Raw genomic sequence first — 138,661 nt, forward strand, 5'->3', positions numbered from 1 at the left:
AGAAACTCCAACAGTATTTATGCATCCTCCTCCAGGGTCTCCAGTTGTGACCTTTAGATCTACTCCAAAGGGGAAGGAGCCAGGAAGATTGGACTTTTAGGAAAGAAGAGTTATTTGTCAGCTAGCCTTCGACTTCTGTGAATTAGCAGGCCCTTCTCTCAAATGATGATTACCTAATGTGGAGCAAAGTTGCTGAGTATCTCACTAAGCTTCTATCAAACCTCAGAGAGGAATTAAAATCTTTGTCTGTGGAGGGTCAATAAATAGAGAAAAATTCCCTATACACCTGCATTGATGCTGCTGAAATGGTGCTGCGATCGATGGCAGCAGAGATGACTATGCGGCATGTGTCATGGCTCCAGTCTTCTGGGTTGCCAAAGAAGGTCCAAGTTACCCTGGAAGGCCGCCTCTTTGATGGGAATCATCTGATCCGTTCTAGAACTGATGAGTCGTAATGTACACTGGAAGTCTCTCCTACCACGTTATGGTCATTGGGTCTCTACACTTCCCTATACAAGAAGAAGCAGTCTTGATATCGTACTCCGCTGAAACAGCCTGTCATTACTCCTTGTCATCATCCATATCAGAGAACATCAGATTTCTCTAAGAAGAAATAACATATACAAGGGAGGAGACTTCATCAGCATCATCACCGAATGCTGCTAAGGCTGGCTCTACATCATTTTGATGTGTATAGAGAGAGCTGCCAACCAATCTTGGAGGATCTTTATCTCTTCCCCCTAGCTCCTTTGGGGACCATTTGCATTATTTCCAGGAAGCATGGAGCAGTATAACCAGTGACAGATGTGTACTGAAAATAATTCAAATAGGTTACTCTATTCAAGTCCAAACCCCCAATCCACTTTCCCCATCCCTTTTCAGGGACTCCTCTTACAAGAGTCTCCTCTCAACAAGAGTTTCAGTCACTGCCTCTTGGTGCTCTAGATGAGGTTCTCCCCCAATATTGGGGAAAAGGATTCTATTCGATTCTATTCCAATACTGGAATCCAGTATTGGACCTGAGAGAGCTGAATTTCTTTGTTTGCCAGTTCAAATGGTAATCCTGTCCTCCATACTTCCTTCCCTAGATACTTTAGATTGGGTTGCAGCTCTCAGTCTTGATAATGCATATATCCATCTATTCCGCACACAGGAAATATTTTCATTTTGTAGTGGACAATGCACATTACCAGTACAGAGTGCTACCTTTGGGTTGTTGATGGCTCAGAGAAATTTCACAAAATTATGGCTGTATTAGCAGCACATCTCAGAAAGAGAAATGTGGTAGTTTATCCATAGCTCTCCAGAACAGGTGCTAAACAGCATTCAGTATATCATCCATCTGTTCTCCAGACTGGGACTGAGACCAGATTCAACTACCTGTTAGAATTGATCAATCAACTTCATAACAATCTGTGTACTACAGCAAGGACATATCATGTACTCTGGTGACCCCATTCACCAGACTCCGTCTTTGTCGTTTCCAGAGGTGGTTACAGACAGTCTATCGTCCTGCTGTTCTCAGAATAGATATGTACACATACCTCAAGAGCTTTTGAACTCCCTCAACTGGTGGAAGGATCCACCTCAGTTCAGGCCAGCACTTCCCACAAAGTTAATAGTGCGACAGTTGCTTCAGTGTGTAGGCGGGGAGCCCATATTGTCAACTTTACAGTGCAGGCTCAGAGGTCTTGAAGAAAGGACCATCTGCATGTCATTGTCCTGGAGCTCAGCGTAACATGGCTTGCCTGTGTGGCCTTTCGACCTCATATCAAAGATAAGAGTGTACAAATAAGGATCGGCAATACCACCACGAAGTTTTATGTAAACAGACAAGGAAGAACCAGATCAACACACTCATGCAGGAATGCAATCCTATGGAATTGGTGTATTTGGCACAACATAACTTACTGCAGTTCACCTTCCAGGCCTACACAACACACTGGCAGACCATTTAAGCAGGCATTTTTCTCAGAATCACACATGGGCCATAAAGGGTTTGGTCATCAAGTCCATTTTCAGTCAGTGGGGTGCTCTGTGCACAGAGCTTTTTGAGACCGAACAGAACAAGAAATGCAAAGTATTTTGTTCCAGGGGAATACAGAGTCCAGGTTCTCAAGCAGATGCCTTCCTAATCCCCTGGACTCACAGTCTATTGTACACTTATTCACTCAATTCCTCTCATCCCATGTGTGTGAAGGAAAGTCAAACAGGGCAAGGCATCAGTCATCCCAAAGGCCCTGGATTGGCCCAGGCAATGCTGGTTCATGGAAATCAGAAATCTCTCACTGGCACCTCCAATATCTCTACCTCTTCTACCAGATTTAATAGCGCAGAACAATGGGACAACATTTCATCCCGATTTGTTCTCTCTACACCTTACGGCATGGAAGCTGTCTGGCTAACAGACGTGGAGGAGAATTGTTCTGCTGATGTGCAGAGCATACTGATTCAGTGCAGAAAGCAGTCCAATGCGGGCAATTTATTCTGCAGAATGGACGGGTTTTTCATCCTTGTCTTGCCAACTTAATCTTCCTCTGCGAGAGATGTCAATCCTTCATATCCTTGAGTAGCTATTATCCTTAAAAACCTCTGGCTTGTCTGTAAGCTCATTACATGTTTATTTGGCTACTATCTCAGTGCATCATTCAGTGATTTAAAACCAGACAGTTTCCCCCCCCCCCCATCCTTCAGTTAGTCTGTGAAAGATCTGAGAGGTTTTGCTTCAATGAATTAACCCTCTCCATTATGGAGTCTTAATCTGGTGTTTCCCAGGCTTGATGGGACCTCCATTAGCGCAGTTAGCCTCATGCTTGTTACTCCATTTGCCTATGGAGAATGGTATTCTTCGTGGCAATTATATCAGCATGCAGAGTCTGTGCATTGCAAGCCCTTATGGCAGGACCTACCCCATATATGAGTTTTCACAGGGATAAAGTTACACTCCACCATTTCAATTAGTCCATTCACTTACCTGTCCCCCCCCCCCAAAAGTCTCATTCATTCAAGCATGGGGCTGCATTACATACTCTAGATGTCCTCTGAGCTCTGTCATTTTATCTGATTAGAACAAACCATTCAGGCAGTCCCTTAGGCTATATATTTCTATTGCTCAGAGATGCCAGGGTCAGACCGTCTCAGCACTGAGAGTATTGAACTGGGCGTCTCACTGCATAAAACTTATGAGGTGACCAATTTAGAACTCCCAGGTCACATAAGGTCACATGGTCAGGGGCGGCTCTGTTTTTTGCTGCCCCAAGCACGGCAGTCAGGCGACCTTCGCGGATTCGGCGGCGTTTCTGCGGGTGATCGGCTGGTCCCGTGCCTTCGGCGTACCCGCCGCCGAATTGTCACCGAAGCCGCGGGACCAGCGGACCTCCCGCAGGCAAGCCGCCGAAGGCCGCCTGACTGCTGCCCTCACGGCGACAGGCACGCCGCCCCCTGCGGCTTGCCGCCCCAGGCACGCGCTTGCTGTGCTGGTGCCTGGAGCCGCCCCTGCACATGGTACCAGAGACTGGCCACTTCTGCAGCCTCTTTTAGGGGAATGCTCACAGCTGATCTGTGTAGGTGTACTTGGAGTAACATACATACTTTCACCAGCCATTACTCTTTAGTTCAGGCCCCTTGTTCAAATGCCCAATTTGGCAGGACAGCGTTTCAGTCTTTGCTGAATTAAACTCGTGGTACCCTCTTTGGTCTATTACATACTGCTTAGGAATCGCCAGAAGTGGACCACATGTCCAGAAGCACTTGAAGAAGAAAAGGTCACTTACCATTAGTAACTGGAGTTCCTTGAGATGTGTTGTTTACATGTGTTCCATGACCCACCCTGCTTTTATGGCTACTGTCGAAGCCAATACTCTGGATTTGATAGTGGCACAGAAACTGAGGGTTGGTTGGTCACTCTGCCTCCTTTATACCCTGGAGTTGGAGGGGCTCAAGGTCATCAAAGAAGCAGGTGTGACCAACAGAGACTGCTGGGTAAAGTGTTTGGCTCTTGAGTGCACAGGGCACATGCACACCAGAAGTGGAACGCATATAGGGTATGTCTACACAGAGGTATAAAAACCCATGGCTGATCTGGATCAGCTGACGGGCACACAGGGCTTAGGCTCTGGAGCTGAAAAATTGCTGTGTAGACGTTTCTGCAGGAGTGACGGGTCCTAGAGCTCGGGTTCTAGCCTGAACGCAAATGTCTACACAGTGATTTTTAGCCCTGGACACTGAGCCCCGTGAGCCCAAGTCAGCTGACCTGGGCCAGCCACAGGTGTGCCGTGGGTCTTTTATCCCTGTGTAGACATACCCATAAACAATACATCTTGAAGAACTCCACTTACTAAAGGTAAGTAGTTTTCCTTTTAGTCAGCTCAAGTGAGTTCAGTGCCATTCCCAATCTAACACATTAATAGTGAAGGGCTTAGAGGAACTTCTCAGGGTGTTAAACGACACAACTAGATAATGAGCTGTGGTGATCTCCCCTTATGCAGAACACATGCAGGAGGCAGCTCAATGAAGTTCAAATGAGTACAGCTGAGTTTGTATCCAGTCGCACCCATGAAATGTGGGATAAATACTGTGCAAAACATTGCTGTCCAGGTTTAATTTTGGAATGTCAACGCCGCTGGATTGACTTGAACGTCACTGAGCTGGAGTCCAATTAAGGTTATACAAGTTGGACCAAGTTCATGCTGTAACACACAGGGTTCACCAGATTCACTAACAAGCTCTCAGCTGTGCTCTTCCTTCGCCTGTCCTCATCTCAGTGGCTTCCCCGGCAGAAGTCTTAGTTTGCAATTCCGACAAGCAGCTCCATAGCAACCCCCCAGAGGATCCGGTATTCAAATGTGAAGAGAAAGGAAAAGCTAGAGAAGCAAAGTGAAGTCCCTGGGTTGATGAATCCAGCTCAGAGGTCCTGGTAAAGCTTCAGAACTAGAGTTTTAAAATGATCAAACATTTTCCTCATTTTTGAGGCCTTGCTCTGCGGCTCCGCTTCACCAGGATGCACCAGCTGCTTTGGACCACTTTTGTGACGCAAAGAAGCCATAGGTCCATTTGAACAGCCTGGTTAAGGTGGGTTTACAGCTCCTGGCATCCCTGGAGCAGCTGGAGCAGACTAGTGAATTTTCTTGAACCAAATTGAAGCTGGTCTATGCAAACGATAAAAACTCGGATTTTAATTTAATTCTTTTCCTGCTCCTAGGACCTCCAGGGGAATAAAATAATAATCATACAAACACGCAGTGGCCAAGCACTTGTGGTTTGCAGAGCCTAAAGGAATTCCATTTTTTTTAAAAACGAAATTGAGAACCAACGAGTCTTCTTCGAGTCGTGTCCCTATGGCTGCTCCACAGCAGGATAAGCGCCTGCCTGTGCACTCTTGAGCAGAGACTCTTGTCAGCAGTTTACGCGGAGCCACACCTGCACCCCAGACACCTTGTGCCGTGGGGCGAGGGCATGGAGGGAGGGGCAGACCCGTCACTGCTCCAGTTGCTGCTTGAGATGGAGCATCGAGATGAGCCATGCAGCTTGTTACACCTCCCTTTCTTTATACCTTTTTAGTTTGAGTTATTTCTTTATTTTTCCCTGTTATTAGCACGTGTTTGTGCTTTCAGGGGTTCCCTACCATTTGGGCCTTTGTTTTTTTCCCCTCTGGGCCTTTTGCGTGGCCTTGAGTGCGGGTTATACCCCAGACTCTGGCTTTCAAACCTTGTCAGACCTGCCACAGGTCCTTTCCGTGCAGTGACGGACATTCCAGCTGCCTTCATGGCTTGGGAGAAACCCACATTCCCTCTCAATTTAAAATGTCTTTTGGATTTAAAAACAGGTTTTTTAGCTCTGAGGGAGGACAGACTTAAACTCCTCTGTATGGAGCACCCTCTCAGACCCACCAAACATTTATTTAATAAAAAGCAACAGAGAGTCCTGTGGCACCTTTAAGACTAACAGATGTATTGGAGCATAAGCTTTCGTGGGTGAATGCCCACTTCGTCGGATGCATGTCCGGGTTATACCCAAGACTCTGGTTATACCCAAGAATGCCCACTTCGTCGGATGCATTCACCCACGAAAGCTTATGCTCCAATACATCTGTTAGTCTTAAAGGTGCCACAGGACTCTCTGTTGCTTTTTACAGATCCAGACTAACACGGCTACCCCTCTGATATTTATTTAGTAGAGGACCACCAGGCAACACTTTGAATAATAAAACCAAACTTTATTCAAAAAGAAAAATGATTAGTTAAGCAAAGAGGCCTGCAATTGCCACTTCCACCACACTCCAGTTATACTTACACTCCAACATGAACTCACGTATCAATGGCTGACCAGTCCACTCACAGCAGAGTGCAAAACAACCTTATAACCCTGGAACCCAACGGTCCCCTTTTGATGTTAATTGGAGCTCTCCCCAATTAAACAAAACGGCTCCTTTGATAATCCTGGATAACACTAATTAACATTAAATTGCCCCTTGCCGTAATTGTATTCTGCCACCTCCTCATTGGCGCTTTCTATTACACATTATTTAAATTAACATCTGCACCAATGTCCTTCCTATGCTATCAATACAGATAGCACTTAATGAAACATTGAAAATTCTGAAAATCACTCCTGAAAACCTTGCTTAAACAGTTATAACCAAAACGTAACAGCAATTTTGCCTGCCTAAAAAGGCCTCGAGATGGCAAACAGGGTTCATCGCCCGGTGTGCTTGGCACCAATAAAGACACCGAGGGGAGAAAGCAAGCCAAGTTTATTTCAGAGCTCTGAAATGTCACTAGGAGACCAGCATGTCTCAAATCTAGTGCAACAAATACAAACAAATTTTACCTTTTATACTCCAAACTGTTTGCATACATCTCTTTGTCTGGCTTTTCCCCCTTACCCCTTGTGACAATGCGGTTCTGGCGGAACCCAACTGAGAGTGCCAACTCAGGACAAATTGCTCAAACAGGGCAGTTACAGCCCAAGGCTGGGGTTTTTTCCACCTCTAAGGCAAACCAAACCAGCCAGACTAAGAGGACTTCGGTCTCACCCCACTGGCTAACCGCAAGTCTCACAAGCAATCTCCTTAGACACTCCAGTTTCCCAGTATTACCACCAGTGCCACTCGTTATGGGGACAAATGGTTATGAAAACCAATACCCCAGTAAAAGAAAAAGGTTCTCCTGATCCCAAAGGACCAAGCCCCAGACCCAGGTCAATATACAAATCAGATCTTACCCACAAATCACGCTGTTGCCAATCCTTTAGAATCTACAATCTAAAGGTTTATTCATAAAAGGAAAAAGATAGAGATGAGAGTTAGAATTGGTTAAATGGAATCAATTACATACAGTGATGGCACAGTTCTTGGTTCAGGCTTGCAGCAGCGATAGAATAAACTGCAGGTTCAAATCAAGTCTCTGGAATACATCCCCCGCTGGGATGGGTCCTCAGTCCTTTGTTCAAAGCTTCAGCATGTAGCAAAGTTCCTCCAGAGGTATGAAGCAGGATTGAAGACCAGATGGAGATGAGGAATCAGCCTTATATAGTCTTTTCCAGGTGTAAGAACACCTCTTTGTTCTTACTGTGGAAAATTACAGCAAAATGGAGTCTGGAGTCACATGGGCAAGTTCCTGCATACTTTGCTGAGTCTCAAGGCATATTTGCCTTCTCTCAATGGGTCCATTGTATAGCTGATGGTCCTTAATGGGCCATCAAGCAGGCTAGGCAGAGCTAACACCAGTTTGTCTGGGATGTCACCCAGCAGCATAGCATAAGTTTGAAATACAGACAGTATATAGCCAATATTCATAACTTCAACTACAAAATTGATACACACATATAGACAGCCTAATCATAACCAGCAAACCATAACCTTGTCTTAGACACCCCATTTGACCCCCTTTATACAAGATTTGGGTGCCACTACAGGACCTTGGTTGCAACAATGATCTATATGGTCCCAGATTATATCAATAACGTCACACCCCTCCCTTCCAGACAACAGTTACAATAAACTCTACATAAGCTTGTGAGAAAACTTTCCCAGTCTCTGCGACCTTGGGTTAGACGCCTGTAAACTAACTACCCCTCCTTTCCCCCGCTCCTTATCTCTATTATTTCTGCTAGTGTGAGTGAAACTGCAGCCATCTGCTAGAAAAGCTGACATTACATTTCTGCTTCAGAGCATGTAAGCAGTGAGCACAGAAGTAGGTGAGAGTTCACAAGATGGGGTTTGGGGGTTCAGGTAGGCCCAGAGCAAAAGAGTTTCATCGACACTTTTGGCCTTCCGCTCTCCCGAGTTACCTGGTAGCTATGCCTAGTGGACCCCAACAGCAACATCACCCTAGGTCATGTTCTTGCTAACTTCTATTTTCTGTCGTACTGTCTCCAACTTATTGCTAACTTCTACTCACACTCACAGACTCAGTTTCCCATACTCCTGTACGCTTAGGCTAATTTTAGGCCAAAGCCTAATTTCTACTTAATATATTTGATAGGCTGGAAGTGGCGGCAGGTCCGCCCCTCCATATATACTCTTGTATTGGGGCACTAGGGTGTCTGGGGTGCAGGCATGGACTCACGGACATGACTGGCAAAATCTCAAATCAAGAGGGCATGGGCATGCGGATATCCTGACGTGGAGAACCCATAGGGGGATACAGCTTGAAGAACTCAAGTTACTGTACAAGGTAAGTAACCTTTCCTTTCTGTGAGAGTTCTCAATTTGTGTGAAAACTTTCCCGAGGGCTTTCTCCCAGCCCTTCATCAAATTAGATAATTAACATTCAAACTGGTTTTTACCTTTACACGTAACATTTATGTAGAGGAAGGCAGGCCAGTCTCACTGGGAGCTTTAGAGGTTAAGGTCTGGTGGGTAAGGATTGGCTAGCAGAAAGATTGGCTTATTCTTCAGTACAAAGGTCTTATTAAATACACATGAGTCTTGCAATTCACCACTTTGATGATGGGTATAAAAGCAGGGAATCGCAGGGAGAAGGAGAGAGGTAGATAGAAGGGGATTAAAGCCTATTTAGGGAGATCTAGGACCTCAAAAAAGACAGGGAGAGTTCAGACCTGACCACACAGTAGACAGACAGATAGAGCAGCCGAGCGATGTTGGTGATAAGCGAGTTTTTAGTAGCTCTGGTCATCTCTCTCTTTGTTGTGCAATTTCTGAAACTGAAGTGGGCATGTAGCCGGCTTCCTCCTGGACCAACTCCCCTCCCCCTCATCGGCACCATGTTGCAGATGGATTTCAAACGCCTGCACGAGACTCTCATTAAGGTATTGTGAATGTGTGTCCAAATACAGCCAAGTAAATGATAAAATTAGCAAAATGCAGCAGCTGTAGAATAAAGCACTTCTATGTGCTAAATAACATTTCATCTGGTTTGTGCATGGGACAGTAAATGAGGGCCACAAATTCCATTACCTGTTAGCGATGAAAGTGTGAATTTAGTGGCATTTGCTGAGCAGAAGATTGAATGAGAACGAAGTATTCCTGACTCAGCAAAAAGAATTGACTTGCTTAAAGGGGGTGGGGTTCAAACCCAGATAGGTCATGAGTAGGCTCCTAAATGTATATGTAACTCCCTAGATAAAGTGAGATGATATTTTGAGGTGCTGAGCTCCCTCAAGTCCCACTGAAGTCAATGGGAGCTGCAGGTGCTAAATATGGATTTATTGAGGCACCTCCTTGGAAAAGTTCAACCTAAATCTATTCAGCTGTTGCCTGGTTTCCTTCAGTATTTCTTGCTACATTTGCTTGTATCCAGGTATTTGTGTTTCTGGGATGGCTATGCTCCTTCCCAGCCCGTCGTCCCTTCCAGCTCAATTCTTCACTGAAGCCTTAATGCTCAGTAGGTGGCATCGCATTCACTTCTACGGTAAGAACCTGGGACACACACAATTTCATCAGGCAGGAGGAATAGCCGCATTGCGAGACCGAAAGATCTTTTTCAAACACCAATGACAGAAATTATTGCAAAGAGAGAGGCAGCAAATGACCAGCTGCCTTAGGCAGAAATTTGCCCTTTATACAAGTCCTGGAGTGAATGTCCCTTTATAACATGCCGAGAAATCTGGTTGCTTTAAAGGATTCAGAAAACAGGGGCAGGTGAGAGGAATAACTAGATGACCTCCTGAGGTCTCTTCCAACCCTAATCTTCTCTGATTCTAATGGTGTGTGATGGGGAAATAAATTAATAGGGATGTTTCTGTGCACTGGGCTGTTTGTAATTTGCCAGTAGCTCTAAAGGAGAAAATGAGATGCTTCCATGAGTTCAGAGGTAGGTCACTGCAAGGGGCACTTAGGAAGACTGAGATGGATGAGACTGCCCAGCATTATCACATATAACTAACCCTGATAAACTGTGACTCCAAGGGACAATAAGAAGTCTCCCAGGAATGTCAGTTACCACCTTTATTCGGTGTGTTTTAGATGCAATGTTTACAGGGTATTAGAAGAGACACCACAGAATTGTCCCCTTAACTGGAAGGCACAAGCCGTTCTACACCTGGGGACATCTGTCCAATCATGAGGTGAAATTCACCTGTAGGTAACTCTAATCCCATTCCGTACAAGACATTTAAACAGCATCCCCATGACACAGCTGCTGAGACATCCTGTTGGATGAGAGAGTATGGTCTTATCTCATAGTCAGCTATGAGACTTTTCTGACTTTAGCTCGTCTTTCGCCATGGTTTGGGGTTTCACTACAAATGTTTCTACAACCCTCCCAACCCCCCCAAAGAGTGTCCTGAAGTAAGCTGGGCAGTTGTTTCATCGTGCACAGTTTTTCTGACTTGTGGTTTTCTGGCACTGACGATGTCTCTAGTTGGCACAGATTTACGGGAACACCTTCACCTTGTGGATTGGACATAATCCTGTCATCATACTGAATGGATTCCCAACTGTGAAGGATGGCCTGACTATCCACTCTGAAGCCATCTCTGGCCGCCCAACAACCCCTTTCTTTCAGAAAACAGCCGGAGGAAAGGGTAACATTTTCTTTCCTTATAAACTATACAGAAAAAAATAAGTTCACATGATCCTTTAAGTGCGGCTGCTCCCTGCTTCCATAGTCATCTTCCCATGGGAATGTTGCTGCAAATGGGTAAAATCACTACAGGAGTGACTTTTCTGATACTAATCAATAAGACAAACAACCACTGAATAGAACAGAGGAGCAAAATCCTGACTAATAAGTTTGTTTGAAGCATCAGCCAGGAATGTCAACATCAGCTGGCATTACTCCCATTGCACATACGCTTTACAGCAGGGGCGGCCAACCTGAGCCGGAGAAGGAGCCAGAATTTACCAACGTACATTGCCAAAGAGCCACACTAATATGTAAGCAGCCCCCCATTAGCTCCCCCGACTCCAACCTGCAGCGCCTCCTGCCCGCCGGCAGCCCCACCAATCAGTGCCTCCGGCCCGCCGCGATCAGCTGTTACGCGGTGTGCAGGAGGCTCTGGTGGGGATGGGGGAAGAGCGAGGGCATGGCAGGCTTGGGGGAAGGGCTGGAGTGGGGGCAGGGCCTGGGGCAGAGCAGGGGGTTGAGCACTGAGCACTCTCCGGCACATTGGAAAGTTAGCATCTATAGCTCCAGCCTCGGAGTCGGTGCCTATGCAAGGAGCTGCATATTAACCTCTGAAGAGCCGCATGTGGCTCCGGAGCCACAGGTTGGCCACCCCTGCTTTACACAGTACTAGTTTTGTGATAGTCATCTAATGTGGTGGCTTTTTAACCTGGGCAGGATCTTCTCACCTGCTGGGCTTCAGGTCAGATCCCTGCACTGTCATTCAAACACAACCTTCCTTGCCCTTTTATTCATGCCTTGCACTGCAGCAAATCTCACCTCACGGAATTCCCTCCTCTCTAGAATTCCTAGGGTGTGGGTTCCCAGCTGTAGAATTACATGGTTTTGGATCACAAATGATTTAGGAAAACTGCATCCTGAGTTTTTGAAGCCCCACTTTCTATTTCTCTTATAAGAGCAACAAAACCCTCGACATCAAGGACTTTTCTGAAGTTGTCACAATCCTTGTCACATCTGTGGCCAGATAAAGGAGGTCAGCTAGGAGTCACATTCTTCTGCATTTACCTCTCCTGTTAGAAAATTTAGTTTAGATTTAACTGTTACTATGTGAAGGATTTTGCTTTATATAAACAACAATTCTCAATGGCCTCAGGTATTATTTTCACAAGTGGTCACACCTGGAAGCAGCAGAGACGCTTCGGGCTGATGACCCTGCGGAACCTGGGGCTGGGCAAAAAAGGCCTGGAGCACCGAATCCAAGAGGAGGCCCATCACCTGGTGGAGTACTTTATGAATGAGAGAGGTACATCATTGCCAGCATAGCTGGGTCTTTTCACTTCCAGAAGCATGTCTCTGTCATGCCAGCAAGAGGAGAGAATTTCAGGCCCCAGATGGCTAGATATGGGCAGAGTTAACCCCAGTGCTTTACGTGATCACAAGTGTTATGTGTGTTCAGATTGTATCTTAAGTGACAGGTTTCAGAGGGGTAGCCATGTTAGTCTGTATCAGCAAAAACAACAAGGAGTCCTTGTGGCACCTTAGACACTAAGAAATGTATTTGGGCATAAGCTTTTGTGGGCTAAACCCCACTTCATCAGATGCATGGAGTGAAAAATACAGTAAGCAGTTAAATAACGTAGGGCCAAGAACCAATCCCTGTTGTACTCCACTAGAAAAACACACGCTCAATGATGATTCCCCATTTACAGTTACATTTTGGGACCTGTCAGTTAGCCGTTTTATAGCCGTTTAATGTGTGCTGTGTTCATTTTGTATCGTTCCTATTTTTTAACCAAACTGTCATGCAATACCAAGTCAAATGCCTTACAGAATTCTAAGTTTATTACATCAACACTAATTCCTTTATCAAACTACACTTGTAATCTCAAGTTAATTTGACAGGATCTATTTTCCATAAACCTGTGTTGATTGACATTAATTATATTATTCTCCTTTAATTCTTTATTAATCAAGTCCTGTATTAGCTGCTCCCTTTTCTTGCCTGACAGCTATGGGTTCAGTGTCACAGTAACAGACATATAATTGCCTGCCCTTTAAAATATTGGTTCAACATTAGCATTCTCTCAGTCTTTTGGAACTTCCCCAGTGTTCCAAGTGTTGTTGAAAATCAACATTAATGGTCCAGCGAGCCCCTCAGCCAGCTCTTTTAGAAGTCTTAGAAGCAGATTATCAAGACCTTCTGACTTAAAAATGTCTGACTTTCCTAGCTGCTACTTAACATCCTCCTGAATTACTGTTGGAATGGAAAGTGTTTCATTATCATGTATGACTAGATCTTCTGGTTTTTTCCCAAATATAGAACAGAAATATTAGCTGAATACTTCTGCCTTTTCTGCATTATTATTGACAATCCTACCATTTCCATCTAGTAATGGAACAATACTATGAAAAGTGCATTTCAGTAGTCCATCCTAGAAGTGACCAAGACCTGGATAACTGCAGTGAGGGAAGACTATGACCGGGCACGGCCACAGTCTCCTTACTAGATTTACAACAGATGGAAAAAAAAAAAAAAGCAGCATTCAAACACAGCAGGTGATCCAGCAGGTCCCCAAACCTGAGCACTTTTCTAGCAAAAGTTGGCCAAACCTTTTCTATCAGGCATCGTTACCACCGACTGGTCTGGGTTTAGAGGCAGACAGCTCGGGGCTGTCTGAAAATCAGGCAACAATTAGTTTGGTGTCTAAATATGGAGTTAGGAACCTGCTTATATCAAATCAATTTTCGGCAATGAGTCCATCGAGAGGGCTTGACCCCCCCCCCCAGTACTACAGAATCAAAACCATTCAAAATGAGAACGCCCTGCTGCCCTCACTCTCCCTCTTCAGTGGTCTGTTCAGGATTCATCTCTCAGTAGGGGGAGGGAGGAGCAGTGTTGGGAACATTAATGTGAATTCTGATCACTATTTTTGCAGGAGATCCCCTGGATCCTTCTTTCCCCATCGTCCATTCGGTCTCAAACGTGATTGCGGCGGTGGTGTTTGGACATCGCTTTTCCATTGAGGACAAAAATTTCCACCAGCTGATTGAAAACAATGATTACTTGGTCAAACATGAGAACAGCATCATCGTGCTAGTGAGTACATACAAGCTGTCATAAACATACAGCTAAGGGTAGCATAAAATCCCTTCTTTACCTGTAACGGGTTAAGAAGCTCAAATAACCTGGTTGGCACCTGACCAAAAGGACCAATGAGGGGAGAAGATACTTTCAAATCTGTGGGGGAAGGTTTTTGTTTTGTGTTCCTTTGTTCTCTTGGGGTCAGTGAGGAACCAGGGCAGGGAAAATACATCTCCCTAAGCCATATCTGAACTAAGCATCTAATATTACAAAAATAGTAAGTAATAGCAAGAAAATGCGTTAGATTATCTTTTGTTTTAGCTTGTGAATTTTCCCTGTGCTAAGAGGGAGTAACTTTAAAGTTTTGCCTAGAGGGGAAATCCTCTGTGTTTTGAATCTGATTACCCTGCAAATTACCTTCCATTCTGATTTTACAGAGGTGCTTCTTTTACTTTTTCTTTATAATAAAGTTCTATTTTTAAGAATCTGATTGGGTTTTTAGTGTCCTACAAACCCAAAGGTCTGGTCTGTGCTCACCTTGGTTACTCTCAAGCCTCCCCAGGAGAGGGGGTGAAGGGACTTGGGGGGATATTTTGGGGAAACAGGAACTCCAAGTGGTCTTTTTCCTAAATCTTTGTCTAACTCACTTGGTGGTGGCAGCATACCGTCCAAGGGCAAGGAAGAATTTGTGCCTTGGGGAAGTTTTTAACCTAAGCTGGTAGAAATAAGCTTAGGGGGTCTTTCATGCGGGTCCCCACATCTGTACCCTAAAGTTTAGAGTGGGGAGGGAACCCTGACACAAGCGCTTGTTATTTTATCTGTATCCAAAGCAAAGCGAGGTTTCTCACCCAACAAAGAAGGAAGTGAGATCTCTGTATTGAGGAATTTACTATGTATTATGCAGTTCGTGAGGGCTGGTGTACGTGGAATCTTAGGCTCTGTCTACGCTGCACTTTCGTCTGTAAATCTTTTGTCGTTCAGGGGTGTGAAACCCCCTCGCCTCGCTTCTCATTGCGGATGGGTTTATTTTGTTGGCGGGAGAGCGCATCACACTTTTGCCTCTCTTACAGCTGTATGATGTTTTCCCCTGGCTCCTGGATCATCTCCCAGGCACTCACCAGAAGGTATTCTATTGCCAAGAATTTGTCCGGTCTTTTGCAAGGAAGGAGGTCAGAAGCCACCAAGAGAGTGGGTCACCAGACGAACCACAGGATTTCATTGATTTCTACCTGGCTCAGATAGACAAAGTAAGTGTCTGTGCTGTATATGACTACTGTGCTTTTGGGGCTTCACTGCTGTCCTCTGGTATAAACACAAACTTCCCCAGGATAAGATGGAAAAGAACCCTCTGAAATGTTTCATGTGATTTTACGGTTCTAATCTTCTCCCACTGAAGTCACAGGGTGTTTTGTCATTGACTTCAATGGGAGTAGGATCAAGTTCTTTGATTTTATAGACAATTTGTGAAGAGATTTTTTTTTTTTTAAATTTTCAAGACTCTCATATTATATGAATGTCGATTTAGAAATGATGACCAAAACAAATTGCCATGGAGACTCGGGTGATATCAAAGTAGTGGAAAAAAGCAAACAGAGGTGGTAAGGAGATTTTAAAAGATGGAAAAGAGCAATTACTGTCCAGTAAGTGTAATTTAAACTCTTAATAATATCATGGAATTAATAGTAAGGAGAAAGATATGCTGTAGTCAGTGCTCAGAGACATCAGTACTGTGAGTAGTAAATAGAATGGGGATTTAAAATATACATCATACTAGACAAACATCGTTCTTTTTGAATGAATCACAGAACTATTGGATTCAAGGAACACATTGGATCTAATACAGGGGTAGGCAACCTATGGCATGCGTGCCGAAGGCGGCACGCGAGCTGATTTTCAGTGGCACTCACACTGCCCGGGTCCTGGCCACCGTTCCAGGGGGCTCTGCATTTTAATTTAATTTTAAATGAAGCTTCTTAAACATTTTAAAAACCTTATTTACTTTACATACAACAATCATTTAGTTATATATTATAGAATTATAGAAAGAGCCTTCTAAAAATGTTAAAATGTATTACTGGCACACGAAACCTTAAATTAGAGTGAATAAATGAAGACTCGGCACACCACTTCTGAAAGGTTGCCGACCCCTGATCTAATATTTGATACGGTTGATAAAGGGCCCCATGAACTTTTACTTGAAAATGAAACTGTTGTCGGCTACAACACTGCACATGGAAAATGATGTCTAGCAGGGGTGGAAATAGGCACTAGCACAAGGAGAAAAAACTGTCGGAAAGACCCTAAACAAGTTTAGTTTTGTACTTTGTTACAGAATTGAGCGAATAATTGATATTGATATTGTTTGGTTCAGGCGCCAAACAGAAAACTCTGGAAAAAAAATCCATTCAGGCTGAAAAAGAAATGAAAACCTGAAAGCAAAAATTATTTTGGGGTTGAATGAAACATTTTATTCATCCCAAGGTGGGATGCAGCCTCGCAGGTGGGAGCGCGTTGGGGTTGGGATGCCCAGCTCGGGGGCAGGCCTGGGACCCGAAGCAACTTCCCGCCCCCCTGGCTCTGGCTGCTGCTGCGCGGGGGAAGCGCCCAGCCAGGGGCGCATGGGCTGGAGAGCGGCGGGAGCCGGGAAAGTTGGAGCCTGAGGAGGGGGAATGTGGCTCGCTCAGGGGAGGAGGCTGGGCCGGGGCGGGGATTTGGGGAAGGGGTTGGAATGGGGGCGGGGAAGGGGCGGAGTTGGGGGGAACCAGGGGCCCCGTGGAGTATCCTCTTTTTTCAATGTTCAAATATGGTAACCCTACACAGAACAGTTCAGATGAGCAGGATTTTGCAACTCGTATGGTGGAAGCAAAGGAACTTTTCTTCACCTCTTGCTACAGCCACGCCGTCAGATTTCAAAGCTCTTCATGCTGTATTTGGTCCAGGTGGGAGGGAGACTTCAGCTGTTGGTGCTCTAGCTTCCCACCCACTCTGTTCTTAACAGGTCCTCTGAATACTGCACTAACACTGGGTCCAATCCTGAACCGGGAGCAAAGCTTGAGTGACAGGACATTGCATGTGGAAACGAAGGAGCATGGAGGGATGGACTCCTCATTTCTGTTTCCCAGTGTTCTTTTAAAAATACAGACTTTTTTTGTTGTGTAAAGTTATAGACACTGCACATTGCTGGGCATCAAATCAGTACAGAGTGACACTCATTATTACCCAGATTGTCCTACCTTTGCACCCTAACCTCAAACCTTTGACTGTCACCTGCAGAGCAAAGCTGACCCTGATTCGACCTTTGATGAAGACAACCTGGTCCAGACTGTTTTCGACCTTTTCTTGGCAGGGACAGAAACCACAACCTCCACCATACGCTGGGCAGTGCTTTATATGGTGGCTTACCCAGACGTCCAAGGTGAGGGGGTTGGGGAAGGTACATGCACCATACATAAGATTGTGCATTATGTAGAAAGTACCCACTTCTGCACAATATTGTTAGGTGATTGTAAGTCTAAAACTGGCTGCAGCTCCAAGATGGGTCCCTGATATAAAAGCAGATGCCTGGACTGAGCTTTGAGTCAGGCCTCTTCGATTTCTGACCTCCAGTCACTGCCCCTTGCTTCTTAGAGATATGGGGGTTTTCCACACTTTGTGTCTGGTTCTCAAGCCAAGCTCTATCACCTTTCTGCAAGATATTGTTGCTTCATTCAGATAAACTCAGACGTCCAAATAAATCACAAAGTCCCAACACAAACAAACGTCACACAGTCGGGGTTTCTTCTTCCCAGTGGTTCCCTGAGTCACAAGTATCTAAACATTTTTTCCCTCCTTGGGGTTCCTTCTCCAGCCATCTGACTCTACACACGGGTTCTCTCAAGGTCCTTTGAAGAGACTGTCAGTAATCATTTCACCCTCTCTCTCAGTTATAAAGGAAGGGAGCTACTTATATATTCTGCCTCCTTCCCAGCATGCCTTGCAACACAGTCTCTAACTCTCAGGTGTCCCTCTGGGCCACAAGTCCTAGTGTGTGTTGGTGCTGCCAGGAACAGGGTAATGCTGGCGTGGAGGCCTCCTTTAAAGGAACATGCTATTGTAGTCATGGTCCTCAGTGAGGAACGTGCTCCTGGCCGGGGAAGTGCTTTCAGAGTTGTTAGCTGGTAAAGTTGTCTTTGTGATTGCGCAAATGCAGGACTTTTAATTCACTAAACGCTATTGTCCCCTGCAGCACATGCAGATGGTGCTTCCTGAGTGTCTCTCTCAATTATTGCTGCTCAGTCCCTTCCATCTTCACTTCCAGGCAGAGGCAACGTGTGGGTGGGGGGATGCGGGGTCACATGCCCCACCCCTCAGATTTGCTGCTTGGCTTGTACTGAGCATGCTCAGTAACTAACACTGCTGAAGCCGGCTGCCCTCACTCCTTCCCCCTCACCTGCACTATAGGCAGGCACAGGTCATCTCTGCTTCCAGGATGGAAAACCAACTTGCATTTCATATGCACTGTTATGCTGAAGGGTGTTGGTAGCTGCCAGCAAGGGTGGCTTTGATCTATAGGCAATCACAGACCTTGCTGAGGCTGCTGGGTGTGCCAGCTGCCCTTCCTTTTGGCTAACTGAAAGAAGCACATTAAGCTCCTTTTTGGAGTCAGATAGCTGAAACAAGAGAAGTCACTGCCCAAAGCACTGGGCAAATAAGAGGGGATTCCTGGGAACTGATTGAAAATGTGGAGGTTGGTGCATTGATTGGCTTGTGGCTGTGGGCGTTTGTCAGAAGCAGAAAGCAGTGAGAAAAGCCAGGAGAAATCGGAGAGCAGTGGTAAAAGCATGGCCTGGAGTGGATGCAAAGAAAGAGCTTCTTTTGGTCAGAGTGCTGGCAGGGAAGGCAAGCTTGGAAATGATGAGCAAGGGAAACTGCCTCTGGTTTGATCCTACAGTGTTCAGGGAAACAGGACTTGGTGTACATTCTTTGCAAATCCACAGGATTGCACCAAAGAAATACCGTATTTGTATAATCCACTTCTCCTCCTAACGGAAACGACCAGCGAGGCCCTGCACACTGGCTATCTGCTCAAGCCAAGGGGCAATGCTAGGAAGCCCGCTCATCCTTCATTTATAAATAGGAACCTCATACGGATGCATTGGCCAAAAGGGGAGCCTTGAATCCTTTGGCTGACATTCTATATCCCAGCTATCGCTTTCCCCGCTGTCGCTTTCATCTTGCAAGGATGCTGCTTTACTTGCTGACATCTGTGAATGTCATTGCACCCTGCTAGCACTACAGGGCTCCTGTTTCCTGCTAAGATAACGTCTTGATTGCTCTACACTTTGAACTCCTGCTCTGCCAAGCTGTACTCCCAGCTGATCCCACCTCAGATAAAACTCTGTTGTTCTCTCAGGACCTGAAATAAACTGTATTGGACAGGTGCTGGGCACGGCATAGAAACAGGAGTCTAATCTGTGAAACGAAGCTAGAGAACTTATTCATAAATGATCTGGAGAAAGGGGTAAAAAGTGAGGTGGCAAAGTTCGCAGATGATACTAAACTGCTCAAGATAGTTAAGACCAAAGCAGCCTGTGAAGAACTTCAAAAAGATCTCACAAAACTAAGTGATTGGATAACAAAATGGCAAATGAAATTTAATGTGGCTAAATGTAAAGTAATGCACATTGGAAGAAATAACCCCAACTATACATACAATATGATGGGGGCTAATTTAGCTACAACTAATCAGGAAAGAGATCTTGGAGTCATCGTGGATAGTTCTCTGAAGACGTCCATGCAGTGTGCAGCGGCGGTCAAAAAAGCAAACAGGATGTTAGGAATCATTAAAAAGGGGATAGAGAATGAGACGGAGAATATCTTATTTCCCTTATATAAATCCATGGTACGCCCACATCTTGAATACTACGTACAGATGTGGTCTCCTCATCTCAAAACAGATATACTGGCATTAGAAAAGGTTCAGAGAAGGGCAACTAAAATGATTAGGGGTTTGGAACGGGTCCCATATGAGGAGAGATTAAAGAGACTAGGACTTTTCAGCTTGGAAAAGAGGAGACTAAGGGGGGATATGATAGAGGTATGTAAAATCATGAGTGATGTGGAGAAAGTAAATAAGGAAAAGTTATTTACTTGTTCCCATAATATAAGAACTAGGGGCCACCAAATGAAATTAAGGGCAGCAGGTTTAAAACAAATAAAAGGAAAACACCATCCTGGCCACTATGGACGTAGAAGCCCTCTATACCAATATTCCACACAAAGATGGACTACAAGCTATCAGGAACAGTATCCCCGATAATTTCACAGCTAACCTGGTGGCTGAACTCTGTGACTTTGTCCTCACCCACAACTATTTCACATTTGGGGACAATATATACCTTCAAGTCAGCGGCACTGCTATGGGTACCCGCATGGCCCCACAGTATGCCAACATTTTTATGGCTGACTTAGAACAACGCTTCCTTAGCTCTCGTCCCCTAACGCCCCTACTCTACTTGCGCTACATTGATGACATCTTCATCATCTGGACCCATGGAAAAGAAGCCCTTGAGGAATTCCACCATGATTTCCATAATTTCCATCCCACCATCAACCTCAGCCTAGATCAATCCACACAAGCGGTCCATTTCCTGGACACTACTGTGCTAATAAGCGATGGTCACATAAATACCACCCTATACCGGAAACCTACTGACCGCTACACTTACCTACATGCCTCCAGCTTCCATCCAGGACACACCACACGATCCATTGTCTACAGCCAAGCTCTAAGATATAACCGCATTTGCTCCAATCCCTCAGATAGAGACAAGCACCTACAAGATCTCTATCAAGCATTCTTAAAACTACAATACCCACCTGCTGAAGTGAAAAAACAGATTGACAGAGCCAGACGAGTACCCAGAAGTCACCTCCTACAAGACAGGGCCAACAAAGAAAATAACAGAACACCACTAGCTGTCACCTTCAGCCCCCAACTAAAACCTCTCCAGCGCATCATCAGAGATCTACAACCTATCCTGAAAGATGATCCTTTACTCTCACAGATCTTGGGAGACAGACCTGTCCTCGCTTACAGACAACCCCCCAACCTAAAGCAAATACTCACCAGCAACCACACATCACTGAACAAAAACACTGACCCAGGAACCTATCCTTGTAACAAAGCCCGATGCCAACTCTGTCCACATATCTATTCAAGTGACATCACATCAGCCATACCATCAGGGGCTCGTTCACCTGCACATCTACCAATGTGATATATGCCATCATGTGCCAGCAATGCCCCTCTGCCATGTACATTGGCCAAACCGGACAGTCTCTACGCAAAAGAATTAATGGACACAAATCTGACATCAGGAATCATAATACTCAAAAACCAGTGGGAGAACACTTTAACCTGTCTGGCCATTCTACGACAGACCTGCGGGTGGCTATCTTAAAACAGAAAAACTTCAAAAACAGACTCCAACGAGAGACTGCTGAGCTGGAATTGATATGCAAACTAGACACAATCAACTCAGGATTAAATAAGGACTGGGAATGGCTGAGCCATTACAAACATTGAATCTATCTCCCCTTGTAAGTATTTTCACACTTGCTTCTTATCAAACTGTCTGTACTGAGCTATCTTGATTATCACTTCAAAAGTTTTTTTTCTCTTACTTAATTGGCCTCTCAGAGTTGGTAAGACAACTCCCACCTGTTCTTGCTCTCTGTTTGTGTGTATATATATCTCCTCAATATATGTTTCACTCTATATGCATCCAAAGAAGTGGGTTGTAGCCCACGAAAGCTTATGCTCTAATAAATTTGTTAGTCTCTAAGGTGCCACAAGTACTCCTGTTCTTTTTGCAAATAAAAGGAAGTTCTTCTTCACACAGCACATAGTCAACTTGTGGAACTCCTTGCCTGAGGAGGTTGTGAAGGCTAGGACTATAACAGCGTTTAAAAGAGAACTGGATAAATTCATGGAGGTTAAGTCCATTAATGGCTATTAGCCAGGATGGGTAAGGAAGGGTGTCCCTAGCCTCTGTTTGTCAGAGGGTGGAGATGGATGGCAGGAGAGAGATCACTTGATCATTACCTCTTAGGTTCACTCCCTCTGGGGCACCTGGCACTGGCCACTGTCGGTAGACAGGATACTGGACTAGATGGACCTTTGGTCTGACCCAGTACGGCCATTCTTATGTTCTTATGTAAAGCTTTCCCTGTGCAGCAGCCTGGTTCCTGGCTGCCTTAGAAGCAGACACCATAGAATCATGGGACTGGAAGGGACCTCGAGAGGTCATCTAGTCCAGTCCCCTGCACAGTGCACTCATGGCCATGAGTGGTTACTGAGGGTGCTGCCCCCACCATCAATCTTCCTATCAGAGAAAAGAAAGGGAAAAGCTCTTCACCAGGGCCGAATTTGGCCCTGACACTGAGTTTCAGCCATCTGTTGTCTGGGTCTCTATGGAATGTGCTGATAATCTCTCCCAGGTACTGAGATGCAGCAGTTACTTGCTACGCTTGTCCTGCTGGCAGGGCTTTACCCTCCCACTGACGTTAACCCAGCAATAAAGGAGAGATTCAAATAACATTCCAGCAGAGAAAAGAAAAGGCTCCAGGATTAGGGTGACCAGATGTCCTGATATTATTGGGACTGTCCCAATATTAGGGGCTTTGTCTTATATAGGCAACTATACCCACCCCTCACCCTGGAAAAAAAGTGTCCCAATTTTTTACGCTTGCTGTCTGGCCACCCTATCCAGGATACACACACGCACACAGTCCAAAATGTGTGTCCTTAATGTTTCTCTTCAGAGAAAGTCCAGAAGGAGCTGGATGCTGAGCTGGGTCCCTCCCAATTAATCCGCTACGAGGATCGGAAGAACCTGCCCTACACCAATGCCGTGATTCATGAGATCCAGCGCTACAGCAACATCGTTGCAGTCGGAATGCCTAGAGAATGTGTAAAAGACACAATGCTGCAGGGCTTTCCCGTTGAGAAGGTACAGAGCCGTTCTCTATCCTTCCATCAGAGGGCCAGTGTACTAGGAATCCAACTAATCGGTGTGTCCACATACACCATGGACCTGAGTTTCTTTTGCTTTGCAGTTCCTTCACTTTCTTCCAACACCTAAAGAATAAAGCTGATGGATGAGGCCACTGGGAAATATCCCTGATTTTAGGGAGTTCCTCAAACATTACAGAATCAGCAGAGAGCTTGGGGTGACCACTCTTGCAGCCTGCTGTGAACTGGCTATTCTCAGCTGCCAGTATGTCCCTTAGGGGCCTTGGCAACATTATGCTCAGGGCAGAGCCAAGAAAAGGGGAAGCTCAAAGGTGACTTCAAGACCCCTTTAATTCCCCCTCCTACATCCTACCTGGTGTATTTCTTGGCCAGAAAGAAGGGTTAGACCGTGTATCTCTTCTCCATTTTTAAATCTCACACTGAATGGCCTTGTTTTCAAATTCTATCAGCCCCAGGGCCGGCTTTAGGCCAATTCCACCAATTCCCCCGAATCGGGCCCCGCGCCTAAGAGGGCCCCGCGCCCAGTGGCAGGGCCGCCCAGAGTGGGGGGCAAGTGGCAGAGAATCCCTTCCCTGGCTAGAGGCGCCTTTTTAATTTTTACTCACCCGGCGGCGCTCCGGGTCTTTGGCGGCATTTTGGCGGCGGGTCCTTCAGTGCCGCCAAAGACCCAGAGTGAGTGAAGGACCCGCCGCCAAAGACTAGGAGCGCGGCCCGGTGAGTACAAGCCCCACGTGTTTTTTTACGGTTTTTTTTTTTTAGTCATCCCTGTCGGGGCCCCGTCGAAACTGTTCGAATCGGGCCCCGCACTTCCTAAAGCCAGCCCTGATCAGCCCATTGAACTCTTGTCAGTGTCTTGCCGTTTTAACACCAGAAAAATATAACGTTGTCAATTTAAAGCAATTGTTTAAAAATGTTAAACATTCCTCTTTTTGCTTCCATTGAGGAATCAGTATTAAAGCAGGGAGGATTCTAGGTATAAGACTTTTGCACTGGCCTCTTTGTTGCTGGTGTTTCTAGCAACATGACTGCTGTCATCAGATGCAGAAGGACAAATAGAAATGTATTGTCCAGCGCACTCCAAATTTATTCCTGGGGACATAGGGTTTTCTGTAGGTGACCTTCCACGCAAGGTAATAAATGAAAACTGAAAACTGTCGGTCCTTACCCATCTTTCTGATGGAGAGACACTGAACTGAGTCAAATTTTCCCTTGCAGGGCACCGTTATTCTCCCAAATTTAAGCTCTGCCTTGCTTGACCCTGAGCAATGGGAGACACCTCGACAGTTCAACCCAAATCACTTCCTGGATCAGGATGGAAATTTTGTGACCAAAGAAGCTTTCTTACCATTCTCAGCAGGTAAGAGCACTGACAGGAAAAGCTTCTTAGTGGGTTCAATTGTGAGGGGTGAATTAATGGATTAGCAGTGGAACCTTGTTAACCTTCAGACCTTGTAATTTACACAAAACTCAGCAGTCTCACCCCATTTCTCAGCAAAGATTGAATTACAGAATGCTAGATGGACCACTGATCTGACCTAATATGGCTGTTTTTATGTTCTTATTAATACTAAAATGAGAATTGTCAAAACAAAGGAACGTATATTTTGTGATGGATTTTAATTGTTCAGTTACTAATTTGCAAAAATAACTATTATGCATTGGATCTCCCAATCATTAATACAAATTAGTATAATTCTATTGCACTTAGAAATCGCAAGGCAATAAATATGATCCTCAACCGTAGAGTAACAGTTATATGGAAAATGACCGTATGTCCTTTTCTCCCATGGTTACTCAACAGCTGTTTCAGTTTCAGAGGACAGAATATATTGTGCCACATGTGCACAGACCTATCCTCAAATCTTGATAACTTCTGAAGTACTAAATGACTTCACTTTAAACAGATGGTATTTTTCTTCAGTGAGAAATTGGATTTTGCCAGCTTTGAGCTTTGACCAGATCGGATACACAATACATTCAATCCAATTGTAATTCAGATTTTCAAATGAAAAAATAAACATTACCCCCCACTCAATCACTGGCCCTTTGTTCTTGCAGGGCCCCGTGTGTGTTTGGGGGAGCAGCTGGCAAGGACTGAGCTCTTCATCTTCTTCACCAACCTGCTGCGGGCGTTCACCTTCAGGCTACCGGAGGGAGTGAAGGAAATCAACACCGAGTCCATGCTAGGGGGTTTATTGCAGCCTCATCCCTATAAGATCTGTGCTGTTCCTCGCTAGGCTGCAACACCCCACAAAGCACGGGAGGAGCCAGTAGGCAGGCATGTGTGCCTTTGTGGATTTCCACCTTTCACCTCTTCCCCTCTTTCTACTTCCAGCTTTGACGACGGTGTCAGCTCAGGCCAGTGAAGTCAATTTCTCGATCCATTAGACCTTGGGAATTAAACTGCAAACCACTGCCACTTCATTATTGGTCTGTGCCCAGGCTTTCTCCTTAATAGATCGCAGAGAAAGAAAATGTAAAACAAGGAATTACAGAGTCAGGCTTTAGTTGGGTGGACCAGGAATGTGTTAGATGTGTTACACTGAAGTTGGAGTCGTGGCAGCAGCAGAGAGAGAGGAGGGGAAAGGAGGAACATATTACCTGTCTGTTACCAGGTTTAGCTTTATTCAGCAAGTTCTTATCCACAGCTCTAATCTCTGCCACAGGCTGTGACATCTGATCTGTTGCCCTGTTTGTGTCTTATGCAATGAACGCACACAACTGAGAGGTTTCAGAGTAGCAGCCGTGTTAGTCTGTATCTGCAAAAACAACAGGAGTACTTGTGGCACCTTAGAGACTAACAAATTTATTTGAGCATAAGCTTTCGTGGGCTACAGCTCACTTCTTCGGATGCATAGAATGGAACATACATGGAGGAGATATATATACACAACTGAGAGTCATCTCCAAACTGGTAACGCTGCCACCGAACACCTTTCCCTCTCTCCACTGTTCGTTATGTACATGGATTCTAATGAAAGGCAGATTGTTGCTTATCGGGACTGCAAGCAATTTTCCATGAATATGCCTTTGAATTTTTCATGAATCTGCTTTAGCTGGTTTTTGCACCTTTTGGTGGTTGCTTTTCACAGATGATGTAGTGAATAAGTTGACTGGCAAGAATGACAAAGCAGTTAGTTTTGGAGAAGTGTTGCAGAGTATCCACTGAGAGTGAATTTCACATTCATAATCACAGCTATTAGCACCTGAAACCTGATCCAAATGTGAACTCTTATTGAATCAGTGATCCGAGACATACCATGTAACCTATTGTCTCCTGAAGTCAGGTAGGACTCTAGTGCTGCTGTGTGTGTCCCTCACACTCTCACCAGGGCAAGAAGCCTCCTGGGATTCAGCGCTTCCTGGGTCTGACCTCAGTGCATTCAGCACCCTTGTTCGCACTGTGAGCTTCCCGCAGTGAGCCAAAACTTCAAAACCAGACTCCAACGAGAAACTGCAGAATTGGAATTAATTTGCAAACTGGACACCATTAAATTAGGCTTGAATAAAGACTGAGAGTGGATGGGTCATTACACAAAGTAAAAACTATTTCCCCATGCTAATTTTCCCCCCTACTGTTACTCACATCTTCTTGTCAACTGTTGGAAATGGGCCATCCTGATTATCACTACAAAAGATTTTTTTTCTCCTGCTGATAATAGCCCACCTTAATTGATTACTCTTGTTATAGTTGGTATGGCAACACCCATTTTTTCATGTTCTCTGTGTATATATATCTTCCTACTGTATTTTCCACTGCATGCATCCGATGAATTGGGTTTTAGCCCATGAAAGCTTATGCCCAATACATTTGTTAGTGTCTAAGGTGCCACAAGGACTCCTCATTGTTTTTGCGGATACAGACTAACACGGCTACCATTCTGAAACCTGTCCCCTGGAAGGGACATCTGAGGAGGCCTTACACGCCCCCAAAGGGGCCACACACCCCAGTCAGCAGGGACTCCCAGCCAGCGTTGTAAAACAAGGGTTTATTAGTCGACGGGAACACAGCGTAGAACAGATCTTGTTAGCCCGGAAAGCAGGAAGTTACAGCAAAGTCCATCTGGGGCGGGAGAATCCAGAGCCCTGGGCTCTCCCCCCTGAGTCCCTAACTGGGAGCCAGCCGCAGTCACGACCAGCTGCCCCGCCTCCTTCCTTTGTTTCTTCCCCAGGTAAACAGGTCACCTGACCTGCACCTCACTTTGTTCTCCAACACCCAGGGCTGATTCTTGCAGAGGAGGGGGCCCGGCCATCAGTTGCCAGGATACAAAGTGTTGACAATTCTCTTTGCCCAGAAAGCCAGTGGGCAGTCAACATATCTGCCCTCTCTGCAAGGATCACACACCCTTGTCCTACCACCTAGATCAAAGGTGGGCAAACTACGGCCCGCGGGCCCGTCTTGCCCAGCCCTTGAGCTCCCGGCTGGGGAGGCTGGCCCCCAGCCCCTCCCCTGCTGTCCCCCCTCCCCCGCAGCCTCAGCTCGCCTTGTGGGGAGTGTGGCTGGCTCCGACCAGGTGGCACGGCTGTCAGTCCTGCTACTCTGAGCAGCATGGTAAGGGGACGGGAAGCGGGGGGGAGGGGGGTTAGATAAGGGGCAGGGGGTCCCAGGGGGCAGTCAGGGAGCAGGGGGTGGGTGGATGGGACAGAGGTTCTGGGGTGGTGGTCAGGGGACAAGGAGCAGGGGGTGGTTGGATAGGCGTGGGAGTCCCAGGGGGCCTGTCAGGGGGCAGGGGTGTTGATAGGGGTCGGGGCAGTCAGGAGACAGGGAGCAGGGGTGGTTGGATAGGGGGTGGGGTTCTGGGGGTGGGGGGTCCTGGGAGGGGGCAGTCAGGGGACAAGGAGCAAGGGGGGGTTGGATGGGTTGGAGGTTCAGGGGGTGGGAAGTGGGAGGCGGCAGATAGGGGGGCCAGGCTGTTTGGGGTGGCACAGCCTTCCCTACCCGGCCTTCCATACAGTTTCGCAACCCCGATGTGGCCCTTGGGCCAAAAAGTTTGCCCACTGATCTAGATACTTGAGTAACACATAGGGGAAACTGAGGCACACACAGTATTCAAACAAAATATTAAGAACATTCCCACTTTACCAAACCTATATAGCCACTCAAAGAGTGAGCTTTTTTATATCAATTATACACCACAAAGGGCTTGTGAAGGATCCACTGACCAAGAACTTATTCACAAAGTATTAAGCAATTAATTATGAATAACAAATAAATCCAAGAAAATCACAGTCAGTTCTTAGACAACTCACAAACAGAAGAGTGTTGATAAATTGTATAGTCAATTGCTTGACCACACTTTGCTTCATTATTTCATTATGAAATATACTCAGGAGACCAAATAACCAATGTCAGTCATCTTAATTAATATAGGACAGGAAAAAGGTTCTATACGATACTAGTCTCAGAAGAACAGCGCCATGCAGCGGTGGTACATTCACCTTCTGCAGAAGGTGTGCCCCACAAAGTTAAGCCTCTGAAGCCATCCTTTTATACCCTACTTGTTTACCAGAAGAAGGTACCGTATATACCATTGAAACGGGATTTAATTAATCAGCTTTCTCCTTTCTTTGTTTCTGGTACCATGGGGTACCCCCCTTTATCTTCTGAACCCATGCATTCCAGTCATGAGCCCCCCTTATCTTTGCTTTGAGCACCAGGTACTAAGGGACATGAAAGCACCTCCTAAGTTTGTGTGAACAACTCCTTCCCTGTTGCCATGAAAAAAATAGCCATTATGTCCTGACACTGATAAATTTCCTATCTATCTGCTCAAGCCAAGGCTTACTTTAGCTAATGCCAGGTGTTATGGGGTACTTAGCATAAATATACGGGATTATAGCAAAGGTACAGGCCAATCTGGGCTTTGTAACTGCTATACTTATGCTTAATAATATGCATACTTAAATGCTTAAAATATATATTGCGGGTAGTATTATTAACATAATGTATCTGTATGCTAGCCAGTGTATATTAGTAAAAACTTGTAATAAAGTCTTCATTACAAATTATTTGCCATTAACAAATAAGTTTTTCTTTACCTTTTTACTGTAGTGGCAGGTTCGGGAGCACTGGGGGTATGCGAGGGTGCGGGAAAACTTTCCAAGTGTGCCTGACCAGTTTGATCTAAAGGAGGAAGATCTGTGATGCATTTGGAACTGTTTGGTAATGTTTTGTGAATGCTGTACGACAGTTAGGTTATTGGGATGTTACTTTATTGATATATGGGATGGGGGATTTGCCTTAACATACCCAGATGATATTTGCATTTTTAATCAGATCTGGGAGGAGCAAGTTTCCCATGTGGAAGGGGTCTAATGCCAAATTGCTAAAATGAAGTCTGGTGCGCCAAGATTGTGATATGGAAGTGACTCATGTTAAAGGGAGTGCAAGCATGATATCAGATGTCCTATCTTGTAAGGAGATGTGAGAACTTCCCTAGGGTACTTGAGGAGTACCCTGCTCTGTTCATCTTTGATACTGGGGAGAGATGTGACAGTCTGGGGATATATCTGTGTCAAGTTATGAATTCCATGAACACCGTGTAAGATTATAACTTTTGTTGAGGATTAGGGAATCCATTTGGTTACAAGGACCCCTAGTGGAGAGACTATGCCTGGGAAGCCATGTCACTGCAAGAAGTGCAGTCTCTGGCTGCTGCAGAAGAAGTTTGCTCACAGCAAAAGGGAAATAAATTAAATAAATTTTAAAAATAGTGGTTTTTATTCTCACTATTTCCTCCATCCCCAAGAAAAACAGGTGGTCTTCAGCCCATGCTGAACAAAGGAGATTGGTAGGCTTCCCTTGACCTTCAGGATGGTTACTTCCACATTGCTATTCACCCGAGTCACAGGAAGTATTTGAGATGCAAAATAAATGGCTCTCATTACCAGTACCCTATCCTTCCATTTCCTGCTTGTCTGATCCCAGAGCGTTCACAGAGTGCATGGTCGTGGTGGCAGCATACCTCAGAAGCAACGGCATCCTCATTTTCTCTTACCTGGATGTCTGGCTTGTCCAGCGCAAGTCAGAACTACACCTGTTGTGGAACTTGCAGCAGATGCTGTCCAGGTTGTATCACTTAAGCTTAAAAATAAACAAAGAAAAGCCAGTTTTGCATCCTGTCCAAAGAATTCCATTTATAGGAGTGGTTCTGGATTCCATTTCAACCATAGCATATCTACCCCAAGACAGATTTCTAGCCATCAGAGAGACATGTCATGATCTGAAGGATGTTCCCAGAACCACAGTAAAGTACTGTCTATGACTTCTGAACCACATGGCCTCATGCACATCCAGCATGCCAGTCTTCACCTGGGGTGCATGCAAGTCTGGCTTGGCTTGGTTTACAAGCCAAGCAAACACCCTCTGAACCTGCTGATTTGTGTACCTGCACGAGTGGCCTCTTCCCTGGACTGGTGGATGGGTCCAGACAATGTAGGGGGGGTTCCCAGTACTGCCCACTGTGAGATCAAAAATCCTGAGGTTTTTTTAAAGACTCTAGTGTGTTTCTTTGGTCTGTTTGAACTCCCCCATCCCACCCCCAGTGCGTGTGCGTGAAAATTAGGGCTTGTCAACATGGGGAAGAAGCTCAGAATAGCTAATGTGGAATAGCTATTGCTGAATAGATTCCTCGCTGGTTCCCCATGTGGACGCTCTGATTCCACACAAATGTGCCTTTGTGCAGATTAGGTTAATCCATTTCTAAAGCGGATTAACCTAACCTGCACAAAGACATTCACCGCCAAATAAGAGTGACCATATGGTTCGGAAAAGCTACTGTGCTTTAAATTCACACTCTAGCCCTTTTGCACCAACTTCTCCATGAGCCATAGAAGGGAGCCGGAGCCGGGGAGAAGAGAGAACATGGGGGACAGCTGGAGTGAGACTGAGGTGAAGCGGCTGTGAAGGAGAGGAGGGCAGGGGATTGGAGCAAACAGTTCATGAGCTCAGGGGAGAAGCCGTGTCACCAACTCTCACGATTTGATCCCAAGTCTCACGGTATTTGGTGGTTTTCCTAAAGCCCCGGCTGCCAGTCACAGGGTGACATGAAAACCTCAGCTTTCTTCTCAAATAAGAAGGAAGTTCTCGCCTTCGTGGCTGTGGAAAAAGCTTGAAACTCGGGCCCAAGGGCAAACCAACAGAGACCCACCTTTAATGTTCTTCATAAATGTGATTTTTGAGCCACTCATGATATTGGGGCCCTGGCATGTGAGTTTTGAACGCTCCATGTGGGCAAAAAAAGTGGCGTCCGGTATTCAGTGGGCAAAGAAATGTGATGGCATAATCCGGACCCGAGAGGCCCTGCTGCAGAACCTGCTTCTGTTCCCGTTCCTGCTGGCTGGAGCCTCTCTGGACCCCAAGGCTGGCTCCTCCCTCTTATTGCTTGTTCCCTCAAACCCATATGGCTTGTTGGGGCGGGGGTGAGGTGAGCCCTAGTGCCTAGCTGAGTGAACCTGGGTGACAAGCCTAGGGTGTGACTGGAGAGCCTGGAGCAGCGACGATGCCAACAGCTCCTGCACGTTACTCACACGATTCTGGGGCTGGTGGCTGCATACGTCTCCCCACTACTCCCAGCAGCCACTTGCTCACTCACCCCTCCCTGGCCTCTGCAGGTACCTGCTGCTCTGAGCCCATCCCTCCAGCTCACCCTGCTCTGCTCACGGGTCACTGGAGCTCCTGCTCCCCTGATCCTTTCCCTCCTCTTCCTTCGGTCTCACTGACCCAATGGCCCCTTAGTTCCATCCCCTTCCTTCCTTTGCTCTGAGCATCCTCTGCCCTCAGCCCCGGCAGGTACCCATCCCCTCCCCACCCTCCACCTCAAGCCCTTCCTACTCCAGAGTTTCTGATCCCCCCCCATCTCAACCATCTCCTCAGCCCTGGTGATCCCTGTCTTCTGCCTGGCTCCTTCCTTCCCCTGCTGCCCTGAGCATCACCCCCATCCCGGCTCCCCGGCCCCTACAGCCACTTGCTCCTCCAACCTCCAGAGCTTCTATCTCCCCAATCCCACTGTGATGCTGGCAGACCAGGTACCAGCTCATGCCCAGGCCTCATAGCCGGGAACCAGTCTGGCTCGTCTGTGTGTGAGCCCTATCAAAATAGAAATTAGATGTTAAGTGGATAAGAATGTGTTTAGCTTTATGAAATGCTTGTAGGATGTGGCACGTACTGATCTCACTTCTAACCGCTGTAGCCCATGGTGTAAAGTTATAGTGAGTGTTTGCACCATAAACCTCTGTAACTGGGTAACTCAGCAAACAGGAAAAGCAGCATTCGCTCAGGTAAAGTGCTCGTCCTGCGTACTCGCTGGCCCACTGAAGGCAAATGAGGCATTGATATGGGGCATTGTGTGGCACCAAAGGACAGAGGCTGTGTTGTCTGCATCCCTAATTCCCTCCAGGAAGGAGAGACCTGAACTCACATCCCATCAGTTTGGACGCTGGGGTTGTGGGGGTAACAATTCCTGACAAAGAGAAACTGGATTTTTTTCTGCTGTCTGGACTCTGAGGGGCAAAGATTCCTAAGCATAAGCAAGAGCTCCCCATGCTGCGTGGCCTGGGGGGGCCCCAGAAGACATTCAGTGCTGAAAGCTTGCTGCAGCTCTGTCACCTTTCAGAACCACCGACTGTAACTCGGCTGCGTATATACGCTGCCTGCTTTAACCTGGAAATAACGCTCTCATTTCTTTCTCCAGGTTAATACAGCCTTAGTTAGTTCACTACAGGATTGGCTCCAAGCCTTGTCTTTGGTGTGAGAGCTGAGGTACACATCAACCAGGGGTAAGGGACAGGTCTCTTAGGACTGGAAGTGACCTGGATCTTTTGTAATCATTGGTGTATGGCAACCAACTGCTGCCTGACTCTGTACATCTGGTTCCACATGAGGTGTGTGGTCGCCTGGCAGTTAGTAATTCTGGGGTTTGTAACTGAGGCTCTACTGTATTTCACAGCAAACCAAAGTGTGGTCAAGCAATTGACTATACAATTTACCAACACCAGGAAGATGCCGGCAGGGACCGGGGGGCCTGGCTCCTTCTTCAGGTCCCTCCTCAGCTCATCACACAGATGCCTGGTGGCCTTGGGGTTGGCTGTGGCACTGTGAGGCTCAGTGAGTCAGGAACAGTGCGGCAAGGCTCCGAGGCCCTGTCAGGAAGGGTTGTGACTCTTTCATCCGGGCCAGTTCCGAACTTGCAGCAGCCTGGGGTCCTGTGGAGAGATGGGAGCAAAGGGGTGAGAGCACCAGCATAACCAGCCGGGTGAAAGGACACTGCTCGTTTAACTCTCTAACTGTTTATGAGGATTCCGAGCGTGGCCTGAGAAGCTTAGTTTGTTGTGTTCCCTGTGAAGGTCGCACACTAGGCAGCTGGGTGCTATTTCCTTCTTCACAGCGACTGGTTGGCATTAAGGAGGCCCGGATTCGGGGTTTGAATGCAGTGGCCCTGCGTTGGACGCTGCATAATGCCTCCTGAGACTACAGAATTCTGCCCTGTGCTCCGTCCCAGAGTTCCGCTGAGATGGAGGAAGGTGAGTGCAAAAGAATCGCACTTAACGAGCCCCGGTACGTGTGCCAATCACAGCTGTGTTTTCAGGGCAGTGGAAGGACTGAGAGTCGCGCTGGTAAAAAAGAACCTGAGAAAGAGAAGCCCTGGCCAGGGAAATCTGTTTTGCCCTTTGCTTAGTTTGCCCTCCCATAGACGGTGCCTGCAAGGAGCCGCAGTGAGATCCTGGGGGCTCTGCTTAGGGGTGTCGTGGTCAAAGACACCCACGCATTGATTTTAGTTCAAAGACTCAAGCCTGAGGCCAGTTTAGTGACATACATACCAATGCATTGGGGTAACAGTCCGAAGACTGCCACACCTAGGTCAGCACGCAGGCTGCCTTTATTCCGTTAAACCGCAAGCACAGTACAAATTATACGTCATTTGCGAGAAATTAATGTTGGGGCCTGCCCCCCTATTCCTGGCACCTTCCTTATTATTTTACTGTTATGGGTGTTATTTGGCACCAATCTAGGGGTATTTTTCGTCAGAGTACATATTATTTTTCCGGGGTTTTACGGTTATGGGCATAGGGGGTTAACACAGGACGCCCAAAGAAGATATATGATTGGCTAATTTTGCAGATAGCTGGAACGACAGGAGAAGTTGGCCTTTGCAAAGCAATTTCTTCAGATAAGCCGTTACTATTGTTTCATCAGTAAGCAGTTGTTATGTTTTTTTCATTAACAAGTGGTTATCATGTTGCTAAGGCCTTTCGCATTGCTTCCTTCCCCTCCCTCCTCTGGTCATGACCCATGACCGAGTTTGGCAGGGAATTGTACAGCTTAGTCATGTTCAGACCCTGGCCTGTACTGCCTTTTGTAAGGGCAGTCAGTATATCGAGCCTCTGTCAGAGGGCCTGATTTTTGGGCCTTCGGTGTTACTTTGGCTGTCATAAAGAAGGCCCCCTAGTTCTTTTTTCCACAGGGGTAGGGATTATCTGGCAGGTTCAGGGCCTATATAGTTAGCGGGTCTTTAATTAGGGAGGGGAGACCCAGAATGTGGGGTGTTGGATACGGTGAAATTTCTCTAACAGTGGTCCAGGAAGCATTTTGGAAAATTTCCCCCTCATTTCAAACTGTCTTTTTCTAACTCAATTGAAGCCTGTACTATTCAAACCCTAAAAGCTCTGCTTTGAATGTAATTCATGGCTGCTTCTAGTGCAGCCGGGGAATACAATTCTAACAAAGCACGCAGCAGCCCAGAACGCATGTTGTGCCGCAGCCTGAGAGAACTCCCAACTCAGAAGCTTTGGGGGGTTTTTAAAATCAGAACCCAATGGTTTCGGAGAGAGTTCCGCATTTGGCAAATAAAATCTCATGCCTAGAGTTAACTATTATGTAATCGAGGTTTAAAATAGCTTGACATGGAATTGTCACAGAGAGATCTCCCTAATCCACTCCGCTTTTCCGTGAAGAGAAGGCTGCTGTGTTTGGGAACTCAAAGGTTAAGGTCTGGTAGGAGTGGTTTGGCTGGCGAGGACGAGGTACGTGTGGCATAAAGTCTGCTCAGATAAACTTAGGCGTGGCATAACTCCAGACTCCAATGTGATGGTGGGTCTGAAGGAAGAGAAACAAAACTTGAAGAGGGGCTCATACGAGGGTTGAAAGCTCTCTGGGAACTGTCACTCCAGCAAAGTGAGAGCTCGGTCTGCGAGCTGCAGTAGGTTTGCCCAGAGCCAGACGATAAAGGCTGCAGCAAGAGGATGTTGGGGATCAGTGAGTTTTTTGTGGCTCTGGTTGTGTTTCTCTTGATTGTGCAGTTTCTGAAGCTGCAATGGGCAGGTAGGCGGCTTCCCTCTGGACCAACTCCCCTCCCCTTCATCGGGAACTTGTGGCTGTTGGGATTTAAACTTCATCCTGAGACTCTCAAGAAGGTAATTATTTATTTTCGTATACTTAACTTGCTTCTCAAACTCTCCCCAGGCAGCAGCTGAGATCAGCAGAGGCAGGGGATGCTAGCAGACCCTTGTCTGATGGGCCCCAGCCTTTGCAGGGCCGGCTCTAGCTTTTTTGCTGCCCCAAGCAGCAAAAAAAAGCGCCGCCCCCCGAGCCTCCCCGCCGAGCGCCGCCGGAACCCCCCCCAGAGCGCCGCCCCCCTGCCGAGCGCCGCGCGCCGGAGCCTGCCCCCCCCGCGCCGAGCGCCGCGGGACCCCCCCCGAGCGCCGAGCCCCGTGCCGCCCCCCCCGCCGAGCGCTGCGCCGCCGGAGCCCGCCCCCGCCCCCTGCCGAGCGCCGCGGGAACCCCCCCCAGCGCCGAGCCCCGCGCTGCCCCCCCCGCCGAGCGCCGCGCCGCCGGAGCGCCCCCCCCCCCGCGGAATGCCGCGCCGCGCTCCCCCCGCCGCCCCTTACCAGTTGCCGCCCCAAGCATGTGCTTGGGTGCCTGGTGCCTGGAGCCGGCCCTGAGCCTTTGGGATGTGCTCCTTTCTTGGTCTGCCATGACCATCTGCCCGAGTTTGTTGACCTTCTGGGGACACAGCAAAGCCCATCCGTTCGACTGGGCTGGGCTTTCAGACTGGGTTAGCTCGTATAACTGAGGATTGCTGTTCGTCAAGGTGTGGGAGAGGAAACGTCCATTGATGTTTGGTTTTGTAACACACCTTTTATATTGTGTTTTTTGTTTGTGTGACGGGCACCTGGAGCCCCTGGTGGGAGATCTTTGATGTGGAGTTTTAAACCTCAATTGGATAAACACATTTCAGTCATTTTCTGGGTTATTAATATGGAATATTAGTGGAATAAGATATTTTTCATGCTCAAGAAATTTTATCCAGAGTCTGGGCATGTGCAAATAAGTCAGGGTCATACATGTCATTTCCGGTTAGCATGGAAGAATGCAATGATTGTTTTTTCTCTTGCTCTGTGTAAATCAATTCTGCTTTGTGTGTGAATAAGAAACGTGTGTGTTAAAAAGTAAGTGTGAAGGTCATCACCGAACCAAATGTTCTAAAACCCCCCCCCCCAAGAACAAACACAAGTGCGCCAAAAAATTACAACATGCCCCTATTAAAATGTCAAAAAGGGCTCTCTCAGAATAAAACAGGGACCTATCAATGGGGACAAAATAGCTATAATCAAAACCAGCATGGGGTAACACCCTAAAAAACTTCATAAAAAAACAAAATACAAAAGGCATTTTAAAAAATAAGCACTCGTCAAACAACAATTAATTACAGCAGGACGGTGCAAAACTCATTGGTCCCAATAAAAAAAAAATCATTATATAAACAGGGTGCCTTGCCATGAAACTTTAGGTTCGTCCTGCCAAGACTTCCCCAGAGCATTGTGTCGCGACCAACAAAACCAGGCTCCTCCCTACCCATGATCAACCTAGCTGGCCACTAGATTGATCCAGACTCTGGACTGGTAACTATAACATCGACTGGTGGGACAGTGTGTGTCTGTGATTGAATGCATAAGCTAATTGTTGTATTTCCAATAAATGCAGTGGATTGCCTTTTCCCCTTAAAAAAAAAAATCCCATGTGCTTCTTATAAGCATAACAACACAAGCGCTGCCTTCCAAGTCTCTGCAGACCTCACTCTCTCTGTACAGGTAGCGACAGGCACACATGAACTCCGAATACTCGGAGTGTTCCAGGCAGAATCTAGCCCCTTACCTGCTGAATACTCACAGAATTACCATGTCTGCTATGCCCAAAGGAACAGAACACGCCAGCTTGTGAGATTCAACTCTGGACCAGCACTGAGATATATTTGTAGTGAAAACAAGTTTATCATCAGAGATTCAAGTAATTGTAAATAAGAATACTGGAAACCAAACAAAATCATTCTAGAGACTAAACTTAACTAGGCAACTGCTTTAGACAGGACCTATTAATGTTCTCTTCAGCATTTTCAAACAAGACTGGCAGAGACCTCTATTTCATTAAGTAAAAAGCACTGCCTTCCTCAGTGAAGGCTGCCAGGGTGTCTTCTTTGCCTTGTAGAAGTACCCCCAAAGTTCACTGTCTTTACTCATAGACAGGACAACTCCCCTGTGGCTTGTTTTTTCTTGTGTGCTCCTTTCTTGTTGATTTCACATCTCTTTGCTAACCTTTGGCTTTGTATGGAAATGGCTAGCCACCGTGTCTAATTTACATCTTGGGACAGAGTTAGGTGAATAAACAACAGTGACAGAAAAGCCTGTTTTTCACCTCTGCTGGTGACTGATACTTTCATACAGACTTAAGAACATAGTTCCAGTTTGTCTATCCATAACTCCTTACGTAATATCTGTACATACATTTCACACTGATAGTAGTAACCAGTGTGATGCCAGATTTCATGTAAGACCTCACATGACATTCTTGGGTGAACCACAATGTACATACCAGCATAGGTGCTGACTCCGTGGGTGCTCTGGGACTGGAGCTCCCTCAGAAAAAAAATAGTGGGTGCTCACCAGTGTCGGAGAAAAACTGAGTTCTCACTCTTTTGTTTGGGTACAGCAAGTCAGAAGCTTTATTAACTTTTACAATTGTGCAGAGGGAGAGAGCTAAGCAGGTCTCTCTCTCAGGTAACTAATTACAGCAAGCATTTATACTTTTTATTACAGAAATAATGAGGGACAGCTGCATTTTGTTTATACATAGGCCATCTTGATATCTTATTTCCTCACTTGTTTTGACTTTTGCCAACATACAATATTTTTTATACCTTATTTACACAAGGTCTTCTACACCTTATTTATATAAGGTCACAATAACTTCTCACACAGTTTTTTCTTACCCGCCTCACACAATCTTCGCTTCTACAAATCTCGCGTTATCAGGGTTACAGTTAGCCTGACTCTTGCTAACGAACTGTCATGTATTGCAGTTCCTTTCTGTTAGTTCTTTTTTTGCTTCCACAACCCCCCCCTTTTGTACTTCTAGTACAACAAACATTCTTAAATTTTTATTTGCATTAAGTCCTGGACTTTAGATTTTACATTAGATGTTTTAATTTTAGGGGTTTTGATTGGATGTAATGACAATGCATGATTAGCATGAACATGAAAGGTATTACTATTATTACGTCTTTTACAACAACAATAACATAATTTTAAGCTAACTAATAGCAACACAAATAATAACATTTTTATAGCAATAATATGATGGGGTTGTTGTACAGTCTTAGTCATAAAGCACAATACATTATACTCAGTACATAAAGTGGATACTTTATAAGCAGTATGAAAGGCATACTTTTTAACTTGATATATATTTTGAAGCATGTGAATTTGCCCTTGTACTTTAGAGATTTTTTGAATTTTTGGTAACAGTGAAAACAAATTTTGAAATCTATTAGGTACTAAACTAGTCCAATTAAAGGGTATTTGGAACTTAAGGGCTACTTGGAAAACTTTATTTGCAGGCCAGTAAATAATATGATTGCCTGCAGTGGTAGTGAGATTAAAATGCATGTTTTGCAATGTGGTGTTATTAACATACACACAGCTATTATTAGCTTGAAAAAGTAAGTGTTCTGTCAGGGTAGTTCTTTGTCCCCTACTTTTTTAGCAAACGTAGTCATAAAGAGTGACAACTTTTTTTGGCTTCAGTTTACGTATACACTGAAGCTGTGGGGGTTCTAATGGCCAAAATGTTCATTGACTTCCTAACCCCATTTAAATGTCAGGTGTAATTTCAGGAGCACTGACTAAAAATTGATTGGGCATACTAGGTGGTCTAATTTCCCAGATGTTTCGGTGAATTACCCAATCCCACATGCATTCTTTTTATGGACTCGGCAGGATACGGTATGTGGGAGCCCACACTTCCTTTACCGGTCCATATGCTTGGAAGGAGCATTGAGAACGTCCGCACTTTTATTTAGAAAGTTTCCAAGTAAGTCTTTATGGCCACAGATCAGATGGTACTCCTGATGTGTCTGTAAGGGCAGTGGGCCAAGCCTGATGTTTTAGATTATTTTGAATGGCCATCAGCTGGTCATTCAGGAAATCCTGAATTTCTGAATATGCTAGATTTTACTGCAATGCCTTCCCAGCCTCAGTGATATTTAGTATTATTTTTGTCAGCAACTTTTGGGTCATAGAACTAAGGGCGGAAATAACATGTAACTCACCAACTTTAGCCTGTACTTGGGTTAGTTGTGCTTCAGAAACAAGGCCAATGGCCTTCTTTAGTTGGCCCAATTTTTTATTATGTTTTTGGTTTTTAAAAATATTTTAAACTGCTGCTGCACTATTGGCCCCATTTTACAGGGATCCGGTCAAGTTTTTTTTTTTTTTTTAGAAGAAATAACCCAAGCCCTCTGTTGTGCTAATTTAATGGCAGCTTCCTGTGAGCAGTTTGGGTATGTAGAAGTAATTTGGAAACTGGATAAGGGTAATGAAAATTTAACAGTCCCTAGTGTAGTGTTAATTACAGTCTACCGATATTTTAATACATTTTTTTTGGGTGTAGTATTATACCACATCTGTTGGTCGAACACTTTTATGTATTTTTGGGAGGCATTAATATTAATGGCATAAGAGGGGGTGTATTGCAATAAGGTACAAGTCACATTATTAGTCACCGGAATAATTTCTATGCAGGTAAAATTTTCAGTGGCAGAACAAACTTTTTGGGTATTTGTTTGATTATTTACTAATTGGGTGACCAAATAACAATAAGGGCCTTTTTTATTTAACACAGTACAAGTTCTAGGAACAATTATTATATTTACTTTACTATAGAACCTATTAATTGCGATTATTAATTTTTGGGGTTCGCTGGTAGTGATATTATGTATTTTTATTTTTACTGATTTATTTGTTTTTTATTTAATTGTTCGCTTATATACATTATTTTGAACTTTAAAGAATAATTTTTTGGAACAAAATTTCAGTAAATTACTAAGATGTGAAAGCCTTGGCCAATGGGTTTCATTGGAATATACAGTACGGTTTGTATTTGGGTAAGTTACAGTGGTGGTGGCAAGGGTCAAGGGACTAGTGGGTGTAGTTTAGTGGTGGCAAGGCGGTTTTGATATTCATTTTTTGAAAGCCAATTAGGAAGGGCAGTGCATCTTGAAGGTACCTGTTTATAAGCACAAAGTCCTGCCCCTGGAAAGAATTCACCCCACTACTGGACCCCGCATTCCCAGGAACGATTCCTACAGTTCCCTTCTTGCCAATAAACAATGCTTCGTTTTTTTTACCAGGGCCAGTTATTAATGTCTTTTGTAGTCAGGAATCCCTGGACTTTGGTGGTTTCAGCAGAGCGAGTGTTTCTTTTTCTTTTTCTTTTTTTTTAAAGCAGTTGTGATTCACCATAGTGCAGGGGAGAGGTTACTAGCACTTCACCCTGTACTGGTGTGATTCCTGTAAAAGAATTCAAAGGCATTGTAGATCTGTCAGTGGACAAGGGAGAGGTTACTAGCACTTCACCTTGTCCTCTTTCCCTGCTGTCCAGGAGGCACAGCAGAGCTAGCAGGAGAAATAGGCGGATCAGCAGCTGGAGAATCTCTCCAGGTGGAGGGGTCTTTTTGCAGTGAGAAGCATGGGTCCAGGTGGGCAGTCCTTGGCACTTTACAGCGGTGTTGGTGGGTAACAGGACTTGGAAAGGGCCCTTCCAGCGTGGACCAAGGGCAGTCTTTTGCTGATGGACTTTTATGTAGACTCAGTCTCCTGGTTCCAGCGAGTGGCAGGGTTGCACAGGATTCTTGGGTAGTGCTTCTTTTATCTGTGTATAAAAAGACTTAACACATTTCATTAGTGCCTGGCAATACTTAAGCATTGTGTCATCCATTAAATGAATGTTCATTTGAGCTAGGGTCAGTGGGGGCGCAGTTGGTAGTCGCATCGGGCGCCCTGTCAAAATCTCATGAGGGCTGAGTCCAGTCTTTCGATTGGGAGTGGCTCTCATACTCATTAGTGCCAGAGGAAGGGCATCTGGCCACTTTAAGTTTGTTTTAGCACAAATCTTGGCCAGTTTATTTTTCAGAATTCCATTCTGGCGTTCCACTGCCCCGGCAGACTGCGGAAGGTGGGGGCAGTGAAGGTTGTGTTGGATTTGCAAAGCTGCACATAACTTTTTTACAATCTGTCCAGTAAAATGAGTTTTACGGTCACTGTTGATACTTACAGGGATGCCAAATCGTGGTACAAAATTTTTAAGCAGAAGTTTTACAACAGTTCTGGCATTTGCTTTCCTGCAGGGAAAAGCTTTAACTTAATTTGAAAATACATCCACTAAAACCAATACATATTTATAACTACAACATTTAGACAGTTGAATAAAATCAATTTGAACATTTACAAAAGGTCCCCAAGGGGGAGGGGGAGCTGCCTGCCTAACTTTAACAGCTTTACTAATGTTATGCTGCTGACAAATTACACATTGTTGACAGTAGTGATGTGCAATGACTGGGAAACCGAATGCACACCAATCTCGGTTAACTGCAGCAACCATCCCCCCTTTGCTCACGTGTGCCATTTCGTGGTATACACGAGCAAGATAGGGCATTAGCATCTTCGGTGCAATTAGGCGACCAGCTGGGGCACGCCAAAGATGGTCAGGGTGTAGAATACAGCCATTAGCACTCCAAAAACGTTTCTCAGCTACAGGTGCTGCTTCCTGGATCTTGGCCAGATCCTCAAGGGAGGCTAGTGGAGGCTGTTTAATTAAAGCACAAGTATATTCAGCCTGAGGTGCAGAAAGGGCCGCTGCTTTGGCTGCAGAGTCTGCCAAAGCATTTTTACGGGTAACTTCATTATGAGGGGTCTGGTGAGCTGTGCATTTAACAACAGCTATAGCTTTGGGCAATAAAAGGGCATCCAAAAGAGCAGATACATACAGACTATTTTTAATAGGAGAACCAGTGGATGTAAGGAAACCTCTATACTTTTAGAGCAAACCATAATTATGTACCACTCCAAAAGCATAACGAGAGTCTGTATAAATTGTAACTGCTTGATCTTGAGCTAGAATGCAGGCTCGAGTTAAAGCCACAAGTTTGGCCATTTGAGAAGAAAACACAGAAGGAAGAAAAGCACTTTTAATAACAGCATAGGCAGAGCACACAGCATAACCAGCAACCAATTTACCCTTAGAATTTCGCAAGCACGACCCATCTACAAAGTAAATAAGATTAGGATTTTGCAAAGGCACATCTAGCAAATTATTTTTCGGACGGGAGAGAACCGATGTCACAGACACACAGTCATGTGGTTCTCCGTCCTTTGGCCCAGGCAACAAGGAGGCAGGATTTAGAACGGGGCAACGAGCCAAAGTAATATGAGATGAAGACAACAGGACAAGCTCATATTTTGTGAGACGAGAAGTGGATAAATGCTGTGTTTTAGATTTTAACAAGAGTGCAGCCACAGCATGAGGAACAGCAACAATTAAAGGAGATCCTAAGACAATAGATTCGGATACTTGAACAGAAAGGGCCGCTGCAGCCACAGCACGCAGGCAAGGGGGAAATCCAGCTGCCACAGCGTCTAGGGCAGTACTGTAATAAGCAATGGGACGGTGTTTATTTTCGTGCTTTTGCGTTAATACAGCCAAAGCAAACCCATTACGCTCATGACAGAAAAGAGTAAATGGTTTAGAATAATCAGGAAGTCCCGGGGCCGGTGCACTGGACAGGCTTTGCTTGATAGCAACAAAAGCTCGTTCAGCCTCCGGAGACCAAGGAAGAGGCTCAGGAGTATCTGACTTAGTCAGATCCTGTAAGGGTTTAATTATAGTTGCATAGCCTAAAATCCACTGTCTACAGTACCCAGTCATGCCAAGAAAAGTACGCATTTGAGAAATAGTACCAGGCCTAGGCATATTTAGAATAGCTGAAATACGAGAATCTGATAAATGACGAGTACCAGGAGAAATATTATGACCAAGGTAATGAACCCTGGGCTGACACAGCTGTAGTTTTTCCTGGGATGCCTTATGACCCTTAGCAGCTAAAGCAGTCAAAAGAATCAAAGTATTAATTTTACAAGATTCAAAAGAAAGGGATGCCAGCAAAAGATTATCCACATACTGTATAAGCACTGATTTACCTGGAAAAACCACATCATCCAGATCCTTTTTTAGGATCTGGGAAAACAAGGATGGGGACTCAGTATACCCTTGGGGTAACCGAGTCCAGGTGTACTGGCGTCCTTTATAGGTAAAGGCAAACAGATACTGACTATCAGGGTGAATGGGGATAGAAAAGAAAGCTGAACAAAGGTCCACAACAGTAAAGTGGGTGGCTGAAGGTGGAATACAAGAAAGAATTGTAGCTGGATTTGGAACCACAGGAAAAGAAGACAAAACAACAGCATTAATCGCGCGGAGATTTTGAACAAACTTGTAGGTGTTCTTTCCTGGCTTCTTTACAGGAAAGATAGGAGTATTACAAGAACTGGTGGTGGCAACAATAATACCCTGCTGTAATAAAGACTCCATTACTGGGGCTATACCTTCCTCTGCCTTAGGGCACAGAGGGTATTGTGGAACCCTTGGCAAAGCTTTAGAAGGATTAACAAAAATCTTAACCGGCGTAGCTGTCCGAATCTGTCCCACTTTATTTGCTTGCCGAGACCAGAGATGGGGGGGAACTTGTGATAACAAATGCACAAGGTCAGGGCTAAGAGTTGTTGGTAATTTAGCTGGCTCCTCTATGTGGAGTGTAGCCAACACTAGATTAGTATTCTTATTAGGAACTTGTAAGAATACGCCATCTGGTGTGCAATAGATAGTACAGCCTAATTTACACAAAAGATCCCTTCTCAGCAGATTCACAGGAGAGGAGGGGCTGAGCAAGAATGCATGCTTGTTAGCAAGGGGCCCTAGTGAAATCGCAAGGGGTTTTGTGACAGGATGCGAAACAGGTTGATTTGAAATGCCAACGGCATTTACAGACAAAGTTGACAAAGGAACAGAGGGAAACTTCGAGGATCTTAGAGCAGATCTACTAGCTCCAGTATCCACAAGACAAGTAACAGATTGTCCTGCAATTTCACAATTTACATAGGGACCTTCTTGATTAATGGGAATTAAAGGATTCATGATGCAGTTACGTTCCCTCAGGCTGTCCTAGTAAGAGGTAGTTTGTGGGGTAAAAGTAGACGCTTCAGGATTTGGGAAAGGAGGTGGAGGGTTCTGAGATAATCGGGCTGGGCACGCATTTTTCCAGTGTCCCTCTTGGCCACAAATGTAGCATGCATTGTACTTGGACTGGGCAGGATACGAGGGACTTTTCCCTCTTCCTCGCCCACGACCTCGTTCTCGTCCTTCTTTCATTCCCCCACGGCCCTGGTTTTGATAAGTTTCTAACTGCAAGGTCAACAGGTTTGTTTCAGTATTCTTTTTTTTTGCTTTATGCAAGCTGTACAATGATTGGCGACTGTCACCAGTTCAGAAAGGGGTTTAGTTTGCCAGCCAATACAGATAGTTCTCAACTGCTGCTGAATCTTTGGTAAGAGTCCCTGAACAAAAGCAGCCCCTACTGCTTCTTTGGCATTTTTAGCTGGCTGAGCAATTCCCGAATGTTGTTCAAAAACCTTCGTCAGTTTATCCAGATAATCAGCAGGGGACTCTCCTTTATTCTGTTTACAGTAGGTAATTTTTGTCCAATCTGTCTTCTTAGGGCAGACTTCTGTAATAGAATTTAAGAGACGGTCCCTAGCCTCTTTTAAATCACGGTCAATTCCAGGGTCGGCACCTGGCCAAGCTACCTGTCTGGTAAGCCGTTGTCGAACTTTGGCTGGCATAATTATTCGTAAGAGTTGATTAATGTCTGCCCAAGATGGATTATAACACTGAACCACTGTCCGGAGCTCGTCTCTAAATTTTTTTGGCTCCTCCCTAACATTAGGAAATTCCTTCACCAAGTTTCTCAGATCTCCTGGCGACCACGGGGCATACACTGTAACCAACTGTCCTGCAGTCCCAGGCAGTTCTCTTAAAGGAGCCTGGACTGTCTGTGCTACGCTTCTAGTAAAATAACGGGTACCCTCCTCAGAAGGACCAGACTCGGGAGAGCTACTGGGAATATCAGAATTATCCCTTTGTGGTGAAGAGGAGGATTCTCTTATAGGAGAAGAAAGAACAATTTGTGTAGCTGATACACGTGGTGGTGAAACTGACACTGCCGGGTGAGATTCCTGAAGAAATCTACAATGTCCTTAGCAGTTTCCTCCTTACTTTTAGGCCTAACTAATTGGGGATAAAGCGGAGCAGAAGGAATTGCTCGAGCAGGAAGACAGCCGGGTGTCTTGCATTTAAGTTGTAAATGGTGTACTTGGGCTTTCAATTTTTCCTGGGAGTCCTTTAGACTCTGCACCCGAGACTCGTGGAGTCTCTTTGTTGCTTTCTCTCACCAACAGACAAATTGCTTTCACTGCGCATCAGAGGCTTTTGGCAAAGCCAGGGTTTCTCTGAGATATTTAAGTTTATTTAAATCGAAGGTACCTTTTAGTGGGCATTGTTTAGATGGATTTGCACGCGTGTAAAGATTTCAACTATCTAAATACCTGCAGGTTGTTGGACCATAATGTACGTACATGAAATAAGCTGGGGTACCCTTAGGGGGTGAAAGGGAATGCTTAGACTGTCCCCCACCCATTTTCCAATCACACACACAGGGAGGAGGATGCCTTGTCCGCGCTAGCGGCTTATAAACTAAGGATCTCTCCCTACAGGGTACTTACACAGGAGAGACTAACGAGGATAGCCATGACCTCCTACACCTCCCTTCAGCAAAGAGCGCGGCTAATCTCAGAGAGACGGCGCCGCTTACTTTGTTGCATCCAGTGAGATGGTCAGACTGTCAGTGGCTCACACGGAGAGGAAAAGGGGAGGGAAGATGGGTTTACACACTCCTAGACCCAGGTAGCCTCCTCGCCGGACGATGCCAGGCCGAGTTAGCGTACCGTGGGTCGGATCTCCTAAAAGATCCTCTAGTTACCGGGCTTGCGTTAGAGTAGTTCTGGTCACGAGCCAAAAGACTTCGCAGAGTACTCTGGGCGTCTTTCAGTAACACTTAATTCACACTGGTGTATACACACACACACACACACACACACACACACACCAAGGCCTTACTTCAGGTACTATTTCCAAGTACCTCAGGTACTATTCCCAAGTACCTCGATGCATTACTCGAGGCGGTAAAAACCCCTCCTGCTGAGGCAGTAACAACTTTTCAACACAGGTGTAAACCTATGCACCTCGCATATGCATACAGGGGGCGGCAAACAATTCCCCTACGCCGCTCAGCATCTGACCTTGCTGCACAGTCAATAAGTTCGGATGGCGTGAGCCCAACAGGGACAGACGGCCCCACGGACAGTCCTCCTCCGACACCCCAATAGAGATTTCAAAAGGTCTCTTACCTCTATTGTGGCGCCATGGGGTTCGAAGGGGAACGATCCGTAGCAGCTGCCGGTGCCTCTGAGGGCGTTGCCATCCCGGACGAGCCCCCAAATTGTCAGAGAAAAACTGAGTTCTCACTCTTTTGTTTGGGTACAGCAAGTCAGAAGCTTTATTAACTCTCCCAATTGTGCAGAGGGAGAGAGCTAAGCAGGTCTCTCTCTCAGGTAACTAATTACAGCAAGCATTTATACCTTTCATTACAGAAATAATGAGGGACAGCTGCATTTTGTTTATACATAGGCCATCTTGATATCTTATTTCCTCACTTGTTTTGACTTTTGCCAACATACAATATTTTTTATACCTTATTTACACAAGGTCTTCTACACCTTATTTATATAAAGTCATAATAACTTCTCACACAGTTTTTTCTTACCCGCCTCACACAATCTTCGCTTCTACAAATCTCGCGTTATCAGGGTTACAGTTAGCCTGACTCTTGCTAACGAACTGTCATGTATTGCAGTTCCTTTCTGTTAGTTCTTTTTTTGCTTCCACACCAGCCACCCACAGATCAGCTATGCAACGGCCCTCCTCCAATCAGCTGTTTGGTGGTGGCCAGGAGGCGCTGGGGAGAGGGGGTGGAGCATGGGCGGGAAGAGGCAGAGCGAGGGTGGGGCCTTGGGCGAAGGGGCGGGTTGGGGCAGGGCCTCGGGGTAGAGCAGGGGTGGAGCACCCACCCAGAAAAATGAAAGTCAGTGCTTGTGTATACCAGAATCAAGATATTCCTGTAACACCCTTACCAGTTGGCATTAAGAGGTTCTTGGGTCACAATTTGTTGTATGCCATTTTTCAGACGTGCTTTGCTGACACTGATCATGTCTCTAGTTGGCACAGATTCATGGGAACATCTTCACCTTGTGGTTGGGAGAGAGCCCCGTGATTATATTGCATGGATTCCAAGCAGTGAAAGATGGTCTGACCACCAACCCTGAAGATGTTTCTGGCCGGCCAACAACGCCTTTCTTCGATGAAAAGGGCAATGAAAAGGGTAATGTTCTTTTTCCACAGACACCGTGCAAAAAACTGGGGTGCCCACTGTAAGGGTGGCAGTTCCGTTATTTCATAGCCATCTCCCCATGGAGCTGCATCTCCAGACTGCAAAAATAGCTACATGAATAGCTGGTCTGGTGATGAGTAATGGGGCAGGCAGCCACTGAATGGGACTGAAGGGTAAAATCCAGAGTGTTAAGGAGATTGTTTGATCCATTCATAGTCTCTTGGGCCCAGATCTTCAAAATCAATGGGAGTTAAGCATCTAAATCACTTTGAGGATCATTAGTTCTGTCCTGTGAACGTCACTATCATCAACAGGCTTTCAGCTCGGAGCATGAACATCACTCAGTGTCCCACTGGACATGCCTTTGACACAACACTAATTTTGGGTCACTCACACAGCGTGAAGGCTTTTGAAACCTGGGCAAGATCTTCCTACCTGCTGGGCTTCAACTCATAGTCCTGCGCTGTCATTCAAACAAAACCATCAATGCTCTTTTATCCACACCCTGCATTGAAACCGACCTCACCCCATATCTCCTGGGAAGTAACTCCCCACATCTCTGTGTGCATCCCCAGCTGTGAAATTATCCTCATATTTTCAGGTGACGTGTGAATTATGAAAACTGTATCCTGCGTGTTTGAAGCCCGGCTTTCTTTTTCACCTAAAAAAAAGCAACAAAACCCTCCAAATAGGGGAGTTTTCTGGAGTTGTCACAATCTGCTCATGTCTGAGGCCCCAGATAAAGCAACTAACAAAGTGCTTGTTCTTCTGGATTTCTGTCATGTTAGAAAATATATTTTAAGTTGAACTCTTACTAGGTGAATGATTTTGCTTTATATAAATAACCGATTCTCAATGGCCTCAGGTATTGTTATGACAAATGGTCACACCTGGAAGCAGCAGAGACGCTTCGGGCTGATGACCCTGCGGAACCTGGGGCTGGGCAAGAAAGGCCTGGAGCACCGAATCCAAGAGGAGGCCTGTCACCTGGTGGAGTACTTAATGAGTGAGAGAGGTACATCATTGCCAGCATATTTGGGGCTTTTCACTTACCATAACCTTATTTTCATAGGTTTCAGAGGGGTAGCCGTGTTAGTCTGTATCAGCAAAAACAACGAGGAGTCCTTGTGGCATCTTAGACACTAACAAATTTATTCGGGCATAAGCTTTCGTGGCTAAAACCCACTTCATCAGATGCATGGAATGGAAAATACAGGAGCAGGTATAAATACATGAAAAGCTGGGAGTTGCCTTACCAAGTGTGAGGTCAGTCTAACAAGACAATTCAATTAACAGCAGGATACCAAGGGAGGAAAAATCACTTTTGTGGTGGTTATGAGAGTGGCCCATTTCAAACAGTTGACAAGAAGGTGTGAGTAACAATAGGGGGAAGCTAGTATGGGGGAAATTAGGTTTAGGTTTTGTAATGACCCAACCACTCCCAGTCCTTATTCAGGCCTAATTTGATGGTGTCCAGTTTACAAATTAATTCCAGTTCTGCAGTTTCAGGTGGGAGTCTGTTTTTGAAGTTTTGTTGCTGAAGAATTGCCACTTTAGGTCTGTTATTGAGTGACCAAGGAGATTGAAGTGCTCTCCTACTGGTTTTTGAATGTTATAATTCCTGATGTCAGATTTGTGTCCATTTATTCATTTGCGTAGAGACTGTCCGGTTTGGCCAATGTACATGGCAGAGGGGCATTGCTGGCACATGATGGCATAGATCACATTGGTAGATGTGCAGATGAATGAGCCCCTGATGGTGTGGCTGATGTAGTTAGGTCCTATGATGATGTCCCTTGAATAGATATGCGGACAGAGTTGGCAACGGGTTTGTTGCAGGGTTTGGATCCTGGGTTGGTGTTTTGGTTGTGTGGTGTGTGGTTGCTGGTGAGTATTTGCTTCAGGTTGGGGGGCTGTCTGTAAGCGAGGACTGGCCTGTCTCCCAAGGTCTGTGAGAGTGATGGATTGTCCTTCAGTATAGGTTGTAGATCCTTGATGTTGCGCTGGAGAGGTTTTAGTTGGGGGCTGTAGGTGACGGCTAGTGGCGTTCTGTTACTTTCTTCGTTGGGCCTGTCTTGTAGTAGGTGACTTCTGGGTACCCTTCTGGCTAAGTCACCTCTCCAGTGCATCATCAAAGGGGCAGATATCAACTCCACCATCCCCTCTAGCTGTTTTTCCCAATCACCCAGCATGTCTACGTAGCTAATCCAGTGCATTTCTAATGCACTCCTGTCACCATAGTATCTAATCATCGTTCTAGGATCTTGTCTGGGTTAAGAGTCAGCCAGCTAGCCTTCATCCAGGCCTCAGTTTGCAAAGCCCCTGCTCTCTCCAGGATCAAGCCCATAGGCCCAAATTCCACCCTGCTGTCACACCCTGTGCAACATGAGTGAAGTCACGCAGGTTCCGTGGACTGTAAGTTAGGACAAAAGTAGCCCCAAAGTCTTAGCCCACTGCTAAGTGAGATCATCAATAAATAAGACCCCGTGGTGTGTTGATACCATTACCGGCTCTGTAACTAGAGTGAAAGGGGTCCTAGAAGTGAATGTAAAATAGATGCCAGTGACTGTTATGATCAGGGGAGAGAGCAGAGCAACTGGGTGACACATGCAATGGATCCACGTATAGTCAAGGTATCCCATAGCGCTGCTTCCTTTGCCCTGCAGGAATAATTTTTAGAGAAAGAGCCAAGCAGAGAATCAGGGAGCTGTAACCAGCTTCCTGACGCCCCTCCCCACTCCTATCTGCTGCACCAAGCAGACCTCAGCCACTGGAGAGAATCTGGCCCAGTGAGTTTAGTGGGAATTCTGGGGCTGGGAGGAAAAAGCAGCTGTCAGTGACGTGCCCCACAATCTCTCTCTCTCTCAGCCTGGGACAGAACCTGCTGGCATGTGAGGGGCGTTACTGGCCAGGAGCTCTGCTCACTTCACAAAGCTTCCAGTGATGTTCTGCTTCCGCCTGGACAGCTGCAGAGATGGGCAAGGTCCCTTTAACACACTGAACCTTCTGCGGCGAGTTGGTTTGTGACCAGCTTGAGTTGTCTTTGATTGCTTCTTTTAAATGTTTATTAGTGAATGATGCTGTATACCAGAATCACAGGCTCAGAAGCGTTCACGACTGAAAAGACCTGCTAGATCCCAGGCTCCTTCCCCAGGCTCCAGGACATGGGTCTCGTCCCAGCAGGGGGCGACACAGTCGCAGGCAACATTAATGTTAATAACTGTGTTTGCAGGACAGCCCTTGGACCCTACTGTCTCCTTCAGCCAAGCACTTGCAAATGTCATTTGTGCTGTGGTTCTGGGACATCGCTTCTCCATCGACGATGAGACCTTCCAGCAGCTGCTCAAAGCCAATGCCTGTTTGCTCAGCGACTCGGGCATCCTCAGCAGGAGAGTGAGTTCCCAATTTGTCGCTGTTATTTCTTATGTCCCTCTCCCTAAATAGGTGATGTGGTATCTGCTTCCTGGAGCTTACCAACTAAATTAGACATGACGAAGGCTACGATTTTGGCCTGGGTATTTTTATTAAAAATCACGGCCCGGACACAGGCAATAAACAATACATCGGGAATGTACACAAGGCTGGCATTAGGGGGTAGCAAGCAAGGCCATTACCCCATGCAACAGGGGGCTCCAGAAAGCTAAATTACAGGTGGTGGGGCTTGGGCTCCAGCCCCGGGTGGGCAGGCCCATAATTTAGCTTCGTGAGGCCCCAGGTAATTGCCCTGCTTGCTGCCCCCTTATGCCAGCCCTGGCCACAATGGTGCACAAAATGGTGTTTTCGCAGACATCTCTTAAAATCACTGAATCCGTGAGCTTGAAACGTGACTTAACGAGGGTAAAACATGCGACTGACCCAGTAGCAAAAGCAGAGTGGTTGGTGACCACGCTCTGTTACCATGCGGTATCATTTACTCATGACACTGTAATTTGCTATGCTGACATTTAATAATGTCCGGATGTCGGATCCCAGAAACTCACCAAAACCTTCATCTTAAAATGAGAGAAATTCAGATTCAAAAAGACCTGTCGGGGCCCCCAGTCGGTCGTCTTATTCAGTTTGAAAATATTTCCCAAGTGTTACACAAAGTCCCCTCCGTCTCAGTCCCGGGTAGTGTAAAGCCACCTAGCAAACCTGGCTAGTTCAAAATGCCCAAGGCTGCTGCCACACCTATGTACATGGGGATTGTCCAGTCTCATACTATCAGCTTTTTCAAGACGTCATTAATACCAAACCCTTCTCAAGGTCATTGGCACCTTATTTTTGTTGTTGTTGTGGTGCTGCCCACGTACACAGTCCCCACCCCAAAGAGCTTGCCGTTTAATTTGAAACGTGATGCAATGAGTGACTGGGAGAAACAATAGGATGTAGGGAGTCAGGCTAAAGGGAACCAGTCTTCGTATACACCTGGGTGAGTTTCTGGAATGTGCGCAACATGCTGGTTACAAATCCCTAAGAAATAATGGGGGAGGGGGTTGTTTTAGTTGGGGTTGGACTAGATGACCTCCTGAGGTCTCTTCCACCCTAATCTTCTACGATTCTGTTTTCTGTCCCTATCCCATGTTAGCTGGCTGATTTCTTCTAGGCATCCCAGAACTGGGGGGATTTAAAGGAGGAGAATGTATCAGTCTGATGTTCGGGGAGGAAGGTCCATGTGCAAGGGACAACATGGAAGAAAGTGTAAAAACAGGCCACTGGAGGGTCACAGCTGGAGTCCTGGGCAAGGTGGAGAGCTGGGGAGTGGGGAAACATAAGAGACAAGAGCGGAGAAGTAGGGAGGGGCAGAGTTGTCTCTCTGACATCTCCTCATGGATGAACAGCTGACAAATGAAATGTAGCATGGCCAAAACTGAGCTCCTGATCTTCCCCCATCGCTCTCCCTAGAGATAGCACCACCATCTGACCTGTTGCTCAAACCGACAACCTTTCCTCAGCCCTCTCTTTTGTCTTTCACATCCAGGTGATGTCTGAATCTCGCTGCTTCTTCCTGCACGGCATGTTCACGATCCTTTCCTCTCTGCCCATGCCGTCAAACCTCTTGTCCAAGCCCTGATCACCTCATGCCTTGGCTGCTGCTATCTCTTCCTCTCTAGACTTTATGCCTACAACCTTGTTTCCTTCAAGTCTTTTCACAATACCGCTGCTAAGATCCTCTTCTTGGGTTTCTTGCTCTGCCACACCTACCTTTAAGTCCTTCCATTGGCTACCTACCTGCTCCTGCCTGGCTCCGAATTGTACACTTCCTGTTGTTTTTGTTACCCTATCTCCTCCATTCTGACCCTGGCCAACTAGTTTGTCTCCTTCACCTGTTGTCTTTTAGATTGTAAGATCTTTTGGGGCAGGGACCGTTGTTTACTATACATTTGTACAGCTCCTGCCATTACAGGGCCCTGATTTTGCTGGCTTCTGAGTGCTGCCACAATATACCCTTTAAATAATAATTTGCATCCAACCCCCCCCTCCTATTTTAAAAGCATGTTAACTTTGCACTGTCAAGCACTCCAAAGTTAGGAGATGCCAGAATTAAGGTTGTGCATGCAATCTTAATTTGGTCCCCTTGTGCATATGCATTATGATACCATGTTTAATTACAGGTTTCAGAGTAGCAGCCGTGTTAGTCTGTATCCGCAAAAAGAACAGGAGTACTTGCGGCACCTTAGAGACTAACAAATTTATTTGAGCATAAGCTTTTGTGGGCTACAGCCCACTTCATCGGATGCATAGAATGGAACATACAGCAAGAAGATATTTATACATACAGAGAACATGAAAAGGTGGAAGTAGCCATACCAACTGTAAGAGGCCAATCAATTGAGATGAGCTATTATCAGCAGGAGAAAAAAAAAATTTTGAAGTGATAAACAAGATGGCCCATAGAAGGTGTGAGGATACTTAACATGGGGAAATAGATTCAATTAGTGTAGTGACCCAACCATTCCCAGTCTCTGTTCAAACCTAAGTTAATGGTATACTTTGAACTCTTTAGCTCAGTAGACCTTTACTCTCCGTCTGTTCCATGATTCTAAGTCCAGAAGAAGCAGACATCACAAGGGGAACCTGGAGCATCTCTCTCTCTCTCTCTCTCTCTCTCTCTGTGTTTGTCTATATCCAAATGGCTCCTTTCTGGACACAAGGGCTAGCTTTGTAAAGAGCCTTAACCATCAGCATCTAGGCTGAAGCCCCATACATGAGGCTGAAAATGTGTCCTTCAAAGCAATTGATCCAATAGCAAAATTCCCCACACTGGGCATTTTCGTCTTTGGAGAGCTCCACCAGGAATGTGTTAATTGCAAAGAATGAAAGCAGCTTCTTTGTGTCTCTCCTACAGCTGAAAAATACTTTCCCCTGGATCATGGACCACCTCCCAGGACCTCACAAGAAGTTGCTGTCCTCCCAGAGGTTTCTGTATTGTTTTGCAAAGGAAGAGATCAGACGCCATGAGGAGAGTGGGGTACCAGATGAGCCACAGGATTTCATTGACTTCTACCTGGCACAGATGGACAAAGTATGTTTCTGCGCCGTATGTGACTAGAACTCCTCTGCGACTCCATCGCACCCCTCTAGCGCAAACCTCTGCAGAGTAAAGCGGAAATGCAGCAGCTTGTGATGGGATCAGGTGTATGGATGGGTGGGAGAGTGGCAGAGTCAGAAATCTATCGGGCTCCAGTCTGGGCAGGCAGAGATTAAATGACAGCTCAGCATCAACTGCAGCTCATCAGCCTCCTAGAAACCCAGCTCTAAGGAAGAGGGATCCTTTGTCCAAAGTGCACAGGCCAAACGGTGTCTCAGAAGGGCGTTGCAAAGCAGCACAGAGCAGAATTGGAATTGAAGGAGGTGACGGGAAGTAACAAAAACAAGAATCTGGAGGGCATCAGAAAAAACATTTACGTTTTGTGATTTTCTGACGTCAAAAATACTAAAAAGACCTTGCAAATGGCAGGGAGTCAAAGGAATGAGCAAGTTCTGCTATTTATCACGCCGACTGTCTTGCCCCCCGTGCCCTAATTTATCCCTCTGTCCCCTGTAGTGCAAAGACGACCCCACCGCTACATTCGATGAAGGTAACCTGATTCAGACGATCCTGGACCTCTTCATAGGAGGCACAGAGAGCACAGCCACGACCCTGCGCTGGGCCCTGATCAGCCTGGTGCTTCATCCCGACGTCCAAGGTGAGGGAGAGGGAGATGGGGACGCACACCGTGGATGCGAGTCCGTGTGCACATGGAAAATTACCTGGTTCTGCCAGTTTTTATGAGACACATGTTCGTTCTAAACCTGACCATTGGCGCCTGCTGAATCAGGTGAGCCGCAGCCAGCAAAGCGGTAAGATTTCTGGTCCTACAATCATCGAATGGTAGACATTAGAAGTGGAAAAGCCTCATAGAGATGCCTAGGCCACCTACTTCCCCAATCCAACCCTGCTGCGGGATTGTTAGTCCACCTACTTTAAATGTCTAAGGCAATGGGACTTCCGCCACTTCCCTTGGGAAACTGGCCACAGGCTAACAGATCTCACCAGTGGGAAGTTTTCTTTCCACAGCAGAACCTTCCTGATTCACCCTTTGCTAAGCCACAAACCTCATAATTCACACTCGAAATGCACCGGGGCTGGATTTCCACCCCACTCGAGCTCAGGTTCAGTGGAGAGGAGGGGCTGCAGCCTGCAGGGACCTGATTAGTGCTCCCTGATCATCAGCCACCCAGCCCGCCTGGGTGCAAGTTAGAGCTTCACAGTAGCAACTCAGGGACCTCCCATCAGCAGAAAATCAGGCCTAGTAGAGCTCTGCTCGTCCATGCTTCTTCCTCTCCCTGTCCTGCCTTCACCCTGCCCCTAATCTGCCCCCTTCCCTCTCCAGATACTGAGATGGAGGTGGTGTCTGGAAGGGGCGGTGGCTCTGCTGTCTTGGTCAGCTATCTGCCCAGTGCTAAGTTGCCCTACACAGGTGGAATTTTCCACTGGTCACCTCCAATCACTGTGGATCTGTCTACACTGCACACTAAGCCTGGGTTCTGACTCAGGTTTGACCCAAACTCCACTTCTGGCCATACCCAGATCAGTCTGACTCAGGTCAGCAAGCACTCAGGGCCCGGGTCCTAGGACCTGGCTGGGGGGATGTCAGAGCCTGAGTCCTGTTGTAACTCGGGTCCAAGCCTTGAACGAACGGCAGATCTTGCAACACTCACTGATGTGAGCCTCGCCCAGACAGTGAAGCCACTGGGAGTGTGGATCGCTTCTGGGCATAGAATTGCGACAAGAGTTGCACGACTTGAAGCCTGGGCCACAGGGCATGCCCCGAGCCCAGCTAAGAACTAGAGAAATTGTTCACTCACTAACGGGATACCACTAAGGTTATAAGCGCTGCAGCCAAGGCAGGAGCAGAAGTTCCGACTACCTTCACTGGCGGCAAGAAGGAACTGAGGGTGGGGGAGCACGCAGCCCCCTTTATGGCGCGATATACAGGCGCCACTCCAGGGGTGGCAGCGGTGCTCCCTCAGTACGGGTAAGGGAAAAACTTCCGGCACCAGTGCACGTGGCGAGCACGCACACCTAGAGTGGATTACACCTGAGCAACACATCTCGAAGAACGCCAGTTACAGAACAGGTAACTGTCCTTTTCCTGGGGTGGCAGCAGCTCAAGCCGCAGACCCGAGTCAGAAGGTCTGCGTAGTGCAGTCTGGACGCGTTAGCGTGGCCATGAGCCTAGGTCTAGCAATTGTAAACCCAGGTTTATGATGCAGTGTGGATGCTCAAGCGTTTAGAAACACCAAGTCCACAAGTCCAGGTCCCGCAGACCTGGGCTTAGGGTTCAATGTAGACACATCTTGTAAGACCACTTTGTGCTGTGTGAGCCCAACAGCCCCCCCTCACGTCTCAGCAACGCTCTGGTAGCAGAGATGGTACGGTAGGCAGGTCTCATTACCAGAACTTCATGCATGTTCCTACAGAACATTTACCCATGTGGGTTGCTGTGTTACCCAGGGCTGGTGCCCACCTTGCGCCCCCCCCAAGCCATGCGGCAGCTCCCCGCCGCCCCCTGCCCTGAGGCGCCCCCCCCGTGACAGCTCCCCTCCCCCCCGGGAGCCGTGCGGCAGCTCCCCACCCCAGCTCACCTCTGCTCCGCCTCCTCCCCAAGCACCCAGCCCCCGCTCTAATTCTCCTCCCCTCCCAGGCTTGCGGTGCCAAACAGCTGATTGGCGCCGCAAACCTGGGAGGCGGGAGAAGTGGAGCAGGATGGTGTGCTGGGGAGGGGGTGTAGCAGAGGTGAGCTGGGGTGGGTAGCCATCTCCCCTAGCACGCTGCCCCAGTTCTAATTCTCCTCCCCTCCCAGGCTTGCAGTGCCAAACAGCTGATTGGCGCTGCAAGCCTGGGAGGCGGGAGAAGTGGAGTGGCCAAGGAACGCTGTAAAAAAAAATTGGGGGCACCGCTTTTTGGCACCCCCAAATCTTGGCGCCCTAGGCAACCGCCTAGTTTGCGTTAATGGTAGCACCGGCCCTGGTGTTACCATCCACACCTAAAACTCAGTTGCCCTTGCCAAGTTCATGAACAAAGGGCTTTTTGTGTTTCTCCTCCATGAGGCATTGAGCAGAGCTCTCTTCAGCCCTCCCCTCCCCCCCGCCCCTTGTGTCATATCAAATATAAACAGCACCATGTCCCAGATTTCTCAGGGCCCCACGCTGAAATCAGCATCTGGCTGGAGCCAAACCCAGGCCAGACTGAGGCGATGCTGGTGGGACGTGCCATGAAGAACTTACCTTCTCGACACCCGTCCCCCAGTACTGAAGGCGTGTGGAGCCCACCCTCGTGGGCGTGGTTCTCCGACATCACCGTGGGACAGTTCTCGGGGTACCCAGGACTATGAGTTTCCTTGTTACCCTCCTACCTCCAGAAAGAGATGGGCTTGCTTGCACTTAGCTGAGTGTCGGCTACCTGACCCCACCAGCCTGTTAGCCATCCCAACAACCTCCTCAGGGGTAGGCCAGCCCTTCCTTTGCCTTGCAGGCTAACAAGAGGTGCACCCCGCTCCCGGAGCCCCTCTGAAGGGTTCCCTGTAGCGTCCAGTCCCTTATCCACTGAACACTCGGAAATACCAGGGCTGCTGTCCCCAAAGACACAGCGTACACACCAGCTTGTTCAATTCGACTCAGGATCTGCTCCTTGTATCACACCACAGCACTGAGCTGCATTTCTAATGAAAACAACGATCAGGGTATTATCAAAGATTCGAGGTTCACGAGATCGCAAGTAAGGGTAATGGACACGACAGGGTTGTATACAAAACAACATCAGAACACACTTTCTAGAGACTAAACTTAGCTTACCAGGCCAAGCTTCTGGCTGAAGAAGTTTCTCTCACCCCAAAGGTCTTTTGCAGCATTTCAGCCAAGGTTGGTTGTGATCCTGTTTTCAGAAATGTAACCGCACTGACCGATTACTTCCTAAGTGGAGGGTAAAGGGGTGTCTTCCTTGCCTTCTCCTTATATCCCCCACTCATTGTCTGTTCTTAGGGTCATGATAACCCACTCTAGCTTATTCTCCAGTGCGCTGCCTTCCTGTTGAGTTCACATCCCCCCATTGACTTCATATGTAAATGAGGCTTCCATTGTGTTGGCTTACAATGCTTGGAGCAGAGGTTTCCAAACTGTGGGGCATGCTCCCTTAGGGGGGTGCGGAAGGGCCCGGGCCAGCTCCCACAGGGGGTGGGGAGGCAGCGCCACCCAGCCCCACTCCACTCCCAGCTCTGCTCCGTCTCCAGTCCCAGCCCCGCGCCCGGCCGCAGCGTCATTCTTACCCCAGATCTGCCCCCTTACTCCTGTCTGCGTCCTCCTCTGCCCCGGGAGCCACGGTCCCCCTCCCAGCCCTGGCTCCAGGGGCGGGGCACAGACATGGGTAGCGGGGTGTGACCCTCAAAAGTTTGGGGACCACTGGCTTAGAGAGACAGGTGAATACACACCTTTTGTCGGGCACCAAACCTATTTGTCAGCTCTGCCTTGATACAGGCTTTAGGACCCTATTTTCAGCACACACACATACTTACTCAGGCTTGGTCTACACTACAGAGTTAGGTCGGTAGAAGGCAGCTTACGTCGACCTAATTACGTCAGTGCCTACGCTACAGCCTGGCTCCCGCCAGCGTAAGTGCCCACCTACACCGACATCATAACTCCGTCTCCAGGAGAGGCGCAGGGCTTATGTCAGTGGAGTTCGGGTGACGCAGGGTCCCTGTAGACACAGCGTTCCTAACATTGGCTGTTGGCTGTCATTCTCGTCAATTTCCATGACTGCGGTGGTTGTAAGTTGACCTCCCCTAGGTTGACTTATGTTTCCAGTGTAGACACGCCCTCAGTATGTGCACAGACATTTCACAGCGATAGCGTGACCAGCATGACCCAGGCTTTTGTTTCAGACCTCCCATGACCAATGTTCCCTCTATTTTTTCCCATGCATCTGCGGAATGAATTTTGTTATGTGCACTGATATGAAGGTGATGCGTGGCGGCGCTGAGGGGTTCGGAGTGTGGGAGGGGGCTCAGGGCTGGGGCAAAAGGTTGGAGTGCGGGGGTGGGGGGTGAAGGCTCCGGCTGGGGGTGCGGGCTCTGAGGTGGGGCCGGGGATGAGGGGTTCAGGCGCAGGAGGGGCCTCAGGGCTGGGACAGAGGGTTGGGGTGTAGGAGGGGGGTTCAGGGCTGGGACAGAGGGTTGGGGTGCAGGGGGGTGAGGGCTTCAGCTGGGGCACGGGCTCTGTTCTTTGGGGAACCAGAATGTACAGCCCAGGATCAGGATAATCTTATAACCCCCTTTACTCGTTGGCATAGAGGGGTTCTTAGGGTCACAGCCAGTTGCCCTCACAAAACTGTGATGGCTGTTTAGGCCTGGAAAGCAGGGCAGCTGCACCCAGGATCATATATAAAGATACGAGCCTGGTGCCCTAGGGAGAACCGGCTTGCTGCTCACCGGTCGTGTTTTTTCCTTGCGTTAACATTTTCTAGGCTTATTCCAATCCCTGAAGGTGGTTCCCTTTTGCCTTGGAAGGTTTGTGCTCAGGCTATTTGGCCACTTCCAGGTTAAGGAACTGTGAAAAATAGACTAGGCCTGCTATAAAAATATTCATCCGACATTGCTCTGTGCCTGGCTAACTCCTGAACAGCTGAGTCTATTTGAGCTCAATTCCCCCCCAGTGGGTACCCGTTCCATCGCCCTGAGCCAGCAGGGCTTCCTGTGCTGGGGGTGAGGATTTCCACCAGACTGCTAGTCAGCCCCTGGGAGCGTCACACACACAGGAGTTTTGTCTGGGGAATGAAGTGAGAAGAAACTTTCCCTGCACTTTGGGATGCTCCTGCGGCACCTTGCCTCCGGCTCCCTCTCACACCAAAGAAAGGGAAAGCTGTGCTCCAGGGCTGCATTTGGCCCTGATACCGAATTTCAACTGGCATCTGTGAGTCTGCTGGGAAAATGCAGGTCCCCTTTAGAGATAAAGATGTAGGAATAACCAGCGTAGCTGATTCCCTTGGCATGGCTTCCCATCGCCCGCTGCACATAACCAGCATTAAAGGAGTAATTCCTCCTTCAATCTGCCGGGAAGTGACAGAGCCCCAGAATACACACCCATCCCTGGGCACGCACTCACTGCCCAAATACGTGTCCTTCCATTTGCATAAAGCTGAATTTGTCTCCTCAGAGAAGGTCCAGAAGGAGCTGGATGCTGTGTTGGGTCCTTCCCAATTAATCTGTTACGAGGATCGGAAGAACCTGCCCTACACCAACGCCGTGATTCATGAGATCCAGCGCTACAATTGCATTGCCCCGATCGGAGTCCCCAGACAATGTGTGAAGGACACAACACTCTTGGGGTTACCTGTCCCAAAGGTACAGAGACATTCTCCATGCTTATACCCGCCTCTCCCATCAAAGGGGTCAAATGTACTAGGAATGCAACTCATTCGTGTTTCCAGGTATATAACATGCCAGTTTCTCCTTGCACCCTCTGAAGCCATCAGCACTAGGGCAAAGTGAGACAGCGCAGTACAGCCACTTTGCACGCGTGCCAGTAACGTGATACAACGTGCAAGGCAGTGGATGATTAGGCGCTGTGTCTCTTTCTTGATATGTCCCACTGCCCCTAATTTGCAACTGCTCTATCAGCCCCTTTAAACCTCTCACTGGCTTTGCCGCTTCGACATAAAAATCTTACTTTGTAAATCTGACGCATTTAAATTATGAAGCGTTAACATTTTTCTTCCATTAAGGAATCAGTGTTAAAGTGGGAGAATCCTGGGAAACTGCCTCTTCTTTTGGGCTCCATCCTGCCAGCAGGTGGCTCAGAAATGATGAACAGAAATAAAAACATACCATCCAATAGTCTCCCAGTTTACTCCAATGAGATAGATCTCTCCCCGGGGGACATGCCATGCACTGCACTACATGAGGACTGAAAACCGTCTCTTTAACCACCTCTCTGAGGGAGTGAGGGTGAGAACTAACTCAGAGGCTTCTTCCTTGCAGGGCACTGTCATCTTGCCAAATATATGTTCTGTCTTGTCTGATCCTGAGCAGTGGGAGACACCTCACCAGTTCAACCCAACTCACTTCCTGGATAAGGATGGAAACTTCATGAGCAGAGAAGCGTTCTTACCATTCTCAGCAGGTAAATGCACTGACAGCTAAACAATTTTTCATGGCGTAGATTGTGAATGCAGAATTCATAGAGATTTATAGTTAAACCTTGCTAATCTGCACGCTTTATAACTTGCACTTAGAATGGCAAACTCACCTCGCTTCCTGGCAAAAATGTATTTGCAGAATGCTGTGGTGGATTCTTCTACTACACAATTTCGTTATTTGTACCAAAATCACAGCACGCTGGCCACCATTAAAATGACAACATTTACCACGAGTTGCCGCAATATGGCATCAGAGATGATACAGAGTTTTCCCCATACTTCAAAATTCAATTGTTGACTTTTAATGGCAAGCGCCTTTCATAGACTTGAAGGCCAGAAGGGACCATCTTGATCATCTAGTCTGACCTCCTGCACATTGCAGGCCACAGAACCTCACCCACCCACTGCTGTAATAGACCCCTAACCTCTGGCTGAGTTACTGACGTCCTTAAATCATGGTTTAAAGACGTCAAGTTATAGAAAATTCACATTTGCCCCAGTTTAAACCTGGAAGTGAACCATGCTCCATTCTGCAGAGGAGGGTGAAAACCCCCCAGTGTCTCTGCCAATCTGACCTGGGGGGAAATTCCTTCCAGACCCCAAATCTGGCGATCAGTTAGACCCTGAGCATGTGGGCAAGACTCACCAGCCAGACACCTGGGAAAGAATTCTCTGTAGTAACTCAGAGCCTTCCCAATCTAGTGTCCCATCTCCAGCCGTTGGGGATTTTTGCTACAGGCAGTCGTTGATGGGTCACAGGCCATTGTAGGCAGTCCTGTCATACCATCCTCTCCATAAACTTATCAAGCTTGGTCTTGAAGCCAGTTAGGTTTGTTGCATTTTGTATAGACATGAAAATTGAATTGAAGTTGTCTAAATCAATTTTGTGATAGATTTTAACTGTTTGCTTGCATAGTAATTTGCGAAATTCATTAATAAGCAATGGATCTCTCAGTCATTAGTGCAAATTAGCCAAGTTCTACTGTACTAAGAAATCTGTGGACCGTGCAAATGACCCCCTCCATCCCTTTGGGAATAGTTATGTGAAAAATGATTCCTAATGCTAGTTACCTGAGAAAAGCAAATTCTCTAATGCACATATGCAGACCTAGCCTCAGACCTTTGACTTCACAGATAAAACATGATTTTGCTTTTAAACCGATCTTATTTTTCCGTCCTCACTGAGGACTAGAATCCTGCCAAGTCTAAAATTTCTCATGCGGTCATTTTTTGAGTTACACAAGCAATATAAGGGAAACGTTGGTTTTTTTCTTAACTCACTAATTGCTCATCCCCTCTCCCCCGTTAGGGCACCGTGTGTGTTTGGGGGAGCGCCTGGCAAGGACTGAGCTCTTCATCTTCTTCACCAACCTGCTGAGGGCGTTCACCTTCAGGCTGCCGGAGGGAGTGACTGAAATTAACACTGAGCGTATATTGGGGAACCTATTGCAACCTCACCACTATAAGATCTGTGCTGTTCCTCGCTAGGCAGCAGCATGTCACAGACCAACAGGAAACCCAATAGACAGGGGTGTTTCTCATAGTGAATGTCCATAAATAAACTATAAAACAAAGAATTATGGTGCTTGGCGTTATTTATGGCTGACCAGGAATCTGACTGCTGGGAGGGAGAATTGCGAGAGGGTTAGTCTATTGTAATGCAAGGATGGCAGAGTTTTTAAAAATCTCCTAATTATGAGATTAGAGTAGTGGGTGTGTGGTGGGTGAAACCCCATCATGGGCTAGAAAAGGTTAAAAGGTAGCTAGTCACATTGATTACACCTGCACCCTGATTAATTAGCTGCTTCTCAGCGAGAGGTGCTGGGAGGGAGAGGCATCAGGTGATAACTTAGTGGATACCTGGGCCCCATAAAAGGGGCAAGAGCTCAGTCTGATGGGAGGAATGACAGAGAGATGTCTGTGAAGGGGCCCTGAGCCACAGTCTGCAGGAGAACAGATGCCTCGGGAAGGCTCAGTACTGGAGCTGGGGAGCCAGCCCGGAGAGGGCCTGGAAACAGAGCTTGGAGGTGATGCGAAGGCAGATGGCCTCCTGGGGGCACTCGGGTGAGAATCCTGGCAAGGAGAAGCTCTGAGGACAGGGGGCGTTACGACAGGGAGTTCGATCCCTCGCAGCCGCAAGGTGAGAGCTGACCTGAAGTTGGAGAGAACAGCAGAAGTAGAGAGGACAGGAGGCAAGAACCGGAAGGGAAAAGAGGAACATATGGCCCTTGTTATCCAGGCTGAGTTTTAGCTGGCTAATTGTTATCTAGGCCCTAATTGCCACGCAAGGGGTTGGCTGGAGCCTGTCCCTGAAGAATTCCCCCTGCTGAGAGGGAATCTCCATAGGCATGATACTGGCAGGGACAGTCTTCGTCAGCTGCCCTTCCCCTACCAGTGTAATGGGGTGAGGAGAACGGGGGCATGTGCCCAAGCCTCGACTGGTGCAAGCTCCATTATTGAGCAGTAAAAGTTAGCATAGGTCACTGCTACTCTAACTTCCATCAGAGCAGGCAGGTAGAGGATCAGGGAGCCAGGACCAGCTCTCTCTGGCTGCTACGGCACTGCGCAGCGTCGGTGTAGTGGAGAACTGGAGCCAAGCGTGTGTGGTGGAACACGGTTTCAATCCTCCACACGCTAACCCATTGTACTGGTGCTGCCAAACCCCAGAGGCTCAAGAGCTTCCAACTCAATTCCCCTTTCCACCCAACGTGGCACAAGGATTTGAACTTGGGTCTCCCTGCCCATCTCAGGAGCATGCCCTGGTCTATGGAGCGTCCTGGGATGGGGGGTCTCTCAATCTCTCCCGTTGATGCTGGGTATTAATAAATAGTTGTTGGAGCAGGGACTTGGGATCCCCCCACATCTTAGGGGAGTGGCCTAACCATCAGCTGTGAGTCCTTTTCACTTGCAGGCCCAATGACGAGTCTTTTATCCAAAGTGGAACAGTTTCCAAAGGAGAGATTGCGAGACCATCCGTGTCTAGCGGTTTGATGGCTCACCTCCGAAGGCTGGAAGACCTGGGTCCAAGACCCTGCTCCAGAGCAGGGATCTGAAGCTGGGGTCTCTCACAAGCCAGGTAAGTGCTCTAACCACTGGGCTACAGTTGTCTCACTCTCTGTCCCACTGACTATTTAAATTCATCCTCAGTGGAACGGCTTCAACATGCCCAGAGAAGCAGTCCTGCCTCTACAGGCACGTCCAGCACCAAGAGACCATTGGCAGACTGTTAAGCAAGCATGTTGCAAAAGCCAGGACGTGTGCTAAGACCACACTTTTGAAGCCCTTATCACTTTGACAGGTGTGACCTGCTTTCCCCAGCTCGCTGGAAGTCCCTCGGGCGCAGATGTGCCTCTCTCCCTGGCAGATGTCAGGCTTCCATCAAACAGCGCCCATGTGCTGGAGCTTTTACAAATATTTTTCTTTGCAATTTTTTTAGCGGTAAAAGCACATGTGGGTTTTTTTTCCATTCTTCATCCTTGAAAATCGCTGACCCTTGCCATCCCTTCTAACCCTACGATTCTATGACCCAGACTTTCCAGAAATTCTTCTCATACACGTCCTAGTAGATGTGGTCACTCCCTGAATGCTTATCCCCTGAAACTAGCTGACTCTACTCTGTCTTCTTTCCCCACCAGCAATATAGTTTATTGTGCCTCTCTCAGGAATCCAAGGCCAAAGAGTTCAAAAGCAGCCATGGATTTGGGCTGTCTCAGATTTTGGGAGCCCGGCTTGACACACCTAGGACCTGGTTTTTTCAGAAGCACTAAGAACCCAAAATCAGCAGAAGTCAAGGGAACTGTAGCTGCTCAGGGCTGCTCCAAAATACGCGACCCAAGACAGCTCAAGGAGAGCTGGGCAAAATTTTTCATACAAAATCTTTTCCCATTGTAAAATGCAGGTTTGGGTCGAGGTCAGCTAATTGTTTTGGTCAGAAGAAAAAAAAATCAGGACCGTCAAAATTGGTTTGTTCAGCATTTAAAAAAGGAAATGTTTTGACTTTTCGTTCTGGAAAGGTGTTTTGCTTTGGCAATTCCCTCAATTTTATTTAAAAAAAAAATTAAAATATCCCTCAAATTGGAAACAAAACGTCATTTTTTGACATTTCAGCTTGTCAAAAAATTCGCAACATTTTCATTTCATATTTGATTGGACCGACTTCTGCTGGCGAACGAGACAAGCTTTCGAACTCCACGTTACTCCACATACACCAGTCACAATACTCAGTGCAACTGCAAGCCAATATCACCATCTAATGACCAAAGTTGTTAGTTACAAATAAGATTTCTTTTTACTTATATTGACTTGTAAGATTACACTTACAAGAAGTAACATGGAGTTTAGAGAGAAAAAAAGATGATCTCTATTATCTAGCAGCGTCCATTTGTCCCTTGGATAATCCAAGAGAAGAGGGGAGAAAATCATGCTTAAATGCATTTCTGGCCTGAGGTGTTAGCATGCGTTATGCTAGCATATATTATATTCCATTATTAATAACAATCAGAACCCCCCAAATATTTCATTAGTAAGATGTGGTCTAAATCCTTTTTACTTTTGGTAGCAGGAGAAAAGCGCTGTCTTTCCCGTCCGTCTAGCAGCAAACAAGCCGTTGTGTAATAGAAATAAAAAAGGGCTTTGAGCTCTGGTCCCCCAGAACAGCTAATTGGTCGCGGGTGCAGAGAGAAGACCCGCCCCATTTGTAGCATGTCATGTCTATTCTCCAACGTGTGTGTCCCTGTATCTCCAGGTGGCTGGGGCATGCGGAAATACATACACCATCTGGGTGGGACAAACCACTGTGAGTGTGCTGCTGAATGGATTCCAAGCTGTGAAGGACTCCCTGATTGACCACTCAGAGGAGTTCGCCGACTGACCCATCACACCCTTCTTTAGGGACCCAGTGGGTACTTTCTGTCGTTGTTGCTGTGTGTGAGGAAATCTCCTGTACCTGATGAGCTGTCATAGAGCAAGACCCAGGCCTGCAGGAACATCTGTCTTTAGTGTCACCCCTGCAAGCTGTGCTACCCTCTTTCAGGGATGTGTACGCTGCAGACCCACTGGGGTCACCAGCTTTTGAAATTTTGGCCCTCTCATGTGCTTTCAGCACACAGAACCGATGTATACACACTGGGTAGCCCCAGTGGTTCTTGGCCTCCGTCAGGAGTTTCTGAGCCAGGCTGGGAGCGGGCACCGGGGTGTGGTGGGCAGGCGGCTAGGTGGCCCTGCTGGGCCTTTTAACAAGTTCCACAACCCCCCTATTTCCCAGCTATGTCTGGTGGCTCTGGTGAACAGAGAAACTTTCTTACCATTCTCAGCAGGTAACATCAATCCTAGGTTCCACAGGCTGAAACCTTGCTGACTTTTCACTGTCTCCTGTGTCAAAAGATTCTTCATTCCAACTCACAGTAAAGTCTTGAGAGCAGAAGACAAAGGCATTGTTTTCAAGGGCCCACTGCTGTTTCTTTTTTCGAGAAAAAGAAACTAAGACAAATTGGTCCTTGAGACTTCTCGGGGCATTGAGCCGGAATTGTGGTACCAAAGATGTACTGCACAGTGGGGATACCAGGCTGGTCTCAAACTCCCCAAGACAGAAGGAGATGGGAGCCCTAATCAAGGACCTGATCCTGTGAGGTGTTGAGCATCTTCAACTCACTTAGTCTTACATGGAGACTATGAGGTCAGCAGGATTAAAAACTGCACTGGACATTTATATGAATAACAAACATCCATAGTTACATTAGTCATTTTTTTAAAAAGAGAAACACTTTTGAAGAGATGCCTCGTTCTTCACAGCCTAACAATCCCCTGGAAAGTTGACCACAAAAAGCTACCATGTTTTTAAACCCTGTCTTTGCTAGTGCTGTAGACAAAAGCATACTTATTTTCCTAGTGTAGATGTGGCCTCTGAGATAAGGAACATTGGCGTGTTTTCATATGGCACAGAGGGAGGATGGCCCAGTGCTTAGGTTGCTGGGCCAGAGACTCAAACCTGGGTTCAGTTCCCTGCTCTGTCACGCTTGCTGTGTGACCTTGGGCAAGTCATTGTCCTGCCTTATAGACTGAGGCTCTCACACACTAGGACGAGTACCTTGGGGAGATAGAATGTCTGTATTCCATATGGTACAGCTGCAGGTTGCTGACTTTCAAAACACAGTCCACATCAAAGTTGGTGGAGAAACAGCAGAGCCTTTCACCAGACATTCGTTCATTAATTCAGACCGATAGAGGATATAACACAGACACTTGTGAAACACTCTTGGGTGATTGGTGCTACAGAAGACATGCTAGTAAGTACCAACCCTCAGCAAATCAAGATGGTAGACAGCAAGGCAGGCGAGACTAATTCTCTCTCAGTAAAAACAACAGGTCCAAGGCTGATTCTTTTCCGCTTCTTCTCTTCCTGGGATCACTTCCCCTTTTGCTCCATGCATCATCACAGTGACCAACCTCATTTACAGACACAACGTCTGACCCAGGTGCAGCTGCACCAGTTCAATGGCCTGGGGCCATTACTGCAGCCCCGTACCAGGTCTATTTGCATCTTGGGACAGTGGGCCTAAGTACACAGCTAGAATAAATGACCCAACCTCTCAGTCTCAGGAGGGGCCACAGCATGGGCGGCTGGTGATCCGGCCATTGGGGGAGGCTAGCCCCCAGCAGGAGTCCAGAGCGCCCCCACCGTGGCCCCAGGCCCCCTGAGTGGCCCCAGCCCCGAAGCGCCGGGTGGGTGATGAGGTGTGTGTGTGGGTCCGGTGCTGGCCACGGGGGAGTGTGTGGCAGGCCCAGGGGTGGGGGGCAGGTGCTGGTCGGGGGGGGATCAGAGGCCCAAGGTGGGGGTGGGCAGGCGGGGTCCGGTGCTGGTCACAGGGGTGTGTGGCAGGCCCAGGAGTGGGGGGGCAGGTGCTGGTCGGGGGGGATCAGAGGCCCAAGGTGTGGTGGTGGTGGGGGGGGGGGGGTTGGGTGCTGGCCATGGACATAGGAGGTCGCGAGGCAGGTACTGGCCCGGGGGGGGGCGGATCAGCGCTGTGACCCCCTGTGCCTGGGGCTCGTCCCAACGCCCGGGGCGGGCAGCTGAGCCCGGGGAACCCCGCGGGGCAGGAGCCCTTCAAACCCAGGGATAGGCCCGGCCACGCCTGCTGACCTCCGCCACACTCAAGATGGAGGCCTGGCTACCCCCGCCCGCTGGGTGTGGCGCCCGCCCTGGTCTCGCGAGGACGGCGCGCGCGTTCATTGCGCCGGGCGGAAACCTGCGTCAGTGCGGTGGAGTTCCGCCGCTCCCGGAAGTGGCGGAAGGGTGACTGGAGCGGAGCGGAAGTCACCGGAGAGACGGGCGGAGGCGGCGAGCGAGGATGAACAACAAATTTGACGCGTGAGTCTGAGGCGCCCCTTCCTTCCCCCCCCCCCCCCGGCGGGGCCCAGCTGATCCGGGCTCGGGGCCGGGCGCTGCAGCCCCCCGCCCTGCTCTCGGGGAGCCCTGGGCCCCGCCTGGGCAGCGGCGAGTCGCGATGAGTCACCGGGACGCGCCGGGGTGAGGGAGGGGGACTCGATCGGCGCCAGCGCCGGGCCCGGCTCCCTCCTCTTTGCCCCACTCGCTTCCCGCCCGCCCCTGGGCCACGACAGCCCCGTCTGGCCGGGCCGGGAGGCGGGCAGGCGGCTCGGGGGCTCTGAGTGACACAACCCCCCCCCCCCCCCCCCCAGCCGGTGCCAGGCCCGCACATGGAGTCGGCCCACGTGAGCCGCTTTCCATCCGCGTCAAGTCTCCAATGGCTGGTGGTGTAACCGCCCTCGGGGATCAGGGCCAGCAGCCACCTCCAGACGGGGGCCGTGTGCCCCGGCTCTGGCAGTGATGTCCGGTCAGAGGCTCGCTCCTGCTTTCCCAGCATTACCTCTGGCCTGTCGCGGTGAGCGGAGAGCAGGGAGCTCAGACACCGACTTTGTCATTTCCTCGCGGGGTGCTCGACCCCGGCTCTGCCCCAGGCCCTGCCCCCACTCCACCCTTCCCCCCCCAAGGTCCCACACGCACCCCGTTCTGCCCTTCCCCCCCCAAGGTCCCACACGCACCCCGTTCTGCCCTCCCCCCCCAAGGTCCCACACGCACCCCGTTCTGCCCTTTCCTCCCAAGGTCCCACACCCACCCTCGCTTTGCCCTCCCCAGCGCCTCCTGAATGATGCTGAACAGTGGGCGGGGGGGGAGGGAGGGAAGGGAGAGGAGCTGATCGGTGGGGCCGCTGATGGGTTCTGAGCACCCACTATTTTTTTCCCTGTGAGTGCTCCAGCCCCAGAGCATCCACAGAGTCAGCTCCTATGGCACTGGGAGACCTGTTTGGTGCAAGATGCTCACTGGGGTTCAACTCACTAACTCTCCTTAGGCCTGGTCTATACCTAAAGCGTAGGACAACCTCACTGTGATGCTCGGGGTGTGTGTGTGTGTGAAAAATTCACCTCACAGAGAGATGTAGTTAAGCCGACCTGACCTCCAGTGTAGACATTGCTAGGTTGACAGAAGAATTCTTCTGTTGACCTTGCTACTGCTTCTTGAGTGGATTTACTACAGCAATTGGAAAAGCCTCTTCTGTTGCTGAAGTAAGTATCTGTGCTACAGCAGCGTAGCTGCGGCTGTGCCATGTATCACTTCTGGTGTAGACGTACCTTTAGGGACTCAGCCTCTTTCCCCTTCCCTAGTTGACGGTTGTCAGTATTAGTTGGTGCATAGGTCCCGTAGTGATGGGTGTGCTATAAACATCTTTGATGGTAGTTCCCTATTTAATGATCTTTCAAACAGATCTCAATCTAGGAAGAAAACCTGGAGTTGTCCTAAAAGTTAATCTGGTTTTTTAAGAGTCGATGTGCTTGAGCTTGGGGTTCCTGTTGGCCAAGTGGTCTGTGACAGGGGTAGGGCACATAAGCTTTCTCATGGGGTTCTCCCTGTAAGAATCTGTTGTCAGTAGACTTCCAGCCTCGGCTCTGTTGTGCCAGCAGTTTGTGTCTCAGGGGAGAGGTCAAGTACTACAAGTCTCATTTTTGTAGGATGGCACCTTAGCCATGAGATGCAAAGCTCATTCGTTTTCCCTTGCCTTTGCCAGTTTGAAAGATGATGACAGTGGGGACCATGACCAGAACGAAGAGAACAGCACACAGAAAGATGGTGAGAAGGAAAAAAATGATCGTGACAAATCCCAGAGTAGCACCAAGAGGAAGGTGAGTTCTTAACACCCCACTGCCATCATCAAGGGATAATATTGTGTGTGAAATACTGGTATGTGCACGCGGTCAGTCTGTTCCCGTGTAAGGAGTATATCTAGGAATACTGTCCTGGCTTAGTGCTGTGTTAGCACTGTGATGGGGAGCCATGTAAGCTGTCGGGTTGTGGGTACATGAGCCAAGCTTGAATATCCTCCCTGCTAGTGCAGCCAGAGATCTTTGCCTAGCAAATTGTGCTCCGTATGGCGACGGAAAGCAAAGCTGGACTCTTTCCCCAAACAGAGTTTCGGAAAGCCTTGGGGTGGGGGGGGAGCTTCCCATCACGTCACCAGATCAGCTTTGTGCTTTTTAAGCAGTCTGCATTTCTTTGCTGCCAAGGACTAAAGGGAATTTACGCAGAGTTTAATGTTGCTCCTAAATTGGCAGGAGGGGCTCCTATTGAGAGACGTTCCTCCTGGCACTGAGCTGTAGCCTCTTTAGCACACCCAGTCCTACCAGCTTGGGGAACAAATGCGCTATGGATTTCCAATCTCCTATTTGAATTATAGTCAATTGCTGCCAAACTAATGGTCTGTGTCAAGCTATTAAAGTGAGATGAGATTTTTCTAGGAAAATGAGGCTAAACTGTTCGTCTTACATTGTGATGGCAGCAACGTGTGGGCAGCTAATGCTTTGAATGTAGCTTGTTCAATTTCCTCTTGAGAGAAATATGGGAGAATAAATGAGCTTCTCTGTTCCCCAGGCTGTTGTCCCAGGGCCGGCTGAGCACCCCCTGCAGTATAATTATACTTTCTGGTACTCCAGACGAACACCGGGGAGACCCACCAGCTCGCAGAGCTATGAACAGAACATCAAACAGATTGGCACCTTCGCCTCAGTGAGTACATTCCGATTGTTCCACTTGATTGACTAAACCCGATGCAGCTTCTCCGCGTAGCTTTTCTCTGTGGCTATGTGTCTGCATGCGTGTACCATCTTAATATACCTACCACCAGACGTAAAGGAGAGCGGTGCATCTGAGGCTCAGATTCTGACTCACTCACAACAGACGACAGCCCTAAAAGAGACCAGGAGGCAGCACTGGAGCAGACATTTGTCTGTTTTCCGCATGTAAATAGCTGATGGGCTTGTATCTGTTGACGGGGTGGTTCCTTGTCTCTCCATGGAGTTGAGGACTGAAAAGCAAAGCTGATGGCACTGGCCCTCTGAAATACTATTATAAAGCCAAGAGACGTGGGAAACATATAGAAATCACGGCCAAATCTTGCAGAAACAGAAATACAATGTCACCATCCAGGCAAGTAACCCTAAATTCAGACCTAGCCACTGTCTTCACTTGTGAATAGTTTCAGAAACACTCTTCAGGATGATCAGGACCGCAGAGGGAACAAGATAAGTAAACTTGTTGCTCCATGAATTTTCCCAGGGTCCCTTTCAGTGTGTTAATCCTGTCCACTTCTGAACTCTCTACTGGACCATTTGAAATGTTAAAATATCCTATCCCTGTCACACAGCTTTGGAGGCGGGTTGTTGAAATAACAGTCTATTAGTCTATACATGTTTAATGCACTGAGGTGTCACATGTGCCTGTCCAGACATCTGGCTCTCATCATTCCACACACATGGGGGCAGGAATGGGGAGAAGGTTGGTCATGGGTTGACCCCTGAGACTCATCAGTTTCTCTTAAGCAAATTTCACTTGTTGAAGTATCTGCTCTCCCAGCTGTGGAGAAAGGAAACAGGTCCAAATAGTGAGGAACCAGCATGACTGTTTTGCATGTGGTGAGATTGGCAGTAGCTGTCAAAACACTTTAGTTTAAAAAAACAAAACACTTTTCCCCCCACACTGAATTTTTTTTTTATTAAAGGAACTAAGAACTTGTGAATCTTTTGCTTTAGCTACAATAAAGAGCAAGGAGAAACTTATTGATTCACCATTGTAGACTGGAAATGCCCCACTTTCATGTGAGAGAGGCAATATTAGCTTAAGAAAAAGATTTGTTGACAGGCGGGTAACAGTTTTCTGATGCTAAGTTTCAAGGGGGAGGGAGAATAGGTTTAGGGGAAAGCATCATTTTGAGCGCAAGCCTCGTGTAGTTTTGGCTAAAAATCACTAGGCATTTGCAAATACAAAATTTGCCACTAGAGGGCATATCATACAGTTTGGGGAATCTAATGTCTACGCACTGTATTTTAATGACAGACTATATTCAACAAGAGTTTTTTCCCCCTCATTTCTTGGAACCACAATGAGTTCAGCTCTTGAAAGGGATTTTCCCCCCCTGAAAGATAAGTACAGAAGTTTTGAGTATAATTCCTGGGCTTAAATTGGTGGCCATACTATCAGGTTTCCTCCTAGTATTTGTGGCATTGCTCTTCTTCAACTCTTTTGGCAGCCCTACCAGAACTTTTAATTAGCTCATTATTGGACAGAATCCTTTAAAATGCAAATGATGGCTTTTTGTATGAAAACAAATCCATCCTTCTCTTCTAGCTGGGCCTTATCCTGCGCCACTGAGCCAAGTTGGGAAGCTTTACTATTGAATCCACTGGTTGCAGAATCTGGTCCTACGTGCTTTATTTAAGGAGAAAACCCTCTGTCATCCAAAACAGCTCAAAGGACCAGAATAAGGCATTTAGGAAAGTTATAAGTGTCATGAAAAACTTTGCGCATTTAATAAAAAAGAACCCTAATTCACTGCTGCCTGGGACACTGAAGGTCAATTCAGAGAGTGCTGCAGCAGAAACCAGTGCTCAAAGGGGTTAAAATGTACAGTGATGGTTAATCTTAGAGGTGACTAGGCAGCCGTATGAATACGCACTTTAGAAGGTGGTTTAAGATCCCAAACCAGCACCAGAATGTGTGTATTGTCCTGCAAACACCTATGGTAAAACCCAAACCATTCCTTGGTTGAGGGCTCCTGTGGGGAGTAATTCCAGGAGTTCCCACTGTTGTAGAGAGGAAGGGTATGAAGTGCTAATGAGGCTCTGTGTAGCGTGGAGAGAATGATCAGTAGCTTACCCCGGTGCTGTGATGCTTTTCACCACTGGCTGCAAATTGAGGTGCTTGGGTGGGACTTGTGTATCTCTTGTGGCTGTCCTCCAGAGGGGCCTTCATCCCCTTCGGGTTTTCATTACACAGACACTTTCCTGAATTATTTGGTGTAAGTGCTGATCTGCGCTCACCACAGGCCAGACGCTAATCATTGGACTGTGTGCCAGTCACACAGCCGTAACCACTCCCAGAAACACCTGCACAAGCCCTGTCAATGCCACCGCTCTGTTTCTGAATGTCCTGAAGGCTACTGTCCTCATGTGCAGTCTGACAGGGAAGCAGCACAGAGCTGCCTCGCTGGAGGGAGAGAGACTCAAGCCAGACGTGAAGGTTGTACATCTGCTCCCGAAGGCCTGGGTCCTGACATTGTGAAGCCCCCTTGTAAAGTGTTGGATGACTTGTCTCTGACTGCCTGGTGCATGTGGCGTTACAGGTGGAGCAGTTCTGGAGGTTTTACAGTCACATGGTACGTCCTGGGGACCTGACAGGCCATAGCGACTTCCATCTCTTCAAAGAGGGAATCAAACCCATGTGGGAGGTGAGTTGGCGCTCGGGTGTCTGCCTTGGATTGTTAGCGGGTCTTTTCTGGCAGAGCGTTTTCTGCAGTGATTGGTCTCCTAGCATTAAATGTCAAGCCAGGCTGACATTCCGGCTGCAGTTATGTTTGTCCTCCTTCAGAGTCCTGTCTCCTCTCACATAGCAGCTACTGACACAACTAATGAGGCACTTGCCCTGTCTGCAGAGGAGGGGCATTCAGGAGCAATGAGAGGTGGTGCTCTCCCTGAGACTAAGAAAAATTGCCTCTGGTGATCAGCTGTCTCCAATCCAAGATGGCAGATTCCAGAGAGCCTCCAGAAGTTGTGGCCCAAGGGAACTTGGCTAAGTTACTGTGTGCTGTTTTTGTGACAAATGCACCTTGTTCTGCAGCCTGAATGTAGGAGACCAACTTCTCTCCTTGTGTGTAAGTGTGTGAAAGCTCAGGCACTGAGAATAAACAGAATCGCGATAAAGAATCTGGGGGTGGGTTGGGAGGCTTGGATCTGATTTCCTGTCGTCTTCTTTCTCTTGGAGTTCAGCTTGTTTCTGTGTAGTGGTCAGACAGTAGATCTGCATGCAAGTTGCCACACCAGACCAATTTCCCACCTGTCCCTAACAATGACCAGTACCAATTGCAGTCTGAGAATTTTATGCCTTGCTATGAAGAAACTCACTGCGCTACTCTGCCTTGAAGAAATGATTTCTGACCCCAGTTGGCAATTAGTATACGCCCTGAAGCATGGGGATTTATAGCCCGTGTTGCTACAAATACTATTCTAAAAGTGTGTGTCCTTTTTGGACTCTCCGTAACCTAGATGCTTTGGTAAGATACTGCAGCAGAAGGTTCCATGTGTCAGTATTTAAACTTTTAAAAAGCATCTCTTCTGATCCATCTTAAAATGGTTCTTTTGATTTCGGGTAACCACTTGGTTTGTGTATTGAGAGGGGAGTAACTTGGAGCTCACTACGACCCTTCTCTCCTCCAGTAGTTTCCTTGTGCTTTTTCTCCTTTCTAAATTAATCCTAATCCACCGTCCTTGTATGGTCATGTATAAAATGCCACTCCCTGCCCCGCCTCCGTGCGATGCTAATCCATTACCTGACCCTACCCTGCCATCAACCCGGCTATTCGAAGCCTCAATGGTAATGTTCGTGGTTATTTACTGTGCTGGGAGATCCAGCTGCTCAGCTGACAAAGGGAAATTAAACAGCTCACTGAACTGAGGTGCACTCAACCTGAAAGAAAACTGACTCTAACCTTCAACTACAAGGCCCAATCCCTCCACTCCAACCACTGTTCGTGCTGGCCCTGAAAACCTCCTACATTCTGAATCCCAGACAGCTCATTTCTGAAGGGGATGTTCTGTTCTCCCAGTCCTGAACATTTGCTCTGAAGGCAATTTGCCTCCTGTCGGTAATTTGCCACATTCCTGGGGTTTATGCTGATTTTGTTTGTCCTCCTTACATGTAGCTGTTCTTGCCACCTTCTGCACTGAAATCTTCAGCCTGTATCTGTGATAGCACCAACAGTTATCAGGACTAGGATTGTAACATCTCCCATTTTACTGTGACTCACTCCAGTACTGGATAGTCTGAGTGAGGGAGCCTGTATTTTTAACAGTTCTCTCTGGTAACTTGCAGAAATAACCTATTCTCTGTCGTTCTTCCTCTGCCTTTAAGTGCACTTTACAAACATAAATTCCTTTAACATCCCTGTGATGTAATTAGGTATTATCCCCATTTTACAGCTGGGAAAGCTGAATCACAGATTGGGGGTGACTTGCCTAATTCTAGCGGGGGAATCCGTGTTAGAGATGGGAGTAGAAGTCAGGAGTTCCTATCCCCTAGTTCCATGTGCAGACCACTGGATCATGATATGATGTATCAATTTGTCCTCATTTTAGAGTCAACCAGAGCCCAAGTACACAGTGAATAGAGGGAAGATCTGCAGAATCTCTGGGGAGAATCATTGTCTCAAATGTTGCCTGGCATTCAGAATACCCTTGTCATGCCTCCTTCGTCACTAAACATGACAGTGCTTGAGCCTGAACATTCCTTCATTCTGTCCCTCTTGGTCCCATGTGATTGATATTTACTCATTTGTGAGCTTGTTGTTTTAGAAGCAAAATAGCTGGGAGAAAATGAATCCATGTCTCACCCTTCTTCCCAGGACGATGCCAACAAAAATGGTGGCAAGTGGATTATCCGTCTGCGCAAGGGCTTAGCATCCCGCTGCTGGGAGAATCTCATTCTGGCGATGTTGGGAGAACAGTTTATGGTGGGGGAAGAAATCTGTGGGGCAGTTGTCTCTGTCCGATTCCAGGTAAGCTGCCATTCAGACTACGTTGGGCATGTGTGCTGACTTGGGGGGTGGAATCTGCGGGGTGGTCATCTTTGTCCAGTTCGACGTAAACTGTCCTGCGGACTGTCAAGCATGTGTTCTGGCTGGAGCACACAAACTTCCATCTGTTTACCCCCCCTCGTTGTTATTCTGCAGGAGGATATTATCTCCATATGGAACAAGACTGCTAGCGACCAGGCCACAACAGCTCGGATACGCGACACGTTACGCCGAGTGCTTAACCTACCTCCGAACACCATCATGGAATACAAAACGCACACTGACAGCATCAAGTACGTGCAGGGGCAGGGGGAGGGAGTGCTGCCTGTTGCATGTGTGTTGGAGCAGTTTTCTGTAGGACCCAGGTGCAGAGAAATGTGGTCACACGCACTAATGCTTTGGGGCTGTTATCTGCTAACCATACTGTAAACAGCTGTCGCATTAGTGGCCTCTAAAAGCCAAAAGTCTGTCACTGCCGTACTGTTGTTGGGGATGTATGAACTTAATAGTAAATCCCTCGGTTTGCCTGTAGCCTGCACTCCTGGTCTCTTTCTTAGTGATCCGTCCTCATCTGGGAATGAGCTACCCATCATAGGAAGGGGCTTTTTCGATTAAGAAACAAGATTGCGGTGGGGAACAGATCCTTTGAATGAGTAGGAATTCTGGAGACTAAAATACCAAAGCTAACTGGAATTTATAGAATCATTAAGTTAATAAATGTTCTTGGGAAAGCACTATGTAAATTTACAGTGCTGTACAACTGATTTCTAATCATACTAAATCTTTATAGTAAATCGTCCCAACTCTTGGGAACCGAGGCTTTTTAACATGGTCTGTAGAGAGGACAGTTGTATTTTAACCGAACTCATTATAATTTGCCATGCTAGGCCCTTCGGCGTGACTTCTATTTCTCAAAGTGTCAAAGAGTTGCTGCATGTTTGGGTACTAGTCATAAGTAAATAACATTAAACCCTTTTCACTGAAGTTTATTATAAACTAGACATTAATTAGGTCGCATGGGTTAGACTAAGAACGTTTCAGAGTTTACATACGCACAAAGAAATTAATAAAGAGAAAAATTCAGTGGAGTAGAGGGCTTCCTAGTCCAGCTTGTGACCAAGGGCCCAAGTATTTGTGATTTTTTTCCCCCCTAGTCTAACCCTGTTTTCATGTCTAAAACTTCCCAGGTCTTGGCAAGCCATCTGTCCAATTTAAAGACCATGGAGCAGTGGTCACAATGACTGGTGAGGTCAGCCTAGTTCTTAGTGGGACAAGCGTCTACATCATGGAAGCCACAGTTGCTGCATAATTAGACTGTGGGTCAGCTAGTCAAATTACATATTTTTTGTATTAATGCCAAATGTTTTGTCAGAACGTTTCTTTGCCAGAGAACCTCTTTCTTAGGTGACTACTGGTGTATGTGGGGGGGAGGGGGTAGGGGGGGGGAGAGATTTTTCTTGTTAACCTAAATCTGTTCCTGACCCTATTCTGTTTCTAAAAGATCTGACTTGTTTTATTGACTGAATCTTTCATTGGGCTCTGTGAGCCACCTCGCTGTGAAGCACAACTTCTCCTGCACATGGAGAGCAACATTTCTGTCATGCCTGTTTCATGACGAGATCTCAGAGGGCTCCTGCAGGCCCGCATTTGGCTGTGTTGTGTCTGACCTTTGTTCAGAGACGGCATAGCCTTCAAGCTAAGGTTGCGGGCCCCTCTGTGGGTGAGGGGACTGTAGAAATTCCTCAGTCGCTTTCGCTCCTCTTCTCCCTACCTTCCTCCATGGCTCTGTACAGAAAGCCCCTGCTCTGAGCCAGCATTCCGGCTAGTGTGGCTGGAAGCAGCTTGGCTGCCTTGGTGAGGGAGAGAGGGTTTACCAAGGGGTGCTTCCGGTCTAGTCGTCCTGGTCTTTCCCCGGAGACTGAATGTGCTCCTTCCTCAGCAGTCCTACCCTTTGCTGCCCTCGGAAATGGGAATGCATTGCATTGCCCTTAGGCTGCTGGGCTCCGCCCCTTTGCTCATGGCCCCTTCTCTCTGGATATCATCCCTTGCATTTGTTCTGCTGACATACAATCCAGGATGCCAGTGTCTGGGAATAACAGGTGGTTGAGGAACAGATTCACTTAAACAGGGCATGATGTTGACTAGCTCACATTACAGCTGGGAATGATTCTTAAAAGGGGCTAAATTGGCTTGTCTCCTGCTCATTCTGGTGCAGTTACGAAGGCAGGAAGTGTGCTTGCAGCCTCTTTGAAGCAGAGCTCGGCTATTCATTGACGTATCCATTGGGAGAACAAGAACTGATTGCTGTTAGCTAGTTCAAGTCTGCTGCAGTGTGTTTCCAACATGGTCCCAGCTCTTCCTTTAATAGTATTGTTTTCACTGGCCAGATTCTGATCTCACTTCCCCGGTGTAAATCCAAACTATTCGTCACTGAAGTTACTCTGGTTACAGCCGTGTGACTGAGAGCAGAATCTGGCCTGTTGTGTCTTGCTTTCATGCCGCTTGCATTAGTGTGTAGTTGCTGCTAACAACCAGTTTAATTGCTGCAGTTGTAAACTCTCTGGGTTGGGCGCAGTCTTTGACAGATTAACAACTCTGTTAGTGTATCACAGCGCTGGCTGCAGTCGGACTGTATCTGGCTGAGCTGATTTGCATTAGCAGAGTCCTTTTGCTAATAAAAAATCTCTTGCAAACCTGCTGTCCTCTTCCAGAAAATCTCACCCTCGTTACCTTCCCTGTCTGTCAAGCCCTGTCGAAATACATGACTACACTCCACTTATGCTGCACATGTACCATCTGATTTATGACTCTAGGGGGGCTTTCTAGCCAGCACTCTATTCTCACACGCTGTGGCTGTGTTTTATGAAAGGCCCTAATGGACCTGCCCTGCTGGAGATAGTGTCAGGGCCTCCTTTCCAAGTGGTTTCTCGTGGTTCTATTTGTATGGACTGCATCTCTCCACCAGAGCTCGGCTCATGTGCACAGTTTGATTGGCATCTCAGCTCGGGGGGGGGAGTGGGCTTAGGGAGAAGATGGGCATTTCTCACAAAAATAAATAAAGGAAAGACTTGATTTTTTTTTTTTTTTGGTGTGTGTGTGTGTGTGTAGGACATTGCCCTTTATTAGCTTTTGACACATTGCAAATGAACATCTCTAGAAATCTCCAGCATGTCCCTCGCTGCGGTTTCTGGGTCCGGTGGTGCAGGATTTATATATTACTTGTGTGACATTAAATGTACATGTTAAACTTATTTTATACACGCCAGTTCTTCCAGGCACTCAGAGGGGACGAGCCCCTTTGCTGCTGAAAGTGCCGATGCTGCCAAGTTGGGTTAGAAAAGTATCTGTTGTACCCCAGTCATTCAGAGGGGTTGTTCTGCACGCCATTCTTCCCGGGCTCTGGACGTGTGTTTAGCTAGATAAGTGGAGCTTTCAGAGCCATTTTCCTGTGTCCTTTCATTCTCATGCTTATGATTTTGACAAACGTCCTAAATCCCAGCAAGTAGCAGGGTCCATTCATTTCCATATCATTAGAAGAGCTAGTCCAGTCCCTTGCAGCATTGCATACGTCCAGGGGACCTGCAGTACCATAGACATCAGTGCTGGTCTCTGTCGAAATGCATGTGGCATTGCAGTAGCTGTCTTGTTTTAATGGTTGGCGAGAAAGTCTCTTACTATTCCCCAAGAGCTTTTCCTTTTAGCTATTGTTCTTCAAAACCCCACTTCTAATGCTGGGAGAGTCTAGGGAAATTCCGTTATACCTCTGCAACCATAACTGCTTCTGTCACCCCAGGTGTTTTACACCACCCAGGGAGGTGTGGTCCGCAGCCCATTAACCCTGTGCCTGGCACAGCCTGGGAAGAAAAGCGGATTATTGACAGTGGTGCCCTTCACTTGGCACTTCCTTACTATGAACGTTGCACCCTTCCCGTTACCTTGTTGGAATGGAGGCTGTGCCATTTTGCAAGGGAGGGACTGGCCACCGGCTGTGCCATTTTGCAAGGGAGGGACTGTAAACCGCTGCAAATATTGCCACTGGTAGCGGGTGAACCTGGAGCTTGTTGGGATCGGTGGTGCATTTGGGGAGAACCGGCTTCTGTAGTTGTGGGACATTCGTGTGTTGCTTTAGTGGGGTTCCTTCACGGACCCATGTGTTTTTCCCCCGTGTCTACCCCATCCTTCTTTCCAACTCATGCTGTGTGTTTGGGTGGCTGCTCCCACCAACACCACGCAGTCAGCTTCCCGAGAGAGAGGAACATATTCCTTGAGTGGCAGCACGGCAGACTTCTGCGGAGCCAGCTGGACTGGAAATAGTTTAGTTAAAGTGACTGGAGTATCCTGTCAGAGCTTTAAGCAGGCCGGCTTTTCTGAAAAGAAAGCCCCTGTTGTTTGTAGGTGGCTGCTGCTGCAGTGGGAGCTGAGCAGGGTATAAAACTCTCCCTTCCCTTCAGAGTCAGCACTGATAAATAATGGGACTACTAGAGTAAATTGGAAGAATGGCTGATCTTATTAGTGCTGGCATCAGGTCTGTTTCACGGCAGACACTTGGAGAAAATAAAAGGTCTGAGGTTAGCTAGACGATGAGCAGATACAGAAGGGAACAGAGGGAGGGTTCTGCGGTGTAGGGAAATGAATTAAGCGGTTACGCAGAGCTCTCCAGGACACACACATAGGGAACGAGATCTCGGATCCACTGGAGACTGCTGGAAAGTGAAATCCCCACAGAGCTGAGCGCTGTTTGGCCAGGAAATCCTAATGGTAACTGATTCTAAGGGAAAGTGAAACAGCAAGTCCGTGGGCTTAGTGTTTGTGGGGGGCGGCTCCTTTGCCGCCACATCAGAGCACAGCTAATTCTACAGCTCATTTGACCCACTGGGATGCCCATTTCCATCTGCTCACAATTTCTCGAGAACACGCTGGGAAATGAAATTGCTGAACGCTGCAGCCACTCCTACGATTGTCTCCTTACACTGCACTGAATGTGACCTGCCCCCAATGTGACCTGCCCCCAGGGCCTCTAATTTCTAGCCCTGTTCCCTACCATTATGCAGATGCTTTTGTGGAGGGTCTGTGGAAGGGAACCCATAGAAATACTCACTTGACTGACACATGCCTTAGTCTGGTCACGTGTCCAATGTGTGCATTGCTCTGTGCTTAGTCCATCGGGCCTAGGAATAGAACAGTGGAGAGCAGCGACGGTCCAGGTCTGAAGATTGCTTCCTTTTCTCTTGAGTCTGCAGCAATGGCTCAGTGCAGTTATCCCTCCATCCTCCAATTCCAGCCAGTAGATTCTGCAAGTTTAAAGATCACTTTCTTAACGCTGGGTTTTGAAATGGCAGTAATGCCTCTAGGGTCCGTTCTGTAGCATCACAGCGCACTTCAGGGGTGCGGGCAATTCTGAAAGGTTCCCTTCTTTTAGTGGGTTGTCGTTGTCTTCAGAAAAGTGACTAAAATGGAGCTATTCCATATTTCTTCTCAGTGAACCCAGCTCAAACACATTCATTTCAAAAGTTTGCTTCGTCCCTGGTTGCCAGGGCTGCAAATGTCACCTGAGATCTGAAAAATCAAATTCTGGTCTGACTAGTTTACAAGAGCAAGAATCCTTCTTAGAAGATGTGGGGTCTGTCCCCAGCTCTGCTAAAAACTTCCTGGGTGACCTTGAGCATGTCACTTAATTTCAAGTGCTTCCATTTCGCCACCTGTAAAATGGTGGTAATCCCAACTGTTAAGGATAAATTCATTCAATGTTTGTGTGCTGCTCGGATACCATGGTGAGGGGCATAAAAATGCCTATAAATAAAAATATCCCGACACAGTGGCACTGTCTGCCTCTGGCCCTGCCGTAGGCCATAAAGATTCTGCAGGCAGAATTCAACGGGCAACCTTGACGATGCACAACACAAACTAGATGGTAGCTCCCTCTGCCCCGGCTACAGGGGGGTGTCGGGGCGAACAAAACTAGAGAGGTGGGTTGATCAGTAAAGACAGCAGATCTCTTTAATGCTAACAGTGCTATAATAGGTATGGCGTTTTATCACTTCAAATCCTTGGCCTGAAGAGCTTCACTGTAAAGCTGTGAGCAGGACTCAGGAGGTAACAGTGCGGCGTGGATGCTGTTGTCAAGGTATCTTAGAATTTGCTGATTTGAAGGGGACGGCAGGCGCTAGGTTCACCGGGGTAAGGAACGTGTCCCCAAGCACATTGGAGTGATGGCAGGAGACGGGGGCAGTCGGGAGAGAGGCTTGTGGGGTGGAAAAATCCGGGCTGGGAGGTGCGAAGGAAGGCTGACGGGTAGACGGGGGTTGTGGGCAGCTTTCAGATGGAGGAGCGGAGCCGGGGAGCGCCCACAAAGCCAATATGCTGTGTCAGAAGGGCCCATTTTTGTCACCTTTTTGATAACTACGCTCTAATTCAGATGAACATTTGTGGGTTCTGCAGATCCTGGGGCCACGCTCAGCCCAGGCAGTGTTCTCAGTGGTCCCGTCTCTGAAAGCTCCCCAGGCCGCATAGTCCTGAAGGAAGGTGCTCCCTGGGCGTACGTGAGGAGGGAAGATTTCAGGGGCCGAGGAGATTCTTGGGAGGGGCCCATCCACGGCATGCGGCCCCCTCAGGGGCGGGGAGTAGGCTTTTTCCCTCTGTTGTAACTTACATGTCTCTTTTCATGCTGCTGTCTTCCCTGCGATGATCCCTTAGCACAGGGGCCCCCTGAGCAGCAGCTGCCATGCCTGTCCAAATGGAGCTTTTGGTTTTGGACTGAAAGTAGCACCTGCACCCGCCCCCCCCCACCTCCCCGCCAGGTGTCAGCAGAAACGGTTAATGTGCTGCCCCATCCAGACAGCGCTGGCTGCTGCGATACGTTCGGCAGCGCTGACCCTCGCATTGCCTTTGTTTGTGAGGCTTCGGATCAAAGGTCAGACTCCAGTTGTGCTCATGTAACATCAGGCAGTGGTGTCTTTCTCTCCAGTAGTGTCATCCCAGGGAACCACGCCAGTCACTCACCCACCCATCCGAACAAAGGGAGTTCTCGGAGACAATGGTGAGGGGAGAAGAGAACAGCTAGAAAACAAGTCAGCTCTAGACAACAGCCTCCTTCATTAACTCCTGTCACAACTAGAACTAAGGGCATGTCCACACTGCAATGAAAAACCCGGGGCTGGCCCAGGTCAGCGGATCTAGGCTCGCAGGGCTCAGACTGTGGGGCTATAAAATTGCAGTGTAGATGCTTGGCCTGGAGCCCGGGCTCTGAGACCCCTTGAGGGGGGAGGGTCCCAGTACCCAGGCTCCAGCCTGGGCCCAAACGCCTGCATTGCTGTTTTTAGCCCCACAGCCGAGCTAGCTGACCTGGTGCTGAGGGTTTGTTACCGCAGTGTAGACATACCGAAAAGGATACCCTCAGCAGCCTCCAAAGAGGGCTGAATGGGCCACGGAGGCTGAGTTCCCCTTTTTCCCAGAAGTGTGGTCACTGCGTGCCAGGCCTGAGGTTCATTGATGGGGGGATCTTGCTACTCCAGCCATGCGAGGACCTTAGCCTCAAGGACTGTTGACCTTTCACCACTGCTGCGGTTGTTGTCAGAGGAGGGATCGATCCACTTTCAGAAAGGGGGAATGCTTTTTTTTAGGAGCGATCAGTGTCACAAACTCCAAGAGGTAAGGTGTGTTGGAGAAAATTGCTTGTATTGGGCCAGTTCCCCAAGAGAAACTGACTAGAAATGGGGGGGGGGGGGGGGGGAATCTCATGGCAGGGTATGCAGCTATCAAACACAGCCAGAAAAATATCTGGGATGAACCCTTGCTGGTACGCCCTGGCCAGGGCTTTGGGCAGTGCTTTCACCAGGCAAGAGCAGTTGAAAATGCAGCCTAAAGATTTTATTGCTGAAGAGCTGATGGGTGCTAGCACTAGACGACACTGTTAATGCCCCCAGGAGCTTACAGCCTGACTTTTAGGCACAGATCATATAAATGCATTGGGAGACTCCCAGGGTCCGGTGATAACACAGAGTGTTCTGTGTTATCTGTTCTCTTGTCGGGGAGGAAGGATTGAACTGTCATAAATCCACTGCAGAATAAGGGAACTCTTAGGTCGCTGGTAAATGTGTGGCTTTCGGTCTGAAAATTAGCACTACAGGCAGAATCCTGGAACGGAATCGGATTGTACAACTGAAACGGGTTGTCTCTAATCTCCCTATGCCCCCATGCATTGAGTGAAATGGCAGGTATTGTAGCAATAAGCTCAGTATTCGGGGGCACGGAGAAACAGAGCTCCTTGATGTGTCTGATCTCGGAAAATAGTTATGCTCATGTTCACCTCAGCATCTTTTCCCTGGGAGACCCTTCAGTACGCTGTCTCTGTAAGACAGACAGTCATTTTTCAGTCTGCTAACTTTGTCCATAACAGATTCTCCGCCAGGGAATGGAACGAGAAGCCTCTCCCTGTAACTTATCTGAAAACATTTTCATTGCAAATAGCTGTCGTCTTTTAGCGTGGGTGTCGTTAACAGTGCAGGCTTATGATAGGAAATGAGGCTCTCTCTCTAATAATAGGAATCTGCAGCCTGATCAGAGAATGGTCTCATAACTAAGCCATATGGCATGAAAAGCATTGTATTTCTGGGGGGTTACAGCAAGCCCTGGTATGTGTTGGAGAAAGGCCACAGACTGGGTGAATTTAACCAGTCAAGGAACATGATGATCCTCCAGAAATACACAACCCTGGGTTATTTTATGAGGAATAGGAAATGGCAATTCTAGTTTAAAAACAGGTTGAGGGTCCCACCTTGTATCTGGTGGGTATTAACGTGCTATGATGTCACCGGCAGCCAATCAGAAAGCTTCATGTCTGTGCAGAACTTTAAAGCTACCTCATGCTGTCAGATGTCTGGCTGTGTTTTAAGGATGCGTCTGTCCTCTAGGCCCTGGTGAGAACATTGCCTTGCTCTCAGAATGGCCTTTCAAACGCCACTGAATGTCTCTGCGCTCGTTAAAAGTTAAGAACCCTTTGATCTGAAGTGCTGTTTGTTTTTTTTCCCCCCTCTGGCTTACCAGGGCCTGGGAGGAGTTTCATGGCCTGGTGAACAGCAGTGGTCGCTGATCGAACGCTCCCCCTCTCTCTGTCACACCCAGGGTAGGGCCTCATCTTTCTTCTTACATGACTTTATGGCATACCTCTCAGCCGCGCCCGCCTTCACGTGGGGACAACGCTCCACAGCGGACCTGAATACCTCATGGCCTGGAGTCAGTCCCATCGCTATTGGCTGACTTGCTAAAGTCCAAACTAACCTCTGAATCAAAAGGCACTAATAATCTCACCCTGGGAAAAGCTGCTCACTTGGCGTTTGCAGCTGGGATGCTGTCAGCCATTTCGCTAATGCATCCCCTGTTTGCAAGGCAGCTGTGTCCCGGTGCCAAGTAGGCTGAGAGGTATGGCTTCGGCTTGTTTGTATTGTCTAGAATTGGCTGTTAGGAAGTGGAGTTGTAGTCAGAAACTAAGAGCGTACATGTAATGCACATTGATAACGGCGTCTCCAGCTTGGCAGGCAAGTCCTTGCTCTTGACGGAGGGCCTGGGCAGAATAGCTAGACTGTCAATAAAGGCTCGCCAATGAAGGATGCGCAGTAGGTACTATATTTTAAAATAGTACACGCTGTGGCTAACAAGATGAGAGTGCCCACAGCCCCTCTGTTAATGGCAACCTTGTGTAGAGAAAATAGCTAGGTACAGGTGTCCATCTTATGGCCAAGATCATTTTCACACCCTGGTCCACTTACGGGATTGCAGGTGCCTTACTGTTAAGGGGCAGAGTGCTGCCTAGTGACTGGAGGCGTCTTCCGTTCTCATGATGCTGTAGACAAGCTGGATTTTGCAGCATATCCCAATGGGTGCACACTAACGTGCCCAAAGGGGATGCGTTGCAAGCTCCTAAATCCCACAAAGCCGCATATGTGACAGCTGCAACTCAGACTGGCTTCCAGAGTTCGTTGGTAATCCCGATGCTGCCACCATCTCGCTCTGTGGCCTTGGACAAACATTGCTGGGATAAACCGTGTGGCCTTGGGCAAAAATGAAGAGCGCTCTTTCTTACCTACCTCGCAGGATTGACTGTTGGGGCGGGTTAATGAGATGCTGCTTGTGAAGTGCTACATAAGCACTTAGTAACGTTTTATTATTAGAAGACATTCAAACGACCTTCCAGAATAAAAAGCTGCCAGCACAGGTTGCGAAGTACCAGCTTTAGAAGACAGTAAATGTGCCAAGTGCATTTGACTATGTGGGGAATGTTGATTTAACTTTCTTAATTGCATTGAGTTGCCTACCCTGGCCAGAGGAGAGTAGTGGCAAGAACAAAGCTAGCGCAGTCCACAGAGAAACACGATAGGGACCATATAGTACTGGGGGATGAGGAAAGAAAGTGGAATGGCAATACTCCACCAAAACCCCCACCGAGCAAGAACTAACCCAGCGAGAAGAGTCCCACCGAAATCTGCTTTCGAGGTAGATGCTTTGCCATGGGCTAGGGTGCAGCCTGGGAAATTGCGCAGTGGTAAATTAACTCTGGATTTGAGAAGAGTTTAGATCCGCGTTCCCAAATGGCCACGCAGCCCGATTCTGCCATTACTGCGCTCAGGAGTAGAATGGTTGCCATTCTTTCTCTGGCGGTGACCTCCAAGCATGTCTCTAAGTAATAGCAGGGAAACGTACTTAATGCCCCAAATAGCAGGAGGCATTCAGCATGCAATCACCTTTCCATTCACTACTTTTGGGTTGCCCATAGCCACACCTGCCTGCCCCACTGGGCTATCCCAGCATGCACCATGTCACAGCCACCACATGGCTCCTTAGCAGCTCAGAGGTGGAAGAAACATTTCACAGTTCTACAGTATACCTCCACACCTTTGGGCTGCCCGCATTCCCCACCCGGGCTTCCTGGGAGCTCTGCTGGCCTGCTGCGATGCATGCTAGGGTGTCTCAGTGTACTGCTTTGGTGCTGCTTGTTTCGGGTGCCCCAAAGGTCTGTTCTCAATGCCCCTGTGCCCTGCTACTGTTGTGGGAACTCTGCCCATCGCCATGCAGTCACAGAACCTGCCTTCTCAACAGGGGTCCCTCCCTTCCATCGAACTTCACTCCTGTCTGAAAAGACCCTCTAGAAACCTGAAATTGTGATGTCCATCACTGTCAGCCCCGCTCTAGTAGTCTCCTGTGTTGCCGCTGCTGGAAGCCTATCAGAAAGCACCAACACAGAGGCTAACAAAACAATTCACGTTATCAATGACCAGGTCGTGTGCCCCGGGCATAGACAGACAAGGGGCTGATCCTGCAGCAGCAGCAACGGGAGTGATACTAGTCCCACAAGTAAGGGCTGCGGGATCGGCCTCTCTGTGTTTGAACTCTGAGAACTTACGGGATTTTTACGGTAGGGCACGTTTGGTGCCTAACCTTCTTGCCAGTCCCTTTACAAAGAGACCCCTGGGTGAGGGGCTAAAGGCAGGAGAGCCAAGATCACAGATGCTAAACAAAATGACTTGTCCCTCGTTTGAGAGCAGAATAGATGTATGGGAAAGAGACCCTGCAATGAGCCAACTTAGTCCAGTCCTGAAATCTACCAGGCAGGTTGTGCCAGGTCAGACACACCCGTTACTAGCAATTCCGAACGGATAAGGATGAAACCAGGATCTTCTCATTTTCCATCTAAGTACGCTAGTGATCGGTAGCAGCTTGGAATAAAGCAGAGACGCTGTTTGGGTAGAGTGTGGATGTTTAGCAGTTAACTAGGGGGATCTGGGAGGTGAACTTGAATCAGGTGGGTTGTTGCTTGTTGCCCTCAGTGGGGTGGGACCAGTCAGGCTCTGTGTCTGTATCTGGGGCTATGTACTTACCGACATATTAAACCTTTCATTCTCTCCCCCTCTCTTCCAGGGATAATTCAAGCTTTCGAAACACCAAAATCACATTGTGAGAACAAGGCTGACGGTAAATTCCTCTCTCGGTGTGAACCCGCTGAGAGGTCTCCATCCGTGCCCTGCCATTTCTGGAGGGCCGCGCAGGCTGGAGTGATCGCACCACCCTTTTGCACTCAACCCCGGAGGAAGGATTTCATTCAAAGCCCTTCTGCGTCGGTGACTAATAAGAGGCTGACCTTGTCACACAAAACTCTTTTTTTCAATGGCAGGGCGGGAGGCCGACTTTTCAGTTAGCAGGGTGCCCTCCCAGTGCCTCCTTCAGCACTTTCTTTCCTCTTTCCATACCCTGTGCAGAGGATATGGTGAGTCCCATGCTCTTGTGCTGAGGGGTACCAGTATTAATGAATCTCTGCGGCCAGGAGAGATGACCCATTGGTTTGCAAATGCCCCCTTTCAGCTCTGCCAATAAATTATTGGGTCTCTGTTTCTTCCAATCTCTCTGGTTTGGTTTGTTTAAGAATAGCTGGGATGACGACTGTCTAGCTTGGCATCTCCTCCTCTGCCCTTTCACCCCAGAGAGGCAGCCAGCCTGCCTCCTTCCCCTTCCCCATCAATCACCCAGGAACTGTCCCAACAAAGGGCCCGCTTTGCAATCTGCTCCTCTAGAGGAGGCGTGGAGTGCAGCCCTGCCATAACCCCACAGTATTCATTGCAGTCACAGCAGGGATGACTTCAGCCTGAGGCGTTTACCTATAAAAACACAGGCTCGGTACCCTAGATTGGTGAATTATACAAATGCCTGGGATGGGTCTAGGTTCCTGCCACCTAGTCAGGCTCTTACAAGTGCTCCTGCCTGTGCCACCATCAGACATGTCAATTAGCTGTCCCTTAAATGAGGGGAACGAGGAGCTTCTGAGGCCTTAATTGCCTTGTCTGCAGGACATCATAGGTGGAAAGATCAAATGTGGTGACGGTTACCATGGGGATGGGATTAGGGAAGAGCACCATCTCCTCACAGCCAGTGAGGGTGGGCTGGAGGAGCAGCAGCTGAGTTCCTGCTCTGTCGCTGGGGGCAACCCAGCCTGGAGCTGCCTTCCAGTGTTAGCCGGTGGCTTTGTCTGCGAGCAAAACGTGTGGAGAAGACTCTTAGGGGACCTGGGGCTGGGAATGACACAGCTGCCACCCTAGCATTAGGCCAACGTTGATCTCGCTCACCTGGGAACGCTCCCTCAGACTCCACAGCCACTAAGGGAGTGGATTATTTCCTCTGCTTAGTGCTGTATCCAAACCCAGTTCTGCTCCAGCCTTTTCCCCTCCTCCTTGAGCCCACAGACTGCAACTGTAGCAAAAACTTGGCTGTTCCCTGGCCAGCCTGGATTTTAGCCTCAGTCAAATTTGAGGAAAGGACTTTGTTAGCCAGTCTCTTTTGCACAGTGTCCCAAAGACCTGGAATTCAGGAGTCGAGGCAGACAGCTGCTGGTTTTTCCTTGCTGACTGCAGAGAACTTCAGCCTCTTAACCCTCAGTTAGCCTCAGAACAGTGAAATCTAGAGCGGGGGGCTTAGAAAATCTTGCTTTTCCTTCTGGAATCACTTACCATCACCCCACGCTCTGGGAGAATCCCGCCTGGAATTCCTGAAAGTGCTCAGGGGTCGGGGGGGGGGGAATAAAAAATAACTGCTGTTGATCTGCCCGGGCAGCGCGCGGGGTGGCTGGATTGGCATGGAAGAGTGGACCTGAAAATCCCCAGCCGCTGGCTTTCTGTAGGCCAGGCAGTGGGACGGATAGCCCATCTCTCTATAGCTGTGCTTTGCGGGACACCTCGTCCCATTTCACCTCTTGCTGCTTGCTTACCCACCACCAGTTGCTGGGGCAGCTCTTAAACAATGGCTCCAGTCCAGATGCAGCTTGTTTTGCCCGATACTACCAGGTAGCAAACCCTAGCTGCAGCACTTAAAATGCTCCTTTTTAAATAATACTCTGTCCTGGTGCCGGCAAGATTTGTAAAGGGGATTTATTCTCCGTCGTAATGAGAGACTCACTGCAGGCTCCTTTGAGCCACATTGCGTTAAGCTTTCTGCAGATGACAGCACTTAAGGTTTTAGTCTCGTTTATAGTCCCAGCTGTGCGCAGAGCCCAGCGTTGCTATTTTGTGTGTTTTCAGGCTTTTCCCCTCAGACGCACGCCGTGGGAGGCTGAACCCAGGAGCGGGCTTGCTGTTCCCTCTGCCAGGGCAGCAGTCGGGCTGTTTAAATGCTGGTTTAAAGTGAGCCATCCTATGGAACTGCCATTCTGTTGGCTGGCTGCTTCTCTCCTTCCACGGCCTCTGCTCCTTCTGTTTCCGTTCAAAACGTCAGTCCCTCTTGGTCTGGTCGTTAGGTGGAGATTAGTTTGGTCTCTGGAGCTCAGAACGAAAGCAGTCACTGGGGCGAAAGGGAGAGTGTCGGGGTGAGGCACAGAGATGGGGTGGGGCGAAAGGGAGAGTGTCAGGGTGAGGCACAGAGATGTCTGTGTGGTGGTGGCTGGTACAAAGGGACATGGTGAGAAGCGGGTTTCGACGGGGCTGTTCTTTTGTAGCCTGTTTTGCTGCACTAATAAAATCCTGCAAGAACAAGAGTGTGGACTGTTTTCGTGAAGGGTGGGGAAAGGGCTTGTCTCATCCATTAAGAGTCTCTACTTCCAGCTTTCAAATCCACGCCCAGCAAAAGACAGTAGCGGCCTCCTCCGCCCCGGATGGTCTGTTTAGCCCCACTTCTTACTGAGAGCAGGGGACCATGTGGCCATGCAGGGAGCTGCCTGGCCCCTTGTGTCTCTGCAGTTTTACCAGCCATCAGTGAGCACTGCAAATAGCGTCCTCACGGGGAGGAGAAGCACCTTAGACCTCTTGCAAGTGAGCCTGTGCTGTGCCCTCCTGAAAATCGGCCATGGTCTCTCAGCTTCCTCAAAGAATAAGGCAGCGTCTGTCTGTCTCCCACTCTCACTTGATTTACAGTGCATGGGAGCTCCGAGTGCTCGATGCCTCTGAAACGCAGGCCCCAGGGAGGGCAGGCTGGGCCCCCAAAGCAGGGAACACGGAAAGGCTGGGCTGAGAGAGCGATGGCCCTGCTGCAGAGCCGGGGTGCTGGCTTGGATTGAAATATTAAGATGCCTTGATTATGATGGTACCAAGCCCAGCAGCATTAGAGAGACCACTCAAGCAGGAGCTCAGCCACCGAGCGCTCCCTGCCCCCTTCATCAGGCCGGGCGCGGACCCTGAACCCTCTCCAAAAGCCCTGGCATTGATGGTGTCCCCGGTGTGCTGGGAAGAGTGCTAAATTGGGGCTGGCTTGGACCTGCAGTGCCAGCCTCTGTGCATTAGCCAACCCCCCTTTATGGAAAGTGTTTTGCCAAAGCCCGATGAGGGAGATGGCAGCAGTGGGACCGTTGTGAGAACATCAGAGCGGCGGTCATAAAGCAGCGTACACCTAAACCACCCAGCAAGAGCTGCAAGGCGTGAGCTGACGGGTCATGCAGGGTCTGTAGTCTTGGCAGGTCAGGCACCTATAAATAGACTGGACAAGCCACATGCCTTGAAAAGGCGCCAACTGGTACAAAATGTTGCCGCATGCCTCCCTAGCAAAACAATTGGCTGTGAATGCATCGTGCCAGTGCACCGTCCTCGGCCCTGGCTCCCCAGTGAATACCCAGGCCAGCTCCAGGTCTCCAGCTCTGCATACGGGCCCTCCGCTGGCCTAGCCCTGGCTCCATGGGAGCCCACCGTTCCTTCTGCCCCCGTGACGTCCCACAGCACCTCTCGACCCAGCAAGTCAATTCTCCCCTAGACTCAAGAGGGAGGGAGTTATTTCTAAACACTCGGGAGGCATCCGTATTGATCCCAAGAGGGCATCTCTACAAGGACCAACCAGCGAGTGGCCAGAGTTGCTGGCAGAGCATTACGTCGGGTTGGGTTTTCAGAACTACGTTTCACCTCCCGGAGAGTAGCCAGCACGATGGCCCACAGATGACCCAGGCTTTCCAGCCAGCTAATGCAGGGAGCCTTGCCATGACGAAACCTGTTCCCTGCTGCGTTCGATCAGTCCCTGCTGGCTGACCAGAGCCCGGGGGAGAAAATGCTGCTCAAGCATTGCAGGAGAAATGCTGGGTCTCCTACCAGTAGAGAAGGGGCATCAATTCAAGCTGCCCCAAGGGGGTTGTCTGTTCCCGCTGGGATGGGAATAGGCCAAAAATAAGCCATCGAAGTCATATGCAGAGAAAGGGTCTCAGGATTTCAGGTAACGATACTGAATGCTGGCCACTCCCGCTCATGTGCCATAGCTGAATAAGTGGGATCCCCACTGTATAGGCTCGGGGTGAAGTGATTCTCCAAAGCTCATGGGAGAGGGAGAATGAGAGCCCAGTTGTTGTTTCCCAGGTCCACGAGGGCACCTGATGCTTTACGGAGACAGGTTATCCTAGAAAAACCCAGGTTTCTCCATTTATTAAAAGGAAACTTAATTCACCTCCACTGAAAGGCCAGCCCTGGCCACAAGAAACCTAACAAGCTCTGTTAAGGAGATACATGAGCTGCCTTTTTTATAAGCCTAGTAACTTACCCATAATTCCCTTTCTTAAAGGAGAAATTCATCATTTCCTCTCAGCTGACCAGGGGGGGAAAAAACTGCCTTTGATGCATCTGTGTCATATGGGGCAGGAGACGGAGCAGGCAGGCGGCCTCCACGCAGCAAGCGGTAAGGGCCCGGGCCACAACATCACTGGGGCTAGGGGAATCATGGTAAAACAGCAGGGGGGGCTCCTTTGAAAGCACTTAGCCTTTAAAACTACTGCTGGGTTTGCACTCTGCTTTGGGGGCTTGATCTGGAGAAGGTTGCTACAGGCCAGCCCTGCATTTTCCTGGGGAGTCGGTCGTCCCCTCACAGGGGATTAGGAGCCAGGACTCCTGGCTTAGCCACTGACTAGCGCTGGGACTGTGAGCGTGTTTACCCCTCTGTAAAATAGGGCTGATGCTGAGTCCGGCTTGGTTAGGGGTCTGAGGTCCCTCTGAGCAACACGTGTCCTGGTTTTAGAAGCCTTGGGCTAATTTCTCCCCTGCACATATGGGGTTCGGTGTGAGCTGCACCCCCCGCCCCCAGACTTTTGCACCCAGGTCTGCACTTTTGCAGCACGTTCTGTGCTAGACGCTACACACCCTGGTAAGGAAAGGAAAAGATGCGTGGGGCGGGGCTGGCTGGGCAGGGGCTGGTTAGTTGGGAAATCTGCCTCAAGAGGTAACCCCTTACAGGTCTGTGGCACTGGAAGACACCCCCCCACACACACTTGTCCCATGTCCCTGGGAACCTGCCATCAGCTAGTGGGTAGACGGGTGGCCAAGCAGGGCTCAGAAATGGACAGTGAGCTGGTCCATGTATTTGTTTGCACTCGAGAGCTAGTTAATTAACTGACCCGTACCATCTAAGTGCGCGCCGGGCTTGTCTGTGTTACCCCGCGATCCTAGCCCCGTTACCCGCGGCCTCGTTACTCCAGTCGCTCGCTCGTGCTGCTGCTCTCATTTGTTGCATCTGGTCCTGCGTTCAGTCGTCTCGCTTCGAGGTGGGGACCGCGGGTTCGTATGCGTCTGTACAGCACCCAGCACCATGCAGCCCTGATTCTGAACGGGGCCGCTGACTCCTGGAACAATTCCCCAAAGAGCTCATGGGGTGGTTTGGCACTAAACCCTCCCCCGTCCAGACGCACCTGCCCAGCTGCCAGCGGCCCAAAGGAAAAGTCCCATTCCTCAATTTAACGGGGAACCCCTCGGCCACCAGGAGCTGATCTGATGGTTTAATTGACTTCCTGTGTCAGTTAGCGCAATCTGGGAGGGCCGTGGCAAGAATGGGTCACGGCGCCCAGTAGGTTCCGGACCTGAGCCCGGCATACTCCTTCCCCGTGTCCGAACGCTTTGCCTCGGTCCGCTCCCCCGGCTTGTGTTGGGTTTGAATCGTTCACTGGCTCCTTGTCCTGCCTGCCCTTGTGACGCTGGGGCCGTCGGGGTTTCCCAGAGCCAGGTACCGCAGAGTTCAGGGTGCAAAAAGCGCGCGTGCCTGCTGCGACGTGGGTTCTGCAAGGGGCCCAGTCAGTGCTGGATTTTACAGTGACCCGGGAAAGGAAGGGTGGCCTAGTGGTTGGGGCTCTAGCTTAGCACTTGGGAGACCTGGCTTCAATTCCCTGCTCTGCCACCGACTTCCTGCGTGACCTTGGGCATCCCCCTTAGATTCCCGACTGTACAATGGGGATACCTGCCCTGCCTCCGAGGGGTGTTGCATTGAGGATTGGGGGGGGTCAGACACACTGGTGGCGGGGCCACGCGTGCACCTAAGATAAACAGAAAGTATGTCAGACTCCAGGTTCTCCAGTTGCCTCATGAAAGCAGCGTGTGCGAAGCCAGGCGCCGAGCGCCACCCCAGCCACCAAAGGAGATCCAGCGTTTGCGAGGCAGCAGCAGCCTGTGCCTCGCTGTTGGGATTTCCGTGACTCCAGGGGGGAGCTGCTGGACTAGTCCCAGTGTCTCTGGCATGGCAGGGCTCCCAGCAGGTCTCTTCTAGGCCTCCTCAGCTCATCTCGAAGAACATGAAGTTCTGGGAAACAGGGAGAAGAGGTTACAAACAGGCTTCCCTGGACATGGGGGGGGGGGTAATCCCTATGTTCCACACAAAGATCGAGGGGGCGTCCTATGCACCTGACTTTACCACTCCTCTGAGCGGGGGATGGGGAAATATAATAGAGGGGCATGAACCCAAGAGCGCTGCCAGCCCAGTGCCCAGCGGCTGCAGCTTAACGGGCACCTAGTGGAGTGGATTGCAGCTACCCTCCTCTGCAGTACAGGGGGCCGTGGGAGACCGGTCCCAGCCCGCCAGGCTCTGCCTTGATCCAAGCAATCACCACCTGGGCCGGGGGGAGCGAGGAATGTTTAAGCTCCACGGGTGGCACAGGCCGCGCCGGAGAACTCTGTGGCCAGCCCAGCCAGATCTGCAGCCCCACGGCTCCACCAGACACAACCAGCCACGTCCTATGCTAGGGGTAACCGGCTCCCCGAGCTGGCGTGAGACCGGTCAGCTCAGTCCGCTGTCTGGGGGGCGTGACACTGCCACGATGCATTGCCCAGCCCGCTAAGCGGGCAGAATCCATGCGTCCATGGGTTTCACTGCCCCCTACTGGCTGACCGGTTGTGCGGTGAACATGTTGCCCTCTGGTGGCGGCTGGCTGCAAGAAGCGAAAGCCCTAATGCGGCTCAACAGGCGGGAGCGTCCCCCTGGGTTACGGCTAACGAGAAAACACACTGATGCTGCTGCCTGGAGCGCTGTGGGTGTGCAGCGCCCTGCACGGCCCGGGCCGGAGACGGTACGCTCCGTGGAGCGGGGGCCTAGTCGAAGCGAGGTGGCTAAGGACATCACAAGGCATGGCAGCTGATGGGGGAGAGGGGGAATGGCAAGGAAAAGGCAACGTGGATCCTGCCTGTGCACAGTCATCCCCAGCTCAGTGCCCGCGCAGGTGTGTGGGCTGCGGGGAGGATGGTGCAGAGAAGGGCTGGCGGGGGGCGGGGAGCTGCGTTGTCTTGGGTCTAGTGTAACCAGGCGCCAGAGGCAGCGAGCTGGCGGGTGAGTTTAGGTAAAACCACGCCATGCCGGGAAGCAGCCAGGAAAGCTCGCTAAGACCCCCTCAACAGAGCTGTTCGCTAAGGGGCAAGCTGAACCCGGGCGCCCTGCTGCCAGAGGTCGCTGGCGAGGCCCTTTCGCTCCTGACCCCTCCGGTTGTTCGCCGGGGTAGGGCTGGACGGTTCAGTGTCTCTGCCCCAGGGCTCTGGCCCACATGAGCTGCTGGCAGGGTGGCCAGCCCACGAGTGCGAGCAGGGGGCAGAGGGCACGGAGAGGAGGGCCGGCGCGTGAGCGGGCGGGGAGGGTTCGGCTGCTGGCACTTACCAGGAGGAAGGCTGCTGCCAGCAGGAGAGCGGTGTCCTCGGCCCCCAGCTTTGCTGAAACTGACAGAGAGATGGTGGGAGGGCGCGTTGCCCACAGCTCAGCTATGGGTACAGGGGGCGATGCCAGCGCCCTCCCGGCCCCAGAACAGCCCCACTGCTCGGGTTCGGGGGCCCCTCTCCCACATGGGATGTTCTGCTGCCTCAGGGGGCGAGCGGCCCGTCTGCATCCTCTCCTGCCAGGTGCTGCTCCTCTCCCTGGCAAGGGCATCCGAGAGGAGAGCCTCTGCTCTCTGGGTGGCCTAGACACCACAGGGCTCTTCGCCACCACCCCGGAGCTCTCCCTGCAGCTCACTCTATGGGTGAGGCCAGTTCCCTCGTCCTTGCTGGAGCTCAGGTGTTTTGGGGGCAGATGCTGGAGAAGGAGCAGCTGCTACTAGGCACGGGAGGAAATTAAACCAGTGCCCATCTCCCAGAGCCCTGCCAGCCTGCCCATCCCAGAGGCGGACGCTGCTGGGGGACTCTCCCTGGCAGCCTGGCCGCCCTGCGCTCCCCACTTACTGTCCACCCCGAAGAACTCATGGTCCACGTTCTGGTCTTCATTGAAACCTGGCCACCTCTTCCAGATCACTGCCACGGGGCTGCCGGCGCGGGAGGTGACCTGGGCGGGTGGACAAGGACGAGCAGCTCAGTGCCAAGGCCGTGCTAGCAATGGGCTGGGGCTGGGGACATCCCCAATGGGGGTTCTAGCAAGGCCCCAGCTTAGCATCGTCTCTAGACTACATAAGAACATAAGCGCTGCCCTACTGGGTCAGACCATGACCTATCTTGCCCAGTGTCCTGGCTGCATCCATAGCCAGTACGAGAGCTTCGTGGGGGGTAGGGGGGGCTGTTCTGAACAGGGCAATTATGGAATGATCCACCCCTGTCTTCCACTCCCAGCTTCTGGCTGTCAGAGGTTTAGGGTCACCTTGAACATGGGGTTGTGTCCTGACCATCTTGGCTACTAGCCATTGACAGACATGAACTCCTCCAGTTCTTTTTTGAACCTAGTTATGCTTTTGACCTTCACAACATCCCCTGGCAAGGAGTTCCACAGGTTAATTGTGCATTATGTGAAATACTTCCTTTAGTTTGTTTGAAACCTGCTGCCTATTAATTTCATTGGGTGACCCCTAGTTCTTGTGTTATGGGAAGGAATAGATAACTCTTCCCTATTCACTTTTCCCATGCCAGTCATGATTTTATAGACCTCTGTCATACCCCCCATTAGTCGTCTCCTTTCTAAGCTGAAATGGGCCCCGTCTTTTTAATCTCTCTTTGCATGGAGGCCATTTCGTACCCTTGACCATCTCTGTTGCCCTTCTGTGAACCTTTCCCAGTCCCGCTGCATCCTTGCAGAGGTGGGCTGACCAGCGCTGGACACAGTATTCACAGTCTGGGTGCTCGTGGACTTTACACCAATTACTTCTGTCGTGTTCCTTCCTGCCCACGTTCACCCACACTGTATAGCCCGCCTGGCAAAGGAGTGCAGCTGCCAGCTTCAGGATGGATGATAGGTAAGAAGCCCGTGTTGCTGTCCAGAGAGTGTAGACAATCCAATGGAAACCAGAAAGCCCCACCCCCATCCACCCCAAAACGTCTAAGGTCTGTGTTTGGCGGGAGCCCCAGGGAGACGCGCTGCCCTGTTCCACCCGCCCCCCTTACCTGGAACTCCTGGTTGGAGGAGCAGCGGCTGGCCGCGCAGGAGCCTCGGATCCTCATGGTGGCTGCGCCGTGGAGGTCACGCAGGTCCCAGAGATGGGCAAGGATGCCCCACCTAGACATAGAGCATGGCGTGTGGTACAGCCAGGCCGTGGGCAGGGCAGAGAGCCCCGTGCCAGCCAGAGGGGCGGCTGGAGCCCCCGGACTGCACTGCTGGGCATGGGGCAGGGTCTGATCACTGGTCCATCTGCCGCCCCTGCAGTCTGGCGCCTCAGGGGGGGCGCTGAACCCGGTTCACCCACGCTGCCCCCACCAGCCACTCGTCCGCGTGGGGCCCGGCTCCTCTCCATGCTGAGGAGCAATCCCTTCCTGAGCCCTGGTGCCCGAGCCCACGGTGCCCTCACCTCTGCCGCACGCTGCCCACGAGCTGGTCACCGGCGGTGAACACCCGCATCTCCGTCCGGCAGCAGCCCAGGCAGCTGGCGCCCGCCCCGAAGGGCCGTCGGAGCCATAGGACATCCTGGCCTTGCGGGTCCTGGAGGCGGATGCGGCAGGAGCGGGCAGGGCCACACAGGTGCAGGCACAAGCGGCTGGTTTCTGAGGCGGGCACAGAGAACGGTGCAGACCTGGCGGTCATCACACAAGGAGACTGTGCCCCGATCCTGGGGCAGGGGGCTGCGCTGGGGGCCTGTGCCCCGATGCTGGGGGAGGGGGCTGCGCTGGGGGCCTGCGCCCCGATGCCGGAGGGCGGGGGCTGCGCTGGGGGCCTGCACCCTGATGCCGGGGGAGGGGGCTGCGCTGGGGGCCTGCGCCCCGATGCTGGGGGGGGGAGCTGTGCTGGGGCCCTGCTCCCCTGCACTGGGGGGCTGTGCTGCTCCCCACCCTGAGCCAAGGCAGAGCCACAGGGGATGGGAACGGAGGGGCCGTGGCCCGTGAGCTGTGACCAGGATCTCTGGCTCAGGCGCTGCGGGAGGGGGTTGTGGGGGGTGGAGGGGAGGGAGAGGCACATCCTGCTGTGGGGTGGGCTCTGCCCTTTCCATGGCTTCCTATCCAGACCCTTTCCCCCCATTTGGGAGGGTTTTGTGCCCCTCCCACCGTGGCTGTTGACAATGAGGCGGGTGAATCGGCCGGGGTGGGGCACCAGTTACCTTCGATAGCTACCAGCAGCCCCTTTGCCTGCGCGGTGCCCACCATGTACGTTCTCCCTGGGTCCCCGGCGAACCCTGCAAGAGCGACAGCGTCTGAGCCGTGCCCCCTCCGCCCCCCGCATCTCCCTGCCCTGCTTGTGCCAGGCTGGGTGGGCAGGAAATGTCGCTAGCCGGCGTCGTGCCTTTAGATTCCTCACGCAGGACCGGCACACAGCACCCCTGGGACCGGGCCGGGGCGTGTTCATGGCCCCATGGCCTGGGGCTGACGGGGGCCGGTGGGCCCATCACACGTTGGGTTAAACGCTGTAAGTACCAGAGATCCCACAGAGCGCCCAGCCCGGGGACAGGTCTGTCATTCAGCCTGCGCGGAGCAGGTGACGGGCCCATGACGGGAGGCAGTTCCCTGGCGCGTCCTCCGCCAAACCAACACCCCCCATCGTTCCCCCCTCACACATTGGCCGCTCTGCTCCCCTCTTCCTGCTCCTCTGCGCTGCAGGTTCGGGCCACGCTGATTTGGGGCCATCTGAACCCCAGAGACAAGCGGGTCGGAGCCGAGATTGGGGGGGCGCTCCTCCCCTCGGAGACGGCCCCAGCGCACTTGGGGGCCTGTTGCTATTGGCTCCCAGGCCTGGCTGGTGCTGGCTTTTGTGATCTGGGTGCCTGGCTCAGCGTGAATCCCCCAGACACTGCCAGGGGGCACCAGCTTCTGCTCCCTACTGCCGGGCGGATCTGAAGAGAGGAGCTGGGCTGAAAGGCTCTGCCCCCCGCCCTCCTGGGTCCTGGGCGCTGGGATCGCGGCAGGGCTCTCATAAGGAGGAGGTGGGGGTTGAGTGCTGTGAGGGCCACACTCGGGGGGCTGAGGCCAGCAGATTGGGCCTCGCAAGGGCCTTACCGCGTAGCCCAGCTCGGGCGGTGATGCGCAGCTGGGAGACGCCGGCCAGCACCTGCAGCCCGAGCGGTGGAACGTCGTCGTCCTCCTGAACCTGCTGCAAGCTCTGCTCCGGGCTCCGTCTGCGGGCTCTCCTGCCCCGCCAGCCCAGCCGCGGCAGAGGCGACTCGGTGGCTTCCTCCCCGGCAGTCCCACCCCACTTGCTTCCCGGCCATCTCCGGCCCTCGAGTTGGTGGCCAGGGTCCTCGGCACTCGAAGGGGCATCCGGGCTCCCCTGGTTGCTCCCAAAGTCCGGCTCTTGAGCCTGGTTAGCTCGGCTTGTGCCTTCCCAGCTGGGGGACGTCCCCCCGGCCCGGAGGCCCGGAGCCCCGTCCTTCTTCCTCAAGGACCTCGTCGGCACTTGGATGTGCCGCTCCCGCGTCAGGTGCCCGAAGGGAGACGGCTGGGAGCTGAGCGCGGCCATCCCGAGGGGCCGAGAGCTGAGGGCAGGCCCCGGGCGGCAGAGGGCTGCAAACTCCCCGGCCCCTCTGCAGCTGTGCTGCTAGCCCCCTCCAACAGCGCAGCCCCCACCGGAGCCCCCCTGCCCCTCCCGCCCGCCGGCGTTGCCATCCCAACCAGCCGGATCTCCCCCATTGTGCGGGCAGAGCTCTGGCCCCGAGGGGTCAGCAAAGGGCAGGAGAGAGCAGCAGCTTTCCCGGGAGGAGGGGCCCGTCGGGCGGGGGGAGGGGATGTTAATCAGGGCAGCAGGGGAGACCTGGCAGTGTGACATGACAGCCAGAGGCCAGGCCAGTGCTCAGGGCTGCCCGTTGGTGCCATGTGAGCCAGGCCAGGCCAGGGTGCCGCCAGGCCCACGGGGGCAGGAGAAAACGGGATCGCTTGCGAATCTGCGTCGGCGCCAAAGTGACTCGACGCCCCCAGTATCCAATGGGGCATGTTGAATCCTCAGCCCGGATCCTGGCAGCGCTGGGCTCCCCCTGCGCCCCAGAAAAGGGGCAACATCCTAGGGCTGCTGGCTCTGGCACGGCTGCTGGCCAGCCACATTGCTAGGGCACCCCATAGCCCCCCCATGGGAACAGCTTCCAGCTGCTACTGCCTGGAACTCCGGAGCCCACCTCTGGAACCCCCCCCCCCAAGTGACTGTGGCTTCCTCACACGGCAGCGCCTGCTGTGGCAAAGCAACTATGCCCTTCCCCCCATGAACCCCATGTCGGACTCTGGCTCGTTCACAGCCGGGACGGGAGGTTGAGCAAACAGCTGTTCTGCTTGCACGGCGCTTTCCTTTCCTCCGGCGCTTTGGGGGCGTCTCCCGCTGGGGCTCTTTGGGTGGCTGCTCCTGGCCCCACGGGGAAGGGGGGGGCTTTGCTCCAGGATCGAAGCTGGAGGAGGAAGCGGATCAGGGCGGTGAAAGGGCTTCACCGGAATCTTCGCCCTGCAAATCAGGTCTGCCAGATTGGTGGCTTTGGCCCCTTTCTGCCCCGGCCCCCTTGTGCCTGGGTGTGGCAGGACAGAAGGCCCGATGGGGGCCCCAGAAGGTCCATAATACCCCCCAGCCCATTGCCCTTACACTGCCTGCCCCCCAGCCAGCCGGGGATTGCGGCTAAGTGAGCCAGAGGCCCTCTCGGTTCCTGAGATCTGTGAGGGGCCTGATCTGAACCCCTCGCCTCTCCTGCTGCAGCGTGCCCCTGCCTGGCCATGCTGCTCGGCCGGGCGGCCCCGCCGGAGAGGGCTCCATGGACAGAGCCTCCCAGGCTGCCTTGGGCCGTGACTCTGCCCACCTCCCCAGCGCGCGCGGCCCCCTGAATGCAGCGTGCGAGAGGCACGGTCGGAGCAGCAGAGGCCAAGGCGGCTTGGCGAGCGCGTGCTGGGTGCCCTGGAGCCGGCTGGGAACTGCCTGGAGCAGCGGCTGGGGAGGGGGGGGTTGCAAACGGATGTGTGAGGCACGTCTGGCTGACTCCAAAGGGGAGTCAGTCCGTTACTGGGCATGAATTGTCACGGTGGCCTCCTTCCCTTGCCGGCTGGCCGAGTGTGGCGGGGGCGGAGCGGGCGCGTGTGCTCCCAGATCTGCAGCGTGCTCCAGGACTGACTCAACCCCCCTGGTGTCTGGGCCAGGCAAAGAGCGGGTTAACGGCCCCTCGAGGGGGAAGGGGCTGGCCAGAGCTGCCCTGCAAAGGAGGAATTAATCCAGCTGAGCTTGTGCCAAACCACTAATGCCCCCTGGAATGCCAGAGCTCCACCAGCCAGGCTGGCGCCACAGGGACCGCAGTGTGGCCGGCGAGCAGGTGCTCGGGCTGAGCTGATCACCCTAAAGAACAGGAGCCCCACAGCTTGGGCGAGTGTGCCCACGGCAGTGGCTGGCGTCACTGGGCACTCAGCAGCCTTGGGACCAGCAGCGGGCAGCCTCCCCCACCCCATCTCCCTCTGCCCGGCCGCTTCTGGGAAGCCATGGCCAGCTGCGCCAACGCCTCATGGTGCAGCAACCGGAGACGGACCCATCTCCCCTTGTGACGTTCTGAGTGTGATATAATCTCTCATTGAAAAGTGACAGGGCCAGAAAGAGTTAATTACCTCCCAGACTGACCTGACCCGTGGCCGAACTTTAGAGAGTAGTTAGGAAGATCTGTAAATGAATAGAGCTTTGAAATGCAGCCGCATTGCTGGAGATAGAAGGGGAGCTGTTTGCTCAGGTCTTGGGATGTAAGCAAACAAGTCTTGTCTATTGCTATAGCTTGGATTCAAAGATCAAAAAAGGAGTATTAGCATTTAAGAAGACACTTGAGTGGTAACCTGTATCTGAACTGTTTAATGGATAAATTACCCTGTGCTAATTGCCAGGATGTTTGGAAGAAGGAGAGTTAAGCCTATTGTTTTCTCAGGGTACGTCTATACCCAGCCGCTAGTTCGGCGGCTGGCAATCGAAGTTCTGGGTTCGACTTATCGCGTCTTGTCTGGACGCGATAAGTCGAACCCGGAAGTGCTCGCCGTCGACTGCGGTACTCCAGCTAGACGAGAGGAGTACCGCGGAGTCGACGGGGGAGCCTGCCTGCCGTGTGTGGACCGAGGTAAGATCGAACTAAGGTACTTCGAACTTCAGCTACGTTATTCACGTAGCTGAAGTTGCGTACCTTAGTTCGATTTGGGGGGTTAGTGTAGACCAAGCCTTAGACCAAAAGGCTGCTGGAAATGTATAAAAACCCTGGGACATGATCCTTCTTCGTCTCAGATCTGCTTTGGGTTTCAAGAGGGGGAAACCTTAAACCACAAGGATTGAGATCCCCAGTCTTTGACTGGAGTCACCCTGAATATGGACATTGGACTATAACCTATGGACTATTTCTAAAAGGACTTTTGGCAACTACAAGCTCATCTCTGCTATGTATCTGAACCTCAAGAATTGAATTCAAGTCTGTCTGTATATTGACCTTTTAACCAACACACTCTCTCTTTTCTTTTTAAATAAATTTTAGCTTAGTTAAGAAGAATTGGCTATAAGCATGTGTTTGGGGTAAGATCTAAGTTATAATTGGACCTGGGTGTGTGGCTGATCCTTTGGGACTGGAAGAACCTTTTCTTATATATGATGAGATAGGATGCTGATTACTGAAAATCTTATCTGATGTGTGTATTTGGATGGAGGCCTGAGGCTGGGCACTTTAAGGGAACTGCGTTGTTTGGACTTCTGAGTAACCAGTGAGGTACTACAGAAGCTGTTTTGTGCTGGTTTGGTAAATCCAAGTATTGGAATATCCACCAGCATTTGGGGTTGGTTTGCCCCGTTCTGTTTGCTTTCACCTTAATTGAGTGACCTCAGCTGGCTCCCACGGGCAGCACCGTCATACCCCTCCCCACTTGCTCCCCACCCCCAGCGCCCCCCTGGCCTTTCCCTGCTGCCAGCAAAGAAGTCCAGCAGCCGTTTGGAAACGCGGTGGTGTTTACTCCCACGCCTGGCTCACATGAAACACACGCGGCCGCCCGAGATCTCCCGCCAAACCCATGCGAGCCTGCCCCGCTCCCCTCGCTGGGCCGTCGCCACGTAGCTCCCCAGGGGGCAGACAGGCTCCTTGTCCCTTGGGGTCCCAGAGCTGCCAGCTGCAGTGTTTGGGGGGGCCCAGATTCAGCCAGCGCCCTTCAGCTCACTTGCCCCTTACATGTAAACGAGGCAAGCAAGAGGCGCAGCTGGGCACAGCGCAGGCACAGAGGGCTCCGGACTCTCCGGTTCGGCTGCCATCTCTCCCCGCGGTCCGGGTCATTTCCGTCTGCGGCTTCCACAAGCAGCCCCGGCTGAAGGATCCAGCCGCAGGCTCCACCCTGAAGAAGCTCTGTGAGCCCCGCCTGGGACACGGTGCCTTCGGGCATGGAGCCCACGGGGGGAGGCTCTTGTGCAGACGTCCTGGGCTCGCCCACCCCAAGCGGGGTGCTATGGCAGGTAGCGCTTGGGGTCCCCGGGAAAGGGCGCTGCTGGCGCCTGGTTGAAATGGGCCATCAGGAAGATGCTGACCGTCCCCAGGATGAAGAGCGAGGCCATGACCAAGAAGCAGACGCGGTCGATGACTCTCCCCACCAGGATCCACTCCTCGTTCTCCTGCGGGGGAGAAAGAGACACATGCTCACGGCCAAACCTGCGGCGGGCTCCCGCTGTTGCTGGGCCCATGTCCCCCGGGGCCTTTGGGCTTCGGACCACGGGTAGCCACCACTGAACTCAATCAAAACTGCGCTCACTTCCCCTGTGGCTAAACACGGCCCCTTCTCTCCTTCCCCCGCCCCCACCCCATTTCCCTTTCCAGCTTGGTCTCTGACCTGCTTCTCCATACGCGAGTCCCTGCAAATTGGGCCCCTCTGTCCCCACTGCCCTGGGTCCCCCTCTGACCTGAGCCCCCTGTGACGTTATTGACACAAACTGGGACCGTATCTATCATTTTTGCAACCAAGGTCCTGTAGTGGCACCAAATATCGGACAAAGGTTGTCATATGAGGCGTCTATGGAAAGATTATGATTTGCTAATTATGATTATGCTATCTGTGTGTGTGTATCATTTTTGTAGCTGAAGTTATGAATATTGGCTATGTACTTGTATCTCAATGTGTTTTGATTCTAAGTAGCCTCAGTGAAGCATTTGGTCAGCTTCTTGAGAAAGGAATTTGCCAGTTAAGTGCCCAGTCAAGAAACACTTAACTGACACTAGGACTTGGGAGACTCCAATCCACATAAGAAGTCTTCCTGGGGACATTCAAGTTAGCATGTGAGCAGTGGCCACCACCTGTAAAGAACTGAGTCATTCATGGACATGTGACTTGCCCATGTGACTCCAGGCTCCATCTTGCTGCTGTGATCTTCCACAGGGCAGAGGACATAAAAGGCCCTAAAAACTCCTCCATTTTGTCTTCAATCCTGCTTGTGACCTCTGGAGGAACCTTGCTACAAACTGAAGCTCTGAACAAAGGACTGAATGACCCATTCCAGCTGTGGATGTACTTCAGAGACTTGATTTGAACCTGCAGTTTATTCCATCACTGCTACAAGCCTGAACCAAGAACTTTGCCATTACTGTATGTAATTGATTCCATTTAACCACTTCTAGCTCTCATCTATATATTTTTCCTTTCATGAATAAACCTTTAGATTTTAGATTCTAAAGAATTGGCAACAGCGTGATTTGTAGGTAAGATCTAATTTGTATATTGACCTGGGTCTGGGGCTTGGTCCTTTGGGATCGAAAGAACCTTTTTTCTTTTACTGGGGTATTGGTTTTCATAACCATTCGTCCCCATAATGAGTGGCACACTCCAGTTTCCCAGTATCACCACCAGTATCAGGGAATTGTTTGTATGACTTGTGGTTAGCCAGTGGGGTAAAACTGAAGTCTTCTCTGGCTGGCTGGTTTGGTTTGCCTTGGTGTGCAAAGGAACCCCAGCCTTGGGCTGTCACTGCCCTGCTCTAAGCAATTTGTCCTGAATTGACTCTCTCAGTTGGGTCCTGCCAGAACCAGCCTCGTTACACCCCCTCACGGTTAACGCTCTGCAGCGGCAGCACGCACATTGTCGAAGTCGTTCTGCTCCCGCAGCGTCTTGGCAATGTGGTTGCAGGCGTCAACGCAGGCCCGGATCTCGGGACCAGCCTGCACCAAGCTGTGACAGAGATCCTGGGTGCACCCGTTTTCCAGGCCTCTCCCTAGAGACAAGGAAGAGGAGGAGAGGGGATAGTACCAGGCACCAGAAAGCCTCCGCCAACCGTCTCTGTTACCCTCAGGCATCTCAAAGGCACCTGGCCCTTTGCAAAGCACCGGCCGGCCAGGCCCCAGCCCTGCAGAGCAGGTCGAACGGCGCACAGTGAATTCACGAATAGCTTCGTGCACTGAAGCCTGGTGCATTCGTGACTGCTCTGGAGCACTTCACATGGTTTAGCACCAGGGATGCCACGGCCGGCTGTTTCCCAATGCGGCTAGGCATCGAATCAGGGAGCCGAAGCACCGTCACGTGAGTCAGGTGCCCGGTCGCACACCTCACGGGAGGGAAGAGCTGAAGCCTGAATTTTGTTGGCGTCGATGATTCTCCCAGACGGGACGGCCTACGTGGGGGGTGGGCTGGTGCTGCTCGCCCTGCTCGCCACCCGCTGGCGGGCACAGGGATGGGTTTGCATCGGGCAGGGGCGGCTCTAGCTTTATTGCCACCCCAAGCACGGCAGGCAGGCTGCCTTTGGCGGCCTGCCTGCAGGAGGTCCACGGTCCCGCAGATTCGGTGGCATGCCTGCGGGAGGTCCGCCGGTCCCGCGGCTTCGGGGTACCCGCCACCGAATTGCTGCCGAATCCATGAGACCGGCGGACCTCCCGCAGGCATGCCGCCGAAGGCTGCCTGACTGCCGCCCTCGCAGGGACCGGCAGGGCGCCCCCTGTGGCTTGCTGCCCCAGGCACGCGCTTGGAGCGCTGGTGCCTGGAGCCACCGCTGGCATCGGGACCAGATACCGGAGCTCCTCTCCTCCACAGTCCGGCTCCTGGCACTTGATGTCCATGGTGACACCCTCACCCCGGTACCGTTCCCCTGTCAGCACCCCCCCCCACCTCATTCCAGCCTTGGGGGGCTGCTCTTAGGGGGTGGATTTGCTGCCGGTGCAAGGCCCAGGGGGTCACGGTCTGTGGGGTGGGGGCCTCAGGCTGCCCCGCCATGAGGTTCTCCCCAGCCCCACGGAGCCGTCACTCACCGATCTTTTCCAGGACAGCCTTCATCAGCCCGGCCCTCTCCTTCTGCTTCTCAAAGATCAGCTCGGTCCGGGCCTTCCACAGCATGTACTCGTCAGCCTTCACCATCAGCCCCAGGGAGCTGCGGCGCCGTGCCAGCAGCGGGCGGGGGGCCATGTCGCTGCGGCGCATGTGCATCCCCAGGAAGTGGGGCAGCCGCCGCAGGCAGATCTGGGGACGGAGCGAGGAGTCGGTAATGTCACGCTCGGGGCAGGCCGGGGGAGCCAGCGCTGTCACGCTCGGGGCAGGGTGGGGGAGCCGGTGCCGTCACGCTCGGGGCGAGGAGGCCATGGGGAGCCGGCGCCGTCACCCTCGAGGGAGGGGGCCATGGGGAACTGGCACTGTCATGTATGGGGGGGCTGAGGGAGCCAGTGCCGTCATGCTCGGGGGGCGCGGGGGAGCTGGCGCCGTCACGCTTGGGGGGACTGGGGGAGCCGGTGCCATCACGCTCGGGGGGAGGGGGCTATAGGGAGCTGGCGCTGTCATGCTTGAGAGGCCGGGGGAGCTGGCGCCGTCATGCTTGGCACAAGGGGGGGCCCTGTCTGCTGGGGGGCTCATGGAGCCTGAGTCTGGCCCCGGGGCTGTTCCATCGGGCGCAGTGCAGTTTCCCCTGCCCGATGCCGGCGGGAGCGGAAGCAGCGTAGGCTCCATCTCCCCATCTCTGCCGAGTGGGAGCTGCCAGAGGGGTGCTAATGCCCAGCGGTTCCTTGGCAGTTGGGGACCCGATTCCGGCCCTGCCCCCTGTGCCCTCTTTTGGGGCTGTGCAAAGCGGTGTGGAGACATGGTTGGATCCGGGCGGTGAGCCCGCGGCTGTGGTGCTGCCAGGGTAACGAGACACCTGGGCCAGGAGGAGCGTGCCCCACGTGCCATGGGTCCGACCATCTGGCCATTCTCTGGAGCTCTCGACCCCGGGAAATGATTTGACGGCTTAGTGCACTTGCCTTTGCTCTCTGACCTTCCCCCCACCCCGCCAAAGTCAGCGGGAGCTGCATTTTCCTGAGGCAGCGACGGGCACGGGAGGGAGCAGGCAGCTACCCCAGCCCCGCAGCACGGGCAGCGTCTGCTCCCCGGAGCTGGCGCAGGGGGAGTCGGCTCTGGGAGGAGCAGGAGGCCGATCACGCGTGTGTTAAGCGGGTCTCCGCCCAGCCTGTGTGGGAGCGCGCGCCGGCCCCACCCGACCTACCTGCCGCACTTTCTGCGACATGGCGTGCGTGTTGGGTGTCCTCAGCGAGACGTTCAGCACGATGACGGCGTTCGCCACGATCACCACCGTCACCACCAGGAGAAAGGTCAGGTACCTGGAGGAGAGAAGGGGCCTCCGTTGCTGGTCGCCAGGACTGCTGCCCCCAGCCCCACTTCACTAGCCCCGTCACAGGCCACGTGGCATCTGCCGGCTCTTGGTGCGGTGCCCTAGCAGCAGGCATAGGGCAAAGCCGAGGGCCGGCTGGGATCCGGGAACGGGAACCACCTGGATCTCTCGCTCCACAGCCCGTATGTACATAGGAGACAAAGGGAGCCCAGACCACAACTTCCCAATGGTCCATCTAATCCACCTAGCAGCAGACATCTCCTCTGATAATGCCCCTGACTGTGCAGGACTGCTGCATGGGGGGATCTCCCGCCGAACTCCCAGCTGCGGGCTCACTTTCTGTTCAAACTGTGAAGGATGGTGCTTCTAGCTCCATTCTAGCCCCCGGAGCACACTCTCGAGTCCAGCCATACTGTTTGTCTCTGCACCCTCCTGCAGCGGTGAGTTCCACAGATGAACCCTAGGCTGTGCAGCAAGGCATGTCCTGTGGGCCACTAGGAAGTTCTGTTAATTCATGCCCTTGTTCTTGCATTGCAGGGCAGGGGAACAATGAGCGGCATGGCCACGCATCCAAGGTTTGAGTTACCAGTCCCCCATCCCCACCTATGATGGTTCTCATTCTCTGGCCCTGCCCATTCCCGTTGTGTCCCTTGGAGCAGGGACTCCAATAGTCTCAGCTGGAATGGGTGGGGGGGTGAGGAGCCCAGCGGGTTTGGGAGCTCGCCTGGGGCCCCAGGGAGCATCACTTACTTGCCAATGAGCGGCATGGCGTCGGAGGTCTCTGGCACCTTCTGTGCAATCAGAAAGAGGAAGACTGTCTGGGCCAGGAGGACGTTTATGGAGACTGTGCACTTCTGGCCGCCCGCTGTCGGGATGCAGAAAGCAAGAGATTAGCCCGTGTCTGCACTGAGACCCCCCAAGCGCCGGCGCCCTCTGGGAAGGGCTTTGCTCTTCTCCCACACACCGAAGCCCGCCAGGAGCCTGCCTCCCTAGTGGTTAGAGCAGAGGGCTGGGAGCCAGGTGTGGGAAAGAATTCTCTGCCGTTCCAGCCCGATATGTGCGAGCGAGCCATGCGCTCCCAGAGACTCATGGGGAGCCGGCCAACGCTCAGGAATAGGGGCCGGGCGGTGCCGAGGGGCCAGAAATGGGACATAACTGGGCGGGGGCGGGGGAGAGGAGCCAATCTTCTTCACGTTTCAGCCCATTTCGGTTCAGATAACCGGGCCGTGAGGGTGACCCCCCGGTGGCCTGTCACACTCGCGTGGGCATCGGACTGGGTCTGTCCCCTTCAGCTGCTGCTGCCCCCTTCCCACTCCGGGAGGCGTGGATTGTCCCCGTGCCAATGCCAGCGGCTCGAGCCGTGGCGGGTGGCAGCGAACTCGGGCGGGCCCGGGCTCTACCTTTGGCCGGCAGGAAATACACCACCACGGCCACGGAGGAGATGAGCACGCAGGGCACTATGATGTTGATGACGTAGAAGAGCGGTTTCCTCTGGATGATTAGGTAGAAGACGACCTGCTGGTAACCCAAGTCGTCCGGGGTGAAGCGCTCGGCGTTCACGATCTTCTTGGCCGGCCGGTGCTTGATCGCCCACTCCCCGTTCTCTGCGGGGAAGACGACACCGCGTGGGTATGGAAACCACCCAGGCCCAGCCTCCCGGGGAGCCCACTTTGGGCCCCGACTCCCCTTGGGAGCAGCATGAGCCCCCCCTGGGGGAACAGGAGCTTGTCCAGCGACCCCTGCTGGCAGATGCCCGGAACTGCCTCTTGCCCACATTACAGCCGCGTGGGGGGGCGTTGCTTTTATCTGGGGCCTTCAGGGGCAGGAGGATAGATGGGAAGGGGAATCCCGCTCGCTGGGACGGGGACCTGGGTGTGGGCGGAACATCACCGACCGGCCCGTTCTCCCTAGGCGGTTGTGGGAGTCTTTGGAAACAGCAGGGGCGGGCGGGCCGAGGTCTGGGCTGCGAGTCCGTTCCTGTTTGCCGCCTCTCTGCATGCCGCCCAGGCCCGACGGCGTGAATGACAGGCCCAGCTGAGCAACTATTGACATTTCTGTCTGTGCACGGGGAGCCCATTCACCCTGCCCCTGCTGCCGCCACGTCTCTAGGGGGACAGAGGGAGCCCGAGACAATGCTCCCTAGATACGGGGGGAGAGAAACCCTTTGCTGGGGGCTTCCCACCGGGGGACAGCTAAAGATCCAGGGACAGGGGCTGGGAGAAGATTTACAGCAGTGCCCGGGAGCCCTGCAATGTTCTCTGTCACGGCAGGACATACACAGTCACCAGCTTAATGCACCCCGCTTTGCAGGGGCTGGCTCCCAGGGGCCCGATCCTGCTCGGGGGCTAAGCATCGCCAGCTCCCCTGGAGCCTCGTCGGTGCAGGGGGTTTGGATGGAGACTCAGTCACTCTCCCACCTGACTCCCGGCCGCCGGGGGAAGCCGCGCGTGACGCCTTACTCAGGCTTGTTCGTTTCCTGTCGGCTGCAGGAGCGATAGATTTCATTTTTTTACCAATCTAGATATCTGGCTCGGCCCGGTAATGAAAGAATAAATCTCGCCGCCCAAAAAGCATTTTGTTCCTCCAAGATGCAATTAAAAGGTGATGGAAAACATCCCTGTCTGCCCGTGACAGCTCCATTCCCCGCCTCGATCCGCTCCCGGTCCCGGTTTGTGATTTGCAGGGGTTAGAAAAGCTCTCTCGGAGTGTGGCTACTGACTTACGTACCTGTGTCATGGTGGCAGCTGCTAAGAACCCGCTGTGCGGGGGATACCTGCTGGGCATGCACGGGACAGCAACTCCTGCTCCAAAGCCTGGCTACAAAAACTGAACAGGAAACCTGCGCCAGCCAATAGGGAAGGACCTAGGACAGTGCTCAGGGCCCCAGTGCACCTCTGGTGGTCTGCTCTCTGGGATTTGGGTGGTGGTGATGCCCACACCCTGAACAACTTTCCTGAGCTGCGTTACCCGAACAGGATTCAAGCGGCAACGTCCCGCGCTCAGAAGTGACAGCATGAGAGCCCCCTGTGTGCCCTCCCTGCCTCATTCATGGCACACCTGCCAACGTCTGTACCAAGGGGGCCGTCAGACAACCGCCTCTGTCAGCCCCCACCCCTGGGGCAGCCCCAGGGCAGGTCCATCCCAGGCACGGAATGAGGCCTGGGCCCTGCGGAAACAGGACGTGCCCATGGAATTAACGGCCGTCGCCAGGCAGACCCGCGAGAAGGCTGAATTCAGGTTGCCCGGGAGCCCTTTGTTCTGGCCTTTCCTAAGCTTTGGGCGCTTGCCGGCGTAACCTTGGCCGTGTTCTTTTAATGGAGGGTTTGGGGGGGCGTTTCCTAGGGCATTGAAAAAGCAAACAGGAAATCCACAGGGTCGGGGATGTCCCCAGCCGCCACCACTGGCCCTTGAGCTAAGAGAATAACGGAGAGCGTCTTCCAGGTGGACCGGCCTCTGCCAGGAGCTTTCACAGGCAGTAGAGGAGTGAGATTTGGGGATCGGGGGCTTCGTTCTAGGCTCTGGAGGGAAGTGTGCTCCAGTGGACTCTTCTGTCTGGTCTCCCCAGACTTCAGCCTTTCCCCTCCCACCTGGGCTTGGCCCAGTTCTGACTCCTCCCCATCCCTCAGCCCAGCCTCCTTGCTCAGCCAGACCTCCTCCCCCTTCCAAGCTCATCATCTGAGTCCCAATCTCCCCCAGCGCACCCCGTCTCTCCTCCCCACACCCAGGCCTCGTCTCCTTGCCCAACCAGTCCCAGCCTCCCCTTGCCCCCAGCCCCAGTCTCCTTGCCCAGCCAGTCACAATTTCTCCCCACTTGTCCCCGTCTCACTAGCCTGTTTCCCCCAGGTTGCTCCGCCCACTGCCCCCACCTCCCCCCGTCCGGCTTTTGCCCCCTCAGCATTTGAATCCGATGGTTTCCCCCTCCACGCTGCCGGGGCATTCGCAGCGGGATGGGCTCCCTGCTCTAAGCGCCCGTGCCCAGCCCCATCCCAGCTGGCAGCAGCCATCGCAGGCAAAGTGCGGTGTCGCCCCACAGTGCAGCATGCTCAGTGGGGATGGCCCAGGCACTGGGAGGGGACAGAGCATGCTCAGTGAGGACAGAATCATTGGAGATTTTAGCTGCTAGTCTCTAATGAGCAGGTGCCAACTGCGATTTTTCAGAGGCTTATACCGTAGCCAGGTTTGGGTGCATTTTCACCAGGATGGCAAAAGGTACATCCCTGCCACAAACACCTCCCCCCCAACCCCCCGCCCCGTGCCATGTTCCGAATCCCTGCCCCAAAGCGTGGGGGCACCACAGCTGTTCAAGGGAAAGGTCCCCGGAATTTTTTAATATGGGCAAAACGAGATATTTTTCCTCGGTCTTGGACCCGGCTGAACCGCTTCAGCTGATATTTTCCCAAACAATTCAGCCCGAGGCAGACGCCCGGTGTGGAGAATTTCAGCCGAATGGTTAAAGTTTGGCAAAGATTTTAAGCAACTGGCAATGAGATCTTATAATGGGAAGGGTCAGGAAACGTTAATACCAGGCCATGCTACCAGTCCCGCCTATCAGTCAGTTAAACGTCAGTTTCTTTACAAATGCCTCCATCCCACACTGGATGGGCTGGAGGGACCGGTTGGGTGGCTTGGATCCTGCTGCGCTTTGCTACGTGTCTGGGCCATGCTGAGCCACCCTGCCAGCCACTGCCTCATCCTGACTAGTGCTGGCACCACCCTTTCTGGCACTGGCATTTCCTCCTGTTGCCAACAGCTGGAAGATTTCCAGAGACACAACTGGTAGGCTTGCCCCACTGGGCCTGGGAAGACCCCTGGGGGAGAGATGGAGGAAGCAGGTCATTACCTGTGAAAGCTTCGGGGTCAATGACGATCCACTCAATGGTCTGCCCATCTTCCTCCGTCAGCAGCAGGTTAATTTCATTGGCGCTGTAGGTCTGGGACCTGTGTGGCAGGGGTGGGGGGAGGCCGTGTGTGGCTGAGCCTGGCTTTCTAAAGGACACACTCAGACAAACAGAAATGCTGAGATCCAACCAACCAGCGGGATCCTGGGATCGGCGCCACAGCCAGACTTCTGCAGGGCCGCGGAATTGGCTTTCCCTTCCTTTGAAACGAGGCAACGTCTGGGCTGCTACGTCCTACGGCTCCGGCACCTCCCCAGCTTGGGGTCAAGCCCAGCTCTGACTCAGACCCATCCCACATAGCACCACTGCGGCCTTGCCTGGATCCAGGCAGCCGACAGGCGCGGGGGCACACACGGGGGAAGAGTTTTCATGTAGGCCCCAATCCTGCAATCCAACCCACCCGGCTGGTCGCTCGCCTGGTGCGGGGCCTCCCCGAGTCTGACTTCAGGGGCAGGACATGGGGTGTTAGCTTTCCGGGCCGGGGACTCCGTCTGTCTCTGCAGTACGGGGCGTCAGGCACATCACTGGGGCCAGGTCCCATCTTGATAAACGGGAGCTGGCTTTTATCGTCCAAGGCCTTTCAGCGACGCGCGGGGTGAGCTCCCGTCCTGCTATCGATTGGCACTGGCCGACGCTGGGGGAGCGGACCCTGCGTCACTAACTTGGATGCACTCAGAATTTAGTAACCGCTGCAGAAATCTGATCCAGTCACACGTTGTAGCCACGGACTGATCGGAGAGGAACAGTCGGACGAGGCGCCAGGGGCCCGATCCTGCACCCCCACCACCACCAACACCCACCTGGGTCCATCGGATCGGGGCCCGTACGATGGGAGAATTTGTGGGGAGCGGGAGGAAGAGTTGATCACAGACATTTCACTCTCCCTGGGCTAGCTCGGTTTGTCGTGGGAGGGGATGGAGACGTCTGATAAAGCACACACAGGGCCCGATTAGGCTCAGGGCAATGGGCTAGAACGGGGCTCTGGGTTTCTTTGGTTTGTGTGCCTTCGTTGCTAGCTCAGTGACCTACAGGGCTCATGCCATGGTAACCGGCCTGGCGGCTGCCGCGGAACTGAGCGCAACCAGCCTCTGGCTAAGATGGAGGGAGGTGCAGAGGGTCACAGCTGTGAGTGATCTCATGGGCCCTTAGCCGGTGATCTGGGCAAGCTGCCGCCTGAGAGAGGGCGTGAGAGCCGCCTGCCCGGCAGGAAAGCTGTGTGCGCGCCCTGGGCTCTGCCCCCTGCCCTCCCATCTGGGGGGCAGCCCAGCCCCTCCCCGAGCCGCCGCTCACTGGAACACCATGGAGCAGTTCTGCCAGTCGAAGGGGAAGTAGGTGACAAAGATGGCGCAGGAGGTGCGGTAGATGGCGGGCGGCATCCACAGGAGGCAGCCATTGGATTCCAGCAGCGTGTTGCAGTACAGGGTGATTTCAAACACCCCGTCGATGCTGCGGGCAGGAGAGGGGCAGGTCAGGCCAGCCGGGCGCTCCCTCCCACCCTGCCCGGAGCTCATGCTGTGGGCTGGCCACTGCCCACGGGGCTGGAACTGTCCCAGGGCCACAGAGAAGCCCCCAGCAAGGCAGAGGCAATCCCAAAATGTCCCCGGACACCCAGCCAGTACCCGACTATGGGCTCCAAACCCCCAAGAGCACCCTACCAGCTGCGGGACAGTACGTGATTGGGGGGGGAAGGGCGCATCACCACTGCCCTCTGCTGGATGGAATCGGAACTGCTGATGGCTGGGATCACGCCACTGCAACTCACAGGAGATAAAAGCCTACTACTGCTGCCTCTAGTAGAGACCTTCCCTTTAGCCCACCTGGTAGGGCCCTGTGCTGGTGGAGCAGAGCATGTGGGGTTCTGTCTGCAGTCCTGGATGTGTGAGAGTTAGCTGCTGACTGTGACGTCTCTGGGTGGGTAGCCACAAACCCGGCCCCTGCAGGGAATGGAGTGCCCTGGCAGAGGGAGGGCTGGACAAGGTCAGTTTCTACTGCTGGGGTCCTTACCAGCTTCCTGCTGCCCCCCTGCCCTGGGCCCTGCAGCTGCTCACTTGTTCTCCAGGACGATGTCCGGCAGCCACACCTCGGTGGAGGGCACCCTCAGTATCTGGATGTTGTCGTATTCGTCAGGATCCCACTGCAGCCGATAATCGCACCATTTCTGGAACGTAGGGGAAGGGGCCGAGAAAAGCAGAGTCAGTCACTTGTCATAAAATGAACATCTCTGGCCACCCCGTGACCCCCCAGGACCACACCGCCCTGGAGCGTGCTCCGCAGGAAACCAGCATGCTCTGGCCACGGGCTGGGACCTGCTAGGGTTTCTCTGTGACTTGTTGTGGGAGCCGTGGTGGGGAGTGAACCCTCTGGCCATGCCGCTGATCTCAGTGCCAAAGTGGGGCCTGGCTATGGAACGAGCCCCGAACAATCCTCTCTCTCCCGGCTCCAGATTGTGAGTCTTTGGCCCCAGCCACCTCTGCCTTCAGGCCAGGAGGGGGCTGCGACCTGCCCTAGCCCTTGGGCTGCAGGCGCATCGGTGCGCTGGGGTGTTGGAGTGCTGCTGGAGCTTAGCGGGAGGTGGGGGGCCTTAGCTGATCTCTGCATGCTGCCCAGCCTGTGGCTGGTGGCACCCCTGGGCACCTTACCATCTCAATCCAGATGTTGGTGGTGAGGGTCTCTTCCCGCTCGTTCTGGAACCCAGAAAGGAGAGAGGGATTGTGGGATTGCTGCCACGCCGCCCTGCTCACTCCCGCCATGGCTGGGCGGCCCTGCGGCAGCTCCAGTGGGGCTGCACGGTGCATGCCAGCTGCTGGGTGCTCAGGCAACGCCCTTCTCATGGGGCTCCGGTGCATGGAGCCCTGAGGAATTACCTCCCAGGGTGCAGCAAGGTGTGGGGTGTCCCAGGGACGCCCTGAGCAGGGCAGCGTCCCATGATCCCAGCCCCCGCAGGGGAAGCCAGCAGCAGTCACAGAGCCACTGAGGCACGGCCAGGCCTTGCCCTCACTGCAACTGTGTTGCTGCCAGGAACCCTGTCTCTAATGCATTCACTGCCCCGTGCCCTCCTCCGCATCCCCCCAGCCCCATCACTGCCCAGTGCCCCTATCCGGCACCCCCCAGTTCAATCACCACCCCATGCCCACCTCCCCAATCTCCCTCTTCCTTCCCCCCCATCCCCGGCACAGTGATTCTCCTCAAGGACCATTACCAAGAGTGGCTCGGACAGAGTGTCCTGCAGCCAGTCCCATGGGCATCTGCCCTGGCACGGACTCCCCATTGTGATGGCAGGGGTAGTGTGAGGGATGCCCAGACCGGACTGGCTGTCCCTGGTCAGGGCTGGGTGCTGGGTGCCTTTGGGAGGAGAGGCGGCAGGGATGTTCCTGGCATCAGTGCCTCCTGCCTCTGTTATTCCCTGTCCTGGGCAGTGCACTCAGGTCTCTGTCCCCCATGCCAGGCCTAACAGGGGGAGCAGCCATCTCTGCCCCCCCCCCACCCCTGGGAGAAGCAGCCCCCTCCCAGTTTGGGGGCAGGGGCTGGGAGCAGTCTGAGCTGCTCAAGGAGAAAGGCAGGAAAGGGCCCAGCTCAGCGGCAGGGGTGAAGCCACCTGCCTTTTAACCCTCTCCTGCCTGGCGATGCACCGTGCCCCCCCCCCCGGCTGGTGGGGACTGGCAAGGAACAAGGGGCGGGGCTCTGCTTACCAGGGAGATGAGATTGGTGAGGGTCAGCTTCAGCGTGACGTTAATGATGTCGCCCTCCCCCTGGGCCGGGCGCAGGTTGCGGTTGTAGTTGGTCATCAGGTCACTGAGCAGCTTCTCCTCCTGGTTCCGGCACAGCACGGCTGAAAGCAGGGCACAGCCAGGCCCTGAGGGAAGCAGGCACCACGCCACCCCCACCCGGCGGCCGTGCCAAGGCCGAGCGCCCATCCGGACGGTGCCAGGTGCCTGCCCTGGCGACCTGAGGGCACAGGGCGGGTCCAGCGTGGGCAGCAGCAAGGCAAGCTTCCCCTAGACCGCTCCACCAGCCTACCCCAGCCTCGCTCCTTTGAGAGGGCGCTCGGTGTCTGTGGCCTCTCCAGTGAGACCCAAAGTGGGCAGCTGTATTGTCAGTGCCCACGGGGCTGCCTGGCTTTGTGCTGTGTGCCAGGACCCGTCATATGGGATTCACATGGGACGGGGGCACCACACAGCTGCTAAATGGGAGCCGCTTCCAGCCTCCACTCGCCTGCACGGGGTTTGAACTGACCACAGGCAAAAGTGTAACAAGCAGCTGGAGCGGGCGATGGGACTGCGATGGGACCGCTGGAGGGTTGGCCACGCAGAGGATAAAAGCCTACTCTTGATGCATAGTAATGGAGTGACTTCTTGAACACGAGAGGCAGAGCTCTATCAGGGTGTCAGGGTGGTTAAACACTGGAATAAACTGCCTAGGGAGGTTGTGGAATCTCCATCTCTGGAGATATTTAAGAGTAGGTTAGATAAATGTCTATCAGGGATGGTCTAGACAGTATTTGGTCCTGCCATGAGGGCAGGGGACTGGACTCGATGACCTCTCGAGGTCCCTTCCAGTCCTAGAATCTATGAATCTATGCTTCAGAGCCAAAGGGCCCGGGATCAGACCCTGCCAATGCCCTGCAGGCAGGGCCGATGGGGGGGCGGAAGCTGGTACAAATTACCAGGGCCTGGTGGTCTGGAAGGGGGCCCGGCTTCCCTGGCTTCCCCCACCCCCACCCCGTCTCGTCAGCCCTGTTTAGCTGGTCCGCCCTTGCTTGGGTACCTGAAAAAATTCCGGAAGGGGGCCTGGGACCCGGCTTCCCCCCCACCACCACCCCGGTCAGCCCTGTTTAGCCAGTCCACCCTTGCTGGGGGGCCCGAAAAAAAATTTTCACCAGGGCCCGAACTCGGTCTCGGTGGCCCTGCCTGCATGGGGCTGCCCAGGGCTCGGGGGCTGGAAGCCTGAGGATGCCGTGAGGAATAGCAGTATCCCATTTCTCTCTGGGGTGAGGGCCGCAGGTGTCCCCCTCTCCAATCTTTATGAGCCGGCCCCGACTCTGGGCCCCCAGAAGGAGTAAACGTGGCTTGAAGTCACCAGGCAACGTGTGTTGAACCCAGCTTAACCGTGGTCTAACAATGGGGTCCTGCACCCTGTCAGCTCTGGCCCGGGATCAGTCCCCCTCAGCTGCCCGGATGGTTAGCTCATTAGCAGGGGCTTTACAAATCCCCTGCATTATTCAATTATTAATGGCCAGACTGGCCAAGCGCATCTGAATGAAATGCCTCTGGGGAGAAGCTTAACGGGCTAACGAATTACCTTCATTAGCAAAACTGCTGCTGCTGCTTCCTGGAAAGCGTCGGGGCCAGAGGACAGAGGGGGACTCGGAGAGCGTGTTGGGGGTTAGCGCTGGCAACTGGCCAGCATCACTGTGTGCGGATGTGTGTGTCCCACACTCGCGGGTGGGGGTCTGCGTGTGTCCCGCACACACAAGTGTCCGTGTCTCTGGCTTCTCTGGGCTCGAAGCCCCTGCTAACAGGCATAAGCAGCAGCTGGCCCCACTGTAGCAATAGTGCCTGCCAAGAATTGTTTTGTGGCTTCCGTCGTTCACGCTCTCAAAGCGGAAGGAGCCCACTTCAGTCCCCCCCCTTTGTCCCAGGTATGAAATGGACGAGGGTGGGTGTCCCATGACTGACTGGCAGCATGAAATGGATGAGGGTGGGTGCCCCACGACCGACTGGCAGCGTGAAATGGATGAGGGTGGGTGCCCCACGACCGACTGGCAGCGTGAAATGGACGAGGGTGGGTGCCCCACGACCGGCAGCGGGAAACGGACGAGGGTGGGTGCCCCAGGACCGGCAGCGGGAAATGGACGAGGGTGGGTGCCCCACGAGCGGCAGCGTGAAGCTGACGAGGGTGGGTGCCCCACGACCAGCAGCGTGAAATGGACGAGGGTCGGTGCCCCACGGCTGGCAGCGTGAAATGGACGAGGGTGGGTGCCCTGTGCAGGTGGAGCGGTGGGAGACGGTAGCAGCGTAACATCCCAGCGCAGTGAGCAGGGTTCTGGCGGGCATGTTACGGTGCAGGACCCCCTACAGCCGTTGAGGGCTGGGAGTGGGTACAGGGAGCTGGCGCTGCAGGGGCTGGGGTGAGGGCTGCTGATGCTCACAGCAGAGCCCATGGCAGGCAGGGCGTGGAAGGGGCTGCTCTCCGGGCAGAGATACTGATATTGGGAGCCCCAGTCAGGAGCGGGGCCCTGCTGCGCTAGGTGCTGTACGCACACATAGTGACTAGGCCAGCCTGCTGGGGGCTGTGCAGAATGGCACATTGCCCTGCGCCAGCCAGCAGGACAAGGGGGCTGCTGCTGCGCCCCAAGCCCTGAAGGAAGAGATGGAGAGTGAACATAGCAAGAGAGGAGGCTGCTCCCCGCCGGAGCCCTGGGATGGAGAGGGGTGGGGGTGGTCTCCTGAGCTGCCCTGATTCCCTGCTGCTGAGCCCGGAACAGAGCCATCCGCGCTCACAGCCACCTCCCCAGCACCATACCCGGCTGCCCTTCGCCCCATCCGCAGGCCGGGCACGGCTTACCTGTGAGGGAGCCGAGGGTCGCGAGCAGAGCCAGGCAGCGCATGGTGGTGGCAGCCTCCCTCCCGGCACGGCGGCGGCTGTGTGCTCGGCAAGCTCTGGAGGTTTATTTTGGGCCGTGGTTGGCCCCCCTGCACCCCTCCTCTCCCTGAGCGCGCCGTGCCTGCAGTCCAGCTGTCCGGCCAGCATTGTCAGCTGTTCCCCAGCGGATGGCCAAATGCCTCTGAAACAACAATGGGGGAGGGAGCGACTCACCCTGGCAGCCACCTCCCGGGGGACACGCAGACCCCCTCGCCCCATGCTGAGTTGGCAATATTTGTATGAGCCACGTGCGTGCCTCAGTTTCCCTGTGTGCTGCGTTTGACTCCTGTAGCTGCCTGGTTGGTGGCCAGACTCCTTAGCCTGGGCTGAACAGACCGGAGGAGGCAGAAGAGACAAAGGGAGCCAGGACACTAAGGCCAGCATCACCTGGGCACGTGAACACCGCATGGCTGGAGCCAGAGCCAGAGCGGCCCGGTGTGAACAGACTGTTCTCAGTGTCTGGGCTGGGAAGAGAGGGACGCAGAGAAGCAGAGAAGCAGGGCCTGCCGGAGCCCAGCAGGACCTCTGTCTCCCGCTTGCCTTTCCCACGCTGAGCTGCCGACTGCCGGAGACCGGATGCCAGCTGACTCAGAAAGGCTGCCCAGTGTCGCTGCAAATATTCCCTGACGCGCTGCTCCCTGTAGGGGTAAAGAGCCTCGGAACCGGCCTCCACCTCAGTCGCACCCGATGGTCAAAGCTCACAGCGGGGAACAGACGCTGCTGGAGCCTGAAGGCCCAAGTCCAGAGGCGTGGAGGCCGCGTGAAAAAGAGAAGCCCCTTGGGTGCTAAAGGGGATCTCCCAGGAGCCTGTATGTGCCTGGGGCATAGCCCAGACCCTGTGAATCCATGACACTCCCTAGCCTGGAGCTGGGCCCCACACAGGATCAGGCCCCAGGCCACGGCTTGGGGACGGCTCCCCCCAGCCACGGTTCCACAGGGCCGGAAAGACGGCATGGGAGGCTGATGCTGCCCCATCAGGACCAGAGAGTCCAGGCAGTCCCCTGGGAGCCTGCCAGCCCAGAGCTTCTGGTTTGGTGGTTAGAGCTGGGGACTGGGACGCCGGAGACCTGGGTTTTCTGCCCAGCTCTGCCATGGAGTTGTTGCGGGAGCTTGGGCGAATCACTCCCCCTCCCTGGGCCTGAGTTTCTCCAGCTCTGAACGGAGGATGAGCTTTCCCTCCTCCCCACCTTTAATGCCTGTCAAATGCTTTGAGATCCCCCATGTGAAGGCGCCAAAGGAAGGCAGTGTTGCCCTGTGGGGATACATGACCCCCTTAGCCCACAGCTCGGGTGCTACCGACCTTACCCAGTCTGCGTGGCTTTGTCCCCGACTGAGGTCCCCTCCCTGGCCGGGTGTGGCACACAGACACCTGCCCCCCTTTTCACTGGGGTGGGGGTCTCACACGCGCATGGTGTCATGGATTGATAGGGACTCGGCTAGGCCCTGGCCTCCGCGTGCCAGCTCCCCCCCGATCTGCGGGCCACACGGCTCCCCAAGGCCTCAATGACTCTGGCCCTTTGGGCTCCCGCGATCCCTGTTCCTCACCGAGAGAGGAGCCACGCAGGGACGCAGGGCAGCCCTTCCAACACGAGGGAGCCGAGAGAAAGTCCTTCGGTTAGCAAGGGAAAGTCCAGAGCGCTACGAGCGATGGCTTCCCCAGGCCCTGATCCTCGAGGGGCCATCTTCCCTCTCGCTGCCCCTGTCTGTGCGTGGTCCCAGCAACAACCTTCCTCGGCCTCCTCGCTCGGCCTCCCCGCGGTGCTGGAGGAAGCCGCCTGCTCTCAACTGCCCCGGTCGTTAATGTTCAGTCACTGGGGCTCTGGATCCGCCACTTGCACATGCTGGCTCTGTTCAGCTCTCGACAGCGCCGCCAAGGGGCCCCGTGATGTTCTGCCAGCCCTCGTTCCCATTCCGTGTGTGACGGTACCAAGCGTATAGGGAAACTGAGGCACACATCTGGCTCATAAAGATATTACCGGAATGCCCACCTTCCTCACACCCGGCATCTGGGGCATGGAACCAGCTGCCATGGGGAAATCACGCCAGGGCCTCACTCCCCTGCCCCCGCCCCCCCGCTGGGGGCATGCTAGCCACACAGGTTTCTGACACCGATGCCCAGGACCTGAGGCAGAATGCCGAGGCCCCATGGCCAGCATGCTGGAGACACACTGGCAGAGTGTGGGCCTGGGTAATGCCTGGCAGCGGGGGGTGCTGGTTTCACGAGTGTCTTTAAGGGCCGCTGACTCTGCTGAGTGGCCCCCCAGGGTGGGTCCGCTCAGCTTCCAAGCTGCTGGTGTCATGGTGGGCGCCCCATCCCCCACGGGCCAAACGCTGCCCTTGTCCTCCCGCCGCCCACGGAGAAGGTTGGGGTAGCCCAGGCCAGGGAAGGCTTCGGCCCTGCAGCTGGCTCTGCCTTGGCAGCTCAGTCGCTGCAGCACCGGCCGGGGAAATGGATCGGGCCCTGCAGATGACGTGGGGTCCGATCCCGGTTTCCCACCGCTCGGGGCACTCGACGCCGCCTGGAGCTTTCGCCCAGTGTTGGATCCAGCAGCTGCGGGGTTAACTAGCTCTGGGCTGCACCAAGGCTGAGATGCAGCCCAGCCCGGCTGCCTGGAGCAGCTTGCACCAGGTGAGAGGTTGCAACGGATGTTCTAGCCAGCACCTGTGTATTGGGCTGGGGCGAGGCCTCCTCACGCCCCCCGCAGTACGGGACCATGTCAGCCGGGAACAGGGCTAGGGGGAGACTCCTCTTCAGGGCTGGGCTGGCATCTGAGGGATGAGCCCCAGCCCCAGCTGTCCTGTGACCAGCCTGTCTGGGGGGTCACATACCAGGCTTGCCTGAGTCCTTGGTATGGGCGACGTGAGCAGCATCAGCTGTCCTGAGACATGAGATTCCCAGCATTTCCCGTCTGACACCCCCCACCCTGGCCGGCCTGCCCCCCCTTCACCTGCTGCTGCCTCACCCCCCCAGCCTCCCTCCCCCACACTGTGCCCCCCCCCGTTCACGTAGGGCCTGGCTCCCTCCCCCTGCACTGGTCCCCCTTCCCCAGCCGCTGCCTGACCCTTGCCAGCCTTGCTCGTGCTGTGCACTGGTCCCCCCTTCACCTAAGGCCTGCCCCCTCCCAGCCTCCCTGCTGCGCACTGCCCTCCCCCCCCCCCCCACTTCACACCTGACCCACTGGCCTCGCTCCCCTGCCCGCCATGGAGCCTGAGTTAACAATACCCATAGGCAGGCCCCGGCCCTGCTCAGCGGGCTCCCCGGCACTCCCCATGGCAGGACCTAGTGCCCCGTGTCTGCCCCACGCCAGTGGGCAAGTGAGGTCAGGGCTGGGCCTGACGCCGGGCTCTAGGGGGCCAAGGGGCTTCCACCAGCCAGGCCCAGGCTTGGTGCGCAGGGCCCTGGGGAGAGGGCACCGATCCCGCTGGCTTAGTGCTGGCGCCCCCAGGAGGGGCTCTGCTCGGGGTCCTTGGGAGGACGGTCAGGGGCTGTGGGAGGCTGGGCTTAGCCGGGCGCTGCTCGGGGAGGGGGGGCGCCCATCATTCTCCCTACCCCAGGGCGGCTGGGTGGCCTCTGTGTGGAATGAGTTTGTGGGTCTCAGCCCCGTGACTGGCAGGCGAGTGGCAATCAACACTAACTGCCCCCCACCTGGGCAGTGTCAGCAGGGAGGCCATGGACTGACTGGGCCACAGAGGGCAGGGCAGGTTGGCAGGGGCTGCTGTGGGCAGCTGGCCCTGCTCCCTGGGGAGATCTCACGCTCCAGCACTGTCCACATGGCACCTTCCACCCGTGCCATCTCCTCACAGGGCAGCTCGGGGCAGCCGTGCCAAGCACACTCCTGCCCCATTGGGGTCATTGCTGTGATAACGAGACACCCCCCCCCGTCCCGTGGACTCCCCTTGTCCCCGGGCCGCTAAGTGCAGCGAAGGGAGGCCGGGTGAGCACCAAGGTCTGGCGTGCCCTGGGGGAAAGGCGCCGATGGGGGGAGGGGACCGTTTCCCCCTGGGCAGGGTGGGGCTACTGGGAACACGTGGAATCAGCACCCGTGAGGCCAACCCGCTGGCTGGAACGACTCCCCATGCGGCACCAAGGGGCCTGCTGCCAGAGGTGCTGGGTTTGATCCCTGCCTAGGATCCAGGGTCGATGTAGGCGCCATGGTGCCCCACACGTACCCGCAGACCCTGGCTGGGCTGCTGTGCCCAGCTCGGGGCGCTCCCCAGCAGACAGAGGCCAGGGAAGGGTGAGACAAACGCAGGGGCTGATTTGCAAAGAAGGGCTCAGGTGTCCATTGTCTAGGTCAGCTGGGAAAGGCTGAGTGCCCAGGCGGAGGGCATGGGGACACTGCATGGAACGGAAGGGTACAAAGCCCAAGGAGGGAGAGGGAGGGCCGTGCCGGGGGATGGATCCAGCCGGCTGGGAATCGTCCCCAGGGCAGGGCTGGGAGTGTTGTCACACCCCGACTGGGGGATGGATCCGGCGGGGAATTGTCCCCCGGAAGAGCCAGGGCTCCCTCACGTCTGAGGCAAGGGCTGGTAGCCCGGGGGCTTGGAACAGCCAATAATGGAACGTGTCCCTGAGACTGACCCTGCCCGTGATGAGCTAACCCAGGGGCTCTTGGCCCGTAGCCTGTAGCACTTGCTGGCTGGTCACATGGCACCAGCTTCGCCTTCTTCCCAGCTGCTCAAAACCTTTCCCAAGCGAGCCGGGGAGGTTACACAGGTGTTATCCACCGCCCAGCGGGAGGGGAGACAGGGCCTAGCGCGGGGTGCTGGCCAATGGGAGGGGAGTGGAGATGGGGCGACAGGGCCTAGCGTGGGGTGCTGGCCAGTGGGAGGGGAGGCTGGCCAGGGTGGGGGCCAGTGGAAGGGAAGGGGGGAAGAGGGGAGACCGGCCCGGGCTTGGGACGGCGACTCCCTGCCATGCACTCCCTGCAGCCGCTGGCTGAGAACCGTGGAGTTTATTCGAGCACCAAGAATGAGACAAGAACAGCCGAGGTCACCGACACGCCAGAGCGCCGGGGAGGAGCCTGGCACCCCGCGGGCAGAGGGCTGGGCAGTGCAGCCCAGCAGGGGCAGGGAGCCGTGGCCCCTAGACGAAGTGCCTGTGCTCCATGCTGTAGTCGAAGGGGTCCCCGGCGAAGGGCAGCTCGGGGGGTTCGTTGTAGATTCCCGTCAGGAAGATCCCCAGGGTCCCGAGGATCATCACCGGGGTCACCAGAAAGAGGCAGAGGCGGTCGACCGTCCGGGAAACGCGGTTCCAGTTATCCTTCTCCTGGGGCGGGGGGACCCCCACACAGGCCACCGGAGGGGAGGGGGGAATGGGACACAGGGCCGGGGAGAAACAGACAGGGGTGGGGCAGAGCATGTGAAGGGGGGCAGAGATTGTTAACTGGGGTGAGTCTGGGGAAGGTGACCGAGTCATGGCCAGGAGCCCCCTATTCACACAGCAGAGACAGACTAGGCTCCCCCGGCACCCTGCTCCCCCGGCACCCCACTTCCCCAACACGACACTCCCTGTAGCACCCTGCACTCCCAGTGCATCGCTCCCCTGGCACCCTGCTCCCCCGGCACCCCACTCACCCGGCACCCACCAACAGAACTCGCCCCAGCCTGAAGGGATGGGAGTTCAGGCTTCCTGCCCCACTCGGTCTCTTGTGCCCGGCTGAGGTTCCCAGCAAGGGGCCAGTTATAACCCACTGTGGGGCCTGGGGGCGTTCTGGCCCCCAACGGGCACCTCCATCTTGCTGCATGGGTCTGACTGGGAGGGCGTTGCTGGGACTGGCCAGTGAGGCAGCCCCGTTCCCACGGGGCACCCCGGGGCTGTGGGGCTGGGCTCTGGGCTGATGCCCGCCCGGGCACACCCACCTCGTTGTAGTCGTTCTTGTCCCGCGTGTGCTTGATGATGAAGTTGGCGCCGTCGATGGCCGGCTTCACCTCGCTGTACAGCAGCTCCTGCGTGTCGGCCATGCCCAGGGGCTTGGGCCCTGCCAGCGGGCAGGAGGGGAAGGAGACGCTGTGAGGGGTGGCACCAGTTTGCTGGCTTCATGTGTGGGGCCAGGGTCCTGACCTGGGACACGGGGCTCGGGGGATGGGGCTCAGGGAGCAGGCCCAGGGTCCTGGCATGAGGGAGGGGTCGGGGACTCATCCAGGGGCACGGACTCAGTGGGGCCGAGGTCCTGTCCCAGGACCTCGGGGGAGGGAGGGCCAGGTTCCTGTCCTTGGGCATCGGGTTTGGGGCAGCTGGGGTCCCAGCCAGGACTCGGTTGAGGGGGTGGGACTGGATCCCATTCCGGGGTGTGGGGCTCAGGGAGGGGCAGCCGGGTCCTGTTCTGTGGCTCAGGGAGTGGGCAGGGTCTTGCCTTTGGGTGTGGGGCGTGGGCTGGGGTCCCAGCCTGGGACGCGTGGAGCCCTCCCTTCTGTCCTCTTTGGGTGCCTGCTGCCCTGGGCTGTACATCCCAGTTCTCTCACGGCCTCGCCCTGCTGGGACCCGCCTTTCCCCGGGCACTAAAGGAGCCAGTGCGCCCGTTGGGAGAGCGCGCCCCATCCCCCTGTGGTGCCCACCCCATCCCCCGGCCGCGGGGCGCTCACGGGAGGGGGTGACGCGGCTGGCCAGCCCGTGCCGCTCCGACTGCTTCTCGAACATGAGCTCGCTGCGGGACTTGATGGCGAAGTACTCCTCCGCCTTGGCCATGTAGCCCACGGAGCTGCTGCGCCGGATCAGCAGGCCAGCGCGGGGGTCTGGCTCACTCTCCGCCGGCCTGGACATGTGCAGCAGGCGCGGCAGCGTCTCCAGGAAGAGCTGGGGAGGGGGAGAGGCCAGTGCTGGGTGCGTCTAGGGGCAGCGGGGGCTCCAGAGCCGGCTGGACGCTCCCCACCCTCCTGCAGGTGTGTTACTGCAGCCCGGCCTTTGGGGGGCGCTCCCAGGCAGCCACTCTCCCCTCGGCCGAGCCTGCAGGAGCTGGGCTGGCCTGTCGCCCCTAGCTGGGCTGGGAGCCAGGTGTGGTGCCCCTGTGCCAGGCCCTAGGGGGGCCGGGGTGACGCCTGGAGGGAAGGGGCTGGCGCTGGCCAGGCCTAGCTGGAGACAGCCGTTGAACTGGAGCTGCATGGGAACTGTCATGCCACTGGGTGGCAGCATCACTCAGCAGCTGTGGGCATTGCCAGGCCTGAACGGGAGAATGCCGGGTGACATGATTCCCGAACGTTCGGGGGCTTGGGCCTCTGCACTGATGTGAATCTGCCCCGGCGCCCGCCGCTTGGTCTGCGCAGCACCAGTGGGGCTGGCTGCTTTGTCTGGTGCCCTGTTCCTGCGGTGCCCAGGCCTTTGCCATGCCCCTCGCTCCCAGGCCCGGGGATCGTGCCAGCGGATTCTGGAGCTGCAGCTGGAGATCATGGCTGGGCTCCAGGGGCCCCAAGGCGTAGGGGCATGGAGACGGGGTGATGGGCTGACGGAGGTAGCCAGGCATCCTCCCTGCCAGGCACTGAGCCCAGCCAGAGGCCCCTGTGCCCAGCTCCCCTGCTCACCTCTTTGATCCAGCTGGACATGACGTGGGTGCTGGGCGTCCGGAAGTGGATGTTCAGCACGATCACGCAGGTCCCCACCACCGCGGTCACCAGCAGCATGATGAAGAGCAGGTACCTGCAGGGGCAGAGACCGGCTCCCAGTGGGGGCAGCCTGGCTTCCCTCCGTGGGACAGCAGGGCCCGGGCCCCCTGCCAGAGGAGGGCTCTGTAGGAGCTCCATGGACCAGTGACGCAAAGGGTCTCCTTCACCGTGAGTGCGTCTGCTGGGTGGGGGAAACACTCCGAGACCTTCCCAGCAGGGACCAGCCACCCCCACCAGCCATGGGACACCCAGCGTCCCCCTCCCAGCATCCCCAGCAAGCAGGGTGGGGCACGTGGGGCGACCCATGGAGACTCACTTGCCAATGAGGGGGATGGCGAGGGAGGTGGCTGGCAGACGCTGGGAGATCAGCAGCAGGAAGACAGACTGGGCCAGCAGAACGGAGATAGCCAGAGTCATCTTCTCCCCACCTGGAGAACAGACAGAGCTCAGAGTAACACCCCCTCTGCCCCCCCTCCCCCCCCCAGCCCAGTGGGAAGACCCCTAGGGAAAAAGGGGATCCAAGGAGAGGGAGCCCCCCCAGGAACTGCCCCCGGCTCACGAACCCCATGACACCCGGGGTGCCAGCTCTGATCCCTTCCTGACACAACCCAGGCCTGGGTGTTTCCAGCCACCTCATGGGGGAGCTTTGGTCAAGGGAACAGCAGCTCCACTGGGGAGGAACCTGAGCCCGGAGGCACAAAGGGGGCAGGTGGCCCAGCACAGGTGTGTGGGGGGGGCTTGGCCTCGCCAAATCCTCGCTGTCAGTATTGGGGGGTAGGGGGGGCTCTCCCTGCCCGGCTGGGTACTCGTGGTTGGGGGAGACCCTGTACTCACTGTGGGGGGGTCGGGATCCTGCACTCAGTGGGGGTGGGATGGGGGTCCGTGTACTCACTGTTGGAGGGACCCTGTACTCCCTTGGGGTGGGGGCCCTGCACTCACTGGGGGTGGGATGGTAGTCCCCATACTCACTGGGGCGACCCTGTACTCCCTTGGGGTGGGAGTCTCACTGGGGGTGGGATGGGGGCCCTGTACTCACTGGGGGTGGGATGGAGGAGCCTGTACTACCTGCGGGTGGGATGGGGGACCCTGTACTCACTGGGGGGTGAGGGCCCCGTACTCCGTGGGGGTGGGATGGGAAAGGCCTGCACTCCGTGGGGGTGGGATGGGGGACCCCGTACTCCATGGGGGTGGGACGGGGAACCCCGCACTCACTTTCGGCTGGCAGGTAGAAGACGAAGATGGCCATGAAGGCGATGAGGATGCAGGGCAGGACAATGTTGATGATGTAGAAGAGCGGCTTCCGCTTGATGATGAGGTAGAAGGTGATGTCCTGGTACTTGCTACTCTCGGGTGAGACACTCCTGTCGATGTTCTTGCGGGCCGGTTTGTGGACGATCTCCCACTCACCATTCTCTGTGGGAGCAGGGTGGGCAGGGATGAGGTGTACTGCTGGGCCCCTGCCGGCCCTCACCCCCCCCAACATCCCCACCCGGCGCCCTGGGACATGGGACTGGCCCTGCCATGCCTTTTGGTCCCGGTATCTCGGTGCCCCAGTGGCCCACGCTCTACCCCACCAGGGGGACGTCCGTGGGCCCAGCCTAGCCCCTCTCCACCCAGGGGAGACCTCTCTGCCCCTGGAGCCCCCTCGTTTCCTCCCATGAGGAGACAGCCTCAGAATAAAGCCGCCCCGGGCAAACTACCCAGGTCACCGGCCCCCGCCATGCCAGCCCCTGGCTCTGCCCAGCGGGGGGGCAGGGACGTGCTTTACCTGTGAAGGCCTCCAGGTCGAGGGTGATCCATTCCACCAGGTAGCTTTTGTTGAGCATTCGGTCAGGTTCCTGCTTCAGGTTCATGGTGATCTCCTTGGCGTTGTAGCGGAGGGAGCTGGACCCGACAAGAGACGGGTGAGGGGTGGCTTCTCTCCCTCTCGCTCCACCGCACCCCCCCGTGTCTCATACTGCCAGTGAGGATGGGAACTCCCCTTGAGTGGTGCACCCCGGCCAAGGCCTGGCGCTCAATGGCTGCCCCGGTTGTCATGGGGAAGCTGATGTGACGTTATGAGTGTGATATAATCTCTCATTGGAAGGTGACAGGGCCAGAAAGAGTTAATTACCTCCCAGACTGACCTGACCCGTGGCCGAACTTTAAAGACTAGTTAGGAAGATCTGTAAATGAATAGAGCTTTGAAATGCAGCCGCATTGTTAGAGGTAGAAGGGTAGATGTTTGCTCAGGTCTTGGGATGTAAGCAAACAAGTCTTGTCTATTACTATGGCTTTGATTCAAAGATCAAAAAAGGAGTATTAGCATTTAGGAAGATACTTGAGGGAAATAGTATTATTGTCTCTATGTCTCTTTGAAGATTGTGGTAACCTGTATCTGAACTGTTTAATGGATAAATTACCCTGTGCTAATTGCCAGGATGTTTAGGAGAAGGAAAGTTAAAGCCTATTGTTTTCTCAGGCCAAAAGGCTGCTGGAAATATATAAAAACCCTGGGACACGATCCTGCTTCATCTCAGATCTGCTTTGGGTTTCAAGAGGGGGAAACCTTAAGCCACAAGGATTGAGATCCCCAGTCATCGACTGAAGTCACCCTGAATATGGACATTGGACTATAACCTATGGACTATTTTTAAAAGGACTTTTGGCAACTACAAGCTCATCTCTGCTATGTATCTGAACCTCAAGAATCGAATTCAAGTCTGTCTGTATATTGATCTTTTAACCAACACTCTCTCTCTTTTCTTTTTTAATAAATTTTAGTTTAGTTAATAAGGATTGGCTATAAGCATGTATTTGGGATTAGATCTAAGTTTTGTATTGACCTGGGTGTGTGGCTGGTCCTTTGGAATCAGAAGAACCTTTTCTTTTATATGATGAGATAAGATTTTCAGTAATCATCATCATATCTGACATGTGTGTCTGGATGGAACCCTGAGGCTGGGCACTTTAAGGGAACTCCATTGTCTGGACTTCTGAGTAACCAGTGTGGTAATACAGGAGCTGTTTTGGGCTGGCTTGGTAAATCTAAGTATTGGGATATCCACCAGCTTTTGGGGTTTGTCTGCCTGTAGCGGGGCAGCAACCCCACTCCTGTGAAAGGCCAGGCTGATTGGGGAAGCAGCCACAGCTGGGGCCACACCCCAATCAGGCCACGGCTGGCCCTATAAAAGGGCTGTGAGCTAGGGGCTGAGTTAGTCTCTGTTTAGCTGTAGAGAAAGAGGGATCTGGCTGCCTGGGAGAGAAGGGGATCTAAGTAGAGTAGGGCTGGGGAGCTCCAGCCTGGTAACTCCCCAGGCTGCAGGCCTTGTGCAAGGCCTACAAAGGTACTGGGGCTGCAGAGGTGTAGCCTGGGGTTAAGCAGAGGCAGCTGGTCCAAACCCCCCTTGCCAGGTTTACAGTGGTTTACAGACTGCAGTCTACCCCAGGGAGCGGGGGCTATGTGATGACTGGCAGTCGCCACTGAGGCAAGGTGGGGATAGAGGGTTGGGGGTTCCCCTGGGAGAGGAGACCCAAAGTAAGGGGGTACTGCTGGGGACAGAACCCTGAGATACAGGGGCACTGGGGTCCAGGAGGGACACGGGGCCAGCGGCAGGCAAGACACCAGCCTGCAGAGAGCACTCCCTCCGGAGGTGAAGAGCTAATTCCCAGGACAACCAGCAGGAGGCGCTGCACTGGTGAGTCTCACTTCGCTACACTGCCCTGTTCTGTTTGCAGTTCACCCTAATTGAGTGACTTCAACTGGCTCCCACGGGCAGCATCGTCACAGCTGATCCAAAACCCCTGGAGACCAGCAGGAAGCTGCCCCCTGGGTGTTAGATCCGGCCCAGGATACAGTGCCAGGGTGACTTTAATGGGCATCTTTCCATTGACTTCAAAGGTCTCTGGCTCTTTGGGCATGGCCTGGTGGTGGGCACTGGGGCTGGGCTGGGCCTCCAGCTGGCGGGGTGAGCCCCTCACCTGAACTTGAGGCTGCAGTTCTGCCAGTCGAAGGGGAAGAAGTTGACGTTGATGGGGCAGGCGCTGTGGAAGATGGCGGGTGGCAGCCAGTATACGAAGCCGGACTCGTACACCAGCACGTTGCAGTAGTAGGCGATCTGGAAGAAGCCGTCGTTGCTGCACAAACAGAGACGCGAGCGGGGCTGACGGGGAGCTCAGCATGGCCGGGGGAGCCCTGACGGTCTCCAGGCTAGCAGGGAAAACTCTGTGTCTCTAGGAGTCACGGGGGGACTCTGGCACCCGGGACCAGTGTGTGGGAAAGCCCAAGGGGGGCTTTGACCCCTGCATCGTGGGGTGGGATCTGTGATCAGAATTCTGGGCACCCCAGCACGGACACGGCTGTCCCTAGGGTGATGGCACCTGCTTGGGGCAGGAATTCGAGTGCCAGGGCATTCGAGATCTGGGTGCTGGGCACCCACTGCCAGATTCCCTGACCCACTTGGAACCATCCCAGAGCTGGGCTGGGCACAGCCCCCACGGCTCAGAGCTACCTCATGGGCGGGCGCAGGGCGAGGGACCCCCACTCCGAGCCCTTGCTCTGCCAGCTGCGGGTCTGTGACGATCTCGCCAAGGGCCCGAAGACCGTGCCATGGGCTGGGTCCTCTGGGAAAAGCCAGGCCAGGACTCACTTGTTCTCCAAGACGATCTCGGGCAGCCACAGCATGTGCGGGGGCAGGCGAAGGATCTCCAGGCCACCAAACTCTGACTTGTTCCACTGCAGCCTGTAATCTGTCCAGCTCTGCGGGAAACCATGCATCCAGGACGGACCTCCACCCAGCGGCTGGACCCCCTCCCACACCCCAGCGTGCTCCGGATCTCCCCTCCCCGGGCCGGCAGGCTCTGCGGAGAGGCCAAGGAACAGAGCCTGGCCCAGCTGCCCTCAGCTGGCACAGTGATGGAATGAAGGGCAGGGAGCAGCAGCACTGGATGTGGGCACCTGCTCCCCTGAGAAGGAAGAGCACTGTTTGAAGTTCTGCTTTAGCTGGAAGGACTTTGCTGCCGGCACAGAGGAGATGGGCGAGGGGCCACTCACAGCTGGACTGGGATCCCCTGGAAGGGGTGGAACTCACTAATGTGGCGTGGCTGGAGGGCCATCACCTCCACAGTGGGAACTGACCGGAGTTCCTAAAAGGGAAACTGAGGCAGGGTGCCGCAGCGCCAGGTCTTAGCGCCAAGGGGCCTGGCGAGAGGAGGCATCACATGACATGCACCGAGCACTGGGCGGCGGGTTGGCTTTCGGCACTGGGGGCCCACCCAGAGAAATCCCTCCCCACGTGGCCGGGCCCCGGGGACTCAGAACCCAGCAGGGGGCTGACTTACGTGATCAATCCACACGTTGGTGGTGAGGGTCTCGTCGGCCTCTTTCTGGAAGGACACCAAGCAGAAATGAGATGCAGCGTGGACCCCGGCCCCGCCGCTTGGTGCCAGCGGAGTCAACAATTGCTTGGGAAAGGCATGTTTGGCACGTGCGGCGCCGACGCAAACCCAAGGAGCCTTGAGATCGGAACCCAGGCTAACTCCTGCTGAGCCGAGGGGCCTTGGGCCTGGGAGGGGCTGGGCCAGGCACTCAGTAACTGGCTCGGGTCTCTCTCCAAGGCAGGGTGAGGGCCGGGACGAGGCTCCGGCTTTAAAGAGAGGCCACGCTGAGCCCCTGGAGGGGCAGAAAGCCCTGGTGAATTTCAGCCCTGGTGGACGTGCGTTGTGTTCTTCCCCAAACTAGCTCCAAAGCAGCCATGTGGGCGCAATCAGCCCCTCCCGACCAATGACCTGCAGGGCTGAGAACGCACCCGAGCTGGAGGGGCTCTAAGGATCTCCACGGGCCGGGGCAGGCCCGGGATCTGATGAGCCGAGCGGCGGGAGGCCCCTCGAGGTGCCTGCCAAGCTCACCAGAGAGACGAGGTTGGAGAGCGTCAGGCCCAGGTCCACGTTGACGCTGTCGTCCTTGTTGGTGACGGGCCGCAGCTCCTTGTTGTAGCCCTTCTCCACAAAGAGGTAGTTCATGAGCCGCTCCTCCTGGTTCACGGCCAGGCCGCCTGCGGGACAGGGGCACAAGCGGGAGGGGGACTAGCTGAGTCCGAGCAGGTGACCCCTTGCAGCAGCGATGGGGCTGGAGTGCCTGGCCCTTGCCCCATGCTGAGACCCCTCTGTGACGTTATTGACAAACTGCAACCGTGTGTGTGTGTGTGTGTGTGTGTGTGTGTCATTTTTGTAGCTGAAGTTATGAATATTGGCTATGTACTTGTATCTCAATGTGTTTTGATTCTAAGTAGCCTCAGTGAAGCATTTGGTCAGCTTCTTAAGAAAGGGCTGTTCTCAGTAAGCGCCCAATCAAGAAACACTTAACAGACAATGAACTTTGGGAGACGCCAATCCACATCTGAGCTTTCCTGGGACCGTTCAAACTTAGGGTTACCATATCTATCTATTAAATAAAAAAAGAGGACCCTCCACGGGCCCTGGCCCTGCCCATTTCCCCACCCCCAGCCCCGCCCCAACTCCGCCCCTTCCCCGCTCTAACTCCGCTCCCTCCCAGCCACGGGGAAAGGGCTGCCGGAGCGCTACCGGCTTCACGGTTTGCCGGGCAGCCCCCAGACCCTGCGCCCCCGGCCAGCGCTTGCCCAGCGCAGCTGGAGCCCGGGAGGGGAAGCGCCCAGCCGGGGGCGCAGGGTCTGGAGGCTGCCCGGCAAACCGTGAAGCCGGTAGCGCTTGGGCTTCGGGCAGCCCCCATGTCTCCGGATCCTGTGCCCCCAGCCGGGCACTTCCCCTCCCGGGCTCCGGCGGCGCAGGGTCCGGAGGCATGGGGGCTGCCCGAAGCTGGTAGCGCTGGCTCGGGCAGCTCGGCTCTGAAAGTCTGAGAGGGGAGGAGCGGAGCAGAGCAGCCGCAGGAGAGGAAGTGGGGGGTTGATTGCCGAAAAGCCGGACATGTCCGGGAAAAACCGGACGTATGGTAACCCTATTCAAACTAACATGTAAACAATGGCATTGGCCTGCAAACTGTCTCCTGCATGGGCATGTGACTTGCCCATGTGACTCTAGCCTCCATCTTGCTGCTGTGATTTTTTCCACAGTAAGAACAAAAGGGGTCCTGCCACGGGTAGAGAATATAAAAGGCCCTGAAAACCCCTCCATCTTGTCTTCAATCCTGCTTCTGACCTCTGGAGGAACCTTGCTACAAACTGAATGACCCATCCCAGCTGGGGATCTACTCCAGAGACTTGATTTGAACCTGCAGTTTAATCCATCACTGCTACAAGCCTGAACCAAGAACTGTGCCATTACTGTATGTAATTGATTCCATTTAACCAATTCTAACTCTCATCTCTATCTTTTTCCTTTTATGAATAAACCTTTAGACTTTAGATTCTAAAAAATTGGCAACAGTGTGATTTGTGGGTAAGATCTGATTTGTATATTGACCTGGGTCTGGGGCTTGGCCCTTTGGGATCGAGAGGAACCTTTTTTTCTTTTACTGGGGTATTGGTTTTTCATAACCATTCGTCCCCATAACAAGTGGCACTGGTGGTGATACTGGGAAACTGGAGTGTCTCAGGGAATTGCTTGTATGACTTGTGGTTCTCTCTGTTTGGCTGGTTTGGTGCCTTAGCAGTGGAGAAACCCGAGCCTGGGGCTGTGACGGCCCTGTTCTAAGCAATTTGTCCTGCATTGATACTCTCAGAAGTGTCCCGCCAAAGCCAGCATCGTTACACCCTCCACCTGCTGCATGTACTGCCCAGCCCCCCCACCTTTCCACCTAGGGAGAAGCCCTGCCCCGGATGGACCAGGCTGCGGCAGAAAGGCCTGGAGGGCAGAGGGAATGGCTCGGCAGGGTTGAGAGGGGCACATGGGCACTGCCCACATGTGAGGGCCTTACTGGGCTGCTGGGAGCCTAGGACAGGGCTCTGCATGGCCGTGGCCCACCTCTGGGCGCAGCTGGGCTCCAGCGCTGAGACTGGCTGCTGCGGGAATAACCAGCCGCTCCACTGCTAGGGCTGTGTGCTTGCTGCGCCCCCAGGGGATTTAGGCACTTGACGGCCGGGCACCAGCTCCTCAGGCCAGGCTGGGAAGCTAGACGGGATCTTCCCAGGAGCGTATTGATCCCTGCACACGTATGTGTACACACATGCACGAACGCGTGCACACACCCACGCCCCTCCACAAACATTCCCCCCGCCCTGAGGCCTGTTCTGATGGTGCCTGTTTAGCATCAGGGTGGGTTTAGTGAGCCCGTCGCTGGGGCCAGGCTGGGGCGCATTCAAGAGCACTCTGCTCTGGAGCAGGGGATGAGCCGTTCCTGTCCGGCTGCCCGTGGGCAGAGGGGAGGTGGGCTCCAGGGGGCAGCGGTACCCGGGGGCCTACTGTGTGGGGAGGGGCACTGTCAGCGCAGCACGGACAGGCAGCAGGATCCCCACCCTGGTGCTCCCTCCCTGGCAGGGGCTGGAGACCTGGCCAAAGCCAAAGAGCCGGGGAGGGGGGGCTCTATGGGGTGGGGGTCACCCCAGGACCAGTGCCCCTCCCCCACAGCTGGAGGGCTGGCTTGGCCTCAGTCAGGCTCCCCACACCAAACTCCCACCCTGACTCGTGCGATTGGTGCCCGCAGCATCGGTTCTCCCCGCCGGAAACCGAGTGAGGGGGAGCCGAGGGTGCAGAGTGGGGGGTGTTTTCAATGGCAGCCCCGCGTCCTTACCCGACAGGGCGACGGCCCAGAGCAGAGCGAGCCACAGGGCCGGCCTCTCCATGTTCCGTGGGGGCTGGTGCCCAGCCGCGCCCCTGCTCCCCGCCAGCCCCTCGCCGGCTCCTGGGTTTGTGGCGAAGGTTGGAAGCCTGAGCTGGGAATGTGGATGGACAGCGGCAGGTGGGGGGGGGGGGAGGGGGGACACAGGAAGAAAATAGCAACAGCTCCATCCCTCCCCCCCCCCATGCCAGGGGCGGGGACTTGGTTTGCTGGTGGTATGCGCTGGGCAGGAGGGGGTGCCTGGGGGGGCAGAGCACACCCATCCCGGCCCCAGCGCTGGGTAGCCATCAGCTCATGGAGTGGGCCCTGGTGTGACACTGGGGCGGGAGGGGAGGCCCCCCAGGACTGGGCCTGGGGAATGGGGCTGCTCTAGCCTAGCCGGGCTCTGTGGCAGATGACCCACCCCATCACGGGGGTGGGGGGGCAGGCCACCGGGCTAATGGCAGCCCCCAGCCATGGTCGGGGGGAGACTGAGCCTGGGCAGGAGATGAGGGTGTCATGGATCCGCATGGTCTGGTCTAAGCCCTGGCCTCTGACCAGTCCCTTGGGAGTGTCCCCCTGCAGTGGGCTGGACCCCAAGGACCCCCCAGGACTGGGCCCCCACGACTCCAGAGCTGGCCCTTCAGGGGCCAGTGCTTCATAGCTCCCCGCAGCAAACCCAGCCCAGCCAGACCCTGTGGGGCCTCAGCCTGTGCCCGTCGAGGTGCCAAGCTCCAGCAACCCTGGCAGCCTTGTCAAAGCCAGGTAGTCGTGTACCAGTGCCCGGGCACCCAGCCGCTGAGAGCTCTCAGCTGGCACAGAGAGGCGAGGGTTAAGCCAGTGTTCAGCCAGGCTGAGACGCAGGGTAGCACCGGAGGGGAGACTCCTGCGCTCCCTGGGGGGAGAGGCAGTTGCTGGCAGTTGGACGAGGGACAGATTCCCCCACACGTCCCCTAAAGCCGGCTCCTGCCCCTGGCACTGTGGGGCTGTGACGGGATGGGTGTGACATGGTCGGACGTCTGTTCCGCAGGGCCAAGCTGCGTGCCCTCCTGCGGCCTGGCTCCGGGGGGTCTCCGCCACCTGTGACAAGTGGAAGCTCTGGGGTCTCCCACTGCCCATAGGGGCTGGGCTGCTGTGGGGTCCCCTCGCCGCCCACCATGGCTGGGAGCTGTAGGATCCCCCCCACCGTGGCTGCGAGCTGCGGGGGGCCGGCTGGGAGCTCCAGCCCCGGGGCAGATAATGTCACTGAGGTCTCTGGAAGTCACGGATTTGGTGACTTTCCGGGACTTCTACAGCCAGCAGGTGCGACTGACCCCCAAGGCCGATCAAGTAACTCGGGGCAGCCCGGGGGCGGCCCGGGGCCAGCCACACCACCCCTGCCACAATAGAGGCAGTCCTTCGCCACCAGCACCAGCGGGTGCCCCAGAGCCCCCCCTCCAGAGCAGCAGCTGCACCCCTGGAGTTTATGAATTTTTATTTATTGCCCGTGACCTGTCCGTGACTTTTACTAAAAATCCCTGTGATTAAATCTTAGCCGTACCCATAATGCACTGCAGAGGCAGAGCTCCTCGGGCTGCTCCCTTAACACCAGCCACTTCCAACCGGTACTAAGCAACCGCTCCAAGACCAATGCAGAGAGCTCACCTGGGGGTGACTGTGGCCACCAATGCCCAGGCCCCACAAAGAGCCCCCGCCCGGGGCTGACTGCAGCCTCTCCGGCACCAGGGCTGGGAGGCTGAGCAGTGGGGCTCGAGCTGGGCACCCCGGCCAAGCCATGGCTGCCCTGCCTGCCCGCTGCCTGGCACTGGCTGGCGTTAGTTTTCTGTGTGGTTCAGCTCCATTTCCTGCTGTGAATTTGGGGAGCTGGCAGGGAGGGGAGGGAGCGTTGGCA

The 138,661-nt window shown here is 52.5% G+C and overlaps 6 protein-coding genes across 8 annotated transcripts; 3 read left to right on the plus strand and 3 right to left on the minus strand.

Annotated features, from left to right (window-relative positions):
- The first annotated feature begins 4,892 nt into the window (after positions 1-4,892).
- LOC135883526 (cytochrome P450 2J6-like) lies at positions 4,893-25,362 on the plus strand. The gene is made up of 10 exons (XM_065410708.1): positions 4,893-4,909; positions 9,093-9,270; positions 10,824-10,986; positions 12,181-12,330; positions 13,964-14,124; positions 15,180-15,356; positions 17,383-17,524; positions 22,915-23,102; positions 24,341-24,482; positions 25,184-25,362. Exons 1-10 carry the CDS (start codon positions 4,893-4,895, stop codon positions 25,360-25,362), a joined length of 1,497 nt encoding a protein of 498 aa, XP_065266780.1.
- A 9,830-nt stretch (positions 25,363-35,192) lies between these two features.
- On the plus strand, positions 35,193-63,208 carry LOC135883530 (cytochrome P450 2J2-like). The gene is made up of 9 exons (XM_065410713.1): positions 35,193-35,536; positions 47,841-48,003; positions 48,878-49,027; positions 51,245-51,405; positions 54,341-54,517; positions 55,040-55,181; positions 60,688-60,875; positions 61,512-61,653; positions 62,979-63,208. Exons 1-9 carry the CDS (start codon positions 35,366-35,368, stop codon positions 63,155-63,157), a joined length of 1,473 nt encoding a protein of 490 aa, XP_065266785.1. The 5' UTR covers positions 35,193-35,365; the 3' UTR covers positions 63,158-63,208.
- Positions 63,209-68,964: 5,756 nt separating this feature from the next.
- On the plus strand, positions 68,965-89,179 carry EIF4E2 (eukaryotic translation initiation factor 4E family member 2). 3 transcript variants are annotated; one of them, XM_065410613.1, is made up of 8 exons: positions 68,965-69,035; positions 70,750-70,864; positions 71,610-71,744; positions 74,356-74,460; positions 76,630-76,782; positions 76,957-77,093; positions 85,843-85,921; positions 88,711-89,179. In XM_065410613.1, exons 1-7 carry the CDS (start codon positions 69,016-69,018, stop codon positions 85,886-85,888), a joined length of 711 nt encoding a protein of 236 aa, XP_065266685.1. In that variant the 5' UTR covers positions 68,965-69,015; the 3' UTR covers positions 85,889-85,921; positions 88,711-89,179. The 3 variants fall into 3 exon arrangements, with proteins under 3 accessions (XP_065266685.1, XP_065266686.1, XP_065266687.1); XM_065410614.1 differs by lacking the exon at positions 85,843-85,921; XM_065410615.1 differs by lacking the exons at positions 85,843-85,921; positions 88,711-89,179 and adding an exon at positions 77,988-78,116.
- A 6,098-nt stretch (positions 89,180-95,277) lies between these two features.
- Positions 95,278-100,845, minus strand: LOC135883404 (phospholipid scramblase 2-like). Its single transcript, XM_065410488.1, has 7 exons — positions 100,386-100,845; positions 99,494-99,568; positions 98,750-98,942; positions 98,349-98,460; positions 97,203-97,302; positions 96,646-96,704; positions 95,278-95,304 (listed from the first exon to the last, which is right to left on the minus strand). The coding sequence occupies exons 1-7, from the start codon at positions 100,843-100,845 to the stop codon at positions 95,278-95,280; spliced, it is 1,026 nt and encodes a 341-aa protein (XP_065266560.1).
- A 3,951-nt stretch (positions 100,846-104,796) lies between these two features.
- CHRNG (cholinergic receptor nicotinic gamma subunit) lies at positions 104,797-120,426 on the minus strand. The gene is made up of 12 exons (XM_065410978.1): positions 120,384-120,426; positions 117,509-117,648; positions 116,459-116,503; positions 115,868-115,977; positions 115,110-115,265; positions 113,762-113,859; positions 110,322-110,525; positions 109,672-109,786; positions 108,796-108,910; positions 107,576-107,783; positions 106,415-106,548; positions 104,797-104,961 (listed from the first exon to the last, which is right to left on the minus strand). The coding sequence occupies exons 1-12, from the start codon at positions 120,424-120,426 to the stop codon at positions 104,797-104,799; spliced, it is 1,533 nt and encodes a 510-aa protein (XP_065267050.1).
- Positions 120,427-125,547: 5,121 nt separating this feature from the next.
- Positions 125,548-136,795, minus strand: CHRND (cholinergic receptor nicotinic delta subunit). Its single transcript, XM_065410872.1, has 12 exons — positions 136,744-136,795; positions 133,947-134,092; positions 133,380-133,424; positions 132,689-132,798; positions 132,021-132,176; positions 129,829-129,944; positions 129,273-129,473; positions 128,377-128,488; positions 127,980-128,094; positions 127,047-127,257; positions 126,324-126,442; positions 125,548-125,730 (listed from the first exon to the last, which is right to left on the minus strand). Exons 1-12 carry the CDS (start codon positions 136,793-136,795, stop codon positions 125,548-125,550), a joined length of 1,566 nt encoding a protein of 521 aa, XP_065266944.1.
- Between the last annotated feature and the right edge of the window lie 1,866 nt (positions 136,796-138,661).

Source organism: Emys orbicularis, chromosome 9, assembly GCF_028017835.1.
Source record: "Emys orbicularis isolate rEmyOrb1 chromosome 9, rEmyOrb1.hap1, whole genome shotgun sequence".
Classification (NCBI taxonomy): domain Eukaryota; kingdom Metazoa; phylum Chordata; order Testudines; family Emydidae; genus Emys; species Emys orbicularis.

Excerpts from the sequence above, each read along its gene's own strand:
- CHRND (XM_065410872.1), bottom strand. The coding sequence starts at position 136,795 with ATGGAGAGGCCGGCCCTGTGGCTCGCTCTGCTCTGGGCCGTCGCCCTG. Across the intron at positions 128,095-128,376 it reads GCCATCCCCCTCATTGGCAA|GTACCTGCTCTTCATCATGC; the intron begins GTGAGTCTCCAT and ends CTGCCCCTGCAG. Across the intron at positions 127,258-127,979 it reads TGTCCAGCTGGATCAAAGAG|CTCTTCCTGGAGACGCTGCC; the intron begins GTGAGCAGGGGA and ends CCCCCTCCCCAG.
- EIF4E2 (XM_065410613.1), top strand. The coding sequence starts at position 69,016 with ATGAACAACAAATTTGACGC. Across the intron at positions 71,745-74,355 it reads AGATTGGCACCTTCGCCTCA|GTGGAGCAGTTCTGGAGGTT; the intron begins GTGAGTACATTC and ends GTGGCGTTACAG. Across the intron at positions 74,461-76,629 it reads GAATCAAACCCATGTGGGAG|GACGATGCCAACAAAAATGG; the intron begins GTGAGTTGGCGC and ends CCTTCTTCCCAG.
- LOC135883404 (XM_065410488.1), bottom strand. The coding sequence starts at position 100,845 with ATGGCCGCGCTCAGCTCCCAGCCGTCTCCCTTCGGGCACCTGACGCGG. Across the intron at positions 99,569-100,385 it reads CGCCCGAGCTGGGCTACGCG|GGTTCGCCGGGGACCCAGGG; the intron begins GTAAGGCCCTTG and ends TCGCTCTTGCAG. Across the intron at positions 98,943-99,493 it reads GCTGCTGGTAGCTATCGAAG|AAACCAGCCGCTTGTGCCTG; the intron begins GTAACTGGTGCC and ends TGCCCGCCTCAG.
- LOC135883530 (XM_065410713.1), top strand. The coding sequence starts at position 35,366 with ATGTTGGGGATCAGTGAGTTTTTTGTGGCTCTGGTTGTGTTTCTCTTG. Across the intron at positions 51,406-54,340 it reads CGGGCATCCTCAGCAGGAGA|CTGAAAAATACTTTCCCCTG; the intron begins GTGAGTTCCCAA and ends TCTCTCCTACAG. Across the intron at positions 54,518-55,039 it reads ACCTGGCACAGATGGACAAA|TGCAAAGACGACCCCACCGC; the intron begins GTATGTTTCTGC and ends TGTCCCCTGTAG.
- CHRNG (XM_065410978.1), bottom strand. The coding sequence starts at position 120,426 with ATGCGCTGCCTGGCTCTGCTCGCGACCCTCGGCTCCCTCACAG. Across the intron at positions 116,504-117,508 it reads TCACCAATCTCATCTCCCTG|AACGAGCGGGAAGAGACCCT; the intron begins GTAAGCAGAGCC and ends TCTGGGTTCCAG. Across the intron at positions 115,266-115,867 it reads GACATCGTCCTGGAGAACAA|CATCGACGGGGTGTTTGAAA; the intron begins GTGAGCAGCTGC and ends TCCTGCCCGCAG.
- LOC135883526 (XM_065410708.1), top strand. Across the intron at positions 10,987-12,180 it reads GAAAACAGCCGGAGGAAAGG|GTATTATTTTCACAAGTGGT; the intron begins GTAACATTTTCT and ends CAATGGCCTCAG. Across the intron at positions 23,103-24,340 it reads AGGGCTTTCCCGTTGAGAAG|GGCACCGTTATTCTCCCAAA; the intron begins GTACAGAGCCGT and ends TTTCCCTTGCAG.